General features: G+C 43.6%; 1 protein-coding gene and 1 pseudogene across 1 annotated transcript; one reads left to right on the top strand and one right to left on the bottom strand.

The window, feature by feature from the left end:
• Positions 1 to 28,973: 28,973 nt before the first annotated feature.
• Itih5 (inter-alpha-trypsin inhibitor heavy chain 5) lies at positions 28,974 to 117,726 on the bottom strand. The gene is made up of 14 exons (XM_059263022.1): positions 117,583 to 117,726; positions 105,054 to 105,098; positions 89,000 to 89,163; positions 87,770 to 87,871; positions 83,802 to 84,052; positions 70,259 to 70,428; positions 69,305 to 69,421; positions 44,511 to 44,679; positions 41,231 to 41,540; positions 39,277 to 39,836; positions 38,083 to 38,136; positions 34,510 to 34,626; positions 31,181 to 31,558; positions 28,974 to 29,326 (listed from the first exon to the last, which is right to left on the bottom strand). Exons 1-14 carry the CDS (start codon positions 117,670 to 117,672, stop codon positions 28,974 to 28,976), a joined length of 2,880 nt encoding a protein of 959 aa, XP_059119005.1. The 5' UTR covers positions 117,673 to 117,726.
• Positions 95,935 to 96,323, top strand: LOC131910342 (NADH dehydrogenase [ubiquinone] 1 alpha subcomplex subunit 12-like; annotated as a pseudogene).
• Positions 117,727 to 137,399: the final 19,673 nt, after the last annotated feature.

The following is a 137,399-nucleotide window of genomic DNA, read 5'->3' on the forward strand; positions in this document are numbered from 1 at the left end:
TTATGGACATGTACCATCATGCTTGACCCTGATTTTTCAAACTCTCCCAGTTAATAGAGTATCACATAACTGTTTATTAGTCTTTCCTGTCTCCTATATTGAGCACTAAGTTTCTTGAACACAGATACCATTCTTCCCCATGTTTAGATACACTAAATAGATTTTGTGTTTAAATGATAAGCATATGGTGAACATCTATTTCAGTAGCATAAGCCAGTGTTTGAAAAATACACATCTATAGTAGCATCACCTATCAGGCAACAGTGCCACTGAGGGGTGTCTTAATCCACCTACTAGGAATATCTCAATGAGTGTGTAGATGGTATTTTCCCTCAAGACATTTGTTTTCGTATATATTGGAAAATAATTTCATAATCTTTGAATTTACTTTGACCATAGATCGTGTTGAGAGTTCAAGTCTTACCATTTAGTTACTCTGATAGAATTCCTATAGGTAGGCCTGGGAAAGTGCCATAGCCATAAAAGCACTTAGCAGTAAGCACTAGTGGAGATTTGAGCCTGGATCCTTGGTTATTGACATTAGCACTGCCATTTTGCTTATATGGTCATTAGGAGAACAATTGCTAGATTCATTAGTTAGAAGACAATGAGGACTTTGGGAATCCAGAAGAAAAGAGCTCTGGAAGGCTACTTCTCGACTAACAACATATTAAAGGTCAGTTGTGTCTGGCTCAAGTTCTTAGGCTTGGTGGATGGCCAGCAGTGAGCCTGAGAGATTGAACAAATCAAACCCCAAACTAGCAGCATGAGTGGGGTGTCCTTATTTTTTGGCCATCTGGTCCTTTTGCACATGCCCAGCTTTGGGAAGCTTCCCCACTTTGGAAGACCTGCCTCTCATGGGGAAGTGTTGGAGGAGTTTACTTCTTGGATTCAAGTTTCTGAAAGTTCTGTGCTCTCTCCCTCAGTCATCTGTATCCCTGGGCATGCTCCTCAGGAATCCTCTTGGGAAAGAAAGATTCCTAACTGAGAGTGTGAACATGGATGTGGTGTGAGTGTACAAGTGCATATATACATGTGTGCTCATGTTTCTAGAGGTCAAAGATCAACCTCAGGTGTTGTTAGCTCCTCAGCAACCACCTACTTTGTTTTTTGAGTTAGAGCTTCTCATTTGGAACTGGGGCACATGGGTTTGTCTAAATTGTCCAGCAAGCTCTAGGAATCCTCCTGTCTCTGCATTGCAAGTCCTGAAAATGCAAGCATGTATCACCCTACCTAAATTTGTTTGTAGGTGTAGGGATCAAAGTAAGGACCTTCTGCTTATGTGGCAAGCATTTTACTAACTGAGACTTCTCCCTAGCCCTAGAAAGATGGAAAAGATTCAACCTTGGTCCTTTTCAGTGTTTTTAGAGTTCTACAGTCTTGATTTTCAGGGGATCAGAAAAATATGAGGTGAAAAATAATAAAGAGGTTTAGACATTTATTATTCAAAGTGTGGTTCAAAGGTATTAGCAGGGAGCAGAGTTGACAATTTCTTGGTTTTGAGGGATCTCAAACTTGTCTATCTTTCTGTGGCAGTTTGAATAAGAATGACCCCCATAGGCTCATATATTTGGAGACTTAGTCATCAGGGAGTGGCACTATTGAGAAGGATTAGGAGGTGTGGCCTTGTTGGAGGAAGTGTGTTATTGGGGTGTAGGCTTTGAGGTTTTAAAAGTCTAAGCCAGGCCCAGTATCACGTTATCTTCCTGTTGCCTATGGATCTGGATGTAGAACTCTCAGCTACTTCTCCAGCACCATGTCTGTCTGTGTCACCATGCTCCCTGCCATTATGATAACTGACTAAACCTCTGAAACTATAAGCAAGCCCCAATACAATACTTTCTTTTTTAAGAGTTGCTATAGTCTTGGTGTCTATTCAAACCAATAAAATACTAAGACAGAAGTTGGTACTGGGGAGCAGGGTATTGCTTTGACAGGCCTGACCATGCTGTTTGTTGGAGGAATATGGAAAACTTTGGGATTTTGGACTAGAAAACTGGCTGGACACTTTAAGCAGGATTTAATGGGTTATCCAAGAAGAAGCATGAGAGACAGTAGTGCAGAGGGTTCTGTGAAATGTGGGGACCTTGCTCAAGAGATTCCAGAGGAGAAGACTATTAGCAAGTGGCCTAAAGACAATTGTTGTAATAGTCTGGTAATGAATATGGCTGCTTTCTGACCTTATCTAAAACAATCTGCTTGAGGCTAAATTAAGAGTTTTAGATTCATGGTTAGCAGAGGAGATGTCAAGACAGCCATGTATTGACTCTGTCATGTGGTTACTAGTATTATGCAGACCTATAATGAAAAGGAGCAGGCTGAACAAGGAAAGGTGCAAAAATGTATAGTTTTGAGTAGAAACAGAGCACCAGGAAGTATAATAGAGTTAAATCCAGTGCTCAAGGAGATTTAAAAAAAAAAAGTTTAAAGAAAAGCCTGATACTAAATGTAATAAAGGGAGTAGTGACTTTGGGGCAAGACCCCACCCAGCAAAGCTTTCAGCTTGTGGAAAGGAATTAAAGAAAAACTTAATCAGTGAAGGAAACGAACAATAGAAAACTGATGCAGATGTAATTGAAAGAGGGGACCAGCTTCTAGGCCAAGAAAGCAGGAGAACTTGGCAGTTCTGGCTACTTGGCTCTAGCTTTAAAGTCAAGGGTGCAAGAAAAGGGTTGTGGGATCTCCCTCTGCAGCTAAGGAAAGCCACTGAGACCAGCATCTGTCAGGAATTTTCCTGCATGGAGGCCCATAGAGGCCATTGTGGGAAGTTGGGAAGATGAAACCTGAATTGCCTTGGGAACCTGAAGATGTTGGAGATGCCAGAGTCATGGGATACCTGCCAAGGAAAGCTGATAAAATGGAGTGGAACCAGCCCAAGAGAGAGAAGTGTATTGCTGTCAACAAAGCTGAAAGGAGTTGGAGGCCTGAGGTGTGCTTTGACATCAGACGTGGAAATTCAGAATTTGGAGTTTGCCCTGCTGGTTTTTGGTCATGTTTTTGGCCCAGCACTTACTCACTGTGTTCCCTTGCCTCCATTTAGGGATAGTGTTTGGGATATATATCCTGTGCCATTGCATGTTGGATGTATGTGATCTGGTTTTTATTTGTTTTGATTTATAGGATATTACAGCTAAAAGATTGCCTTGAATCTCAGAAGAGGGTTTGAACTTTGAACTTTTAAGCAGTTTTGAGATGGTGATAGACTATGGGGACTTTTGAAGTAGGACTGAATTCATTTTTGACATTATGGTATGACTATAAGCATATGGGGACTAGAAAGTGGAATGTGTTGATTTGAATAAGAATGGCATCCATAGGCTCATTTACTTGAGTTTAGTCATCAGGGAGCGGTATTACTTCTGAGGATTAAGAGGTGTGGCCTTCTTGAAGTAGCTGTGGTCTTGGTGGAGGAAGTGTATCACTGGGGCTGGATTTTGAGGTTTCAAAAGCTCCAGCCTAGTATCTCTCTCTCTCTCTCTTCCTGTTGCCTATGGATCCAGTTGTAGAACTCTCAGCTACTTCTCCAGCACCGTGTCTGCCTGTGTGTCTCCATGCTCCCTGACATGATCATAATAGACTAAACCTCTGAAACTGTAAGCAAGCTCTCAATTAAATGCTTTCTATCATTAAGAGTTGCCATGGTCATGGTCTCTTCAAAGCAATAGAACACTGACTAAGCTACCTTCCCAACCCCAAACTGTAATCTACCCTTTATCACCACATTCTCCAGGTAATTGTAGGCACCTTAGCATTTGAGAGGACTGCCTGAGAGAAAAGCCCAAGCATCAGCCTTCAGAATAATAATAAGGGGTTACTTGATCAAAATCAGAGGCAGACACTTGGCACAGCCCCACAGAAGGCAAAAAATTCCAAAAGGATTTAGCAATAATGATGTAGTTCCAATACAAAGCATCATTGTAGAAGCTACTGGCTGCCTCACTTGTGAATGCTGGGCAAGTCAACAATCCAATTGGGTCCTGCCAAATTGGGGCAACATGTGGAAGGGTAGCTGAGCAAGAGAAAAGGGAGAGAATGTGATTATTTTCTTATTAGCTCAAAAGCAATTCATATGCATTGTACAGTTTCCAAACTCTAAGCAAATATGTAGTATGAAGCTTGGGCAGAAGAATTACTTCCTCCAAGATTGAACTAATCACACAAAAGCACTTCAGGCTACACCCTGGAACCAAAGTGCACCATGGAAGCAAGCACTCACCAACTATACGACTTCAAGAAGATCATCTAATTCCACTGTTCCTCAGTTCCCTAAGCTGTAAAGCAGAGTTAACATCTGGGGTGTTGGGATGATTCAAGCTGAAATGTATAAAGTTCTTTCAAATTCTGGTCATGGGTTGGCTGTTATTCTAGTAATTGAATAATTTTTCACATTGAAAACTGTGATCCGTGTGGCATTTCAAAGCAAGAATTAAGAATTCATTCATCTTCTAGTTCGATGATTAGCCAGCTCTATCAGCATCATTTATTGGCTAATCTTTCCATGTGTCTTATGGATTGAATTATGTCATCCCCCAAAATACGCTGATTTCTGTCTTGGAGATTTCTGTTGTTATGAAAAAGCGTCTTGACAAAAACCAACTTAAGGAAGGAAGAGTATGTTTTGGCTCACAATTCCATGTTACAGTCTATCATTGCAGAAAGTCAAGGCAGCAAGCCCTTGAAGCAGCTGCTCACATGACATCTACAGTCAAGAGCAGAGGATGAATATGTGCATGCTGGTTCTCAGCTTACTGTCTACACTCTTACACAGTTCAGCACCAAACTCAGGGAATGGTGCCTCCCACAGTGGGCTAGGCCTTCCCATATCGATTCATGTAATCAAGACAATCCCCAGTAGACATACTCATAGGCCAACCTCATCTAGGCACTCCTTATTGGGAATCTATTCTCAGGTGATTCTAGACTGTGTCAAATTGACATGTTAAAATGAACCATCACAATGTCCTAAACTCCAGTATTGTGGATTATGACTTTGTTTATAAATTGGGTTGTTAAAGATGTGATTCACTAAGATGAGGCCATACTGGGATAGAATTGCCCCCCACCCCATCCAATATTAGACTGGTCTCTTTATAAGAAAGGAAAAGACAGAGACATACAGAGAAGACAGCTATGATAGAGACAGAGGCAGGCACTGGAGTTATTCCGCCATAAGCCAAGAAGAATCTGGGGTTCCTAGAAGTCATGTCTCTCTCCAGCTGGTGGAAGCTTGTAAAAACTGCTAAGATGCAGGCAATAGTTTATAGACTCAAACCACAGACAGGTTGTGTTGGTGAACTGCAGTCTCAGTTCCCTAGTGTGGGACAATGCGCTCTATAAGGAATGTCGGTGAAGCTGGAGAGGAAAGTGCCAATGCCAAGTTCTATTTCACTAGAGTGAAGCACACCATAGTGAAATAATGAATGACAATCCAGGAAGTAGGAGTCCTCCTGGGGGGCTAAAGGCAGTCCTCCGGGGCTCAGCATGTGACCTCTCTGCGGTATAAACAGGGATGCATTTCACAGCAGCTAAGCACCAGGAAATATGCTTTTAATTATCACTTAAGATGTAACCTGTCAGAGGTATTCCTATCACTTATACTTAATGAGAATTGATTTTGGATTGTATTACCCAGGAAGCTTAGGATAATGGAAAGTTCGGGTCTCTTCTGAGACCTTTAGTCACGACATGTCTCTGTGCTGATGATCCCCCACCCCAACAGTCATCAAACATTTGATCTGCCCACATGCGACCTAGGCAGAGGCCCACTCAGGCGGAAAGTGATTTTTAATGAGTGAGAGTCTCCAAAGCCGAGCACAGCACAAGAGTCTCATTGCAAAGTGAGGAAGCCCCCAGGGAAAACTCCTGAGGTGTTGAGTTTGCACTGAGGTCCACAGGCTGGTCCTGTCAATCTGGGGGCGAAGTGCAGAAGTGATGTGTTAGTGTAAGTGTCCACACAACCACTGCTGAACTGACCTTCTGGTGTGTGTCTGTTTGCATCCTGTTTGTTTTTACAGTGCTGGGCATCGAACACGCGGCCTTGAGCACTCAGGCTAGCACCCTCCCCTTGACCTCTAGGCTCTTTGGAGTGTGTGCTACTGTCATGTTAAATTGCTGAAGCTGACTTTAAACTTCAGAGCTTCCTGCCTGGGCTCCCCAAGTAGCTAGGATTACAAGTGTGCACTTTTTGACTTGTCTGAAATGGCGGGTAATTCCTGAAGAGGCGGGCCAGGGTAGCTGTGCAGGGGACACCACGGGAAAAGAAAAGAGGTCTGATTGTTCCAGTGTCCCAAATTCGCCACTTCTCTTCCATCTGGTTTTGATTTTTTTTTTCTTGATCAAAAAGTAGTACTACTTCAGTAATTGTTTGCCTAATGTTTTCCTCAAGGGTGGCTTAGCTAACTTTTAAAATTTATTTTGCAAAGGCAATTTAAATTGTGACGTTATGGAGGTCCGTCTTACAGATCTGAAGATACAGCATCTTCCAGCTATGGATGGACATTGCGGAGAGCTTAGGGTTTTGCAGTATGGCTCATTGATTCCTTTAAGGTTGTGGATATTTGAGCGGCGCTAAGGCATAGAAAAGGGACCCAGGATTTCTCTGTTTGTTTTGCCAGATTTAGAAAGATTGAAAATGATTTCCAAGGAGAACTTTTTCATCCTGGGATCCCATGCTATTGACATCTGTGTCTGCGTGTAATGTAACAAAATCTATGCATGATTGTGTGGGGACCATGGTGGAGGGCTATATAAAAGGAAGTTGGGAAAGGTGGACTTTCAAAGAAAAGATGAAGAAGAAGTAAGAGTAAGCAAGTCCAAAGCATCAAACCATGACTTCTATCAGTCATAAAATAAACACTGTTTTGCTTCGTATATGTATCTGCATGTATGTTCATGTTTATATACATGCATGTATGTGCAGATGCTTATTTGTGTGTGTGTGTGTGTGTGTGTGTGTGTGTGTGTGTGTGTACAGAGGTCAACCTCAGATGTCTTCCTTAATGGCTTTCCACCTTATTTGAGAGTCTATTACTGAACCTTGAGCTGGCTATTGGACTACACAGGCTGGCCAGCAGATCCCAGAAGTCCTCCTGTCTCCACCTACCCCACACTGGGATTATAGGTACATCCCACTGTGCCTGACTTTTTATGTGGGTCCTGAGGTTCTCAGTTTAGGTCTTGACTAAACCATATTCTTAGCCCAGAAATGATGTCCTCAAAAGAAAATGATAGGGCCTGGAGAGATGACTCAAAGGTTAAGAGCACTGGCTGCTTTTCCAGAGGACCAAGGTTTAATTCCCAGTACCCACAGGGCAGCTAACAACTTTTTATAACTCCTAGTCTAGAGGATCCAACACCCTCACACAGACATACATGCAGAAAAAACACTAATGCACATAAAATACAAATTAAAAAATGAAAATGTGCCTGTTTGTAAGCCTAGAAGTCAGGAGGCTGGTGTAGGATGAGAACAGATTTGAGGTCAGTCTGGCCTACCAAGTGAGACCTTCTCAAAAAAATAAACAAGGGAGGGAGAGAGAAAAGGAGGAATGGAGGAAGAGAAGGGAGGAAGAGAGCAAGGGAGGAAGGGAAGAAGAGAGGAAGGGTGAAGAGAGGAAGGGAGGAAGGGCGAAGAGAAGGAGAATTAAGGCTGTCCTCAGCTGACTCTCTTGGACCCTCAGTCCAGGTTATTATATTCACTTGGTGTGTGTTAACTGCCACCCATGTTGACACTGTTCAATATGCTGGAGTTATAAGGACATGCTCTCCTCGAGGATCTTGTGTAGTTCTACAGACGGAAAACCAGAGCAGATGGAGAGCTGTGGGGTCTAGTAGGGAAGCCTTTGAATTCACTTCTGAGGATGGAGTGAAGCTCCTTGGAAAGAGTGGTCTCTAGGGTATCATGATTATGAAATATTATTAATGTGGGGAAATAGCATGCATTGTCATAGAAATCTGGGCCCACTGCCTACTGACTTTCTAGATAAATAGACAAGCAGTGTTCCCTAATTTAATTGGCATTTTGTGAACTGTTAAAAGGGTACTTGGGCATTTAGTTTAAGATAGTGTGTTGCTTCCTTCACAGGCTGCTGGGACCAAAGGCTTTGACAAAATCTACTCAAGGACAAGGGTATGTTTTGACTCATAGTTCAAGAGGATATTCCACAGTGGCAAAGTAGTCGTGGAGGAAGGAACCTGAGGCGTCTGGTTACATTGCATCCTCAGTCAGGAAGCTGAGAAGGTTGAATGTTCTTGCTCAGGTAGCTTCCTCTTTTTTATGCCATCCAGGACCCAAGCCCAGGAGTGATGTCTCTCTTCTTTAAGGTGATTCTTGTCATCTCAAGTCACTTAGTCAAGGTAAGCCTTCACAGGCAGGGCCAGAGACCAATTGAATCTAGATAATCTCTCCCAGGTATCCCTGGAGGCTTGTTTCCAGAGTGACTCCAGATTCTGTCAAGTTGACAGCAAACATTGTCACAGATGGTCTTATTGCTAAAGTTCCAAAACCCCAGTGTAGTAAAATCTCAGTGCTGAGCTGAGCTCTGGGACTCTTGATGTTTCTGTCAATACACTTCTGCACACCCTGGGGGTAGCCACAGTGCAGGAATCAGTCAGTGACTCCTGCCAAGTCACCCTCCTCAAATGAAGAGCAGTATTTCCGGTAGCTTTTGAGAACACACACAACAGCTTGTTCAGCTCATCTCAGGTCAGGCCACAGGAAGAACATGGAGGGACATTTCTGATAATGTTGTGGGTTGATGTTCAGAAGCTTTGGAACCAAGAACGGACTTGATTTGGCTAGTTGTTGACTGTCTAATCACAAGTCAGAAGGATTCAGCTTGGTGCTGATATTTAGACCAATTCTCTTCTTAAAATGGATTTAAGACACTCCATTTTACCCATCATGAAGTAGTATTTACTCATATTAGGGCGGAGAATGGGATACAGTCCGAGTTCCCCTCAGGTGGGAGACACTTGTAGGCGTCAAGGCTTTCCTGGGCTCTCAGGGCTATGAATAACTGAGAATTCAGCTCCTTGGTGTCAATGAACTGTTTTGCACACCACTACCTTTGTTTATTGTTCTTGTGTGCATGTGTGGGTCTGTGTACATGTTTGTGAGGGCCGGGCACACAGGTGTGCCCATGAATGTGGAAGCCAGAGGTCAGTCTTGGTGGTTATTCTTCAGAAGCTGTCCATCTTAAAAAAAATAAATAAATAAATAGCTCATTGACTGATTTGTGTATAGCTTTCCTTCCCGGTCAGCACATATGAACCTCTTCCCATGACTTTCCTATTCTCTAAAAATAAAGCCTGTCATGTAGATATACCACAACTAATGCCTCTCATCATTTAGTAAGATTTTGTTACATACTTGAGCCATCTCTACTTGGGCTGCAGCTCTGTGCATGAATTTTTGGCCCACATTCTGATGACATTCATGGATGACTTTCCTTGAAACAGGACTTAAGTCAAGAAATAGACATATGTTAGGGATGACAATTATTGCCAAGCTGCTTTTTTGGACAGATGGTGACAATTTTCCTTCGCATTATTATGATCTCAGACTACCCACTCTGCTAAGTATGACTCCACTGAGTGGTTGCTGGAGAGGGGTTCAAAAGGGAGGCTGGACGGTGATGAGGAAGGAAGAGCTGACCAAATGAACGTGTGCAGACTCTAAGCTTCTGTGAAGACTGGAATAGGAGGCAGAAGTTCTGAGTTGAAGGCCTTTGCCAACAAGTTGTGTGATAAGCTTCAGCTAGCTTATTATTTTTTTTTTTTTTTTGGAGTTTCAAGTCCTCTTTTTCCAAGTGTGCATGTTGGGTAATTGTACATATGTGTTCGCATGTGTGTCAATACACATGTGTGGGTGCAAGCATATGAGTGTGTGTATGATTATTTTATGTGTACGGCTGCCTTTCCTGCATGTATGTATGTGCACATGTGTGTGCAGAGGTCAGAAAAGGATATCAGATTCCCTGCAACTGGGGTTACAGATGGTTGAGAGTCACCATCTTCTCTACTTCTATATTGTTTTAAATTCATTATTATTGTGTATGTGCACTGATGTGTGGGAGGGGACATATATGCGGAGTCATTTCTCTCCTTTGTCAGGCTTGGGTCGCCAGACTGGCACGGCAAATGCTTTTGTCCACTGAGCCATCTTGCTAGGACCTTTTATTTATTGAAACAGGGTCTCTCCCCAAACCAGGAGCTCATGGATTAGGCTAGTCTAGCTAGCCAGCTCGCCGTAGGGATCTCCTTCTCAGCCTCCTGAGCACTGAGATAGCAGGTAGATCACCACACCTACCAGCTTTAATATATTTACATGTAGAGTAATATAAAATATATTTCATAAGTTTTCTATTTTATTATATATGTAGTATATATAATCTTGTGCATGTGGGTGTCTTTCTGCACGTGTGTATGCGCACCACATGCATGCCTGCTGCCCAAGAAGGCCAGACGGTGTCAGATCCTCTGGCACTGAAGTTACAGATGGTTGTGGGCCACCATGTGAGTTCTGGGAATGAAACCCAGGTCTTCTGAAGAGCAAGCAGTGCTCTTAACCATGGAGTCATCACTCTAGCCCCCACCTCCAGCTTTCCCATGGGTTCTGGGATCCGAACTCTGCTCCTCACACTTGCACAGCAACGATTTTATCCACTCAGCCATCTCCCTGGTCCCTTGAGTTTTCTCTTTTAATGAGTGAGGTGATGAAAGATACAATTTCTCTCAAGCAATAAAAATTCCCAAAGTGAAACTTCCACCTCCTCTGAAGTGTCTGTGTATGGGAGCTGCTGAGCCCTCTTCACAGCTGTGGGCACATGGCAAGACCCCATGACACTGATTCTCAGTGTCTTGGTCATAATGTGTTCTTCTGGATTGCTGAAGACTGAACTTCCTTCCTCTTAGCTGACGGGGTCCTGCGTTGGCAGCAATAATCAAGTTCAGTTGGTTCATAAAGCATGTGTTTCTACACCAGTACTCCCTTCTAGAGTGGACCTTGTAGTATGGGACAAGCTGGAGAATTTCTGCTTTTGGTGGCCACAACAGGGTCCCAAACCTCCTAGTCCCTATTTGGATATTATCTGTGTGTGACTTGTCACCTAGAAGGCTTTTCCTTGACTGACTGCTCTGTGAATTTCATAGATTCAGAAAAGAGACCGCATCATAACCACGCAAGAATAGTTCATCAGGAGCTCTCAGCCTTACACAGGAGAAACAGAATTTCCTAGATGCTCAGTTACAAGGACAAAACTTATACAGTAGAAAGTGGTGAGGTGAGGTGAGGTGAGGTGAGGTGGACCCTCAGATTAGGCACGAGAGGTGGGGTACGGTTGTGTTTTCCTGCTGCTCACCCCCGCATGCTTCAGTTAGAGTGTGTCTTATGCTTTGCTTTCTTCTCAGCTGATGAGCAAACAAAGGGTCTTTTTCAGGCTGTCACTGGATCTGAGTTTCTCCTGATAGCAGCAGTATCATTTGGAACAACATGTGGAGATAAAGTATCTTCCATGGGGCTCAGCATGACTGAGAAATGTTCATTCCCATCCCCTCAGAGGCACATAAGAATTCTTTCTGGCATATGGTCCAGTGAGTCACACACTTCACATTCAACGGGACAGAAAGATAAAGACACAATAAGATTTCCCCCACGTACTCATAATTCACACTGTTGTCTCCCCCACATCAGTTTCCCAAGAGGCAAGCTCATGATAACAGCAGCCAAGTCAACAACAATAACAATGGCTATCCAGGAATGAGTTGATCATTCCTTGGTTATGGCCAAGACTTTCATCAATGTAGACTATGACTAGTGCCCTAATTACCCACAAACCTCGGATGACACAGGGTTGTGTACTCAGTTTCCCTGAATGGAAATTCTGCTGGCTAAACACGTTCTAATTGACGGCCATCTTTTTTTTCTTTAATCCTTGATATCCATTAGGCTGTCTCCTTACATTGACTCATTGGTTTTTATCCACCACTGGGGCACAGTCATCAACATGACCATGTTACACCTGAGGATGCTTTCAAACTGTTAAATGGCTTTCCCAGGTTGGGTACTACTTGGGCATGGATAGGAAGCACATTGCTCAAATTGCTTCTTGAATGCTCTAAACACAATTTCTTTGTCTTTTATGTGAGTCATGAGGGACAGGCTCCAGCTTATTTTGATAAACAGAAAATCCAGTAGCATTGGTCTATTATGATCCAAATCATTGTCTCACATAATTTAGGTTAAATGCCCTGAGTCTTACCTCCAATTATTTATTTATTTAAAAATATTTATTATAATATATTTCTATTATATTTATTATAAATCATATATTTACATTTATTATATAATATATTTTATGGTAATAAATGTTTATTTATTTATTTATTTAACATTAGGAACTGGGCAAGCCACTGTGTTTTCACTCCAGGGCTGATTCTCACCTCCAGACACGTTCATAGGGGCTTATTGGGTGTTCTTCTTCCCACTGTCAGGCCAGGTGTTTTGTTCCTCATAGATAATCTGGAAAAACATCTCTCCTGAAAGCTTTTCCTCCCCCACCCACAAAAGGACCTAAAAGAGATTAAAAAAATAAATCTAAAAAGAAACAAATTCTTTACAGTCATCTATGTTTTTCACGGCATTATTTTTGTAAACAATGGCTATGTGTTGTAGAGCCATCAGATACAAACTCCGCTTTGTTGGTAATTGAAAACGGAAGACTATCAGTCCGTCTTGTAATGGAAGCAGAGACGCGGCTCGGAACCCAGTCTCCAATTCCATTTCTCAGGTGCCTGTTTCAGCCAGTGCTCTGAGGTCACCAGCATCGCGGCGGTGTCCTCCAAACATGAACAAAGCGCCTTCTCACATTCTTTATCGCCTGCCAGGTACACATGGGAACAGAGCCCTGTTGAGTTAGGAACTGAAATGTTAGAATGGAGAGCAGGGGAGATTCACAGTCAGTACGAACCTCTATGTGTCTCATTTCACTATCCATATGGACTTGGAGGTTTTGTAGCTGTCAGAGAAGGGAAGAAGGAAGAGAGGGAAAGGGAAGGAAAGGGGAAGGGAGGGGAGGGGGCATAAAGAAAGGGAAGAGGAGGGAAAATACAAAATTAATTGAAACACTTATGTGAATATGACTCTTGTTTGATTATTTTGAATTACAACAAAGGCCTGTCATTTAAGGTGTTTTTCATCCATGGTTAGACATAATTATGCATAAAATCAGTCATGGGTTCTGAGATTTCAGATGGTAAAACGAAGGTCCCAGAGACACAGTGTCTTGTTCTCATCAACAGCCCAGACCTCGAAGAAGCTCTGCCTTCACCGACCAGGTCAGTCTGGTGGTCCCCTTCGGACTGTACTGGGGAAGTGGAAGTTTGAGATACCACTGGCTTCCTTGTCGGAATTCTTAGCATGTCAAGAAGCAAGCACAAGGACAGATGCAATGCACAGGCATCTCAGAAAAAGCATGTCATTAGGAGGAGCTAGAGATTTCTCTTTAGGATCCAAAAGGAGTTCCTGGTTCTGTAAGTCATTTGAGCATTTCCACTTAGCCGTCTTTCGAGGAAATTTGTTTATAACACCCTCTTTAATGCTTGAAGAGTCCAAGGGCCTTCTCTCACAGACAGCCTGGACAGGTGCTCACCACTGCCAGACCAGTTCAAAACTCTCATCACCAACATCTCAGTAACGGATGCAGTTCTTGGTCCCACCCCACCTCCTAGTGGGATAAAGGAGGGTCTGGATGGTTCTTGCAACATCTGGCTGGGACCTCCCCAGCTACAGAAATAGCCCATTGTTGAGGTTCTGCCCGCTCCTTGCATCCTGGTCTTACCCAGCCCCTGGGAATTTTGATCAGACAGTAAAAGACTCATAGGATTTTTATTTTAAATCATGGTAAAATATACACAGCATAAAGTTTATCACTTCAGCTTTTTTTTAATAAGCAATTATTACTTTCTTGTAATAAAATTCTACCAACTAATAATAAATTTAAATTTTTTATATTAATGTTTGTAAATAAGTTTTGTTCATAATTTTATCTCACTGGGAAATTTATTACATGTTATTTTTTATTATTGTGCCCATCTCTCTTCCCTGCCCAAACTTTTTTTTTTAACTGTGATACTGTAATAGTTAGTCTAACTGCCAACTTGATACAACATAGAGTCACCTAGGAAAAGAGTATCAAAGACAGATTGTCTACATTGGGTTGGCCTGTGGACATGTCTATGGGGCACTGTCTTAATTAAGTTAATTGATGTGGATGATCCAGCCCACCATGGGTAGCACCATTCCCTAGATAGGGGTTCTATGCTGTATAACAGTAAAGAAAATTAGCCTAGCACAAACAAACAGGCAATCAATATGCATGAACTATTTCTTTCTGCTTTTGACTGTGCATGTACTGACTAGCTATTTAAAATTCCTGCCTTGATTTCCCCACAATGATAGACTGTAACCTAGAATTGTGACCTGAAATAAACCTTTTTCTCCCCTAAGTTGCTTTTTGGATATTTTTTCCCACCAACAGAAATATAACCAGAATAGCTACAAACCATGTAATATAAAAATGTCTTCATAATTTTTAAATGCACTTCAGAGGCGGCAAGTGCATCGACATTGTCCTGAAGTGGATTTCTAGAATGTCTTCATCATGTAAAACTGAAGCTGCATCCATGAAACAGCAGTTCCCCATCCCCTCCCACAATCCCTAGCAAGTACAGTTTTAGTCTCTGTCTCTATTACTACTCAAAGAACTTTTTCTGTAAATGAAGTTAGGCAGGATTTGTCTTTCTCTGGCTGGCTCCTTTAGCACAAAGTCCCCAGGGTTTATCCATGTGGTAGCTCATCAGAAAATCCTTCCTTTCTAAGGCTGCATGTATATGCCACACTAGCTTATCTACTATCAATGGACTTTGTCTCCCGCTTCTTAGCTATTGGAATGACTCAGCTATGGACATACATTTACAGATTTATGGTAGCCGTCATTCAGTGTGTAATTCAGTGGCATTAAGTACATTCATATTGGCATGGATGCAGAAGGCTGAGATTAATCACTTAAGTCTGAATTCCACTGACAGAGATGGCTGCTACAACAGCCAGACCAGGCTAGGGGAAGTGGGGCATTTGCAAGGTTGCCTGGCCTCTCACAGGGAAGATTTCTCTCTAGTTAGTCTAGGTGAGTTTGGCAGGCAGAACCATCTGTGGATGGCTCTAATCAGAGCCACAAACGGCAAGGTCTGCAGCATCTCAGGAGCAGGTCCTAACTGCAGGCTGCGAGCTTCCCATGCAGACCTGTCACTAGAGTCTGCTGGGGTGGGGTGAGTAAAGTTACCTTCTGGCAAATGTCCCCCACCAACGTTGTCTCCCCTTACCACTCTTCAAATGCCCTCTCCTGTCTCCGGAGTGCTAAAGTTTCTGGCTGCTATGCAGGGGAGGGGGGCAGTAAAGTACTTCTGCGTTTATCAGAGTTCATCAGACTGCCGAACAGCAGGCGCCGGGCTGCCAGCATCCCCTCGACTTGAATTTCAACCCGTTTTCTCTGCTTAACACCTCCCAGGCCTCCGTCTCTGCCCCCACATAATACACTCCATTCTTTACCAGCAAGTTAGGAGCCACAGTGGCCTGGGATCTACCGTGTGGGGATAGGAATTGGCCCCACTTAGCCTGCCGAGGTTTTTTCTCCCCCAGGCATCCCCCCTCCCAGTTCATTCAGCTGTAATCCTAGTAGACCCCAGCCAAAGAGGGGCACCAAGGCATTTGCCTCTGGGAAGAATTAACCTCACAGGGTGAGGCGCTGATAACTGGGCTCTGGTTTTCACTGGCTGTGTGGTCATGAGTGGGTCGCCAGGTGTGGCTTGAACCTTGACCCTACAACCTAGACAGAGGAGACTTGCCTCCGAGGTGACCTCACAGGGAGGCCTTTGGAACTGAGGTGGCCTAAATATTAAAGTGCTGTGGAGCCAAGGAACTGAAGAGGTATAGGGGGGAAGAAATGAAAACCCCAAATAACCTACGTTTTGTGCCAGAATGAGGCATTCACTGAAAGGGATGGGCAGTTGAGAGTGAAGGAGGCAGTGAGGGAATTGGAGGACCTATGCTGGACGGATTAGGTTTAAAGCAGGACAGGAATACAGGGCTGAGAGTGAACTCTGGTTGTCCCCAGACTGTGGCAACAGAGAACCCTCTGCTATAGACAGCATCATGAGGATGCTTTTTAACATCCTTTACCTGGAGGCCAACTTGTTATTGTGAATATTTCAGATCCCTAGACTTCGTACCCCAACACACACTCAGACAACAAGCTTTTTATTCTTTTCAACACATATTCTGGGGGGTCAAGGCCAGGCACTCATGCTTTACAAGGCAAGTACTTAACTGACTGAAGCCCGGGCCCTCTAGACTTCAGATTTCATCAGCTACTGGAACTGCCCAGGACACAAAGGCTGTTAAATGGAACATCACGATCCTTTCAGCCCTTTGAGCTCCCGCTGCCTAGTGAAAAATAACTAGCTACTTCTTATTCCCATTGTTGATCTCTTCACTCAAACTCTAGGACTAGGTCTCTACGAGCGGAAACATCTGCTGTTAGACCTTAAACAGAGGCATGGGACATGACTGATTTCCCAGACAAGGGTGCGGGAAGAAAGGGGCAAATAATTATAGTGCACCAACCTCGTACCAGAAGCCAAAGGCAGGGGCATCTTACAGATCTTCAGAGACCGGCTGCATTTTCGAATATGGTCCTTCCCAATTTCATTTTGTAACATTTATCTGAGGGAGTTTTGATGATCAAAGGGAGACTGGGCATTGACACAGGAAACCCTTTTCCTTAACAATTTTACCTTTGGATCATGGTATTCTTTTTAAAGTTTTTTCTTTTTTTAATTCTGTGTGGTGTGCATGGATGTATATGGGGCACATGTATGTGTGCCTGCTTGTAGAAGCTGGAAGTTGATGGTGATTGTCTTCCTCAGTTTCTCTCTACTCTGGGTATTGAGTCAGGGTCTCACACTTGAACCCAAAGCTTGCTAATTCAGCTAATCCAGCTGGCCAGCTTGCCCTCTGCGGCCTCCTCAGTGCTGGAACCACAGTCAGATCTGTCTGGCATTTACTCTGCATTTGGGGATCCAAACCTTGGTCCTCATTCTTGCAGGGCAAGTGCTTTATCCACTGAGCTCACTGAGCTGTCTCTCCATCCCTGGGCTATGATGTGTGTGTGTGTGTGTGTGTGTGTGTGTGTGTGTGTGTGTGTGTGTGATATATATATTCCTGCCTGTCTTGAAACTTGCTATATAGACCAGTTTGGCCTCAAACCCAGCAATATCCTCCCCTCTGCCTCCCAAGTGCTGGGATTAAAGGTGTGCGCCACCATGCCTGACCCATGACACTCTTAGACCATGCATCACTCTCCCTCATTCCTTTCTTTCCAGACACTGGAAACGTAACTCATGTGCACAGGACCCCATCTCAAGTATATGTGCACCTCCTTCCTTTCTTACTGCGAAACTCCTGGAGACGTGCTTATCTCTTCCACGAAAACTAGGCCACGGCACGTCCCGCAGCACAGCTGCAGAGTGGCTGACACCAAGACAGGAAGTTCCTCCTGCTTCCACGTCTCAGCCTGATGCCCTCTCTGCCAGGTGCCGCCCAGTGCTCTCATTAATCATGTCAATAGCTGCATTGTCTAAGCTTCTCTCGGAGAGACAAGTGACATTTCAAAAGCCACTCAATATGCATATGAGTCTGCCTCGCTTTTTCTGCACAGCTAGCTCTTGGCTCGCCCTCCGTGGCCTGCTTCCCAGCTCCTGGGTGTGTTTCCGCGTCCTTCCATCTCACAGAGCGAAAGATGTGTCTCGGGATGGTGTGTCTGCGGAAAAGGGAGAAGGATGAACTTCCAGCAGGTCTACAGTACCCAGGTCTCCTGGGACCTGAGGAACTGAGTTGAGAAAGTGTCACTCAACCATGGGTCTGGCAGAAAGGCCTAGCTGCCATGATTAGACTTCTCTACCTCGTCTCCATACTTGTTCCCCCTTTCCAGCCACTTTCATTTCATCCAGTAGCAAACACTTGGAAAACAGTGGCCATCCTTCCTAATGATTCTTCGTAATGTTGACCCATCAGAACTCATGGCAAACTCAAAAGCAACACAGCAGCAGTCCCTGGCTCAGAGCACAAGAACACACACCTACCTCCAGCTCCCTCATTCTCCCAGCCCTGAGATGTGTGTGAAAAGTACCATACACACACTTACCTCCAGCTCCCTCATCCTCCTAGCCCTGTGATGAGTGTGAAGAGCAGGAGGGCAGCTTGCTCTCAGGCTCCGGCAATCCATGAAGCCACAGAGAAGCTCTTGTTTTGTCTTGATTGGCCCTGAAAAGAGGACACTCACTGCAGCCAGGCCAGCCGCAACCCAGGAACTGAGTCTCTCTCTGTAATTTTGGTCTTTTAAGCAATTTATTTCTTAACATTTTTTGATGGAAAATCTGTACCATCCCTGGGTGTTGCCCCTTCCAAACGAGTTCAGTAAGATCTAAATCAGTGGTTCTCGATCTGTGGGTCTCGACTCCTTTGCCAAAGCTCTATCTCCAAAAATATTTACACTACGATTCATAACAGCAGCAAAATTGCAGTTATGAAGTAGCAACAAAGTAACTTTATGGCTAGGGGTCACCAAAACATGAGGGACTGTATTAACGGGTCAAAGCATTAGGAAGGTTGAGGACCGCTGTGATAGATGAATTGGCAGTTCTTCTTTGCCTAAGGGTATAAACAATCTCCTTACTTTAAATTCTTATTTAACCCCCTATTTCTTTGAAGCTCTGTAAATCAGAATGCTGCCTGTTACCCTAACTAATTAAGTTTATCTCTGAGCCACATAAGAAGATCAGCTTGCACCCTCCACTCACTCAATGCTCCAAACATTCCTCTTGAATGAATGATGAGGAAACACATCAGTTTTGAGGCACATTCTGTGATGGGAAAATTGCTTGAACAGAACAGAATGCTAGTGTCATTGAACAGTGTGCAAGCTTTTGTTCTATGTTTCCTTCAACACCACAGGTCCTCATGGAGGTAACTATAGTGTCCCAATCAGGCTGATGAAAAATTCAAAGGATAAGTAATTGCTTACAAATTCTGGAACAGTCAGCTTCTAGAATATGCCTGGGCTTCAAGATTAAAAAAATACATTTACCTTAAATGTATGTATATGTGTACCTATATGTGGATTGTGTGTGTCCATATGTATACATGTACACACAGAGGTCAGAGGTCAAAGTTGGCTGTCTTTCTCATAGTCTCCACCTTGTTTTTGGAGACAAAGTCTCTCACTTTCACCCAGTGCTTGCTCACGAGGCTCACCTAAAAGTCTTTTCTGGGGATTGAACTCAGGTCCTCACACTTACTTGCCGAACACTTACCAACTAAGCCACCTCCCTAGCTTGACACCTCACTTTTGAATTGAGTCTTGGACTGTTTTTGCCTTTCTGTGGAGAGGTTTGTTTACCTCTTGTAGCTTTTCATAGGAACCTACAACATAGAAGCTAGACCTCCACTGTTTGAGCTTTCCTTTCTTTATTTTAACATTTTTAGAGCTCATCTTAGCTTCATGCCCGAAAGGTCACAGAAATGAGGGCAGACTTCCAGTTGGAAATTTAATAGAATGAACAAGTAGACATCTACCATTCAGGCCTCATATGCACCAGTGGTTCTCAACCTGTGGGCCAAGACCCTCTTAGGGCGGTTTATATACCACATATCCTGTATGACATATATTTATATTACAATTCATAGCAGTAGCAAATTACAGTTATTAAGTAGCAATGAAATAATTTTATGGCTGGGGGGACTGTATTCAAGGGTCACAGCAATAGGAAGGTTGAGAACCACTGATTTACACTAAGCTTTTCTGAATACTGTATTTTCTGCTTGCTCTTGTAAGTTTGAAAAAAAAATTGAAATCACATGAAAATCTTTTCAAAATGAAGTATGTACTCATAGTTCAATAAAGTTATTTTGTGGCCATGTCAACAAACTTTAAGTGTGATTTTCAACTTATATAACCAGAAATTCCCAGTAAGCGGTCAGAACACTGGGTTGTCTCTCACACAAACACAGCTGTTGTTTGGAGAAAATAAAGTGATTAGGGAGAGGAACAGTAGGAGGAAGAGCCAGCCAAAACTAACGCTATATGAAAAAGCCTCAAGGAAATCTGATACCTGGTAAACTAATTAAAAGATAAAAATGTTAAAATTTTCAAAAGTAAGATAATACAATTAGCTGAGAATTCAGCTCCCTATGAAATGTACCCAGATCATAAATATGCATATCTACCTTTATTGCAACATCAAAAATAGCAAAGGATAACTCTGGGACTTTCCTTCCTTTTGACTCAGGTTCCTGGATCTGCGGCCCCATGAAACTACTGACACGTTGAAGAAGGAAAGTTTGCTTCCGTTCCTGAGTTTGAGATAAGGACAGAGGAACTACTGGGAAGTCATGTCTGAAGTCCACACTGCAGGCATAAGTTCAGGAGCCAACTATGCAGAGACAAGTCTATCAGAGCATCAAAGAGAGGGGCGGTAAGGGGCCCAGGAGGAGCCCCAGGGCAAGTGCAGTCCGGAAGAGGAAAGAAATTCATCAAAGGAGACTAGGAAAGACAAGGAGAGATATTGGTATGAAATAAGAGAGCCAGAACTACGGGAAAGAAGAGATTCCACATCCTGCTTATGGGGCTACTGACACCCACAGCTGGAGTTGGACACCGGGAATGAACTGTGAAGTCAGGGATTTGGTTCCATGAACATGAGGAAGACAGATGCTTGAATCTGAGATGTAAACCATGGGCTAGGAGGTCGGAAAAGAGTAAGGTTCCAGTGCAGCCCCAGAACAACTGTGATGTCGAAGTAAAAGGAGGGACAGAGTGACCAGAACAAGAGTTTCGGGTCAGAATAAAACTGTCATGGGAGGTGTGTGGACCCTTGACCAGAAAATCGGAAACTTCTAGAACTCTTGTGGAGTTCTGTGACTTCTTGGTGTTCTCCGAATCCCAGGAACAGAAGGTGTGATGAGGACATGGATTGTGATTTATCAGACACTGGGTTGGATTCCATTAAGTGTTCTCTATTGAGGCTTCACAGAAACCACCAAATAGTCACACTTCAAACTGTATGGAGTGGACGATGCTCTTAATTGTCTAACATCCTGGAAAGCCTATCTTAACCTAGCATGTCTGTCTAGGTCACTCTTCCTTGCGACTTAGTTCTCCATTCCTTGGCCAGTTTCCTGGCAGGCCCCTGTTCCGGTTCTCCTAGCTGTCGCTCCTCTGTGCTCAAACAACAGCCTTCAGCAAAGCTGCCATCTAGTATTGCTCACGTTGTCCTTCAGCCTGTGCGCTCTGTGTGTGTCCTGCTCTCTGAGCTGAAGACTGCTGAGGTGGGAGCGTGGTTCTCTGGTGATTCCCAGAGCCTGGCATGATGGCCAGTGAATGAGACTGTACTACTTACCACTGAGCAGCTCAGGAAGACTCCTCCTCTAGAGGCAGAAGATGACGTCGGCCGTCGACCGTCAGCTGTAGAGGGCTTGCCCAGCACATACAGCACCCCGAGTTCAGCCCTCAGCATTGAAAAGAGAAAGAGTCAAGGGAAGGAAACCCAAGGCAAAAGACAAAGAGCAGGGCCGGGGAGATGACTAGGACGTGAGTTTGATCCCCAGAACACATGTGAAAAAGCCAAATACAATGGTACACATCTGTAATCCCAACACTCCTACTGTGAGATAGGAAGTGGAAATAGGAGAATCTGCCAGAAGCTCTACAGCCAGCTAGTCTGAAGTTCACAGCCAGAAATGAACAGAGACCCTGCCTCAGAAATAAAGTGGAAGGAGGGAATTGACTCCCTGTGCACACCATGAGTTTGGGTTAGATTTTTGTTCATTTGTTTGGCAGCTTGATACAAAGTGGAGTCATAAGGGAAGAGAGAACCTCCATCTAAAAATTTCCTCCATCAGATTGACCTCTAAGCAAGTCCGGGGGAGGGATTTTCTTGACTAATAATGCTGTGGGAGGGCCCAGCCCACCCACAACTGGGCAGGAGGTCCTGGGTTATATTAAAAATGAAGGTGAGCAATTGGCTATGGCAAGCAAGCCAGTAAGGAACATTTGTCCATGGCCTTAACTTCAGTTCCTGCCTCTTGGTTCCGGCTTGAACTTCTGCTCTGGCTTCCTTCCATGATTTACTGTCAGCTGTAAGATGAAACGAAACCTTTCTTCCTCGAGTTGTTTAAGGTCATGCTGTTTATCACAGTAGAAAAATAAGAAACTAGGATACCATGGTACACATGCACCATACTGTGCATGTACACACACACACACACACACACACACACACAAAAAAAAAAAATGTCTTTTTTTTTTTTAGATAAAGAGCAGAGGATCTGTGAGCTTATCTAACCCAGTCCCTTCATTTTATAGCTGCAGAAGTTGAAGTCCAGAGATATCAACTTGATATCAGTCACTTGTTTTCTTTTTGACACAGCCAGTGGATGATGTCACTCTTGGGTTCTGTGTTGATTTTCATCCTAACCAAGGGTTGCCTTGTTCATAATTTAGCATAGTTCAATGAGATCTAAATCCTATTGGGCTGGACCACTCAGAACTGGAGGCAAAGGTGCCAGAGCCAGAAGCTAGAAGAACCCTGAGTGAAATAAGTTGGGGGGAAAACGTTTATGTTGGCTCCCAATTCCAGAGGGATAGAATCCATCCTGGTGGGGAATGCATGACACCAAGCAGGGAAAGCTTGGCACAGGAAGAAGCTGGCTGATCACTCCCAATCTAACTCAGGAAGCAGAAACAGCAAGAGGGGCTGAGCACCTAAACCTCAAAGCCTACCTCCAGGGACCTCCTCCAGCAACCTCCAGCTCCTAAAGATTCTGTAACCTTCCCAAACAGCAACGCCATCTGGAGCCCAAGTGTTCAGACACATGAACCAGTGTGGGGTGGGGACTTGCATATTCAAACCACAACAGTGTCCGTGGGAAGAAATTACATGCTTGGAAGAAGCACCAAGCATGATGATGGGCAAAGTGTGTGCAATTGACTGACCCAATAAGAAGGTGACAGAAGTCCAGCTTGTCCGAAGAGCTGGACCCTTTCGGGTATTTAACAGGTTTATGTGAACACAGGGAGGATTGGAGAAGTGACTTGAGGTGGTATTGTATTCCCCAAAATATTGTGCATCCTAATAAACTTATCTGGGGTCAGAGACAGAACAGCCACAATATAAACATAAAGGATAGGCAGTAGTAGCACACGCCTTTAATCCTAGCATTCCAGAGGCAGAAATCCATCTGGGATCTCTGTGAGTTCAAGGCCACATTGGAAACAGCCAGGCATGGTGACACATGCCTTTAGTCCCAGGGAGTGATGGCAAAAACAGAAAGATATATAAGGTGTGAAGACCAGAAACTAGAAGCATTTGGCTGGTTAAGCTTTTAGGTTTTGAGCAGCACAGTTCAGCTGAGAGCCATTCAGATATGAGGACACAGAAGTTTCCAGTCTGAGGAAACAAGATCAGCTGAGAAGTTGGCCAGGTGAGGTTAACTGTGGCTTTTTCTGTCTCTCTGATCTTCCAGTGTTCACCCCAATAACTGGCCCCAGGTTTGATTTATTAATAAGAACTTTTTAAGATTCTGCTACAGTGAATCACCAGTTAAGGGAACTTGCTGCTCTTTCAGAGAACCCCAGTTCAGTCCCCAACACCCACATTGGTTTGCTCACAACTTTCTGGACCCCAGCTCCACAGGATCCAATACTCTCTTCTGGCCTCTGCTGGCCTCTGCACATATATGCTTGTGCATACACACAGAGACACATGCACATGAATAAAAATAAGATGAAAGATCATAGGGATAGCTTCTGTAAATTTTCTGTTCTCTACATTATTCTTCCAATGTCTCCACTCTATTGACTTATTGCAGATATAATTGCATGCCACTTAATGATGAGATGCACTCTGAGAAATGTGTCGGAAGGTGACCCTTCTTGTGTTAACATCATATAATATACACACCCAAACCTAGATGGCATTATTTATTATTCACCAACACTACATGGCATAACATTGCTTCTGGAATACAAACATGTATAGCTGTGACTATAAATCTTTTCAGCAACTATAACACAGTGGTAAATATTTGTGCATATGAACACATCTAGAGATTAAAAATACAGTAACAATACTGAGCAATAGAATTTTCAACTCTACTATAATATTACAGGACCACTATCATATATATGGTTCATCATTGACACAAGAATACTTAGGTTCAGGACTGTAGTGCAGAAATTTCTACAAACAAGCAGTGCGGTTAGAATTATCAAGTTTTATTCTCAGTAGCCCTGATTCCATTTTCCCTTAAAAAATAAACATATGATGCTGTTTGTTTTTAGACATCATTTTCTTACAAGCTTTTAAGAAACAAAGTCTCTTGAGATGCGAACAATCTGTACCCTACTTATTTAAAACAGGCTAAAATAAATATTTAACATTGCATCTCTAAGTATTTGGTTAGCTGTGTTATTGTAATTGCTGTTTATTTTAGCTGGATCACGTCCTTATGCTTCCAGGAGTCTTTCAGATTTTAACAACAGCATTGCTTTTGTGCATTCTATGTAGCCTGAATAAAGGTGAAAACTTGTAGTTTGGATGCTTTATTGTCTTTGTGAGCCTGGGCTGCTATATGAAGAATGCTATAAATTGGGTGGTTTAAACAGAAGGCATTTATTGTGTACAGGTTTGGAGACTGAGAAAATCTGGATCAAGGCACAGATTTGGTATCTGGTGTGGTTCCTAGCTTCTGCATGGCTACCCTTGTGTTATATTTTTATATAAAAGGAGAAGTAACTTCATGCCTCTTCTGTCTTTTGTGTGTGTGTGTTCTTATGTGTAGGTGCACATATGTGTCCTAGTGTGCTTCACATGTGGAAGACAGAAGACAACCCTGGTTTCCATTCCACAGATGCCATCTTCTTTTTCTTTTCGAGCAGATTCTTTCACTGGCTTGGAATTCACCAAGACCACAAGACTGACTGGCCAGCAAGCCTCAGGGATCTGCCTGTCTCAGCCTCCCCAGTACTGGGATCGAGAGTGTGCATCTCATGCATACTTTTTTTGAGTTGGTGGTTGAACTCAGTTTCTTGTGCTTGCAAGGTGACCCCTTTACCAACTGAGTCCCTTTATTTTTAACAAACATTTTTTGAGAATGTCATACGTGAGTACTGTATTTACATCATTTTCATCCATCCCCTCTCTCCCACCAGGTCCTCCTGTGTATGTATGTACTGAAGAACACTCTAAACCAATCATAAGGCCTTTATTCTCAGGAGATGATCACTTCTGAAATATTCCACCTGCAGGGACCATCACAGTGGGGGGTTTATACTTAAGCATGTGGATTTTGGAAGGATGCTTTCATTATCCAAAGAACCCTGCTCTTATCCATCTGTGAGGACACACAGTTCAGGTTAAAACACACACACACACACACACACACACACACACACACACACACACACACACATTTTTTCGAGACAGGGTTTCTACATAGCCCCAGCTACCCTAGAACTCACTACGTAGACCAGGCTGGCCTCTAACTCAGAGATCTGCCTGCTTCTGCCTCCTGAGTTCCAGGTAAATATTGACTACAACTTCTGATAACAACCATGAGCTGTTGTTCCCAATTCCCAGCTTTTTGCATCTTCAGGGTGGCTTTTGGGCCCACAAGGCATGTCATGATATTTCATCCTGCCGAACATCCTCAACCTCCATGGCAAGGGTAGAGAGGGGGCATTCAGATCATTTCATATAAAATTTTAATGAGAAGATTCTTTAAAATGACCCATTTCTACACATTTCTTTACAAAACAGGGGGGAATGGAAGCCAGAGCGTGACTTTGTTCATCATTTCAGTTCACTGACTCATCAGCACTAGCTACTGCAATAACAACTTGATTTATCTCATTTAACTTCAACATTTTTCTCCAGCCCAGTCAACTGCTTATTTAGTAACCTCCCACTTTTATCTTTTACAAAATGTTCAAGGAAAATAATGGTTGACCAGATGGTGAAAAACCATCAAATCTAACATGTGAATTCTGCAGGTTCAGCGCTACTCCTGCTTTACGTCGTCTACATAACTTGAAGAAAGTGCCTCAGCTGCCTCCATTTCCCCTTTTGAAAACACAGTCCTTTCCTTTGCAGGTCCTTGATGTTTCTACCCACAACACACACACCCAGTCAAATGAAAACTTTCCTGTTGGTATGTGGTTTGGGGTGCCAGATAGGACTTCTAATTATATCGGATAATTTAGATCACTGAATAGTACATGCTTTTTGCAGAGAGAGAGAGAGAGAGAGAGAGAGAGAGAGAGAGAGAGAGAGAGAGAGAGAGAGAGAGACTGACTGAACACTGCTGTGGAATATCTGTCCAAAGTTAAGAAAAATCTGTCACCTTTTAAATTGATTTCTTTGCTAGAAAGGAGAGCGAGTGATGGGTATCTCACTTGTGTCTCCCATGCACGTCTGCTCTTCGACAACAGGAAACAGTAGAAACTGCTCTCACCTAATGATATCCTTCTGTTGGCGGTGAAGCCAACATGGAGAACAACATACCCATATCGTAGCTCTGAATGCATCCCAGGGGGCTGGTGGGCTGCCCCTCTCCCTCTCCCTCCACCCCCCATCCTCCACCCTCACCCCACCCACGGCTCCAGAGTTGTCTCTCCAGCTGGGATTTATGTAATAGGAAGGTCTCCGGAACACGCATGGGACCAGCATTGGTTAGGCCTGGCTGAGATCCTCTCTTTCTCTAAGCCTGAAAAGATAGGAACATCTGGCAGCCATATGGGTTGCTCATCTTTGCACTCCTGGCCTGAAAACGGACAGATGAGTCTGGGAACACGGGGAGTCAGATAAATAGCACAGCTGACCGGCTGTGGCCTGGTGGGTTCACAGAGAGAAAGAGACTCACGCAGCCCTAGCTGGCTCTTGAGGCTGCTGGGTCAGACAGGAACATGTGGATGTCATTGTGCTGCTCAAATGCTTCCCACAGGAAGGAAAACAATTTTCTTGATGCCAATTTTTTCTCCACGTGCCAAGCAGCCTTGCCGTTTCACCGCAGAGGTCGCTTTGGCGTGGTGCCTGATGGAAGAAACCTTATGTGGGGACAGCGCAGAAGCCTTTCACTCCGTTTCCCTCAAGCACGGTTGTTTTCCTTTCTCCATAGTTCATTGCCATCACTTCCTGTTTACCTGTTTCCATGCAGGCCCCTCACACGCCAGCCCCGAGAAGCCCAAGCACTGTGAAGAATGTCACGGAGTGTAAGAATGAGGCTCCAGACTCTCCCGCGTCTTCCTTGCCCTTGGATGAGATGGATAGGCTTGATGGAGAGAGTCACAATGAAGTCACACTTGCTAATCTTTTGAAGCCTCCTCTGATGGTAACCTTTTCCTTAGGGGGTTAGATTCATCTAAGTACTACAACTAAAACTCACACTGATCTCATAGCTTGTGCCCATCTGAGATGTGAGAATGTTTTCTTAGATTTTGTTTTATTTAGTGCATTCATCCACAGTTTCAGGCATATCCCTAACTAATGTTCTTTGTTCCCACTCCACCACCTCCCACGATCTTCTCTTATGGCTTCCTTCAGCCCCATGAGTCCCCTCCCACTTTCCTGTCTCTAATGTGTATGTGATTTATTGTATTCAATTAGGGTTGCTTGCTGTGAATTGGGGGTTATTTTCTTGAGCCATGGCAGTGTACCAGCAGATATTACAACCGAGGAACACGACACCCCTTTCTCAGGCAATTACTAACTGCCCATAGCTCTTTAGGCAGGAGTGGGGCCTCATGACCCCTCCTCTATCATGGAAGGAATACTGGTGGGCCCTGTCTTCTGCAGGCTGCCAATGCTGCTATAGTTCATGGTGCATCAGCCATGTGTGCAGGCGTGAATCCACTTCCTTCTGAGAATGTAAAAGTTGGTTCTTCCCACAGGTAGGCTGAGCAGCTCACTCTAGGCTAGGTCTCTCTCTTATGCCAGCACTGTTCTCATGTAATTTACTATTTCCCGGATATCCAAAGGCAAAACCAGAAGGTGTTGGACTAACAGCAAAAGCCGAAGCGCTCTGAGTGAAAGATTTATCTTTCAACTAGCTGGCTCTCTAGCACCAAGACAGGCCAGTAAAGACCATCCACAGGCAGTTTTCCTATTTATTAAAAGCACTTAGCTTATTAAAATAAAACACCCACCAGCAAGGTCAAGTGGCCTGTAAAGCCAACCAGAAAGAGATCCGTATCTGGGATACTAATTTTTCTATTTTTCAACCAATTTTTTACAATGAAAACTAATTTTTAAAGGCAAGATTCCAGAGCAGAAAAAAAAAACTTCTGCTGAGAAAAGACTTAGTCATTTAAAGCGATCCAATGTGTGGACTACTGCTTTGCAGGATGGGTGGCCTGGCCCCGATGTAAATAACCTTGAGAGAAGAAGTTAAGAGCACCATCTGAATGAAGAAGGCAACTGAAAAGAGAGAGTCCTAAGCATGAATAAAAGACAAAAAGCAGAGTCCCCATACTCAGACACTGTTACAGAGAAAAACAAATTCCATGGCAACCTTGCTTTGTCAGAGCGGGTTACTTTACAGTAGACTAAGGGGTGGTCAAGCCAGGTGCTGCACAATTTTCCTTAATTAGATCTCCTCTCCTCTTGGTGCTACCATTTTTGTCTAGTAGAGATGGGATGAGGAAGGTGGGAAGGGGAAGAAGAATGCAGTATTTTCACTCCAGCTTCCTGCCCTGACTCATTGCTCTAGCAGACATTGGACCTCCACTCCACCAGGGGGCAGGCTACACAGTGCAGCTCACAGCAAGAGCCAAGGTAGGCACAGGTAACAAGAAGAGCTGCATTCAGAGTAGACCCGAAGCTGCCTCCCTGTTAATCTTCTCAGGAAGACTGCCAGTCTCAGCTCTCCTGGACATCCTCGGTGTATTCTCCGTGTCAAATGGATGGGATGCCAGGTAGTCCTTATACACCCCGTCAATCAGCTTGGCGGCATTGTTTCTATCAAACCAGCAGTCCACCTGCTCTTGCCCATTATAAATCTTCCTTTGTTTCCAGACCACTGGAACTCGGCGCCCTTTCACCTTTATGATAGCCTCGGGTACCCCTTCTGTCTGAGGAAATGGCCGATTACTAAGATTCTTGCCGTATACTGCAGGAGGGTCGTCGATGAGTTTGGCATCCTGGTTCAGGAACTGGCCTGAGAGAAGGAAAAAAAACTGATGTAAGTTGAATGCAGACAACAGCTGCTATCTAGCGTTGGTGGTGTCAGGGGCAGGAGGGTTTTTCACGGACTATTGTCCTAGGCTAGGCCCTCCCTGGAGGCTAGACCCTCCCTGGAGGCATTCATTGAAGAGATTCTCATCATGGTCTGCCTCCCTGGAAACTACCCAGTTGCTAATGCTGAGACAACAAATGGAATTAGCGAGATCTCGGCTTAACTGGGAGGACAGCGTGGTAGCAGATACGTAGGACATAGAGTCGTGCCTTTCCTCTCCTCTCCTTGGTAACAGATCCTCCTCATAGCACCCACTCATTGTTATGCACTGGGATAGAACAGTGGAAGAAGTCAGCTCAATTCACCCCTGAAACTCAGCCTCAGAACGTCCCAGGTCAAGTGAGGGCATTGCTCAGGCCAAGGGAACATGGATCTGCATCTGTGAGACAGAGCTTATGCCTGGCAGCCAAACACAATAAAACGCACCAAGCTCAAGTGCCAGGAAATCCTGCCTTCTAAACGGAGCTCTGAAAATGACTCAGTCATTGTTTTTGGGCAAAGGGCCCACGTGAGATTGCACCGTCAAGACGGCCAGCCAGCATGGCCTGCCTTCAGCTCACAGCAACACAAATGACTCCTAGGAAAGGCATCCACCTCTCGTGCTCAGTGCTGGCCGCCCTGGATCCGCTGCTTCTTGCAGACTGACAAGAAACTAGCTCTTTGGATGATTGCTCCTCAGCTCTTTGGGTTCTCAGAAGTCTAGTGAGAACTAGTGTGTAAGACCCACCCTGAGACCAGAAATACCATTTTCAGGGCTGGAGAGATGGCTCAGTCAGTCCAGTTCTGGCTTTCCAAGGGCAAGGACCTTACTTTTGCCTCTGGAACTCATTATAAAGTTGGGCATGGGGCTGGAGAGACGGCTCAGAAGTTAAAAGCACTGACTGCTCTTCCAGAGGTCCTGAGTTCAATTCCCAGCAACCACATGGTGGCTCACAACCATCTGTGATGAGATCTGGCGCCCTCTTCTGTGTACATAATAAATAAATAAATCTTTAAAAAAATAATAAAGTTGGGCACGGTGGCATGTTTAGAATTCCAGAGATGGCTAGGTGTCAGGTGGAGACAAGAGAATCCCTGGAATATCATGGGCCAGCTAGTCTGTAGCTACACAGAAGTTCTAGGCTGATGAGAGTCCCTGCCTCAAACAAAAAGTGGAGGGCATCTGAGGAACAATACCCAAGCTTGTCCTCTGATCCCCACATGCTCATATACCCCACACATACATGAACACACACATACCAAAAAAGTAACCTAATTTTCACATGCTATATGAAGTCCGGCTTTCTGCACGTGAAGTTCTGGTGTCTTTGTCAACCGCAGATTGAAAACACATGGGGAATGTGTGCTGATCCTGAACTATGGACTTCCTTCTCGTCATTGGTCCATAAACGCTGCAGGACAACAACTACTTATATTTTTGGTTGTGAGCCTAGCCTTTAACAGCTGAACTATCCCTCCAGCCCGACAACAACTACTTGCATAGATAGCACTAACAGTGCTTTGGGTACGGTAAGGGATCTAGAAGTTATTTAAAACAAAGGGGAGATGTGAGTAGGTTTTATGCAAAGGCCGCATTTTAGACAGGGGACTTTGAGCATCCTTATGTTTTAGTGCTCTTGAGAGATCTTGAACTACAGCCCCAGCAGATGCTGAAGGATAACTGAACACACTCCCACTGTAATTTCTGTCAAGCTCATGACACTGGCCACAAGAACTTCCTTTCAGGAAACCCAGTTCTACCCTCTGACCACAGACTGAGCATGGGCAGCCACCTACCTAACAGGCCGTGGCAATTGCTGGAGAGACCTTTGCTGTTGGCAATATAGAAGCCCAGGTGGTTTCGCTGGAAGGGTGCTGGCTTTTTGTACAGGTGAATGAGGATGACGAAGGTAATGGTACCCTGGATGGTGACAGTGACATTGGCATTGGCAGACACCGACACCTCCAGTCCCCGACTCCCCACCACCACACTCTGGTTGCAGGGGAGGACCAGCCTGTCTCCACCATCCAGGATGACCCTGGTGGGTGTGATCTCGAGGTAAGATCTCTCTGGCCGGTTGATGAGGATGGTGATGGTCCGGAAGTATGTGCGCTGTTTCTTATGACCATTTGGAGGTGCTGGGGCCCCAATAAGCTCTCCGTTCACGGTCACCCCTCAAAGGTCAAGAAGAAAACAGTAGTTAGAAAAGCCATGTCCATTTTCCAGCTAAAGGCATCTGTTATGGTTTGGGCTTGAACTGCCTCTCCAAAGGCACATGCAAAGAGGGCCACTCTCTCACACGGTGGGCCTATTTTAAGAGGTATTGAAAGTTAGGAGGTAGGGGCCGCCTGGAGGGAGCAGGTCACTTGGGAGATAAATCCTTGGGAGTATCTTGTATCATGCTACTGTTTCTCTGACTCTCTACTTCCTGTCAGAGATGATCTGAGCCCCCACCCCCCTTCCTTCCCAGCCTTCCATGATTCTTTGCCTCACCACGGGTTTAGAGTTGATGGAGCCAAGGTATGAACTCTGAAATCAGGACCCAAAATCAATTCTTCTCCCTTAAAGTTTTGCTGTCATACATTTTGTCATGGATACAGAAAGCCACAGACAGGAACTAACAAATGTCCTTCCACCTTCCTTATCTTTGTATTTATCACCAAGACGGTTGTCTGAACTAGACCTACGGGCCACTCAGTAGCTGCTGACTGAGGGAGTGAATGGGCGAAAGCCATGAATGAGTTCCCTTCCATGTCTAAATAAAGGAATATAGGACGGACGGTGTAGGTTTGGGTCAAACTATCATAGAAAGTTATTAATATCTTCATGCGCTTTCACTCTTGTGAAAAGACACATTCTGGTGTCTGCTGGTGTGGTTCTGACAGGCACTGTGTCCATCAGCTGTCAATAATCCTAAGTTTGAGATCATTTGATGTCACTGAGCAGGATTTGAAGTTCAAATTCCTTTTTATTTCAGAAGGCCAATTTTGTCTACCTAATATGTGTTTACCCTTGGATAAATTCCTTGCCTATAAATTATGGGAGGAGTATAAAACCTAAGAGAATTGGGAGGGGTGTCACAGAAAGAGGCGTATGTAAAAGCCATCAACTGCCATTGAATACAACTCCTTCTCTGTTCACTACATCATAAGCACAACTGCAACTTTCTGACCTCTGTGAGACCTGGGAGCTAGATTTCCGAGCCCAGTGATGTACCACTGAACAATTAACAGATGTGGTTGTACATGGGGTATTTGGAAATGACTTTGATGCATGCTGTATGCTTTGATTTCAGGAAAAGAGGTAATTTTCACTAGTAAAAGGCTGGCACTTAATTAATTCTCATTTTATTTGCTTTGAGATAATCTTCAATAAAACTTGGAAACTTCTTAGATACCCAAGGAGAAAATTCTCTTTGATGCAGCCAAAGTGTGAAAAATCTCAGGCTGAACAGACATCCTGATATTGGGCCTCAAAGCTGTAACACCTACAAACTGATTTCATGTCTTAGACACCACTGTGAATACAGAAACCACAAAGGAGCTCTTTTTGCTACTATGACCAAATTTCTGACTGAAATAGAGTAATGGTTTGTTTTGGTTCATGGATTCAGTGGATTTCGGTTCATTGTGGTACAGAAGGCATGGTGATGCGGCCCTCTTCATGGTAGTGGGACTGTGGGCAGAGAGTCTTAATGGGGGTGGGAACCAGGAAGCAGATAGTATGATAGCAAGTAGCCAGGTAAAATATATGTGTCCCTCCCCAAGGACCCACTTCCTCCAAGTAAACCCTATCTCCTAAGAGTTCTATAGCCTCCCCCAAACAGTGCCATCATCTGAAGACAAAGCATTCAAAACATGAAGGATGTTACACATTCAAACCTTACCAAGCTCTAAAGAGGGAGTGTCTCCAGAGAGGGATATGGTTAGGTCGCTGACTCAATGCCAGCTGCCTTTCAAATGAAAAATATTAGAGATTTAATATTTAATATTGAGGCTAGAAAGGTCTATGTGATAAAAAGCCTTGTCAACTTGATACAACCTGGAATCAGCCAGGAAGAGATTCTCAAGGACAGATTGTCTACATTGGGTTGGTTTGGGGGCTTGTCTGCTGGATGTTGTCTTAGGTTGACTGATGTAGGAAGACCCAGTCTACTGTGGGCAGCACCATTCCCTAGTCAGGGGATCCTGAACTGTATAGGAGTGGAGAATTTCTTTCTGTTCTTGACTGTGGATGTGATATGACTAGTTTCTTTAAGTTCCTGACTCTTTTACTTCCTCATAGTAATGAACTACAACCTGGAATTATGAGACAAAATAAGCCCTTTCTTCCTAGGTTACTTTGGTCAGGGTGTTTTAGCACAGCAACTAAAATGAAGTGAGGACAGCCTGCAGGAAAACCATCTGATAAAGGAGATCAGGGACCAAAGTTTACGTAATTATATCACAAACGCCACCTGTGTGTTTATGACCTGACTTGCCAAGACACTTACTGCTCAGTACCTAGCAATACTAGGTATTGCATGCCAAATCTAGTCCTCACTGTGCTGGGCTGTGTGGCTGTCCACATGGCTGTCCCCAAGCAATATTGCCTTCACTGTACTCGAAAAGCATTTTCTATGCTAATTTCTTTTACTTCATCTCTCTATAGACCTAAGGTAGCCAAAGCTCCATTCACATACATTCATGAGCTTTGTGTTTAATGTTTGTGGTTTCCACATAAGTCTCCAGGGACTATGACCTCCTTACCACCACAGTTTCTAAATGGAAAGACATAATGACAGTATTATATGATAAATTTCTACAGCACTTGAGTGTTCCTATTCAGGATTCAGTTGAATCTACTTGTAATAGTCCATGAGGCAAGCAGGGTATTACAACCTCCATTTCACAGAATGAGCATTACAGCTGCTGTGGTGCATGCCCAAGGCCACACTGGGGGTATAAAGCAAGGGTCTGACTGCGTGTCCAGAAACTTTGTATAGTTCCTTTACCAATCATCATCAGTACCTGTTGAGCATCCAGGATGCCTCCCTTCTATAAGTGGCCATTCATGTTCATCACAGAGATCGAAATACCCCATCCCTGGGCCTTGTATGAGTACCACAAGGGAAGATAGAACTTACCAGAGTCCAGGTGATCAGACACCAACCGTAGGATGTCCCCAGGCTCTCCATCAATGTTAAAGCAGACAGTGAGTTTGCTTAAGGGGAAGTCCACAACAAAATGGGGATCACCATCCACTATCAGGAGCAAGAAAAAAAGAAGAAAATGTTTATTGGCTAAACATCACTTTACATTATCAGATGGATCATTTCTTTAATCATAATGCTGAAAGAACAGTGAATAGTGTTCTCAATTCTACATGAGGAAAGTTTCCAGAAGTGTAACAATGCCCAAAAGTCACCCATTTTGCACATAGTGAGGGCACACTGACTTCTGGTCTCCCGAATTCAGGTGTAATGGCATTTCCAGCATACTCAGACAACTAAGCTTCGAGAGGTGAGACGATAGGAAAAGAGAAGGGAGATCTACACATTTTCAACTACTATTACGTTTGACTTCCCATGTGGACATGAATATCATTTTCTTTGTCCCTTAACTATCTCAACAAAGAATGAAGCCCTAGAACTGGAGAGCTGGCTCAGTGGCCAAGAGCACTGGCTGTTCCGCAGAGGACCCAGGTCAGTTCCCAGCAACAACACGCAGGCTCACAACTTGCAACTTCTGTTCCAGGGAATCAGACATGCTCCCCTGGTCTCTGTGGGCACCGCATACAAGTGGTACACAGACATTCGCGCAGGTAAAACACTCAAATTCATAAAACAAGAATAAATAAATCTTAGAAGAATGTAAGAAAGAAGATCCTTTCTTGTCTATATCAAGAGTTCCATGGAAAATAATCCTTCGCCAAGGAAGTCTGGTGTGCCCAACCCCCATCCTGAGGATAGGTATGAATTGGCTCAACACAAAGTTTAAACTTACCTATCATTATGGAACTTTTTTGAGTGAGTATACGTATGTGTATGTGTATGTGTGGGAGTATGTATTCTCACACGTGGCACAACTGTTTGTGTCTGTGCACATGTGTGGAGGCCAAAGGAAGGCATGGGGTATTCCTCTCTAGCACTCTGCCTTATTCACTAATTCTAGAGCTAGGCTGCTAGATAGCAATGTCCCCAAATTCTCCTGTTTCTGTCCTCATGGCCACATCTGGATTTTGACACAGCTGCTGGGATTCAAACTCAGATCCTCAGGCTTGTGCAGCAAATGCTCTTACCCACTAATGCTCAGCCTCACTGTGGATTTTTCCCCTTTCTGTAACCCACTTGCAGGTTCTAGAATGTAAATTTTGTAGATTACAGCACCATGTCACAATGTCAACAGGTTGGCCACTCCCGCTACACAATCTCATAAGCAGACAGTGTGAGCTCACTCACAGTAGAGCCCAAGTTCAGGCAGTGACAGGTACAGCATAAAAGCCACTGGAAGACCAAGAAGTACAGTCAGTGGTGATGGCGGAAGTCCCCCTTTCGGGTCACACAGATGGGACTATAAACCTCAGCCCTATTCTTTCTCTTCTTCCAGTTTCCATCTCTGCTAAAAATAAGCAGTATTACCTCTTCCTCAGCAGACCCTCCTGAGAGTCAACACCCACCATCTTCTCTTATTACACAGGAGATTCAGTTCCTCCCTGACTTATATCTAAAACAATGTAATTGGTAGCACTTCTCTCTCTCTCTCTCTCTCTCTCTCTCTCTCTCTCTCTCTCTCTCTCTCTCTCTCTCTCTCTCTCTCTGTGTGTGTGTGTGTGTGTGTGTGTGTGTGTGTGTGTATGTGTGTGTGTGTGTGTCTTTTGGAACTGTGGGTCTGGAGGAGTTCAGTCTTTTCAAGTTGTAAGGAAATTCATGTCCTCCCTGTGACTGCTGAAGCCCCTTTCCTTCAGTACTAGCTCTCAGAAAAGTCTTTGAGAGAATCCAGCAGCTCCCACTGTGAAGTGCCTCGAGCCACCATGTGAAAGGCACCATACAGAAATAGAAAGATCTCTGGGAGTCCAATTAGCGAGAATGAGGAGGGTTTATATGAGCGAGAATTGTTGAGACCAAGGTTGGATAAAGCACAGAGACAAATAGCCAAACGAATGGAAACACATGAAATATGAACCAATGGCTGAGGGGTCACCAACTGGATCAGGCCCTCTGAGTGGGTGAGACAGTTGATTGGCCTGATCTGTTTGGGAGGCATCCAGGCAGTGGCACCGGGTCCTGTGCTCATTGCATGAGTCGGCTGTTTGAAACCTGGGGCCTATGCAGGATCCCTTGGCTCGGCCTGGGAGGAGGGGACTGGACCTACCTGGACTGAGTCCACCAGGTTGATCTCAGTCTGTGGGGAAGGCTTTGCCCTGGAGGAGATGGGAATGGGGGGCGGGCTGGGGGGAAGGTGAGGGGGGCGGGAGGGGGGAGAACAAGGGAATCCGTGGCTGATATGTAGAACTGAATTGTATTGCAAAATAAAAACTTAAAAAAAAAAAAAAAGAAAGAAATAGAAAGTGAGGATCGGGGAGGGAGACAGCTCGATTAGTAAAGGCATCTGCCTCCCAAGCCTGGGGGCCTCCGTTCAAGCCCCAGAAAGTGTGGAAATGCCTCAATGATGGTGAGTCAGGCAGATCCCTGTGAGCTTGATGCCAGCTCCTCTCGCTACTTGAAGTTCTGAGCCAAGGGGCGATCCTGTCTCCTATAAAGGTGCCTGAGAAATGAAGCTGGAGATCATCCTCTGATGGACACACGAACACACATGTGTACCCACCCACATACAAACATACAGAGGGGGAGAATACAAGATATCTGTCTTGATGATGGAAACAGTTTACCCAAAGGAGACAAAGTTTCTCGCCATCTGTGGCGCAGGTGTGTATGGACACAGCTTGCCTGACCTTTGGCGGTTTCTACTGCACTGAAAACATAATTTCCACTGAAATCCTGTTCCAAAAGTGTGTGGTGGAGTCCAGCAGTCATCACCACAGGCCCGTCCAAGGGAAAGGTTTGCTTGCATTCCACAACACAGACGCACGTTAGAAAGTGTATTTTCTCCATGGAACACTACGTGCTTCTATCCCCACAGCTGTTCACTGGGATGTCCCTGGCTGTGTGATCACACACGTCTAGCTCATCAGCAGAAAGACAAGAAGAAAAACGTACAAGGGAAGATGTGGACGTTGGGAGAATAAAACTCGGACGTTCTTCCATCCAGATTCTTACTATATTACATTCTTAGAAGATGCTGCCAAAAGGAATACTTACTACATCTTCAGTCTGTGCTTCCCTTCAAAGCCAAGGATTCAAAAACACCGAAAAATTAAAAAAAGAAAAATTCTGCCTCTACAGCCAGACATCTTTTTGTAACACCATTTTTATCTTTGGGATAGCAGAGGCTAGATGGACACTTCAGCTCGCTAAAACCCAGTGTCCTTCAAACACAGCAAGGAGCAAAGTGAACCTCCACTCTCCATCTCCTCTACTGGCACTCCTACCAGACTGGGTCATCTCCATGGTGCTTATAAAATGGTTTGTGATGGTTCTGGCTCATGTGCCCCATGCTGCTGAATAAAACAGGACATGGGACATGTCCCGTGAGCTCCTGTTTTTACTGGCTTCAGAGAATTTGAAAAATCCCTTGCTCTCAATTATACAATTACTTACCTGATGTTTTAGAGATTTTAATTCTTGGGCCATATGGTTTCTTGGGAGCAGGTCCTGGAAAGGACACAGGGAAGATAGTTGTCATTTGTTAAAGATGTGTGGGGAGGCAGAGAGAGCAGCAGGGGGAGAGGAGAAGCCTGCAACACGCTTCGGATGTATTTCTAATAACTGTAAGAATCAAAAAGCCAAAGATCACGAATTCCAGGCAAGCCTCACGGTGCCCTCTGACCTCTACTTGTGTTCCATGCACCCTCCTCCCCAGGAGCACACACATCCAATAAATAAATCAAATGTAACAACATTTTAAATAAATAAATCAGAATGAAGTATCACTAACTTTGCCAGCAGAAACTCCACCTGAGACACACCCCATGGGAGACAGAGACAGCGAATAGTAACAGAACACTCGTTATATGCCAAAGGACATTGGCTGAATAGTTATTCCTGGCAATGGACCTTCATGAAACTTATTATTATCCCCACTTATAAGCAAGCAACTGTACTCTTGGGGAGGCCCATAAGTGTGTCCCAGACTTCACAGCTGCTCAGGAGGGTCCATTGATCGAAACTTCGTGTTCTCTCTGCCACTGCACGCTCTTGTCAGAGTTTAATGTGAGAAATAAATTAGCCAGAATTTGTGGGATTCTGGGAGGGCCTGGTTAACTTCTGTCTCCTCTCTAGGAGATGGAAATTTGACAAGAACAATAAAAATCTACACAGAAAAAAACCAGGCCACTTTCCACATGTTGGTGGTAGGGATGATGCAGCCCTGTGCTTTGGGTTAAACTCCCATCACTAAGGACTGTCAACTGGCATCAAAGTGGCTGGTGTATAAACCAGAAATTTTCAGGAGTCCACACGTTGGTACATATATATTGTTTCTATTTTGTTCAGTCAGGATCTTACTACATAGCCCAAGCTGAGCTAGAACTCACTGTCCTTCTGTCTCAGCCAGATGTGCTGACTTCAGCAGGCAACATTTCTCAGCCTCCTGCCATTCTTTACACGGTTCTGTGAGCTGCAGTTTATAACGAGTATAGGTATTTGAGAGGGCATCTGGTGACCGTGCACTTCATGTAAGGTCACTGTTTATAACAACTGCAGTCTGAGAAAAGAAACAGACTTCTGCTGAGGTTTCCTTGGCCTAACAAGGAATTCCCACTCACACACAGGCCACCCCTGAGGCTGTGCTACCTGGCTGCACATCGGATCCTCGCAGGCTCTGCACCACTGTCTCGGGTCCTGTGGCTGCAGACATGCCGCGGGTGTCCTCCAGCCTGTCTGGGTGGAGCCCTGGCTTCTTCAGCTTCATGGACGTGAAGGGGGTGAGGAAGTGGTAGTTCAAGGCTAAAGCCTGGGCCTTCTGCCTCAGCTGCTCCTTCTCTTGCTCACTGCTGCTCTGCACCCAGGAGCTCAGCAGTTCCTTCACAGTGAGGTAGCTCCAAAGACGCTCAATGTGGTTGGGGTCCTCCTCACCATCACTGGCAGGCCCAGGGGTGACCGTGACATCATTTCCCAGCTTCTGGGACTCCACGGGGATGTCTTTTTTCAGGATGACAAATTTCTTACTGTTGCTGGCAGTGACCTCCACGTGGAACTGATCAAATTTCCTGTCTACCATCTTCCCGGCAATGACGATCTCAGAGCCATTGAAGTAGTTGGGAAACAGAGTTTTGGTGGCGTGCTCTACTACGTCAGGAGGATAATCTATGCGAATATCAGAGAGAAGCGGGGTCCGGATTTCATCATAGAACCTGGGGAGGGAGGATAGAGAGAATCAGAGCCTGGCTGGGCTACAGGCAGTCAGTCCGGAAGGAAAGCAGACTCTCAGAGGGCGTGGGTCGGACTCTGCGCATGCTCGCCTCCTGCACTACACTTAAGTGCAGTATTTTGATAGCAGATGGTAGAGCAGTAACTTGGGTGAGCTCTCGCCATTTCACAAAGCTTCCAGGTCTACAGAGGAAGGGGACAGCAGCCTCTTTGGAATGAAGCGAAATCTCCCACTGCCTAAATCAACCCTTAGTTCCTTGAAATATTCTTTCTGTGGTACAACTTCCAAATTCCTCAAAACACTTGATAAATTCCCTTCCTACACACCTGAGTTTCTCCAAGGTCTACTTAGAATTGAATACATGTTATTGTAGCCGGAAGTTTCTCCAGTCCTGCTCAGCCCCAAGGTCGGGGCAAATCTCTCCCACAGCCACTTGGTCCCAGTGTTTTCATTGCATATCTTAGTGACTTTCAGTCAAGCATATGATTCACAAATTTCTTTGTTTGTGGCTACCAAAATCTAGATAAAGCAGACTTTTCCTTTGAAATAGATCCTATATTTGCACAATGCAGATTGAGTTTCATTGTGTTGAACCTGGAGACAGCACTCGATTCAATAAACAACAAAACCATACACCATGATCAGCAACATGGTATCTGAGACATGGTAATTCTGTCTTAGGAAACCTAAGTTCTAGATTTTTCTGCCAGTTTTTTTCCCACAAAAAAATGTTTTGAGTTTTCATCAGTTTTAATTGATCATTTTGCTTCAAATTATAATACTATCATTCCACCATTTATTCAAACTATCAGGATGTCAACTATAACCCTACATGATCACTAATGTGCAATATTCACTGTGCCAAAACTTTACTTAAGTGTTCCTATTAAACTACCATCAGTTATAAGCCTCATTTTGCAGAAGGGGAAACTGAGGCACGGGCAGTCATAAAGCCTATCTAAAGTCACATATTAAACTCAAATCTGACTGGTTTCTAAGCACATTATGAGGCAGACATGGTGGTACACTCAGGTAATCCCCAGCTACTGTAGGGGATGAGACAGGAGGATCACAATTTCAAGGCCTTCTGAAGAATTTAGCAAGACCAACATCTCAAATTAAAATAACAGAAGGACTGATGGGTGAATCATTTACTTAGCACACACAAGACCCAAGGTTCAAAGACCAGTGCTACAAAATAAATAACTTTTAAAAATAAGAATAAAGCACACTAATATTCCTCAATGCCATGAGCTGTCTTCATTTTCAACAGATGTGAGGATAAGGCCCAGCCAAAGCTATCCTAGGTTCTGGATTATTCTGCATCTACCCTCAGCCCCTGCCCCGGCCTCTGGTTGTGAGAAGACAGAAACAGACCCGATGAGCCGTGCTCCAGCCTTCTCCTCCTCCTGAACACGCCGTGTAAGACCACAGTTCTCCAGCGAAAGTTTCTCTAACAGTTTGAAGTCCACATCATTGCCGATGCCAACGGTAAAGATGCAGATCTGACCTCCAGCGGCTTCCTTGGTATTGCTGAGAATCTTATGGGTACTGGTCTCCCCGAAGGTGGGTTTTCCATCCGTGAGGAAGATGATGAGTGACACACTCCGATCTTCAATGTCGTTCTGGGTCACATAATTGTTGAGCAGTTTGATGGCTGTCTGAAGGGCCCCATTGATGTCTGTACCTGTAGAACAGCAACACAGAACAGCTTATGGCTTTGCATTCACCGTCTACCTCTGAATGCATCGTCACAGCTGCAGCTAGCCTTCAGCCATGCAGGGTCTGGGCAGCACTTAGATGCAGTCCGCTGCATTTTCCTGGTGACTCTCAGGCCTGTCTAGAAATCTGACTTGAAATTACACCAATATAAAAACCTTCTCCTGGGACTGAGAAGGTACACACACACACACACACACACACACACACACACACACACACACACACGAAGCTGGACATAGTGATGCATTTCCAGCATTCAGGAAGCTGAGGCAGGATGATTGCTGAGAGTCTGAGGCCATCCTGGGCTACAGAGTGAGACTGTCTCAAAAGAGAAAATAAATAAAAGAAGGAAAGTAGCCAGCCCATGCTCTGGACAGATACATCCGTAAGTCTTGTTAAAATGCACAGAGACCAGATAGATGGGAAAGAAGCCGTTGAAATGGGATCTAGCATTTCTTTGAGTCATTAATTTGCCTTTTTAAAAAAAATCATGTCCAATTTCATTTTTCCTCTGTGGATGTGGGCATAAACAAGTAGCAAGCATCTGCATTGTCTTTCATCTGCTCCGACAGTGCAGAATCTCTTCCTCTACTCTAAAGCCAAGGAGAGCTAGGGGGAAAATGTAGATCTAGTTTTCATGGCCACATGCATGCACCAAAGCCTCTCAGGGCTTAGAATCAAGGCTCTGCTGAGGCCGGGCATCTCCTGTCCAGTCACCAGCATTGGGTCCTCTCCACAATCAAGAGTCCTCCACAGCTGGCCAAGCATTCCTCTGAGAGCTCACTGTATGCCCAGGGACCAGATAGGGGACTGCTCAGTTGGATAAAAATTAAGACCACATCTGACGCTTAAAGAGAACAGCCCCCTCATCTGCTAGGGCCCTTCCACACACTTGGGATAGTTGAACTCTTTCACTGTGATAACCTAAGGAGAACAGCCCCCTCATCTGTTAGGGCCCTCCCATGCACTTGGGATAGTTGAACTCTTTCACTGTGATAACTTAAGGAGAACAGCCCCCTCATCTGCTAGGGCTCTCCCATGTACTTGGAGTAGTTTTACTATTTCACTCTGATAGCCAGCTTATTACCACCCTCTCATTTTATGATAATGAAAGAGGCAAATGGCTAAGAGGTGGTGGAGCTGGATTCAATTCCAGGAAACCAAGCTGCTGAAGCTTTGCCCCAGACTTGAAAGAACATTTCCCAGAGAATGCAGACTCCTCTAATGTTCTCCAGCAAAGGGCTGGGCAATGAAGTGTCAAAGAAAATAAAGGAGAGCTAGCTTAGTGGTTAAGAGTTCTGACTGCTCTTGCAGAGGACCAGAGCAGTTCTCAGCACCTTATCAGGTAGCTCACAACTGTTCCAGGGAACACTGCCCTCCTCTGGCCTACACTGGCATCTGCACACATGTGGTACACATGAATTCCTACAGTTATATACAAACACATATGAGAGAGAGAGAGGAAAGGGAGAGAGAGAGAGAACAAAGAGGGATTCTTAGGTTTGGGTTTCAAATGAACATAATACATAATAGATACTTTCTAAAGATGTTTATTGCCTCTCTGTAATATACACCATTCCAATAGTAAGCAACACCACTAGCATAAGTTAAATTAGCAGATAATCACTGAGCACACATCATGTGTTAAGAAGCATGCTAGGACTTAGGGGCCACAAAGAGGAAGGATTCACAGTCTGGTCAATTTCCTGCCATAGATAAGAACTATGATATTAAATCTAACATTTTATTTCCCCTGCCCAGTGATAAAACACTTCCAATAACTGGATAGAAAATGATGAACATAAGGAAATGGAAATCTTCAGATGGGGGAAGGTTGACTTGAGCACTTTGCATAGTGTTTCCAGATACTGAAAGAAGGATGAACAGATGTGGGAACTCCACAAGACAGCATATCTTCCTCTGAGAGAGGGTCAAATGGGGGCTGGTGAGAAGGCTCATCAAGTAAAGGCATTTGTTGTCCTAGCCTGACAACCTGAGTTCAGTTCCTGGAGCCTACAAAAAGGCTGAAAGAGAGAATCAGTTCTGCAAAGGCATCTGCTGACTGCTGTGTGACCACCATGTTACATACATGCTAACACCCCCCCCCCCAATAATAACAAGTTTAAGGTGTTTTTCTTTTAAAGAAAGGGATCACACACAGGACAATGGGCAGTGGAGTGCCTGGTTCTGCAGTCTGAGAAAGCTTTGCTGTCTTCATGCCCCTGTCCTGACCTCCTGCACACACACCAGGCACAGCACTCAAGGTATGCATGCAGTGACTTGGGGAGCAGCCCTCTCCTCCTTCCACTCCTCATCCACAGCACGGCCCAGGGTATCTGAGATTCATGCTCTCACCATGCTGCAGCTCACACAAGACTGTTTTATAGGGCAGTTCCATCTGCCACTGCTTGAGTTCATAAAAAACACTGGATCATACACTTGGCTTCAATTCTCCGTCCCAGGGAGAGATGGCTCAGCAGTTAAGATCACTTCCTGTTCTTTCACCAGAGCCAAGTTCAGCTCCCAGGACTCACACCACGTGGCTCACAACTACCTGGCCAGCTCCAGGGGGGATCTGATGCCCTCTTCCCATTTCCACCGGCACTCATACATAGGTGTCATCAATTTACAGAAACACACACATACAAGTAGATAAAAATAAACCTAAAAAAAATTCTCCAACCAAGAACGATTTACCAAAACCAGCTTCCTTGTGTAGGATCCAAATTGTGGATGGATTTTCCAATTATAACTTGACTAAGGTCTAAGGATTGAGAATTTACAAACTTGAAGAAATCCAGGCACCTGGGGATATTGTTATCACTGCTTCCTTTCTTAGTATCAGCTTCAACTCTCAAAGCCTTGTTCCTTTACAGAAAAGGAACCTATGATCTTGTCAAAGCTGGGTAGAAAGGCTGGAAGAAATCCCTCTTACCTCCAGTGGGTGACAGGTGGTAGATGTAGAGCTTGCCGTTCCTGATGTTATCAGGAGTCACCGGTAGCAGGTGGTCCTTCCACACTTTAATTCGGTTGGAAAACCCAATGATATTGAAATGATCCTGGGGTCGGAGGTCATTGAGAATTGTGACGAGGGCTTCCCTGGTCTAGGTAAAGACAAAACCCAACTCGGTCACATGTGAGCCCATTGGTCCATGTGTTCCCTGACTAAGAAACCAACTACCAGGACCAGTCTCAGGAATTAAACTTAATGTCTGCTATGTTAAGGACACTTGTCACTGGCTAGAGCATGGTACAAATACATGACAACTGAACAGAAGACATGAATGAGTGTTTTACTCAATACTAGGTCTCATGCTGCATGTGCAGATGCATTGGCCTGACATTCCATGCCTATGCATCTGCACATTCTTTTCTAAAACTTTTAAATTAAGGTTTGATTTTGTATATGTGTATGTATGTGTGGGTGTGCATGTGAATGCACACTTGACTATGTCACAGGAGTAGGGGTCAGAGGATATTTCATGGAAGTTGCACCATACAAGTCCTGTGGGTTGAACTCAAGTTATAAGGTTTAATAGCAAACATCTTTACCTTCTGATCCATCTCACAGATTGTGACCGCCATTCTCCTGAGCTAGAATGTTCTTCAACATTGTTCTATCCCTATATTTCACCTAAGAAACCACTCATCATTCTTCAGTACCCAGACAAGTGACTGACCTAAATTCTCACTATGAAAGTTGTCCTCGCTGCTCCAAAGAGACCTGCCAGTCCTTCCACTAAGCTGGTCCTCAATTTAACACACTCCTGTCAGAAAAGCACATTTCAGAGTAATGATGGCTTATTTTATGTCTTTTTCCTGTAACAGATGTTAAGGTTTCTGTAGGTGGGTTTCACTCATCATCCTATCACCCAGTAACATTCAAAAAGTATAGGTGTAGTGATAAATTAATGACTTAATATATAACAAATTATAAAATTAAAAATAATAATAAATATATCTGTGGTAGTTTGAATGAAAATGGTCCCCATTGGTTCATAGGGACTGGCATATTTGAAAATATTAGGGGGCATGGCCTCGTTGGAGTAGGTTGTGGCCTTATTGGAGAAAGTGTGTCACTGGGGGTGGGCTTTGAGGTTTCAGAAGCTCAAGTCAAGCCCAGTGTCTCTCTCTCCCTGCTGCCTATGTATAGGATGTAGAACTCTCAGCTACTCTCCAGCACCATGTCTGCCTGCATACCATCATGCTCAGTTCCATGATGTTAATGGTCTAAACCTCTGAACTGTAAGCCAGCCCCAATTAAACGTTTTATTTTACGTGCGTTGCCTTGGCCATGATGTCTCATCACAGCAACAGAACTTTTACTAAGACAATATTATTTTTTAAAGATTTTTGTTACATGTATTTATTTGTGTGGGCAGATAAGGTGTGTGTGCTTGTGCAGTATCATATGTAGAGATCAAAGTACAATTTTCAGGGGTCAGTTCTCTCTTCCCACCATGTAGGTCCCAGGGATTGAACTCAGGTCATTGGGTTTGGTGGCAAGAGCCTTTATCCACTGAGTCATTTCTTGGGCTGCTATCATGGAATTTTTAAATATTATAAAATCTCTGAAACAGAATGACATGGGGATATTCTATAAAGAAAAGAATTTGAAGCTGGACATGGTGGTACACTTGTAATCCTAGCATTCGGGGCTAGTGTCAGAATTGAAACTAAGGCCAATTTGAGCTACATGGTAAGATTTTTGTCTCTAAGAACTGAGAGAAGGATAGTGGGAAAAAGAGAAAGGATAAGAAGAAGAGGAGAAAAGAGAAAAGAAGAGGAGAGGAGAGAAGAGGGGAGGGGAGGGGAGGGCAGGAATCCAGGTCTTAAAGGAACTGACAGAACTATGTAGCATAGAAAATAGAAAGTAAAAAGAGCTACTTGAAAGTAAAAAAAAAAAAAAAAAAACTTGAGCAAAACAAAGAAGGGGTAAAGTGAATTTGGGGGATGATAACTGGATAAAGGGGACTATTTAAAACTGACATGTCTTGCAGAAAAAGAAACCATAAGAACTTGAAAAGAGAAACAGTCTAAGCCTGGACAAGAGATTTGATAACCATGCAGGGGTACTGTGACAAATGCTACCATGCCTTGTGAGCACTGTCATCAGACATTTTGTTTGTTTATTTGCTTTCTTTGAGACAGGGTTTCTCCCTGTAGTTTTGGTGCCTGTCCTGGATCTCCCTCTGTAGACCATGCTGGCCTCGAACTCAGAGAGATCCACCTGACTCTGCCTCCCGAGTGCTGGGATTAAAGGCGTGCGCCACTGCCGCCCGGGTTCATCAGACATTTAAAGAGACTCAGTATATGAAGTTAAGGACCTGCATTACACAGTCACCATAGCAATGATCCTGGGCACATTATTTACTCTTGGTCCAGCCCTATGCTGTAAGTTCGGCAGCATACATCACTGCTCCTACACTATCCCATCAGCAAACTCAGGATAACAGTGCCTGCCTCATCAGTCACGAAGGTTAAATCAGGACAAGATGAAAGGTGCCTGGAAGGCAGCTGGGAAGATAGTCAATGTTATATTGGGTTTGCTATTATTGGGTTCCCAGAAAGAAGTACAAGGAGAATTCAGAGAAACAGTGGCTTCTAGGGTTGTGGGTGCGTTTACAGAATAATGCATGGTACAGAATGTATGTTTGCTCTAGCATCCCACTGGCCTTCCCCCAGGTTTTGGGGGCCTTGCTCTATCTATATCCTGGATCCAGACAGTACTGTACCTTCTGCCTCTCCATCCATGGGAAACTCCCACCACTTTCTAGTGTCCCTTCTGCAGGTTTCCCTCTTTCTCAGTTCCCTCAGCTTTCTATCCTGTATCCAGAGCTTACTCTAAGGGCTCAGTCTAACTCTTGGATGTATTCCAAAGGAAGCTCCAACATCCGCTTTAGCGAACTATGCTGGATGTGTCTGCATTTAAAACTCTCCATTACACCCTCTCCCATATAGCTTAGTAAGTGGAGAGCTGCTACCCCGAGCGTGCGTTTGCCCAGCTCCCTGGTGATCCCTGCTGAATTATTGTTCCTTACCTTCCCACCATTTCTTCATTCTGGGGGACTGGAAAAACAGCAGAGTCTAGAGATATCACTAGAAATATGAAGAAGATGATGATGGTGGTGATATTAACAGCTAGTATTTATGCCCACTAGATTATTATGCTGAGTGCAAGATGATTGGCTGGCTCAGTCCTCACAGTCATCTGTGGTAACGCTTCAATCACTGTTCCCACTTTACAAAAGATGCCGCTGAGGTGTGGAGGGATTAACAATCACATCCCGTAGGAGACTGGATTAAAGCACAGGAAGTCTCATGCCAGGGCCCAGACTGGCATCCAAGACAGTGGGATCTGCAGCTCCAAGACCATTGGAAGCCAAGTATCCCGAGTTAGAGCCTTTGCAGCATTCAGCTTGTTTTGGGAGCCCTTCCAGCTCGCCTGCCAGGCTCTGCTTCTTTCAGTTCATTTTTTGGCAGTAGCTAATGAATCCATCCTCTATAACATCCCTGCAGAGAGCACTGCAGGAATTCCATATCCACCCAGGGATGCGAACAATGGGCACAGTCCATTAAGTCCATCTCCTCATCCTTCCCGGGGCTTCCTCCCACAGTCCATCTCCTCATCCTTCCCAGGGGGCTGCATCTCACAGTCCATCTCTCCATCCTTCCCAGGGGGCTGCATCCCACAGTCCATCTCTCCATCCTTCCCGGGGCTGCATCCCACAGTCCACCTCCTCATCCTTCCCAGGGTTGTATCCCACAGTCCACCTCCTCATCCTTCCCAGGGTTGTATCCCACAGTTCATCTCCTCATCCTTCCCAGGGTTGTATCCCACAGTCCATCTCCTCATCCTTCCCGGGGCTGCATCCCACAGTCCATCTCCTCATCCTTCCCAGGGTTGTATCCCACAGTCCATCTCCTCATCCTTCCTAGAGTTGTATCCCACAGTCCATCTCCTCATCCTTCCCGGGGCTGCATCCCACAGTCCATCTCCTCATCCTTCCCAGGGTTGTATCCCACAGTCCATCTCCTCATCCTTCCTGGGGCTGCATCCCACAGTCCATCTCCCCATCCTTCCCGGGGCTGCATCCCACTCCCAGTTCTTCCAGGAAATGAGATGCAAGGAAGCACTAATTGTCCCTCATAAAGCTAAGACAGCCCCCCTGTTCTGCCTCTTCCCTGTTCTGGCTCCTCCTCACTCAAAGCCTTTTCTCAGAAGCAGAATCTTGATGTGGAGGGTTTTCCTTCCCCTTCTCAGCCCTGACTCCCATCCCCAGGAAATATGGCTGAGTGCCCTGAGACAGTCCACAGAATCTATACTACAAAAGGATTAGGGTGCATCCTGTGAATGTTTGTTCTGGCTTTCGGAAGTCCTCTCTCTGTCTTTCCCATGATCTCCCCCAGTACTTCCTTCTTGCTCCCTTCAATGGAAGAGTCATAGAATGACGAGCCAAATCTCCAACTAGGCTCTCATGCTTCACTTTTCCCCCCAGCAAATTTATCCAAATCCAGGGTGTAACCACCAATTCTCACCTCCCCGATTTCCAGATTCCCCTTCAGAATGTGCTTCTCTCTAAATTCAGGTTGATCTGCCAGTCAGTTCTCCAGGCAGGACCCTTGGGCAGCTCAGACTTAACTTGTTGAAACCTGGAAACTTTCTCTTCTCCTTCAAATCTGGCACTCTTGGCTCTTCTCTCTCTCCCGGACAAAGGAACCTTCCAAAGCCCTGATGCCCAACTAACAAAGGTGACTATCGTGTCCAATTTTCTTCCTGCCCCACCAGCAAGCCCCAAGTTCTTCAGCACCCAATCCTGGAATTTCACCTCTTTTTTCTGAATATCTGAAGGATTGCAATCAGAGTGTTCTCCCTTTGTTGATGTCTTTCATTTTATTTACTAACTTACATACTTGTTTGCATACCTTATTTGAGACAATGTCTCACTATGTAGCCCAAGATGGCCTGGAATCTGATAGATAGCTCATACTGGCCTCCAACTCATGGATTCTCCTGCTTCAGCCTCCCAAGTTCCAGGCATGGGCCAGCATATCTCTCCTCCTCCCCCTCCTCCTTCTCCCTCTTCCTCATTTCCCTCCTCCTCTTCTTCTTGAGTCTCACCATTTATCCCCTGGCTAAGTCAGAATTGCAGAGACTTTCCAGTCCCTGCCCCTTTCCTTCCTCTGACTTCTGAGTTCTGGAATTAAAGGTGTATGTCACCATGCCATCTTATTCCTCATTTAAAAAAAAAAACTAGAAGAAAAACACAAAGCTCACATGATCCCACTCAGCTAGGAGTAACCACTGGCAGAACGCTGGTGTGCTACCTGGTCCTTCGAGAACTTTCCTGTCTCTCTGTGTGTGAAGAAGGGAGGCCGGTAACAACAAAAAAGAAGAGAAAAACAAATGGACTTAGGAACAGAGGAAAAAGACAGACAGACAGACAGACAGACAGAATTTTGTTAGGGAATGCAGGAGAGAAAAATCAAACTGGTCTTTGGGAACTGTGAGAGTTAGTGGCCATTGTCCACTTGACGGAATCTGTAATTGCCTGGGAGATGGGCCTCCGGGCATGCCCATGGATAACTGTCTTGATTACATACTGAGGTAGGAAGACCCATCCACTGTGGAGACACCGTTGCCTTGTGGGAGCCAGGACTGTACATAACTAAGAACTGAGCTAGCTCACCTAGCATGAACATCAGACAGGTGTCATTCCCCATCAAACATGTAGATCCCTGAAAGGTCTGCAGGACCATGGCTGAGAACATCAATAAACAGGTATTCTCTTTAGGCTGTGTCTCTGGGAACTCAAATCCACAGCTCTGAGGGATCTGGAGCTGGCCAGGCTGTGGTTCAAGGGCCCTTGTCAAAAACAGTTGTTTGTTTAGCTGCTGGTATCTCTAGGAACTCTTAAACAGTATCCTAAAATCCTTGGAAACAATCAGCCTGTCCTTTGTGGGTATTTTCCCCGTCATGTTGAATACTCTCCACAGTCATTCAGTCTCCCTACTTTCCTCTTGGATCAGATACTACTCATTCCTCATGACCTTGTAAGGCCTCAGCTATGACTTATCCTCATGTGCACCAAGGGAAGGAGAGCCAGCAGCCCACAGCGCTCCATTCCCAGGCCCTTTAGAGGTGCCTGGGGGAATCTCCCAACCCATCCCAGAGGGAGCTTAGTGGCCTACAGCCTCTCAACCCTACCTTAACCCCTGACTCACTCTTTTATCCACCTTGATCGGCTGATCAGCTTCAGAGCTCTGCCTTCCCTACCAGGATCGAGAGGGAGGGGGTGAGTGAGGGGCCACAGAGCAGTCAGCAATAGTGAGCGTGCACTGATTCTCTTCTGCATCATACTTAAAGGTTGAAGATTAACAGAAGCCTAGTCAGCCTCTGTCCAAGAATACAGTCCAGAAACAGGCTTAGCACATTCCAGAAAGATCAGAGGAAGCCCAGAGAGGCAGTGAATATTTACTCTGAGCTTCTCTGAGCCTTGGAACGGTCCTAGAGGTGAAGGAGGAGAACATGAGGTGCTGAACTGGATCCCTTTTGGGGTTCCTGCCAAACCAGATAAGGTTGATTGTAACTAAGAAGTATGTGTTTTGGTACAGGTGATGGACAAGGTGGGCTACCACCTACCAATGCCCTTCTAAAGCCTGAACAAAAACCATGGAAACCACATTGCTTAGATTTCTTCTTCTAGTCTCAAAGTTAGGTCTCAGTAAGAGACCTTGTCTCAAAACAAACAAACAAATAAACAAACAAACAAAAAACAAACAAATAGACAAATCTTCTATAAAACAAGGTAGCTAGTTCCTGAGGAAGGATACTTGAGGTTGACTGCTGGCCTCCATATACAGGCAAACAAACAATGCTCCCAGATGAACATATACCCCCCACTGCACACACATAACACACACACACACACAAATCAGTATACAAAATTACTTAAAACCAGGCATAGTGGAGTAAGTCTGTAATCCCACTGCTTAGGAGGCAAAGGCAGGAGATTACAAGGTTGAGTCCAGCTTGGGCTACATAGTACATCTTGTCTCCCTAATTTTGATGCACTGCATAGAGTTCCAGTGGAGGAGAATTCAATTAGTGTAGGGGCAGTCTGATTGGAGAGAGGGGCTAAATGCCTGATGCCGGAATATTTCTTATGCTCCCAACAAGTTACTGTCCCTATTCAGTGTAAAATTCCATGGCAAGGCACGGAGGAGAGGGAGGTTCAGATCATGCATAGCAACTGCAGGGTGGGGACTCTCTAGGGAGAGCTGGGAATACTTGAAAGCAGGTGATTGTAAAGAGGCAAGAAAACCAAATGGATGTGTCTTCAGCGAGAAAAACAAGGAATTCATGGAATGCCTGCTGAGGAGAAAGAAAACTCTTAAAGAGATCAGCCAGCAAGAGGCCCCTGGAGAGCATATGCCAGATCCCAATAGTGCCAACAACCCACAGTCAGAATCCATCGATGGACTCCTAATGACATGTAAAGACCAGATGCAAATGTCCAGATATGTCGTCAGGAAAGACCTTGAAACTTCCAGGCTATATTTGGACATGAGAATATAGAAGGATACCCAAAAATAATGAAAAATATGCAAAAATAAATATAATGTCTACACATAGATAAATGGATACAAATATATTTATTTGTCTAGTGAAGCTAAACCTTGGCCTGGGTGCAGATATTAGACAAGATTCCTCCTAGTCCTAGCTATTTAAGATCTCAAAAGTTAAAGATTGTTAACACTATTGCTTAACACTATTTTATTGTGACAAACTCCTCATCCTGTGCATACTTTCCCTAGATTAAAAGAAGAATGAAGTATTTTCTTTATAAACAACATCTTAGAAGTCCATTCCAGCTCTGCCTTAGGTTGACTATGACATAAGTCGTTTACTCTCCATGAAACTCATCCAGGCACTACCCCGGATCATTATTTTTGGGTATCCTTCTATATTCTCATGTCCAAATATAGCCTGGAAGTTTCAAGGTCTTTCCTGATGACATATCTGGACATTTGCATCTGGTCTTTACATGTCATTAGGAGTCCATCGATGGATTCTGACTGTGGGTTGTTGGCACTATTGGGATCTGGCATATGCTCTCCAGGGGCCTCTTGCTGGCTGATCTCTTTAATAAACTAAAGCACACTCTAGGCCTCAAATCTTCCCTCCATTCCTATGGATGGCAGTGGTCCTTCTTGTTCCAGCGGATGTGGATGAGGAATACGGCTTAGTCTTCTCTGTGGTGCCTATGGAAGGTAGAGCTGGGCTCTTAGATCTGCAGACCCCTGTTCATTCTTCACCCCTAGGGAAGGCAACATTTAGAGGCACCTCTGTCTTGTGCCCTGTGGGTCCTGCACTAAGCTACATTAGAGACAAGAGTTGGCATTCACATCTCTCTTCCTCTCCATCTTTCCAACGAAACCACGCTCATGCAGCTGCAGGCTCTTGGCACAGCCCTCAAAGGCATGAGCACCCCCCTCTGGCAACTACTATGCAGCGAATGACATCAGTGTCCAATAAGACCCTCAAAGAAAGGTCAGTGGAGCCCATGCCAAGGCCAGCTGTTGCCCACTCCTCCCCGATACTTCCATCAGGGTACCCACGGACACAGCTCTTCTCAAATAGCTCTGCATCTGTGTCAAACCACACAGGAACTGACACAGAAGGCTTTTGTACCACAAGACCTAGGTTGCTGGGCATACCACAAGGCGAACCCGTGACATCATAGATGAATCCAAGTTCAAGGGAATGAGTTATTGGCCACACTGTTTTCAGTACAATGCCAGTGTTGTCCCCCGACTGAGTCCCACACACACCTCATTCTAAAATGTTTACCAAGGCGCTGACTCTTTCTCTTTCATTGGTCCCCAAGGCCCTTTTGAACGAACCCAAGAGAAAAAAACTCTTAAAGCGCAAAGTTTAAAGTAACCAACACAGAGGTTGAAGACTTTCTGGAAGTCTGGTTAGGAACAGAGAAGAGAGTGGTAAGCAGAAAACATATACCATTAAAATAGCCCTCCATTTCTGAGAAACGATGTAGGAAATGGAATGTGCCCAAGACACACTGGACTCCGGAGTGGAAAGGGAAAAATACTCCTGCACTGGCTCCTCATGGCCTGTCAATCATGTCCTCTTCCTCCAGGAAGGGTGCTGTGGGCCGCAGGAATATATCATAAGAACTCAGCTAGTTACGGCAAAGTCACTACCTGGAGGGATCAAGAAATTCCTCCCGAAAAAGTCAAATTCCAAGGAGCTTTTGGTGTTACTTGGCTTGTTACATATCAGCTGTATTCTGTTATGAAAATCATGTGTGCCTTCATAGTTTTCCCCATTGATTTTTCCCTAAGAAGGGCTAACAGTGTGGACTGATCACTCTCTGGACATACACATTCCAGGTATTTGGAGAACAGCCTCAGGAAAGACTTCCTCTGGAATCAGATATCTCCTTTAGCCACTTTCAAGGACTAACAGTAATAACAGCCCACATGCAAGTCTCCTGATTTAAGGTAAATTCCACAAGGAGACACCACCTAGGTCAGGTGGGTGTTAAGTAATAGCTTTACACAATTTAGCTCGGACCCTCCTTTCTTACAGCCTTACTAACTTTATAGACCTCTAACTCCTTATCTAACCACTTTTAGGAATATTTAGATAACCTTCTGTGCTAATAGCTATGCTCAGCCGGAACCCCAGTTCAAGCCTCCCTGTAATTATCCTCATTGACAGCATCCGGCCAGGTCCATCCCTAATGGAGGAAAGTGCCTTATCAGAGATACCTCTGTACTCTCTAAGAACAGACTTAAGCATCCAGGCTACCTGTTTGAGAAGGCCTGGCAGATGTGCCAATTAAGCTTAACTTCTTCCTTTCCCAAATCTTACCTCTAGTTCCAGGTCTTCCTTTAACTATCACCAGAGGCAGCTAGCTGTACACAGGTTGCCTAGAGACCAAGCACACTTTCCCCACCCTGCAGAAAAAATGGCAGGAGAGGACAGAGAAGAGAAAAGAGAATGGAAGAACTAGACGGGTAAGAACTTGAGAGGAACAAACTGAGATGGGGAAGAACTAGGCTGAAGGGCTAGAAGAGAGTACTAGAGGAATGAGATGGAAGATGAGGAAGAGCCAGATGGGGAAGAACTAGATGAGGAAGAAACAGATGAGAGAGAAGGAGATGGGAGAGGAGATGATATGGGAAAGAACAAGATGGATGAGAACCTAGAAGGGGCAGAACTAAGATGAAGGAATTATGATAGAACCTAGAGGGGACCACAGATAAGTGTAGAGAGAAATTAGGCAAGAAGGAGCTAAATATGAGAGCAGAATATAAGCTTGTAACTGACACAGAATAATAAAGTATATGGACTAAGGGGTCTCGTGTACATAGATTCATTTCTTTTCTTCAAAGATTAATTATCGGCTGGTTGTAGATTCTTCCCAGACCCTGGGAGGGGACTTCCGAGGGGCTGGACCCCCACAGACCCCGATAGAAGGGGATTGTCAAGATCCCAATACATTGAAAGGCACTGTTATTCAACCACACCCAGTGAAAGTAACAGGGTTGCAACAGTGCTTTTTTTCTGTAACAGTGTGAAGATAAATTTTACATGACGAGTTTGGGCTACAAGTCAAGAGGTCTTTAAGTGTTTTAGAACAGTGAGATTCTTCTGCCTCTGCACACTGACTGCTGGGATTGCAGGGATGTGCCACCATACTTGTGTGATTTCCTTTTCAATCTCACTCCACTGCAAGCATCTCCTGAAGTGGAGCACATTTTATTTAGGACTCAAAACGTAGATGATCTGCAAGAACAGCCAGCTCTCCAGCTCTCCAATCTAAATGTCAGTAACCCTTCAGGACCGAGCCTGAGCTACAGTGACAGCTAGAAAGCAAATCCTGCCTAGATTCAGGCTTCACATTTGTGAAAGGCTGAAAATGTATGGATCTTAGAATAATTTCTGCAAAATAAGCATACTGTGATCTCTTTAGTCTTTGAATTTGAATGACATCATCCTAGCGTGAGGGACCGATTGCCTCATCTCACCCTCTGGCTCATATTAAGATGTTTCTAGTGCTTTGACTTTGCTTCCACAAATGTGTCAAACATTAACTTAATGATGTTATGGTACATTTTTTTAGGAAGCTCTTTGCCAGTAATATTTTTTTTTTTACATCTTCATGGCATGCTGGGAACATCCATGGTTTTCATATTAGATATGTAAAATACTCAAAATTTCTAATGGTTCTGTTTTTGGGGACAAGGTCTCATGTATCCCAGGCAGTCCTCAAACCCATGTAGCTAAGAAGGATGACCTTGAACTCTTGATCTTCTTGCTCCTACCTCCAGAGTTCTGGGATTAGAGAGGAGACCATCTCACCCAGTTTTGTGCAGTGCGGGGTACCAAAGTCAGGGCTTCATCATGTTGACAAGCACTCTACCAACTGAGGTACATCCCTAGCACTCAAAATGGGTCTCTTTCCCTGCTTCCCTCTTTGCGGAAGGTTAATTAAGGCCTATGGCAACTCACAGTCAATTTCATGGCTCTCACCCTAGCCAGATTCCAACCTGACCACATGGTCTTGGTTGCCCTATCAAAAATGCAGTCTTGTCTCTATCTGTAGACTTGTTACAGTTTGTATATAAGATATCCTCTGCAGGCTTGTGTATTAGATACTTGGACCCCAGCTGGTGGCACTCTTTTAGAGATTATGGAGACTTTATGTGGTGGGCCCTAGTTGGAGAAACAGACCACAGGTGAGGGTGGGCATGCATTTGAAAGTCAAGTCTATTCCCAGGTCTCTTTCACTTTCTACACCATCCACCAGAAGTTGACAGTCTCCTCCTCCAAATGCTCCTGGCTGCTTTGACACTCCTTCACCACAGGCTTAGGATCAATGTAGCCACTAGGAACTGAAACATTTGAATTATGAATATAATTCCTCCCTCCTTCAAGTTGTTCTCTCAAGCATGCAAAAGCAACTCACTCATGGCTGTGGTCATCCCTTGGTATGGCTTCTTTCTTCAACAGAGTGCTATCAAGAGAAATTACTTAGAACTGAGCAGATGGCTTGGCCAGTAAAATATTTGTTGTGCAAGTGTGACCATATGAGTTCGAATTCCACAATATCCATGTAAAAAAACTGGGAGAGGAATCATGTGCCTGTGTCCCCATTGCAGGAGAGGCAGAGACAGGAGGATCTGTGAGGCTCACTGGACAAGCCAGCATAACCAAATTGGCAAGCTCAGGGTTTAGTGAGAGATCCTGTCTCAAAAATATAAGGTAGATAGTGACTTAGAAAGACACCTAATATTACCTACATACACTTGCACACACATGTACACACAAAGAAACACACACATAAACATACACGAATGCACGCACATTTGCCATAATGTACAAACCTCCCTGGTAACTGGTGTTCTTCACCAATTGATCTGACAAGCTTACTGACTAAAATTATGGAATACTTGGTCCCTAGTGTCTGTTCTAAATCCTGAAGATTATATTACCTAGCTGCATGCTTGGGCTGTGGAACCTCAGCCCAGTGAATCCTGCCTCTTTCATTCTGCAGATTTTTGATGTCTAACTCTTCAATGGCCTTTGAGCCATTCAATTGGCCTTTGCCCCATTCAGCTTTCCCTTAGGTCTTGAGTTCTCATGATTCCTGTCTCTCTGGCTTGAGACTCTAAATTCCCAGAACATGGAATGCCAGGACCATAAAAGAGAAGAACACAGAGGCTGAGAAAAAGTCATACTCCATGTAAAATTGTTGGACTGTTATGTAAGAAATAAACACAATTTACCAAAGACTTATATTGTATATTCAGGAAATATTTAGAGGAAGTGGAGCTCACGTCTGCCAGGCAGAGAGAGTGATACAACCCCTGTGTCTCCATCTGTCTCCTCATGCTCTTAAGGTTGCCACAAGTGGGACAAGCAAGGCTTTCGTTATTGGAGGGAAGAGATCCTAAAGCCAGCTTAACTGTTACTTGGGTGAATTGTTTTTCATCTTTCTCATTTGTTCTAGGAGACTAGGTTCAGAACAGAAAAGGCAGGAGTTTTCTCAGACACATGGAGGAGGCACAAAACCGAATCCTTACAGATATGAGCTCCCCGGCTCAGCTGCCCGGGGGGGTAGTGTAGTAGTATTTTCTCATTGCTGTGTCAGAATACCTGATAGAAGAAAAGTAAAGACTTCTTTTAGATCACTGTTTAGGGGGCTCATCCACTGCGCCAGGAAAGAGGTGGCAGAGAACTCCAGCTGTGGATCTTTGTGCGCATGTGTTACATACATGTGTCTGTGTGAATGTGTACCCATGTATGTGCAGCCATGCATGCAAGTGTGTGCATGTTCATGCATGTGGAGGCCTTCTGTTCTGAAACAGGGTCACACACTGAACCTGAAGCTTAACATCTCAGCTAGGCTGGCTGGCCAGTGAGCTCCAGTCATCCCCCTGTCTCCACCTTGCCAGCACTGAATTGCAGACATGCACACTCACACTTTTTACATGGGTGCTGAGGAGCCAAGTTCAGGTCCCCATGTGAGCATGCTAAGCACTTTACCAGCTAAGCCATCTCCCTAGACGCATTCCTGGTTCTTTAGCCTTAAGACACATGACTACTCTACAGAAGCCCCAAACTTCTCTCTAGCGTATCTACACAACACTGTGTGTATCAGACAACATGAAGCAGGTCCCGTCCTATAAAGTGAGAGATACAGAAGCAGGCTCTGGTACTACTGGGGGGTGGCCACATGATTGTACATGACCAATTCCACTATGGAGACAGTAGTTCAACAACCGGATCGCCACCACAAAACAGCAGTGCCCAGGAGTAGAAGAGGCTTTCTCTATGGTGCTAAACTCCATCTCCCAATATCTCTTCATACATTCTATTCCCCCTCCATGAAGCCTAGACCCTCATCTCCCTAAAGGAATCTCATTCATTCTTCAGCTACTACTTCTGTCTGGAGATTTCCCAAGTCCACACTCCAGACTTGATTTCTCCCCCTCTCCTTTCTGGATAGTTGCAGCACTCTCCTCCTAGTCTGTTGGAGATATAATCCATGATATTCTTAAACACAAAGCACTCCCCGATTCAGGCATCCATACTTTAAACTTGGTCCCAAAGTCTGTGGCAGCTCCTTTTACTCTCCTGTTCTGCTGTAGCCAGTTTGAGGGGAGTGAGAAGGGACATCTGGGGTGTTAATACCTCCTGAGAGGGTTTCACTAGAGAGGAAACTGTGCAGCCTGGATGTATGACCCCCATAAGATTCTACTAAGAACTTCTAGGTTATCTTGGCTCAGAAGCCCTTTATATGTTATCAGAGAGTTCCTTGATCATATAACTGTATAGTTTGATCACCAGCCCGAATATCTTCCGGTTTATTTTACTTGAAACTCATGGTTATGGGTAAAGTCCCTCTCCCCCATCCCAAGCAGGCCCATAGACTAGATAGGCAAAGTATCATTTGTGGTCTCGTGTTAGTGGGCAGAAGTTTTTCATGTTATAGTGGTGGGGGATGCAGTCCTTCAAAGGAATCAGCTCTGTGCAAGGTCTCAAGCACAACTTTCCATCTCAGAGGGTCCAAGGTCTCAAATGCTGTCCCCATGGAGATGCTTAAAGCTTGAAGTATAGAGAATAACACCCCTCTAGAGGAATATCACTAAGTTTAGATACTCACCACTGGCTTCTCACTGATCCCTTCTTCCCTTCCCCCCTTCCTCTCTCTCATTTTGAACAGAATCTCACTCTAAAACTGGCCCACAACTTACCGTGCTCAGTCTGGCCTCCAATGGCAATCCTCCTGCCTCAGCCTCCAAAGTGCTGGGATGAGAGGTGTGATCCACCATGCCTGTCTCTTTAGTGTTAGACTCCATGGTGGTGGTTGCTTGTTTAGCAGCCCAGCTATACACTTGAGGTCCTGTGCTGATTTCACTCTCTTTTACAAGTGCTCATGTCAAGAGAGCGTTCATGTCACCACTCCAAAGCTATCATCCAACCCTTCTTGACGACAGCATGTTCCTTCTTGTTTCCAGCCTTCTTCAAAGCCATCTCTGTGCTGCCAAGAAACCGCCTCCCATGGCAGCCCCTTCTTACTCTCCCATCATTAATTTTTTTGCTGCTCAGCTCTTTCTCATCCCTAGAATTCTTTCACTATCTACACGACAGAATGGATTTGAATAATGTGCAAATGTTCAGCATTTCTCTTCCCCAGCAAATGCTAATGTCCTCTATTAGAGTGACTTACAGTTGGATAGACTTTCTTGAAACTCTGGGGATCAGTTACTTTTCCTGCCGCTATGATAAAGTATGTTGACAATAGCAACTTTAGGTAGAAAAGGTGTATTCTGTCTCATGGTTCACAAAGCATCCACAATCAGACAACAGAGAGTAACGAATACATACATAGTATGTGGCTGGCTTTCTCTGTTTTATGCAGGATCCCCTGTGTAAGGAACAGCCCCATCCACAATTAAGATGGGTCTTCCCATGTCAATTAACGTGTAATCATGATAATCTCCCAAGGTCATGCCCAGAGACTCATCTCTCAGATTAGTCTAGATTCTGTCATGTTGAAAATTAACACTAAGCATCTCACTCCCATACTCTTGTGCACTCTACCCATCTGTCGGCACAGGTCTTCTCCCCCATTCTCTCACTCCCATACTCTTGTGCACTCTACACATCTGTCGGCACAGGTCTTCTCCCCCATTCTCTCACTCCCACACTCTTGTGCACTCTACCCATCTGTGGCACATGTCTTCTCCCCCATTCTCTCACTCCCATACTCTTGTGCACTCTACCCATCTGTGGCACATGTCTTCTCTCCCATTCTTATCTCATTCACTCAAGTAACTTCTAAGAGACCTTCTAGTCTCACTTACACCGTCCCCTAAGCATTCCTCTCCACCTCCCACCATACACACACCTCTTTCATCTCCAAGAACTGGTCCCCACCCTGTGGTCCAATAACTGAAGCCTCCATCTCTACTCTGTTGGGCACTTGGCATGTCGGTTTTGTTGAATTCTCTGTTTCTTTTGGCTTCTCATGGGAAAAGGCTCCTGCTTATCTATGTATCCCCCGTGCCTCACAGTACACAATCACATGTTTGTTTCATTCTTGGAGAATCTGAGTCTGGAGTCAAAGCCAAGATGAAACTTGGGGGAGAGTCGGGTGTCCTGAACAAGAGAAGGGGGTGGATGCACTCTGGCAGCTCTGAGGAATTTACCCAGTTGCAATTTTAATCACCTAGCCAAGGCTGTGAAGTCCCTGGATTGACCAAGATTTCTGACACCCAGATAAGCACTTCCAGGCTGGTTATCTCACTTAATTCTCTCTGACTCACAGTGGTTATCTCTCTGTTACCTGAAGTGGTTTCCTTTCTGCCTCTCTATAGCTCTTTTGTACAAAAACCTTGCCCATCCAAGCTGGAGAGCAGGGACAGAATTTTCAGGAAGCAGAGAAAGAGAGCAAGCTTTTCCATTTCCAGCTGGTTCCGTGATTCCAAATGCTGACAAATGAATGGCGTGCTCCTCTCCACAGGCTTTCTTTGTGTGGCAGTCAGATGTCTGTTCTCAGAGACACTCTGCATTTCTAGGCATGACCTCATTTAGGGAAATCTTCAATTACCTCCAAACCAAATTTTCAAATGGGGAGCTCCACGTTATTTAAAGTCAGCTGTGCTATTGCAAGATGGGTTGGTGGGTAAAGGCGCTTACTTCCAAGCTGAATGACCTGAGTTCTAATTCAGAGACCCACATGGCAGGAGAGGGAGAGAGCCTTCTCCAGCAAGTTGTTCTCTGACCTTTGCCTCAGTGTTGTGCACACTCGCAGACAAACGCACACCCACTGAATAATTAAGGTAAAAAGTTAAGTATCTGTATTATCAATGTGAGGAAATTATTTTTTCTTGAAACTACAGATCTCGGAGCTTACAACTGGCCCAAGGAAGTTGTTTTGCCTTCTGTTCATGTATTAATTACTTCATATCTTGGCTCAGGCAGGCAGGCAGGCAGACACACACACACACACACACACACACACACACACACACACACACATTTTCCTCATTATCCTCTGTACCCTGCCCTATGTCCTAGATCTAGAATGTATTTTGAAATACATTCCTGAAACATCCATCCATTGGTGACAAGGGCAACTAAAAATGAGCCTGGAGCTGAAATGCCTCTAGTCACACGTGGTTAGTCATTGCACTGGGTGAGAGGTCAGCAAACTGTGGCCCAAGGCAGAACCCAGGCCTCAGTTAGTTCTGCGAAATACAGTTTTGTTAGAATATGACACCACTATTTCTTTGCGTGTTATCTATGGGTGCAGGACAATAGGAGGATTGCTGGGCTGGAGGTGTAGCTGAGTGGTCCAGTTCTTGCCTCACATGCGTGAAGTCTTCGGTTCAATCCCCAGTACCACAAAAGAACAAACAAGCAGACATACACATTGGTGATGCGTAGTTACAGTGACTTCTGGGGCCACAGACCTGGCTCAGAGACTCAGAGTTCTGGCTGCTCTTGCGAAAGACCTAAGTTTAGTTCCCAGCGTTCACGTCAGCTCACAACCATGTGTAAGTCTGTCCCAGGGGATTCAACTTCCTCTTCTGGTTTCTTCAGGCACCTGACATACATGTCATGCACATACATATATATTCAGGCAAACACGCATACACATAAAATAAAAATGAATCACTTTGAAAAGTATTTACAATGGTAACAACCTGCTTGAAGGTATTACATTTTTCTAGGAAGTTCGCAAATCCCCAGAAACTAAAACGAAGGAGGCTAGGCTCTTCTGTTATTTCCTAGGGCCACAGGACTGCTTCCAATGTAGATGCTTACAATGATGTCTAAGATCTAAACAGGCACTCAGGATACCTGGTACTCCATACTAATTGTCTTTTGTATGATGCCACACATTCTTTGTCTCCTAATCCCTCCCAGGTTTTTAGACACACTCTCATTTGATATGCTTGCAACACACCTTTTTCCTGAGTCTTCATTCATTCTGGAAGCTTCATCCTCCTGAGTAGACCACAAGTCTGGGGAGGTCCTTTGAATTCCACTACTCATGCCCACCCACACCTTCCAGATGTTAGGCTAGTGCACGCTACCTCCCTTGATCCCTATCACCTAAAAGCTACTCCATTTATACCCTGGTATCTTCCAGAATCCTCCCTTTCAAAATGTGGCAAGTTCACAGGTTCACGGAGACCCGTGAGCTAGACTATTGGACATCACTGGACTTCACACTCATGTCCTCACTTAGCATCTCCATAGCCTTCATGCTCAGGTTCAACCTGCTCAACCAAACCATGAAGTGAAAGAAATATGCAACCCTGTTTATAAGAATATGTTGCTAATTCATTTTATGCATCAAAGAAGAATCACATCATTAGTTCTTCATAGCACCCAGCCGCTGGCTGGACCCCTGGGAAGGAGATTTCTGTGTGCGTTCATCTGCACTGAGCAGCATTCTCCATCTCATTATATGCCAGCAAGAGCAGATGGAGACTCAAAGCTTGAGACGTGGTCCATAACTAATGTTACCTTGGAAGGCTTCAGATTGGTACTGCAAGCCGCAAAATTATACAAAGCAGGATTTCAGCTGATTGTAACAAAGCTAACACCTGGAAGAAGCCAAGGGCCTTCCAGAGGTCAAGCTGAGGCTCAAGGAGTCTTGGTGATATTTGGCTTTTGATTATCAGTCGTTTTCTGCTATGAGTTTCTTGTGTGCTCTTGTAGCTTTTCCATCATTTATTGGGCACCATTTCCCCTCTACTAAAGGAATATTTAGATAACCTTGTGCGCTGACAGCTATGCACAGCCAGAACCCCAGTTCAAGCCTCCCTGTAATTATCGTCATTAGCAGCATCCGGCCAGGACCATCCCCAGACAGAGGAAAGTGCCTTATCAGAGACACCTCTGTACTCTCTAAGAACAGACTTAAGCATCCAGGCTACCTGTTTGAAAAGGCCTGGCAGATGTGCCAATTAAGCTTAACTACCTCCTTTCCCAAATCTTACCTCCAGTTCCAGATCTCCCTTTAACTATCACCAGAGGCATCTAGCTGTACACAAGTTGCCTAGTGACAGAGCACACTTTCCCCCACCCTGCAGAAAAACGGCAGATAGCTTGGACAGATAGGAGCCACAGGAAAAAAGAAGACAGTTTTATTTTCTCCCATTGACCTAGCAACTTATAGATTCTTAACATTTTCTACCAATCACGTTTAAGATTATAGTTGAACACATAAGATCCCTCTTCTTAGATATTACCCAAATTTAGCCTTTAGTTAATTCATTTCCCCATTAGTCACTTCCCTTTTGGGTTGCAAATGATAATTAACAATCACTGCCTCTCTATGTGATTCTTATCACCCCTCCCTTTGACCCTAGAAGCCTGGCTTTGCACTGCCAAAGGATTACTGCTTGTAAGTGTATATACACTGGGACTTCTGTCTCAAAAAGTATGAAAGAGAATGGTTGAGGAAGACATCCAACATCAGCCTCTGGTCTCCATAAGGACAAGTACACATATACATGAGCACCTGCATACATGTGTGCATACACATTAACACATGCACATACATAAGCACATAAAAAGTACATTTTTAAAAAGTGTGCTTGCTTAGTAAGTACTAATCACTCAATTATATGTACTGTACCTTTAAAAAAAAACACAAAGTAAATCTAATGCTCCTGTGATAAGCACTGGGAATACATTCTATAATGGTTAAAATCAAGATGCCCCCTAAGTTCATGGAGCTCACAGACTGTTCACCTGGAAGGTAACATCAAAAATAATATAACTAGCTCCTGGTAGCTAGATTTCGAACACTCTGGAAGAAACTGATACCCTAGAAGCATGAAAGGTGCCCATGAATGAAGCACACGCTGTTACACAGGACACCAGAGAAAAGTCCTTCCCACCTGCTAACTCACAGTCTCCCTAATGTCAAGGTGTGAACGACGGACAAGGGATGTTGTGCATGTTCTTTATCCTCTGATACCATCTACCAACTCAATGAGAGGATGGAAGACAACCGTTCAAGCCACCTGGGAACCCAGGGCTGGCACCGAGTGGTGCCGAGTGTCAAGGGAATCCCAACAGGAGAAACACCTGTGAAATGATCCATTCATCACTGTAGCTGTTAGAGAGACCCCAGAGCCAGGCCTCACAATGAAGGTGAAAGCAACAGATCCAGTCATACAGATGACTGGAGGGCCAGAGAGATGGCTCAGTCGGTAAGGCGTTCACCGCAAGAGTGTGGGGACGTGAGTTCAAATACCCAGAACCTATCCAAAGCTGATGAAGTAGTGAGCAACTGTAACACCAGCATTCCCATGGTGAGGGTAAGGTGTAGACAAGAGAATCCCCAGAAGCCCAAGGGTCAGCAAGCCTGGCACATGCAGTGAGGGGCTATAAACGACCATTTCTCACACAAAGTAGAAAAGAAGGGCCAGAATTCCAGGCTGCACTCTGATTTCCACTCATGCCCCCTGGGCATGCACTTATTCTCTTTCTCTCTCTCTGTCTCTCTCTGTCTCTCTCTGTGTCTCTGTCTGTGTCTGTGTCTCTGTGTCTCTGTGTCTCTGTGTCTCTGTCTCTCTCTGTCTCTCTGTCTCTCTCTGTCTCTCTGTCTCTCTCTCTCTCTCTCTCTCTCTCTCTCTCTCTCATTGACACACACACATGTGCACCAAGGTAGAAAAGTTAGTAACAACAACAATAGTAATTGTACAAATTAGAGGGAAAAGTGTGGGCTTTGGTTGAGGAAAAATGTATTTTTTGAAAAAAAAATGTTTACACTTATCTGTGTGAGTGAGTGGGGTGTATGGGGTCAGAGGACAGTTCTCAGGACTCAGTTTTCTCCCTCTATGAAGGTCTGAGGAGTTGAACGCCGTTCATAAGGCAGAACAGCAAGTTCCTTCGTTCACTGAGCCATCTTGTCAGCCCAGAAAAACCTACTTAGTAGCCACAGTGGCATCACCAATGTCCCCCAGGACAGACATGTTTGCAGATACTCGGGCCTTAGCTGTGCAAGTCAACGAACAAAAGAAAGACAGGCACCCTGGTCACATCGTCTGTCTCCCCGTCACCCTTCTCGGCTCCCGCTTCATTGAGTGTTTGGACTGAGTAGCAGAAGTCTCTCTGACCCAGTGTCGGAGCCACCTCCCAACATATTCATCTGCAAAACCACATGGGAGACAAAAAGCCAAGTGTGCGCCAGCAGCCAGAGGGAGTTCCTATCTCTGCTCTCAAACTGAGGAAGCCCTAGCATCCAGATGCACGTTTCCACTGCACTAGGGAAAGAACCAGAAAATTCTGGATGCATACAGATTTAGGGGCCCCCAGGTACAGACACACCTCCGACTGAGTATGCATTTTTTCCCAGTTAAACGAACTTCACTGTTTGTGTGGGGAGGGTGTGTATGCATGCATCTGTATTCATGTGTATGCTCACATGTGTGGAGGCCAGGAGCCAGCATCACAAGGCTCCCTCATTCATTCTCCACTTTTTATTTATTTATTTTTTTGAGATAGCCTTTTACTGAGCCTGGAGCTCACCAGTCCTGCTACACTGTCTTGCCAAAAGCCCGTGGAGATATTCCTGTCTCTGCCTCCCTAGTACTGATAGTTTAGGTGAGTGTCAATCACACCCAGCTTCTTTTACAGTCTTGCATGGCAGGCACTTTGCTGACCAAGCCATCTCCCCAGCTCAATGTTTACAGTTCTTTATAAAGCAATTGTTAGAGTAGTTATTTTTTAAATTAATGTGTGTGTGTGTGTGTGTGCGCGCGCGCGCACATGCACGCGTATGTGCACCCTCGTGTGTCATTGTACATGTGTAGAAGTCAGAGGACAACCCTTGGGAGGCAAAGTCAGGTCCTCAGGCCTGCATGGCCACTGCCTTCATCCATTGAGCCATCTCTGCAGCCCTTGAGTAATTATTAAATACCAACTATGCTCCCAACCCCATGATAAGAGCAGCGAAATTGTTCAAGCCCGTCCAAGTATTGAGAAGCCAAAAGCATGGAGAATGATTCATAACAGGATCCAAGTGGACCTGTGACAAATGTCTCATATTGCCAAGCCTGTTGACACAATACAAAAACCCTGTGCTTGGGACAATCGTGTTTTTCACCAGTGATATGGCATCGTCTATGAGACTCTACCACGAGCCAGCTGAGCTTTCCACCCAGTGCTGTGGCTCCGAAGAAATCACGGATTGTTAAAATAGGAGTTTGCAAAACCACCCAAGGCAGCAAGGGGCTCTGCAAATTGCTCAGACATGTGTTTGGCTGTTCCAGGGTGGTTCTCCTGGAAAGAGGCCATGCTGTTGCTTAGAAGCCAGGAGAAAGAAGCATGCCAGACTGACAGTGACTAGCAAGGAATAGGATTTTAGTGTCCAGAAATGCCAGAAGAAAGGAGAAGAGGGACAGTCTCACATCAGTCATTCAATTGTTCTTGCATAAAGGAAGAAACTCGTGCCTTCCAGAATGCAGCCTTCTCGATGGAGTCTTAAATGAAGAAATAGCATTGACCTTGCATCCATCTACACCTCTCTTGGCTGCACACTGTTGCTCGCATAATGGTACAATAGTTTCATGGTTTGGTTTGTGGGCTTCAGAGCAGACCTGGAACCAAAGCCTGAACTTTCCACTTACTAGCCAGGTTATGTACTTGTGAAAAACCCTCAGTTTTTCCATCAATAAAATGGGATGGTAGTGAAATGATTATAAAGACTAAACACTTCCATATGACATAATTCATGTAATACACTTAGGATCATAGAGAGCTTGATGCTCTCTTTAATTCTCTTTAGTTGTTAATATGGTCACCTCCCTTTTTCATATTCTTAAGGATTTTTTTCTCACGGATTGTCTTACATCCTTCGTTCACTTTCTTAGGACAGTTTATTTCTTATTGATCTGGAATAGCTCATTGTTTATGGATGATAAACAGTTATCTGTTTCCTGCATATAGCTTTCCAGTCACTTATTGCTTTTGTTTTTAATTTATACCAGAAGTTTACATTTTTCTTTTACCTGAAATTGTTGTGTTTTTTCCTTTGTAGTCACTTTCAGCTCTTATTTTTATCCTTAAAACTTGCCCTTTGCTATAAACCTAGTTAATAATAAAACTATTTTTTTCATAGCCTTGAATGTGGCTCACTGATTATTTTTACTTAGCCCTTTAGTGAATCTGGAACAGGTTTTTTTAATATTATTATTATTATTATAAATCAATATCATCTTTTTCTAGGAATGAATGCACATTAAGTGCTCAACTACCTTTCTTCACTCTTCAGTGGTTTCAAATTCCCTAGGGAATGATGCTGCCTATAGTGGGGAGCCTTCTCACCTCAGTTAACATAATAAAGATCCCCTGAGACATGCCTACAGGGCAACCTCATCCAAATGCTCCCTTCCCAGGGAAGTCTAGATCGTGACCAGTGGTCAATGAAAGCTAACATCACATCCATAAATCCACAAATTCATAAAGTATGAAAAGAAAACCTCTCGGGAAGAATAAGTAAGAATCCATCACTCTAAAATTACAGAAAACTAGTATAAAGGAGAAAGTCACAAAATCAGACATCAATAAATAATCCCAATGAAGAGAACACAAGTTAAAAATTTACTGCCTTTCAACAGCAACAATAGACGCCAGCCAACAATGGAAACGTCCTCTAATGACCCTTCTGAACTTGGAGTTTTGGAGACAGGCTATGGATTTGGTGAGAACTACTGAATTTTTAAGACCTGAATTCTTTGTTCTGTGGATATGCCAAAGGGACTTCTGTAGCTGAAAGTTTCTCTGTCCTGCCTGGTCCCACCAGGTCCTGCATTCCTCCGGCCTGGCAGTCCAGCTGCCGCTTATAAAATAAACACTCAGAAGCTTATATTAATTATAACTGCTTGGCCATTAGCTCAGGCTTATTACTGACTAGCTCTTACACTTAAATTAACCCATAATTCTTATCTTTGTTTAGCCACGTGGCTTGGTACTTTTTCTCAGTTCTGCCTTCACATCTTGCTTCCTCTGTTGCTGGCTAGCAACTCTTGACTCTGCCTTCCCCTTCCCAGAATTCTCCTTATCTGCTTATCCTGCCTATACTTCCTGCCTGGCTACTGGCCAATCAATGTTTTATTAAACCAGTGTACAAAAGCATTATCCCACTGACTTCTAAGGGTTCTGTTCCACTGTCCACAAAGGAATCCTCACTGGACACAATTTTTGTTAATATGGTATTGTTCTGTTTTGTTTCATTTTGTTCTGTTTTATTTTGCCTTGTTTTGAACTAGGTGTCACTATGTAGCCAGACTTTCCTGAAACTTGCTGTGTACCACAGGCTAACCTCGAATTTGTGTTCCTTCTGCCTCAGACTCCTAAGCTTTTGCATTCTAATGTACATCACTGTGGTCAGCTAACAATACTGTTGAGTGGACCCCTCAATGTGCTCCTATTTCACTCACATTGTCCTCTCTGCCAAGTTCCCTCTAGCTTGTCCTTCTGCTTTCTTAAATCCATAGAATCTACCAACAACTTACATGAGTCAGCTTCAGGATGTCTGTAAGTGGGAATAGTTGGGTGTCAAAACAGACATTTGGCATCAACTGAATGTCATTCAAAAGGCAGACCACTGACCTGGTCAAAAGCACGAGCAGAAAATGGGCGGGTGGCACCCACTCACTCACCTGCTGGAGTTTCGCTCCCACCATGGAGGCACTGATGTCAAGCACGAAAACCACATTCTTGGGTAAAGGAGGGAGGTCTTTAGGAGCAAAGTAGTGCACAAAGTAACCATTCAGAACCTGGTGGAGAAAAATAAAGCAGCCGAAGTGGCATTCAGAAAGGGAAGGAAAATGGTAGAACAGTCTTTGGAAATTCTAGAACATAAAGATGGCATGAGATAGTATAGGGTCACATTCCAAACCAACAACAAAATTGTCTACAGTCTTCGATCCCTCCAAGAGAACTAGTTGCTAATTAATATAATAGAGTAGAATCATTTCTTTTAAACATATTCATTAGGGACTGGGGGTGGAACTCAGTGATAAGAATGCTTGCCCAAGGATGTGTATATCTCTGGGTTCAATCTGCATCACCTTGAAAATAATATACATGTATACATAATATAGATACATAGACCATGACAAACCATCAACTTTAATTCTGCATCTCCTTCTGACCTTGCTTCTTGAGAATCCTGCTTCCTTCACTATTTTTACTAATCATCTTACACAGGGAAGTATCAAGGTTGTCTGCATTCATTCTCTGTGCACATCCACATATCTTAATATTCTCACCTTGTCTCTACAACAATACAACCTAAAGGGAAATAAGCTACGGAACAGTCTCTTTTAATTAAAGTTGAAGAAGTGCTAAAATTCTAACCCCATCTAAAACACCACAGGGAAAATTATATTATAGATTTCATTTGCTGTCCAGGTTACTGAAGCGCGAAATAGGTACCCTTGGCAGCCAGCAAGGGAGCATCACTGGTCTCTTTGAAGACGTATTTTGGGTTTAAACAGTTTTACGGAGAACCAAAAATACCTTTCACCTTTAGGTAAGTATTGGAATCCATAGGTGTGAGTCGAACAGAAGGGATCATGCTCCACATATGGTGGCATCATGGAAGCCGTTACCTGGATGTCACCAATGCGCTGCTCTCTCTTGACATCGTATCGAATGATGAAATCTCCCAAAATTCCATTCTGGGCAATCTTAGCTTGTTGGACTACAGTAGGCTTAAAAAGAACTTGGGCAAAAGTTTCATTTTGGTTGATAACAGTAGAAGGGGGAGGACCCGTATCGCCTGCAAATAAGATGTAAACACAATAAATAGCTGAAACTAGAAAGATCTTTCCTGAAAATACTACCTTTTTGCATAGACACAGGATGTCAGACTTCAATCTGTTTAAATTGATAGAAGATACCCCTGGTATCTTCTAAGAACTTCTATTAATTTCTCGAGGAAGAAAGGGTTTTATTTGGGCCCATGGTTTGAGAGGATACAGACCATAAAGGAGTAGAAGCTGGTCATGTTACAACCAAGGTCAGAAAGTAGAGAGATGAATACCCTACTCAGCTCATTTTCTCCCTTTTGTTCAGTCCAGGAACCCACCCCATGGAACAGTACCACCCACAGTTAGGGCTATCTTTTCCATCTCAATGAACCTAATCTAGATAATCCTTCACAGACACAGAGGTCTGTCTCTTGGGTGAGTCTAGGTCCTGTCAGGTTGGCAGTATTAACCATCACAGAAAGTCAGAACTTTGTCATATACTGATCCACCTTGTGCAAGGTGTGAGTCCTTGCATAGGTTACCAAGCCATCTTTAAATACATAAATAGTAGTACCAATGTCATGCTCTTCAAAAGATCCGGTGACATGATGTACTTATCACCATGCTGGTTTGTGCTAAGCATAACGCCAAGCAATGTGTTATAATATCACTCTTAAGCATTTGCAAAGTAGGAGGAATTCAATATGGCATTATGGACATGTCACACTTGGGATGATACGTGACTATCACAATGAAAGAATCTACTGGTGATGCTGATAGTTATGTTGAGGGAGAGCATCAGAGAGTGGGGAATATATTCTCTATCCTTCACTGACATAGAGTTCAAAGTTAAATACAACTTGTCCAAAGGCAATTGAAGTAGGGTGAGTGTTCCTTTTGGAGGACAGGTACTAAGTTAGAAAGAATACAAAAGAACCTTTGAAGGAAAGTGTCCTATGTTTGATGTACAATGCAGCAATATGGGTGTACTTAGTATAAGTGCATTGATGTGTATGTGTGTATATAAGTCATCAATACTTACATGTGAGTTTTATGCACTTCATTCCCTTTTTTAATTTAAACTTGGGAGTTGAAAAGTAGAATGAATTGAACAGATTCTCTGAGGCATGGAACACAACAAGCATAGTTTGCCAAGTGAACCCCTCCCTGTTCTTCTCCTTGGAGTAAATGTACTGTAGAGCCACTTCTATGGGGATTAAGGGTATCCAGAGATGGTCCAGCAGGCAGAATCAGGGGTAAGGTTACTGGGAAGCACTTGCCACGTCATGTCACTTAAATCGAAGGAAGTTGCTCTGGTGGCATCAGCAGCTATCACCTCTCACTTCATTGGAAGTGTCCAAGCAAACCCTGGAAGAGTCACCTGCAGTAGGTAAAGCAGGCTGCAGTCTTAGAAGAGCAGCATCAGCCACACCTTGGAACTTTCTAGAAATGTCAATTCTCAGGCTCTTAATGGAAACCCTGAATCAGAAACTCTGGAGGGAACTTCAACAAGTCCTGTAGGTGACTCTGGTTTCTGACAATGGAAAACAAAGGATATGCCTTTCACCCAGACCTCATACCTTACATGCAGAACCCATCATGCCCTTTGTTTATGTAAGTACACTTATCCCAACGTTCTGCAATAATCTAACAATTCTCTTTACATTATCAGCATGTACCCACTTTATCTTGCTCCAAATCTCCTCATAAAAATGCTTTTATACAAGTTCCTCAACTTAATCCATTCATAACAAAGTGAAAGCCCTGGGAATTTAAAGACTATAATTTCTTTCTTCTGATTTATTTGACTAGGCTCTTTGATACAGACCACGAGAAAGGATGTGTATTATTTTTGTTTCCTGTTGACCTCTGGTGTTTGTTCATTCATGATGAAAATTCATGAGTTTCAAATAAATGCACTTATTTCACACGCCCAAAGAGTGGGTGGATTCTGTTTGGTTCTTCACCAAGAGGCCGAATTCCTGATGCTGGCTCGCACCCACTACATGCCACACAGTAAAGGTGATCCGGCAGGGTTTCTACCACAATGGGGAACAATTCAAGAGCAGCATATTTGAAAAACTATTATTGTATAAGGAGTGGTCATGTGTACTATGGCATTCATGAGGAGGTCAGAGGACAACTTTCGGGGGTCCATTTTCTCCTTCCCTCTCGGGCTCCAGGCATCAAACTCAAGTTGTCAGGCTTACATGGCAAACCCTTTTATACTCTGACCTGACCCACCTGCCCATAACTCTAGAAAGTGAAAATGTTCTGGACTAAGAAGACAATATAGCATGAAGGCCTGAGTGCTGATCTCCAGCACCCATGTAGAAAGATGGACATAGTAATGAGTGCCTGTAATTCCTGTGCTGAGAGGTGGAGATGGGATTCCTGCTGTTCTCTGACCAAGCAATCTAGTCAATCAGTGAGTTCTAGGTTCACTGAGAAATTCTGTCTTAAACAAACAAACAAACAAAAACAAAAGATGTTCAGCAAAAAATGAGTTGACCTCTGGCCTTCACATACACAAACACAGGTATGCACACCTATACACACAAACACAAAAGAAAAGGGAAAATAAAATCCTCTGTTCATTAGAGGAAAGGGAAATCTGATCATTCTATTAATATAGACTTCCAGCTACTCACCTAAACCCCAAAGCAAAATACTACTATCTACTATTGACTCTTCTTTGTTCTGAACCGGGGGCTCATACTGAGAACTGTCACATAGTACTTCACAAACCCAGTGAGCTGAGTTGGCAGGGCCCTTCACCATGTTCTAAAGACAACGACTACTGCAAAGGAAGGGTTTACAAGCTGACCAGAGGAAGGAAGCAACTGCCATGCTTGTCTAATGAGAGGTCTTGTTTATGTTCCTTCTCTTGTTGTCTGCCCATTTGGTTAAGGGGAAGGAGTGGACGGCAGCGGCTGCCCCAGTTACGGGCACTGCATCTTGTCACCGCCATCCAGAAAATGTACTTGCTGCTCTTTGCACCCACTGACTCTTCTCAGGCTACCAGCCTTCCCGTCAGGCCGTCCTCCCATGTAAAGCTTTGACTTCAAAAGCAAGAAACAGTATTGCCTGTGGAAGCCATGTAATAGCAAAGAGTGTTGGCTCTGGCGTTTCATAGACTACATGATTGGCTCAGTGCTGGAGTTCTACACCTGGGAAACTGGAGCACCACCAGCATGCATCGTTGCTGGGACTTAGTGAGATCACATGTGGAAGATGGTGATCGTGGCCCCTGGTACGTAATAGTTGTTCAATACCTGACAGTCCGTGTATTTGTTAGTTGTCTAGTTACTCTGACAGAATGGCTGACAGCAGCCACTTAGGGCAGGGAGGCTTTATTTTGGCTCAGTGTGAGGGTACGGTCCATCCCAGTGAGGACTCGCAGCAGGAGGCGAAGCAGCTGGTCACATTGTATCACTGGCTTTCTTCTTTTCTCCTTTTGATTTTAAGAACGCCAGCCCACTGGATGGTGATGCTCACATTCAGGCTTGGCCTTTGGTCCTCAGGGGAACCGCTCTGGAAGCACCTTCACAGACGTGCCCAGAGGTGTGTCTTGGTTGACTCTAAATCCAGTCAAGCGGATAATGAAGCTTAACCATCACAGTCCTCTCTCTTTTGGAGTCACTTCCTGTACTCTGCCCATTAGAAAAGACAAATTAAAAGGAAAAAACTCTCTTTGGATGACAACTAGTCTTCATCTGGAATCACAGTTTACTCCACGAGAGCTTGGGGAAAAATAATTTGGAAAGGTTTTGCATGTCCTTATGTACATTATTGACTGGAATTTAAGAGTGTCTATATCAAGAATAATTTTTATAAAGCACACTGGAGTTAACTGCTTCCAGAGAGCCCCCTGAAAGGATGTGCAGAATTTTCACATGAATGCATGTATACTCTTTTTCAGAACTGAAGATTCATAACTTTTGCTAAAGAAATTCATGTTTATAAATGCCATTACACTGTCGTCTATTTGATTCTATCTTTTAAAGACAAAACCCACATTCGGTTGGTTACATAATACATTATATATTGTTTTATATAGCGAGAAAGCAAGGTTCAGAGGACACAAACTTAAGTCTTGGCTTTGTGCTAAACCACAGATGCTAGTCACAGATAGATATTCTTTTAGACAACCACAAATGTTAGGGGAAGGATGCTAATTACTAGGTGAAATATCTAAAGGTGAAAATACATAGGAGCCAATGAACCAAGCTCGAGGACACTGGCTGGAAGCTACTGCCCCGAGAGCTGATGAACAGAGGGATTTCCTGGATTCTGTTTCCTGTGGGCTTCGGGTTTGGCTACTGTCAACCCCAAAGCTGCCAATACCTGAGCCTTTTACAAAAGGATTTCCAAACAAACACCGCCGGCTCATTTCCTCTGAAAAGAGGCTAGATGGTCTGGGTTTGTTTATAAAAATTCGTTATCTGGGATACTCTGTTAAATTTTGGGCAGTCGAAAATACTGGGACTTACTGGGCATCAACAGTTTGATGATCCCAATAAAGACAAAGGTCATGCAAATCAGCTGAGCACTGAAATAGAAATAAAGCAGAGGCAATGGGAAGAAACTGGTTACTTTTTACAAATCTCTCATTAGATAAAGTTTTCTTATTGGAAAGGATTCTTCTCACCTGTTTGCTATGATGGTTACTAGTGATCGCCAGCCTCACTGGCTCTAGAGTCACCTAGGAGACACACTTCTGGACATGTCTGTGAGGACTCATCTACAGTGAGCTGACTGATGTGAGAAGACCCATTCTGAGTGTGGGAAGCACCATTCAATGAGCTGGAGTCTTAGACTGAATGCAAAGGATGAAGTGAGCCGAGATCTGCTCTCTGCTTCTGATTGCAAACACAGTGTGACCAGCCGCTTCACTCTCCCATCTCCAGGACTGCCCCCCACACACACACACACAATGACTGGAGCCCCTTGAACCAGAAGCAGAACAAGCCCTCCATCCTTATGCTGCTTCTTCATTGGTCTGGGCAATTAGAGAAAAGTAACTAATGCAATTGGTGTGGAGAAAGCATTATGTAAGCATGGTAGCATCATACAGCATAGAAGAATAATGAAAATTCACATTTTAGAATTCAAGAGGTCTTTTTTTATATATAGTTAAGGAGTGTTTGCTCAAACTTCTTAACAAGTTTGCTTTTTCACTACGTCTTTAAGTTTCTCCCTCCCTCAAATAATATATTACCGACTCTCAGTTTTCCATATTTGAATGTGAAGAAAGCTCATATGTGTTGAACACTTAACAGGAAGGTCATTGCCATATCTATAGATGGCTGGGCAGGTAGACAAAGCAGCCTTCCATGAGAACTGAAGATACCGATTACGGAAGTGTGTGGGCAGGCACAGCAGATGACGCTCTGATTTTAGCCACAGCTGTGACTGATGGTTTAATTCACACAATGACACCCATCTCACACAAGAGGAGAATCCAAGAAACAAAGAACCAAAGAGTGAGGTCCCACAGGAAGAACGGGCTGCTCCCACTATCTAACTAAGAGAGAAGGCTGGACTTGGGTGACACACTCATATCTAAGTATGCTCTCCACAGATGGCCTCAACCCAGCCACAGTCAGAACAAGGAAGGTGGTAACACCAGCTTCCATGCCAGGATGAAGAAGGAAAACAAAACCAACTCTGGAGCCAAATGATTCACACCTGAGTCACTTCTGAGCTAAACAACACTGAAAATCTTCACATAACAATTGCTTGTTTTCCTGGCCAACGTTCAGAGATTTCACCAAGGCCAAACAGGGCTTTGCCCTTCCAGCTGCTGAAAGGCAGCCGGATCCAGAGAAGAATGCAGAAGTGGGGGCTTTGTGGTGAGTCACAATACAGCCCTTTAGTAAGGGACATTTGCTGGATTTAGAAAATCAAAATACAGGATGTCCGCTTCCACTTGAATTTTAGACAAATCATCAATAGCTTTTAGTACGTCCAGAATGTTGCACGCCAACGTCCGTGGTTTATCCACAAATCAAATGTAAGTGGGCATCAAAATTTCACCCAGCAGCCCTAGCAAAAGGAGAGTTAAGCTAGAATTTTTTTTGAACCAATGTCTTTTAGAACAAAATGGGTAATTAGTATGTCTGCCGTCCAATCCCTCCATCATAACAAAAGGAGACACAGACCCAAGACCTGGCAAAACTAACACAGTAAACTGTTAAAACTTAACAGCTCTTCGTTACAAAGCTGGTTCTTCCTTAATTCACTGAACAAGACTTCCCGAGCATCCATTCCATGCCAGGCACTACCACAGAGGACTGAAAATGTAATCTCAAGAGCCCTGAGAGCCAAAGATGAAGTAAGTTGTTAAGGACTAAAGGAAAACAGACATAAAAGTTTAAGATAGGTTTGATTCAGCCCTCCTGAACACACGACACTGTACCGGTCTCAAGTCAGAGAGCCTCGATCTTGCACCACAGTGAGTCTCTGGTCACTACCTGCTTCTCAAATAGACCTGTCAAAAGCTTCAACTTCCAATGCAAAGGGGAATGAAGCTGCAATTTAGTGGGTCTCTTCTTTCTAATTAAGCTACCCAGTTTGGGGGATTATTGAAAGTCAAAACAGACTCGGTGGTGCATACCTGTAAACCCAACACTGTGGAGGTTGGTGAAGGATGATCATGAGTTTGAGATCAACCTTGGTTGTCAGTGAAATCCTATCTCAAGGAAACAAACAAATGAAACAGAACAAAAGAAAGCTGCTTGGGGTGGAACCCTGCTAAACGCAGTAGGGAAAGTGCTCCGAGCTGGAGAAGGCTGTTCATGAGATCAAAGAGTAAGCATGCTGTGTTAGTTACTGCTCTCATTTGTAACGAAACAGTTCATGAAAGCAACTCAGGAGGAGAAGCTTTTATTTTCTCTCACAGTTTGAGGGTACAATCCATCATGGCTGGGGAGCCAGGGAATCAGGAGAATGAAGTGGTTGGTCACTGTGGTGGACGGACACAGAATGTCCCCCCAGAGGCTATTGTATTTGAATGCTTAGACTATTTGGGAAGGATGAGGCGGTTAGCCTTGTTGGAAGAGGCGTGTCATTAGGAGTGGCTTTGAGGTTTCAGAAGCCATCCCAGGTAGCTTCTCTTTCCTGCCTCTAATTTGTGGATTGGGATGTGAGTTCTTAGCTATTGCTCCAGCAATATGCCTGCCTGGCTGCAGCCATGCTCCCTGCCATGCTGATCGTGGACTCTAATCCTCTGGAACCGTGAGCCCCAATAAATATTTCCTTTTATGAGTTGCCTTGGTCATGGAGTCTCTTCACAGCCATAGAAAAGTAGTTGTCCAGACTCAGGAAGCAGAGGGAGATGAAGGCTGGTGCTCAGGCCTTCTCTTTTTCACTCAGTCTTGGACCCCAGCCCATGGGATAGTACTACCCACATTCAGAGTGGATCTCCTCTATTCAGTTCAACTTTTTCTGGAAACATCCTTATAAAGAAACACAGAGGCTGTTTCCAGAGCGATTCTAAATCCAGTCAAGTTGAGAATAACAATTAATCATTACACAGAGAGAATGGAATAGAGACCCCCTGAACCAATACACATTTGAAACATGTGCCTCAGTGCACATCTGGAAGAGTATTCACCCCAGCTAGCTATGTCCCAGAAAAGGCTTCACTTCAAACACAGACACGCGCTGGATAATAATAAGGAGGCATATGACAGACCGTGTGCATATATGGCAGAGGTTCTGTAAATACTACGACAAAGCTGAAGAGCTCCTATCACTTAGATGGTGTGGTCTTTGATCATTCTAAAAGTACAGTGTCGATCATGACTTACGCTGATGCACACACACACCACACTACCAGTTGCACAATTATGCATAATATACACCAGACAACCATTACTGGTTCACTGAGTATATGATTCTTTTTATAATTTCTGTACTCCCAGCTGAAAAGAAAATGTCCACTGCGGTGAACTAGCATCGAACAGTCCAATTAAGGAGAGTTCAGCTCTGATCCACCAGGCACATCAACTGAGGCAGGGGTAAAGATACTGCGTTTAGTCTTTCTTCTGCTTCTTTCTTTCATTTTGTGTGTGTGTGTGTGTGTGTGTGTGTGTGTACCCACATTTATGTATGTGCACTGTGGGTGTGCAGTGCTTCTGGTGGACACAAGAGGACACTGGACCCCCAGAACTGGAGTTTAGGAGTCAACTGGTTTGAACCCAGTTCCTTTGCAAGAGCAGTCAGTGAGTACACTTAACTGCTGGACCATCTCTCTGGTCCCCCTTCCTTATATTTATATAGTTAACAAGAAAGACATTTTAAATTAAATTCCTACTCCCCATAGCATATAGTCTTCTATTTAAAGAAAAAGTGGTGTGTAAAATGGTTAAGGGTATGAACTTTGGGTTAGATCTATACTTATGAGTTTGTTTCTATTAATAATTAAATATGCAACCTAGTATATATTTCTGCATTTCTGTGTTGTGTAACAATTTCCTCCAAGATTAAAACATTCCATCCTTCAAGAAGCTCCTTAGGCAGGAAGAGAAACAACTCCAAATAGTTCCAGGAAGTCCCTGAAACTGACCAGATTCATTAAGCCCCTCCTTGCCAGAGTAAGCAGAGCCAAGCTGCAAAGAAGACTCGTGGAAAGGCTTAGTTGCTAAAGAAGACTTCACAAGACCAGCTACCTGGAAGAAGCAGGAACTAGCCGGCTGGCTGGAAGCATTTTAGACCAACTAAGGCATCTGGAAAGGACACTCTCCTACCTGTTGGGCTGCTTGTAGGTTGTACAGTGTGATCCAGGTTTCCCAGCTTTTGTGAGCTGTCAGCTATGCTGGAGTGGGCTTCTGTTATGGCATAATCTCTTTGTACACTGTGAAAATATGTCTCTGCCAAGGTACCTTCTGATTGGTTTAATAAAAAGCTGAATGGCTAATAGCTGGGCAGGAGAGGATAGGCAGGACTTCTGGGCAGATATAGGAACTCTGGGAAGAATCTGAGGGGCCGAGAATTCACCAGCAAGATGTGGAGAAAGTCAGACATATAGTATGGAAGAGAAGTAACAAGTCACACGGCAGAACATAGATTAAAATAAACAGGTTAATTTAAGTTATAAGGGCTAGTTGGGAACAAGCTTAAGCTAAGGCCAAGCTTTCATAATTAGTAAAAAGTCTCCATGTCATTATTTAGGAGCTGGTGGTCCAAAAAAAATATAACTATAGGCTTCTGTGATGTAGCTGTCTTTGAGTCATTTCTGCTCCTGTAAGTGACCCCTCACCCATATTCCTATAAATAACTGTGGTGGTTTGAAAGAAAAGGCCCTCAAAGGGCCACTACTATTAGGAGATGTGGCCTTGTTGGAGTAGGTGTAGTCTTGTGGAGGAAATGTGTCACTGTGGAGGTGGGCTTTGAGGTCTCATATATGCTCAAGCTATACCCAGTGAAACAATCTACTTCCTGTTGCCTGCATATCAACATGTAGCAGCTCCTTCTCTAGCACAATATCTACCCACAGGCCACCATGCTCCCTGCAATAATAATTGAGGACTGAATCTCTGAAACTGTAAGCCACCACCTCAATTAAATGTTTTCCTTTATAAGAGTTGCTGTGTCAAAGTGTCTATTCACAGCAATAGAAACCCTAACTAAGGCAGTAACCCCAATAAAACTCATTAGCTCACCAAGTCGGACCTTGGTGGTATACGTATTTTGGTCTATTGTAGGTTCCCTTATCTAGGGTGAATCGACGTGTGTGTTGCAACACTCCAGGAAAAGTTTTGTCAGACAACATCTGTAAGGCTTGCTTCTTCATAATGAAAACAAGCATGAAAAGACATGGACTAATAAAGTTGTTATAAAGACTGAATGAGACAACACTATAGGCAACATGCTCTGTCTAGTAACTAACAAAATGACGCTTAGGCAAGATGCATCCTTCGAGACCAATACAAGTAGAAATCATACTGTTAAATGAAAGAAGCCAGACTCAGCAAGATCCGTCTACATGTCATTTCTTACATGCAAAATATATGTATCTAGATATGTTTGTATGTGCCTTTGTGTGTATAAGACATGGAACTGAAAAGGGAATCATGAGCAGGAAGAAAGAGATCCTAACAGAGGCAGAAAATACAAAGAGTAATGGAAAAGGGAGAAAGAGAAAGGGAGGCTAGCTTGACAGCTGGAAGGGAGCCCAGAAGAATGAGGGAGGGGTGTGAGTGAGGAGAGGGGAGGAAGGAACAAATGAAAGTGAAGTCTAATGACACGTGTGTATGAAGAAGCCATGATGAAACACATGGCTTTGTGTTCTAACCTAAAAATAAATCAATCATTTTTTAAAAAGATGGAATGGAGCCATAGAGCAGAGACTCATTTAGGCAAATTGCAGACATCTGATTTCTTAATCACAGCTAGATCTATCTGAGAAATCAACACCCAGCCTTGGGCCATGCTCCCTCTGTTCCAGCTCACATTCTGGTGCAAGTCTGACTCCAGTGTGATCTCTACCCTGGATTTATTTTGGAAGCACACAAGGGTGGCCAGACAAAACCACAACATCCTGTGTTCCTCGCTGCTGGGTTCACCATTCCCAGGAACAACAGCTGAGCTGGAAAGACCAATGGGGAACGTCAGTGAGCAAGTCTGCCCCCTGTATGGGGCTAAAGGACACACCTGTGAAATCGCCATGCTCTGGAAGACAGAGGATCTGCTTTGCTACAAAGAGCTGAGAAAATAATCTTCTTAAAAATAAACAGGCCTGAAGAGGTCAATGGCCTGGAAACATTCCTTGGAGATACTAATAAGCTCCAACTATAAACAATAAGCAATTGTTTGACTAACAGTCATAACTCATACCCTGCCCAAACATACACACAAATAGAGGCACGCAACATGTATCCAACTCTGCAGAGCTATGGAGGTTCTGAAAATTAGGCAAGCATGCATTTCAGTTGCCTTCAGTACATTCTAAGGATATATTCACTGACCCTGAGTATTCATGGACAGCACACTACACAGATACTTCACTGCTACAAGTCTCCATTGCCTCTGGGAACCTTCTCCCATTGAATAATACTTCTTCAAACAGTGAAAGTCAGAAAAATTTCCCTCTAAAGTTACTATGAGTGAGATATTAAATTCGACAGCATTCTCCATTCTTTGTTTCTTTGTACGTATTTGCTTTTGAAGATGCTGTACTTAGTAGTATGTACTATTTAAAAGACATTAGATTAGATCCGGCAAAGAGACAAAGGTTGATTGGAGACAGATATACCTCTGAAGGTACTTAATACGTTTTAAGATGTCTAGAGAGAAAGAGTAAATATAAGGAACATAATAATGACAATAATAAAACAGTAATTATTAAGCTCTTACTCTGAGCCAAGAGACTTCTGTAGGGCAGTGCTTCAGAGTCACTGAGACAGGCTCTGCCCCTGCTGCACAGATGTGGAAGCCCTGTTTTACACCATGGCAACAATTTCCTTCCAGTTTATACCAATAGCTGAACAAAAATCTACGATCTGTGTGACTACCACCCACAGGACATGAGGATGAAGGGTCGTATTTCCTGCCATTTCTAAATGTCAGACGGCTTGACAACACTTTGGCTTTTGAAGTCCACGTGGCTTACAAGGGTCAAGTTCAGTTTTTGTTGTTAAGATGTGCCTGCTCTGGACTCTCCTAGAAGCCACTAGCACTTAATTCAGAGTCTGCACTTTTACCTATTCACGTCTCATTTTCTAGTCCCCTGTTCTCAAGGTCACAGGTATCTGAAATGTTGTCACTCCAACCCTGGTGTGATGTTTGAATATGGCTATCTTACTATTTGATTGGATCTGGCATTCAGCTGTACTTATGTGTCAAGCGTAGAGATACACAAGTAAGTGTTTAATACAAACTACTATTTGGAATTAATGATGACTAAAAATAGACCACTTCGATCTCTGAATGGAGAATGAGTGGGTCTCTGTTTCTTGTGCCTTTTCATGAGCTCTTTTCTTTCTGGTTGTTTGTTTCATCCAATTCTAATGTGTTAGTTTTTGTTTTTGTCTTATATTACATTTTATTATTACCCCATAGAAACCTTTTTGTTTCATAATGAGAAACGGAAAGGGAGTGGATCTGGGTGGGAAGAAAGGTGGGAGGGAGCTGGGAGGAGTAAAGGGAGGAAAAATCCACAGTCAGGAAAAATTATGTGGGGAAAAATCTATTTTCAATAAAAGAAAAAAATATATAATATGTGTAAATATATAATATATATAATGTATATGGAAGCTTCTACAGCAATAAGTTTCAGTTTTTAATATGTACATATTAAATATACATATATTTATATATACATTCCACCTTAAATACATATATATACCACCTTAAATCTTTCATAATTATTTCAGCAAGTTAAATGCTGTTTTTAAAAAAAAATTGAAGAAAATTCTGAATTTAGAGCTTCTACCAAGTTAAAAACAGCTGTTTCATATCATCTATAGATCAGAACACTTTTTTTCCCCAGTACTGAGTATTGAGCCTTGGACCTCGCTCATACTAGAAAAGTCTGTTTCTCTGAGCTATGTCCTAGCCATCCTCTGACTTCACTTTAAGAGTCTTACTGTGTTGTCTGGTCTAGCCTGATCTTACTCTATCATCTTACCGTGTTGTCCGGTCTAGCCTGATCTTACTCCCTCACGTCTACTTCAACCTCCCAAGCAGTTGGGATTACAGGTGAGGTCCGCCAGGCTGTCTCCAAACACATGTTTCTTTATGTATCTTGGAAAGAATATACCATTGTTGAATACCGAAAAGAAGATCGATGAGGCTAGGAGAATAGGTCAATGACAGAGCTCTTGACTAACATTTTCAAAGCCTTAGATTCCATCTCACTCACCACCTAAAAGATGACTTTTATAAAACATACCCATAACCCTATGCTCTTGAGATGAAATCACTGTTTTATATGGCTTGCTAGTCTTCTGCAATGTTCAACATATTTAATATTATCATGCATGCTGATGTGTTTGTTTTTTTCCCCATCACATGCTAAATTACCTCTGATCATTGCTCATTACTAATTGCTTTTCTAACATTAAATATTTAGAATGATAAGGATGTTTTGTCTGATAAATACTATCAGCTTCCTGGATGTAATATTCTCAATATTTTAGAAATTTCACCTACAACCACTTCCTCAGAGTGGGGTTACAATGTCAAAAAACTTAAACATTTATTCATCTCTTGGTGGAAGCTGATCTTAAAAAAAAAAATTATACAAAGCCTTGTCTCTGTTTAGTGACTTTCTTCCAATTTCTATAACACTTGAAGCCTTTGTGGAAGGGATGCCATTTCCTCTGCAGAGTTCGTGAAATCCCAGTCCCAGCTTTGAGCATCCCCCAGGACCTGAGCACCCTCAGGCATGACTCACCTTCTGCCACCCCACTGCCCTTCTTCCTGCTGTTGTGAAGAGGCAGCACCTCCAAGGCCGCAATGCCCGACCTCTCCAGAACATTCACCTCCACCGTGAGCCTCCCCACCAGCTGCTGGGGGCGCACACTGATGATATGCTCGTATTTCCCCAGCCTTCTCTCCAGAAGCTCTTCATAACTGAGGAGGAACGCGGCTTTGTCCTTGCTGGGAATCACTAAGGAAGCTTGGAACGTGTCCATCTCCTTCTCCCTGTTAGGAAGCAAAAATGGACGACGAATAAGCTCAGGGAAGGGAAAGCCTGGTTCCTGCCGTACTTGCCAAAGAGACTCTTGGGCCGAGCCAGACGACAGCCCTAAGAAAAGAAAAATGAGAGCTATGGATGTTCTTCAGGGGTAGAGGGGCTTGCCCAATGAGCAGGAAGCCCTAAATTCAATCCACGTAACATAATAAGGAAAAATGACAATTAATTTTAATTTTGGAAGAAGTATAGACCTATACTAGAGGAAGGCCACTGTCGTGGTTTGATCTGAAGTGCCCATCCCCCACAGGCTCCTGGTCACCAGTCAAGGACACTGTATGGGGGAGATGTGAAACCTTTGAGCTTAGCTAGAGAAGTAGGTCAACAATGAAAGGTCCCTGAAGAGTAATAGCCTGGCCCAGTTCCTGGTTAGCTTTCTCTGCTCCTGCTGCTCCTGCTCCTGCTCCTGCCACGTGGGGAGCTGCACTACAAACTGCTACTTCACAGACAGCAGCTCCCACCATGTGCCTGCCCCACCATGATGGATAAGACCCTCTGAAACCGTGAGACGAAACAAATCCTCCTTTCAGCTGCTTCTGTCGGGTTTGTTTGTTTGCCTCCTACCAAGGGCCAAAGAACACTGAGTAGGAAAGAATTAAATATCTGGCCACCTCCCTTAACTCTCCCTGAGACAGACCCCAGGAGATGATATAAAGAGGACAGTTTGGAGGTGAACTGCTACAAGAGTGAGCGTGGTCCAGATGTGAATAGCGTTTTCCCTGTTACAGGTGTGGCCAAGAAACTGCTGACATCTTACATAATTCTAAAGTTGATAATATATCACATGTTTGCACCTTGGTGATTGTGTTTACCAGTAAACAAAATAAGTGACTGTGAAAGTTATAAAAAGAGCAACCATTGCAAATGTTTTCAGCACTTGGGGTTCAGGTTGTCCGATTCAAGGTGGTAGAACACTAACGGTGGTTAAGACACTCAAGAACATTCCAAGAAAACGTGTACGTTGGGGGAAGAATTCATTTAAACAAGAATTCTACAGCTCAGAACATTCTGGAAGAAGCTACTGGAAAGAAGAGATTCAAACTGCCTGGAGAAATCTCAGTGAAAGTGCAAGCTCTGCCTTCAATAGGATACATCAGAAAAGGAATAAGAAAGGGGACTAGACAGCCGGGCGGTGGTGGCGCACGCCTTTAATCCCAGCACTCGGGAGGCAGAGCCAGGCGGATCTCTGTGAGTTCGAGGCCGGCCTGGGCTACCAAGTGAGTTCCAGGAATGGCGCAAAGCTACACAGAGAAACCCTGTCTCGAAAAACCAAAAAAAAAAAAAAGAAAGAAAAAGAAAGAAAAAGAAAAAGAAAGGGGACTAGACAGGGGAGACCATCCCAGTCCACATATGAATGGCACACTGCACGCCCTTCTGGAACTGGAGATACGAATATTGAGATCGAAAAGTTTCACCCCACACTAGGCAGATCAAATGGAAAAGAAATCACAGAGAAACCCATTAAAGTAAAACTTCAGAACATGTGATGGAGGAAACAGGGGGAAGGAATGGTGTTAGATCACCTTCCATCCATCATTAGCAAAACCAGATTTGATTACACAAGGCACTGGGAGAGTAATTCAAAGTTCAGAAGGAAAGTTATTTCCATCGTAAATTCCATACGCAGCCAAAATACTGATCCAGGTCTCAGAAAGTTTGTCTGTCATGCACCCATGCTGCGAAAGTTACTTCAGAATACACTTTCAACAAAGGTGAAAAACCATAAAAGAGGAAGAAGATATGGAATCAAAGGAATAACAAAATCAACTTGGAACGAAAGGGAGATTCCAGAGTAAATGTTTTCTAGTAGATCTCCAAACTAGATTGCATGGCCAGGACCCAGCCGCATTTCATCAGCTTATGAAACCAGAATTTGCCCTCATCTTTCATTTCTCATGTAATTGATGTTGGCCAGGCATCCAGGGTGTGGGTTGGATGTCACTCCATCCAGAAACCCAGTTATAGATATTCATTTTGTTATCACTTCAAACTATGTGTCTTAGCAGATGTTAACAGTGACAAAATTAAATTCTATCTCCTAAGAAAAAAGAAAAGCAATTAGCAACTCCAGGACTTATAGTCCAACTAAATTAACCGGTGCCATCATCCTGAACAATTCTGAGAAAGACAACTCGGGACACAGCTGTAGCTCAGCAAATCGAGCTTTTAATAACTTGCTGTACCAAGGGAGATGGCATCCAGAAGCACTGTGAGGCATCTCACCAAACAAAGAGATGGAACATAGGATTGTGGGAATGGGGAAGAGGAGAGGGTAGGTAAAAGTTCAATGAGGAATTGTTGGAACAGGCTCAAAGCAAGCAGGGTTGTGTGTAAAGCCATCAATGTCACCTAGACTGGAATGCCTCACCGTCCTGTGTCCTTGGGAACTATGTTAGGATAAATGTGGAGCAGTCTGTCCTTATCTGAATATCCCTTATCTGGCACTCTGGGTTTGGTTTGCTTTTCAGAATCAGAGTGAACCCAAGACTCAGGTCTTCCACACAGAATGAGCTCTTCCATTATTACTGATGGAATTTCTGACCACCAAGCTCTGTGACTTTTGAGAACTAGTTTTCCTAAAACAATGTCCCTTTATGAATGAACAAAATCAGATTTAAAAATACACAACCTTTTGTTTAGACACTAAAATAACTTTTCTATAGAGGGGGAAAACCCCCTTCCAATTGATCCAGTAGAGGGAGAAACAAATCTTTGTGTACTAGATAGCATCTGTCAATATCAGTCATCATCACAAAGGAAACACTGGGACTGGAAAGATGGCTCAGTGGGAAAAGTGCTTGCTGAATGAATGAGGACCTGACTTCAGGTTCCTAGCATGCACAGAAAAGCCAGGTAAGGCCTTGATCACCTGTAATCCTGGCATGGGCTTGGAGAGACAGGAGAGACAGGAGTCTCCTTGAGTGATTGCTGATCTAGCCAAAACAGCAAGCTTCAGTGAGAAATTCCTTCTCAAAATACCTAAGGTGGAGAGTGGTAGAGGAGGATGCCTGAAGTCATCCTCTGGCCTTCACACGCTCACAGGTGAGTGCATATACACACATATAAGATGTGTGAGTGCACACTTGTGCACACACATAAAAAAGCAGAGGTAGTTTGTTGGTTTAAAAGAATGCAATTATCATTTCAGACCAAAATGTGTATGTTAATAATTCTGACAATGCAAAAATAAATTATATAAAACAAACAATGGGTACAATAATTACGATGTGACAAAGAGAAGGGTGGAAAAGAATATCACCGTTGAAGATGGTGGAGATAGCCTAGGATAGTCTACTAACGGAGAAAGAAAACGACATTGTAAAATTTTTGGCTTTAAAAATAACTATTGTAAACTTCCTTCACAGCAGAGTCTGTAGATAATGTTTTGTTTTTATTGAGAAATCAGGAAAATCATAGTTAGGGAGGTAACTATAAAGACAACTGTACACAATTTCTAGAAATATATATTCTAGAAAGCAAGAATGAGGCATAGGCACATTAAACCTTTCTTATTATTTTAAGTGCTTGCTGCAGCATTTTTAATCAGGTATATTAATTATTTTGATTAAAATTAAAATCATTTGGAGGAAGAGAACAGACAGACAAGAAGGGAAGGGATAGACTCTTCGTTTAATTGAATTTTAGTTGCTTAACTACCTGATACTTACTCATTATCATCTGTGGTTTTGTTTCTTTTTTCCTTTATCCCATCACGGCTTTTCTTTTCTTTCTCTGTAATTTCACTCTGATACACTTTGTCTCCGATAAGCCTAAAACACAAGACACAACTGTGTTACCAGCTCCAAGGCAAACTCCAACATGGTTCTCAGAGCCATGACAACCCCAGGAAATATTTGTATGTGCCTCCTGGGTATGCAGATAGAATGCATTCCAGACTCAGCACCAGCCTTGAATCATTCATTTCGTTCAAAAGCAATTTTCATCAAGACCAAAGGGCAGCCCTCCAACCCAGGGCACCTCCATGATTCTATAGGAGAAAACCCCAAGATCTCAAACTCCCACAGGAACTCAGCGCTTGCACCTTTCCCAAATCAAAATTTAAACACAAATGTCTGTCATAGTTAAAACTCTTTCTCTTGGATCAGAATAAGAGGAAATATATTTGATCTAATATCTTCAAGGTTTCATACTGTCCCACTGTTCAGACCTCAATTTAAGCATAGCCCCGTCTAAGCTAACTCCCTGAGCTCTCTTCCCAAAGGATCCCTTCTTGACAGGCATGATGGTAATAATTATAATATCAGCCCTCAAGAGGCTGGGGTGTGAGCAATGATGAGTTCAAAGCTAGTCTGGGCTACATAGTAAGATTCTGTCTCAGAAAATATAAAGTACAATCTTTACACCACAGAGTTCACTGCTGTCTAAAATGATCTCATTTACTAATTCATTTACTTACTTGCTGACTATTTCTCATTCACCGGAATTTCTGGAGCAGAGAGAGCAATATTCTCCTTTCTTATACCAATACCCTCAAAGAGTGTCTACCCTAGAGTGGACATGAAGGATGGAGAGAGGGGAAAGAGGAAAGTAAAACATGAGGAAGAAAAGGATGGAATGAAAGAAGAAAATAAAGGAGGATGAGGAGAGAGGAAGGGAGAGGAGGAGGGAAGGAGGTAGGGAAGAGAGGAAGTTAAGGATGTAAGGAAAGAAGTTAAGAAAGGAAGAGAAACAGGAAGCTAGGGAATTAGAAAGGGAGAGGAAGGGAGAGATGGAAGGAGGGAGAGAGAGAAGAAAAGCAGGCAGGCAACCCTCTGATTCTCAGAGCACCCACAGGATATGCATTCTCGCAGTTTGATGGGCTGTGGATCCCATACACTCTGGGGTTCCCCTTGACCATCCACAGACAACTGTCTGTCTCTGACCATCGCATTCCTTACATGGTGAAGTTAGTGATGAAAGCTGCTGCTGGAATCTGCATCTGGAACTCGACATCCTGGTCCTCAGAAGCTCTGTTGAGCATTCTGCAGGAGACTGTGGTGAAGGCATAGCGAGAAATGATGGTGGACTTCACCGAGTACTCCGTCATCAAGGGCTTGGCTTTCTGTGGGAGTGAAAACGCATGCTCTTCTCAGTGATGCATGAAAATGGATCCAAACACTTGACGTTAGTTAAGTGTGAGTCTTTTCCCACATGGGAAATAATCTCCAACTTGAGAACCTTTGGGATATGAGTCCTCTGCCCTTTCTGTATCTTGTCCTTAATTTTCCATTTTAACTCGCTTCACTTGTAAAACCGGCTTTTATTGAATAATCAGTTCATGATCTAGAACCAACTCTCTTCAAAACTAACTTTAGCCAGGTGGTGGTGACACACACCTTTTAATCCCAGCCCTTGGGAGGCAGAGGTGAGAGGATCTTTGAGTTCGTGGCCAGCCTGGTCTACAAGAGCGACTTCCAGGAGAGTCAGAGAAACCCTGTCTTGAAAAACAAGAACAAAAATAACAACCAATGGTTTCCAGTTTAACAAAAAAGTCATATTGCTTAAATAGCTCATTAAATTGTTGAAATTTTAGAAGTATACAACATCCATAATTTCTGCTACAATCTTTTAGATCACAATAGAGGACCACTTAGTGGATCACAACTTCGGAATATGCCCACCAGAGTGCTTAGATTTTCAAGTTTATTTCCAGATTCACTCAGAGAAAACTGTAGTCAAGGGCTTCCCCATCCTGGATCACAGCTCCATGATTATAAATTAGTCATTATATAAATCAGTACCGAACTCCAGAGACTATCTAGAGATTAGAACCTAGAAAAAAAAAAGAAAACCTAAGTTTGTGATAATTACATTTACCACAAAAGCTTCTTTCAAAAAGAATATTTATTTATTTCATATGTATATATGTGCTGGCATGCATGATACCACACACGTGGAGGTCAGAGGACAACTTAAAAAAGTTGTTTCTCTCCTTCCACCATGTGCGCCTGGGTTCAAACTCACATCAGCAGGCTTGGAGGCAAGCCCCTTCATCTGCAGAGCCATCTTCCTGTAAGGGCAGCAGCTGGTGTGCACATTTAAGAACTTGATAAAACTGTTCCTTGCTTTGTGTCTCATTTTTCTAGCTACATCTGGCGACAGCTGGCTGTAGAAACCCCCAGAAGAAGGAAACCTTTATGAGGAAATGCACTACTAACCTTGATTCCCTCACTCCAGGAACTGGCTGACAGGATTATAGGCTGATTGTATGCCCCTCCTGCTCCAAGCAGGCTGCGCAAGTCTTAACCCCCAGAGTGATGGTATTCGGCTGGATTGGGGTGACTTTGACAACAGAAGGTCCAAGGCCATGGTCTGCCGGGGCTGTTTTTGTTTAGTGTTCCCATCCCAGCTTGCAAATAGCCATGCCCATGCCCATGATGTGTGTATGCATGTATGGCATCTTCAGTGTGTGGGGGGGGGAGGGAGGGAGGGAGGGAGAGAGAGAGAGAGAGAGAGAGAGAGAGAGAGAGAGAGAGAGAGAGAGAGAGAACTCCAGGACCTCTTCTTACAAGGACATACATCCTCCATCCTCACCATCCTGTCTAACTGTTCTTCCCTGTCAAGGACACCCAAATTGTGGTATTTTATTGTGAATATTCAAGCAGACAGACAAGACAGTCGCCCATGTGGTCTTGGAACAGATGTAGGAAGCATGTCATTCTCACTCCATAGATGGTGGCAGCAAATCACACTCAGTGGTGATACACATCGGTGGTCACCTTCCAGACACAGAGATGGCACTTTCTTCTGTTAACCATCACCTGGACCTTCAACCCTAATCCACTTGCTTTTTCTACAAACTGGGAGTCATTTTCCAAACACACATAAGGTTGTGACATGTTAATGTCTAGCATACTGGTCCTGTGAAAAGGTGAGTACAAACCTGTTTCTAAGGAGCTATTTCATGGGCTTCTATTACTCAAAATCATCAGAACAAGAAAAAAACTGTATTTGAGAAGTGGACATGCATCACACATTATGAGTGCAAAGGGAACATACTCCAACACCTACAGGAGGGCACACAACAGGAACCCGAGCCAAACATATGAGCAGGAACAGAAAACTTGGGTGTGCTCCAAAAAGGGCATCAGTAATTCTCATCTTCTTATCAGTTTATGACAGAAACAAAAGACTTCTGGACTTTAGCTTCTGGGGGAAAAGCTGACAACTAAATGGGAAGATAAGAGGAATACTGTATGTCTTCCTGAGACAGGTGGAAGACATAAGCTTTGTGTGAAGTTCTGTTAAGTAATCATCAAGTGCGGGGGTGGGAGGGATGAAGCGTATTTGAAATAATTTTTACTTAAAGAAGCAAAGAAATTCTGCAGTTTGGTCTAAGGAATAGTTATTTTAAATAGCGGTTCTGTAGGTGCCTTCTTACATCCTAAGCTCCTGGGAGCTGGGAGAGGAAGTTAGGAGGACCATGTGTTAAAGCGGAAGGTCAGCAAAGATAGGGAGGGGGGAGAAAGGAAGGAGGGGATAGAGAGACAGAGGGGGGGCTGTGTTTGTACATCACAGTGTTACATTGTTCAGACAAAGCCGTATCTAGGAGCATGTGTGTATTAGATTATTGCTTGTGTAAAAAGGGGGTCCTGATGCCCCGAAAGTGTGTAGGAGAGACTAATGACCTATGTGGAAGATAGTAAGTGGTTAGAGGGATAAAACAAGGGCTTGGCTACTCCACGCTCATTGTTAACGGAACAATTTGATTATACTCACTCAAAAAAATAAAATAAAATTTGAATTTTCATAATTACAGCACAAAACAGTTCATCAGATTCAGTTAAGACTTTTGCAGAATCCTATTGGAGTTTCACTGTTTTATTATTTGAGGGAAATTAATATTTATATGATATGCATTTCAATTTGTTCAGAATTGACTTTGCCAATGAAAAGTTAGAATGCTCCCCATACTAGGGGAGAAAAGGGTGAAGCACCTTTAATCCTAGGGAGGCAGAGGCAGGTGGATTTCTGAATTCCAGGCTAGCCTGGTCTACAGAGTGAGTTCCAATACAGCCTGGGCTACACAGAGAAAGCCTGTCTCGAAAATTGGGGGTGGGGGTGGGGGGCGGAATGATTCCCAAAGTATGGTTCTCCCACCAACAGTGTCACTGAAAACTTATCAGAAAGGCAAAATCCCCCACCTTACTCCAACCCCACAGACCCAGGAGCTTGGAGCAGTCTGTCTTAACAAGCTGCCCAAAGGGTGAAGGCTCACATTCTAGAACTTTTAAAGTAACATAATGTCTTTTCTTCCTTCACAAATTGAGATAGCCTGAGTAAGCCACTAAAATCACATCCACTTCTGAGATCCATGAAGCCTAACAGTAAACTAAAAGTAAAGGATGCTGCCTTGGGGTTCAAGAAATCACACCCCAATTCAGAAACAATTGCATTGCACAACATTCTTTTTATGACGATCTGGTCTCTCTCACCAGAAGTGATTTGGACCCAAAAGAGATTCCAGATGGAGTTTAACAAAATGATTCTGTTAGATGATCATATTAAAAATCCTTAGTACATTTTATAAAAATGAGAATTAGGCCAGAGAGAGATGGCAAGGATGGTGGTCTCAATACCATGGCAACCTGCCAGGTCTATGAAAGCTAAAATCTGTATCTCATCATCTTTCAGAGCAAAAACCCTAAAGTGAATCATGAACTGGGATGAAGCACTGACTTTGATCTCTGTTATTGCTGGGAACTGGTTTTCTTACTAAATTAAACATGATTAAATATATTCTTTTCTCTCCAACTTCGAAGGCATGTACAAAAAACGGTTCACAGCTGTGTTCTTGAGAAATTGTGAAAAGCCTAAGATACCACTGCACACAGTTCTGTTCTGATTCCTACAAATGCCCCAGAAAAAGAGAAATCTATGAAAACAAAATAACAAGGATTGTGAACTGATTTTTTTAATAGCTTTACTTAAAATTTAAACTGTGTCTCAAAAATTTTTCAAGTAGGGAACTCAATGGTTAAGAGTGCTTAGCACTCTTCGGAGGACACAGGTTCAGTTCTCAGTACCCATAGCAGGCATCAATCACCTGTAATGCAAGCTCTGGGAGAATCTGATACCTCTGGCTTCCACAAGCACTCACCTGTATACACACAAAGAAACAGTATATTTTTAAAAAAAAAATGATCAAGTCTCAGGGATGGAGAGATGGCTCAACAGTTAAGGTCACTGTCTGTTCTTCCAGAGGACCCAGGTTTGATTCCCAGCTCACAACCATATGTAACTCCAGTCCCAGGGGATCCAACACCCTCTTCTGTCTACTTCAGGCACCCAACATGTGCATAGTACACAGACATACATGCAGGTAAAGCATCCATGCATGTAGATACAAAAAAAATATTTTTTTTATCAAGTATCAATTTGTATCAAGTGTACAGGGCTAAAACTTCAGGTTATACCAAATGTAATGACAAGTAAGGCCCTCCCTCCCACCCTGGACTCACAGCTCCATCCCCTAGATGTGATATTTAACAGTTTGGGGTATACCCTTCCACAAATGGATACAGTACTCATGTACTTATTTGTTTTGTTTTGCTTTTATAGTGATGTAGTAATTTGCTCATCTTTATCAATAAACTCCAGTTATCTTGTGCAACAGAACAAACCTGTCTAAAGCTTCGTAGCTTAACAACTGTGTCTCTTTACATGCTTTCTGTAGACCAAGAGTTTGTCAGACAAACTCGGGAGAGCTCTGGCTTTTTCCCAGTCAAATGGAGGACGGAGCTACAACTAATTTAGAGCTGGCTGCTAGCTTCCTGTTTTATGTTGACCCAACAGCAGCCCAAGGTGGTCAGTTCTTTCACATGAGCAAGTCTAGGTTAATTCACAGCTCATCAGAGCCTGTGGTAGCTAGACATTTCACTCACCATGTGCTGGTTTTCCCAACAGTGAGATGGAAGTCATACTCTGATATGTGCTCTAGCTTCCAAGATCTATTAGCTAGCTAGGCCTGGTCCAGTTACTTGCAATGCTGAGGGACAAAGGAGTGGCAATTTCAAGGCCTCCCTGGGCTTCAGTGAGCCCAAGGCCATCTGGGACAACTAAATGAGATTCTATTTTAAAATTAAAAGGTATAAAGAATAGACATGGCTCAGTGGTAAAACACTTGCCTAGCACCCGGGAGGCTCCAGGTTTGAACTCCAATACTGGAAACAAACAAACAAAAAAACCATAGTATTATTATTATTTTATTCTGTTGACAAAAACAATCACAAAAGCACCCTCAGTTTCCGTGGCAAAGAGCATATGTACCACCTCAGTGGGAGAAATGGTGAGTCAAAGTATCACCACCTTTGGACAATTCTACTGAGCAAAATATCTACCTGTTTTAGATGGTTGCACAGTTACATTTTATGAGTGCATTGCAATTTAACTAGCCAGCTCAAAACCATCCATCAAGCCTTTGTGTTTAATTTCATTGTGTTTCAAACTCCCTTCAGATCCCTCTGCCCTGTGGTTCATTTACAGGGATAGGCAATCTGTGGTAGGTCGAGCACCCATCCTTGTAAATGAATGCTTATTGGAACACAGCCACAAATCCACTCATTTATGTAAGATCTAGGGATGCTCTGATGCTAATACAGCACAGTACAGAAGGACGGACGTTGCTTTAACAGATAATTTAAATATTTACTGTCTGTTCTCATATAGTGTGCTAGTCCAGGTGTCCACCATTAAAACAGTTTAACCTGGCATCAGTTAAACACCTTTATTGATTAATGTGCTTTAGGAGGAGATCTCCAGTTATTTGACTAGTAATATTTTTAAATGGTCAAGTTCAGAGATATTCAGTAGTTGAGAAATTTTCAGACAGAAATCTACATATTGTTCTAACAAAATGTGGGGCATCTCTGTCTGGCACTTGTGTATAGTACTATAATCTAGCAGTAGTCTGTAGTGGGTAGCCATTCCAGCTTTGATCGGGAAGATCCAACCCCCACTGAGGCGGGGCCAAGGGAGGACCCTGAAGACCCAAGATCCCAATGCGCCAGCTCTCTTGGTTCCTGGACCCTGCATGCTGGAGGTAGACCCGAGCAGAGTTCTCCAGAGAACACCGCCAGACTGCGCCACACCTTTTCCAGACCCTGTAAACTATCCCTTCATTTGTAAGTTACCCCAGAAAATAAACCTCCCTTTTAACTACATGGAGTGGCCTTAATAATTTCACCAACAGTAGTAGTGATGGAGGCTGCCTCTGCTGGTCCAGCTTCTTTTCCACATCCATCTTCTACTTCACTCCAGGCCTTACCAATCTCAGATGCGTCCCTGACTCTGAGAGTGCCAGTGGCTAAGTTTTCCTGTCGTTTTAGCATGGCTTTTCTTATTCCAATTGTACTTCACTCATTTATGTCCTGTATGGCTCTAGATTAAAAACAGCTGCCATATGTTTCCCCCATATATAGAGGAACAGTGTCCTAACAAATTGGAAACAGTTCAAATGTCCATCAACAGATTAACTGATAAAACAAAATGGGGTATATGATACAATGTAATCTATGCACCTTGAAAAAGAAAGGCCATTCTGTCACACTCTTCATAAGAGTAATGCTTGAAGCCAATGTGCTAACTGAAAATACTAGACACAGAAAGACAAGTACTATATAAAGCCATCTAAGCCACCTACATGCAGTAGCTAATGTGGTCAAAGAGAGGAACTGGGGTTTATTAATGGTATAGAGTTTCGATTTAGCAAAGCATTCTGGAGATAGCTGTAATGCTAGTTGATATACCTAATGACACTGAACTGTAGTCTGAAAAGGGGCTAAGATGGAATCATTACACCTATGTTACCGCAACAAAAATAAAATAAAATAAAATGGAGTTGCTACAGGTTCTAAAGTGCAGGCTGGTGCAGCCCGTTAGCCATGGTGGCCTCCTTGGCTTTTTATGGATTTACTTCATGGCAAATGATATAAATGTTAGTACACTAAAGGGGAAGACAGGAAAATAAGTATTATGGGGACAATAAGCAGTTTTTTTTAAAATTTTCCACTGATTGGTTGTGTGTGTGTGTGTGTGTGTGTGTGTGTGTGTGTGTGTGTGTGTGTGTATCTGAAATAATTGGCACAGACAAATTCTGGGATGTGAATGGAAGTATGGTGCCTCCTGAATGGCATTGTTGGCTTCACTGCCCAGTTGATAATCCTCTGCCAACATAACCACTTGCTCATAAATTCACTGGAGCAAATAGTAAATTCAACATGAGTAGTACTCCAAAACAGTACATACCATATTCTACCACTAGGAAGGAAAGTCAACAAGGGGTCCCACCTGCAACACTTTATCAGTAGAGACCACGAAGACCTGCTTCAGCACATACAATACACAATGTTGTATGGAATTACTTTTACTGCTGACCCTGAATGTCTTTGTTTCTCCTTCCATTGCAAGGGGAAGTCACCTTTCCCATTGAGTCTGGACCTCAGTGGTTTGCATCATCTGCAGCACACACTGGAAGTTGTATTTGAGAACTACAGGGCCAGGTCATAGCAAAGCCCAAGGCTTTTATCCAAGCATCCTGGAACATTCCTTTTTGCGTTCTGAAGTTACCAGGTATTATCCTGCTACAGCAACATCAGAGTTCTCATATTGCCAACTATCTAACCATCCCTGCCAAGCTCAGCATGGAGGGAAACTGTTTTGAACTCTCCATGTCAGCTCATCTGCTAGACAAATACCTCTAAGTGACTTCTGTCTAAAGTGTAAGATTCTTTCTGCCTAAATTCTTGCCTCCAACATCATGCAAGATGGCTACTGCTTTAAGCCACAGAGTTCTGCATGAAGGTTCTTACACAGCAGTGGACGACAGAAGTACTTAGGTAACATCTATAGTATGTGACTTTGCTGTTCAAGGTAGCTTGGCCTTGAGTGGAATTCAGTCACATTTTCTTGGTTGTTTCAAACTCTGTGCTTTTCTACATCTAGAGCAGTGGTTCTCTTTCACACGTGGCCCTTTCACAGGGGTCGCCTGAGATCATCAGAAAACACAGATATTTACATTACAGTTCATAGCAGTAGCAAAATTATAGTTATGACGTAGCAACAAAAATAATTTTAAGGTTGGGGTTCATCACAACATGAGGAACTGTATTAAAGGGGTGTAGCATTAGAAAGGTTGAGAACCACTGACCTAGAGGGGGTTTTTGGTGGCATATTTTGTAAACTAGATTTCTACAGATCAAAACTGCCCTTGGGGGACTGGGTAGATGGCCCAGTCAGTAAAGTGTTAGCCACACAAGTCTGAAGACCCAAGTTCAGAGTCCCTAACACCCACTTAAAAAGCCAGACATGGTGGTACACATTTATAATCCCAGCTCTGTGGAAGTGAATTTAGTAGAGTCTCTGGAGCTCACTGGCCAGCCAGTCTAGCCAAATTGATGAGTTCCATGTTTACTGAGAGATACTGCCCCTAAAATAAGATAGAGAGCAACTGAGAAACATAAAAGACACCCAGCACTGACGTCTGTCCTCCACATGCATATGGACACACATGCACACTTGCACACACCTATGTGTACACACACATACTGAATCACCATATCCTCCTCCACACACTTAAAACCTTTTTAGAAGAGGTCAAAGGTACAAGTTATAAAGACAAAGTATAGAAGGAGAGAGGCTCTCAAGCTGGGTCTTTTTTAGCCATTGAAGGCCAGTCATTTACCTTGTGAAGACCAGGTCATTAACCCAAGATGACCTTTAGAGCCCCGGTTCCCAATCCTGGCCCTCTCCTTAAAGGATTCCAGATACATCCCTCCTGCAAACAACCTTCACGGTGACATTTGTTAGACAGAGAAGGAAACACAGAACCTCCCAAATATAATAACTGTAGCCTGGTCTTGGCTGCTGACTCAGGGTTACCTGTGAGACTCACTGGTCCTTCAATAAATTGTCAACTGTGAAAACAAGACACTGAAGTGAATCCATTCCTTACTATTGTTGCAAAAAAGCCTTAGCAACTTGTCATATCACTCCTTTGCTTGAAAGTCTGGTGCTTGCCCTTGGACAAGGGATTATTAAGTTTACAACTTAAACAGGTTTATAGCTCTCTAAATAAAATTTATTTCCTTGTAGTAGATATTTCTGGTCCAGTACTATTTTTAAATAGTTCAAATTTTGTTCCTTTAGTAGTATAATATCGTGTTGATTGAGTCTTGATATTTTGAGATGAATAATTGTGCTGTGTTTTAAATGCTCAGAAGCTATTGACCAGCAATGGCTGCCGGGAGATGGAGAGTCAGCTTTCTTTAAGGGTGTGACCGCTGGTAGGTCCACCATGGTGGAAGGCCACATGTCCAAGAGTATCTGGGCAGCACAAATTTGACTTGATGGACTTAGAAGGAGGAGGAGGAGAGAGAGGAGGGGAAGGAGGGGAAGAAAAAGAGGAGGAAGAGGGTGCCACAAACTTACTTGGGTGGGTAGGGAAATTGGGTAGATATGGACGGAGTTGCGGGAGGGAGAATGAAATAATCCAAAATACATTGTATGAAATTCTAAAGAAAAAAATTTTAATTACTAAAAATACAGTAAAATAAAATTGGGCTTAGAAATACGGCATAGCAGTGAAGAGCACTCAAAGTTCTTCCAAAAACCCAAGTTTGGTTCCCAGAACCCATTACAAGGCAGCTTACAACCACCTGTAACTCCAGGTCCAAGGGGGCCGACACATCTCTTCTGGCACCAAGAGCACCCACACACATGTGTCACACACACACACACACACACACACACACACACACACACACACACACGCACACATAAATGGAAGTACATCTTTAAAAGTAAATAAATGAAACGTGAAAATCGGGACTAGAGAGATGGCTTAGTGGCTAAACGAACTTGCCACCAAGGCTGATGATGGCCCAGGTTCAGTCCCTGGGACTCAAATGTGAAAAAAGAGAACTGACTCCTACAAGTTTTCCTCTGACCTTCATACGTGTGCCATAGCACATGTGTGCCCCCACGTACACCAAATAAGTGAAATGCAATAAAAGTGAAACATCCAAAGAAGCCCAATAAAAGAGTTTATTTTCAGTCCTTCAGGCCTGAAACGTATTGGTGCAGCTGCGTTTCCAAAGCATGACTTCCAGAACACGAGCCATGGTTTATGAGCCCAAGGAGACGGCTTGGAAGAGTGTTAGACCTATTTTAGTTTTACAGCTTCTGCCCAGTTACTGTTTTCTCGGGAGTCCCTGCAGTCACCCCATAACTTTGCCTCTCTCTGCAGCAGCTCTGGCCTAGAATCTGTCAGAATCAAGTGTGTGCATGCAACTGTTAGCAGCTCCAGCTGCCATCTCTTAGCACTGCTCCGACGGCGTGGTAAATACATCAGTGCACGGTGAACAGGAACCACAGCAATGGTGACTTCTCCGTCCCTCTCCCTCTCCTTCCTTTCCTCTCTCCCTCTGCCCTCCCCTCCTCCCTTTCTTCTCTTTTCCACTCCCTAGATCTCAGCATTGAACCAACGTGGGGCTGGGAAAAAGACTCAGTCATTAAAGTGCTTGCCACATAAACATGAGAACCTGACTCCCATCCCCAGAACCCGTGTAGAGAAAGCCGGGCATGGCGGTGAGTGCTGATGATCTCAATGCTGAGGAGGCAGAGAAATGGGGATCCCCAGGTTTGCTGGCAGGCCACCCAGCTAAGTCAGTGAGCTCCAGGCCAGTGAGAAACTACCTCAAAACACCAGATGGGCATCTCCTGAGGAGCAACCCCCGAGACTGACCTCTGGCCTCCACACATATATACACAAATTTGCATATGCACCCTGTGCCCAACTTATGCATGCACCCACAGACACATATACGTGTATACATGTTAAAATGAAAACAACTTTAAAAATACTTGTGGATGTGAAATGACTTTTCTGACTCTTGTTTTTGTTTGTTTGTTTGTTTATTTGTTCATTTGATTGTTTTGAGGGTATGTTTTGTTTTGTTTGAGGGGGGCGTTGAGACAGGTTTCTCTGTGTAGCTTTGGAGCCTGTCATGGAACTCTCTCTGTAGACCAAGCTGTCCTCAAACTCACAGAGATTCTCCTGCCTCTGCCTCTCAAATGTTGGGATTAAAGGTGTGTGCCACTACCATCCATTGAATTTTCTGAGTCTTGAACAATTAAAAAGAAGTATACATCCATCAAAAATATGTAATGAGCTAATATTTCTTAAGCACTCTTAGAGACTCTATTTCATGAAGGTTTGAGAAGAACTACTCCAGCTGGCTGCTTATCTCAAGGCTCTGGCAACTATATTTGGAAGAAAGGGGCGGGGATACAAAGTTATAGAAGGGAGATAGATGTACGTGTAATTTGAGAGGGGCAGGTAGAGAGATACACACTGACAAAAATGAAGAGATGCCATAGGGACCGTGACTGCCAGACCTTCCAGAGCTCAGAAGAAAGATAAATGGCTGTGGGTTCAGCACAATGGCAGATCTGCTCACATGCATGGTACCCTGGGTTCACAGGCGCCACAAACAGACAAACGAATAAAACTACAGGAGAAAGATAACTCACTGATGTCTGCAAAGTGTGAAAGAAGGTTGATTTTTTTAAAAAATAGATTCCAAAATTGTAGATGATGGAAGAGAATGAAAAGAATGTTCCAGACTGAGAATATAGTACAGTGATAAGAGTGTTTCCCTAGCATGCCTGGAGTCCTGGGTTCAATCATCAGTAAGGGAAAAAAAAAGGAAAGAAAAGGGGCCCTTTCCAGGAGTGGTGACTGCACCAGATTAATTAGGAAAAGGCCCGGTGGGACACGCAAGGGGGATGAGGTGACAAGTGGGGGAATTAGTCCGGCCCTGAGCACAGAGAGCAAGCGCAGAGCTTCAAATGGCAGCAGAAGTGTCTGAAAATCTGTCATAAATGGGAGACCATAAAGAGTTGTCTCAAATTTTCCCAGTATAATTCTTCAAAATTCAACATGGTCACCATATTTATCTATAAATAATTATTTTGTTTGGAGATGGCAACTGGAAATTACAAAGCAAAAGAAAACCTTCCTGTGACATCATGTAATTTCTTCATTATTTTTTCCTCCAAAACCAACCCAGATGGAAAAGTAGTTTGAGGCAGGGCGTGTCTTAATTAGCTGCCTGAGGGACCAGAGGTCCGGGTATGACTCACGGGAGTCACTTAACATCAAGCCACCCAGAGGATGTCATGAATTACCCAAGTTGCCATCTGGAAATGTCGCTGTGGAATGTTTGGGACATAGCCCAGTTGCCAAAGCCCAATTCAGTCCCTTCTTCCTAGAAGATTATTAACCCTTTGGTGCTTGGTTCTGGACTAACCATTCTTTTCTTTCTTATTTTTTAAAAAATTTTATTTAGTTATTTTTATTTCGTGTGTGTGTTTGCCTACACATACGTATGTAAACCATATACACGTCTAGTGCCCATAGAGGCCAGAAGAGGCCATGAGATCCTCTGGAACTGGAATTACAGAGCGCTGTGAGTGGCCATGTATGTACGGGAGCAGAACCCAGGTTCTCTGGGAAGGCAGCCAGTGTTCCTAAACACTGTGGTGTCTCTGCAGGCCCCTGGCCTAACCGCTATTTACAGTCACTAGGAGAAATACACTGTGAGCAGCTCCAGACAGCAGCTACCCTCATGCTCTCTTGTTGTATGGAAGAGAAGATTCGAATGGAGCAGGTGGCTGGATGTTAGGTCCATGGACCTTTTACTCGACCTTAAGGCCTCTTCTCTTTGAGGAAAGCTGCGTAGTATAGTGTGTGTTGTCATGTGTTGTCTCTGCTGAAGCTTCCTTGGATGCCGTATTCACCACCTGGGGGAAATCACTCCCTCCCCCACTTGCAGACAGAACATGACACCCTGATTCACCTGTGCACATTTGTACAGTCTCCACAGCAATGCCTCCTCAGTTAGAGGTTAAGAAGGAACATTAAGTGTAATTACCCCATCCAGAGGGAAATACCCATTCTGTACTCTTCTGAAAACGACACTCTGTGATGGCTGGGCTTGGGGATGGGGAGACAGATACAAGTGTGTACAGCATCCATGAGAGACCGACGGTCAGCACCAAGCCACCAGCTGTCCTGACTATAATTTATACAGTGTTACATGAGGCCATTTTCATGCAAGTAAAATGCGCTTGGAGCACATTCCCCTTGGAGCCCAATGACCCTCCTCCTTCCCCAGCTCCCATCAGCCCCCTTCATTCCTCCAGCCACTTTCACTCCATGACCCTCCTCCTTCCCCAGCTCCCATCAGCCCCCTTCATTCCGCCAGCCACTTTCGCTTCTACTTCCCTGTCATCTACACGTAAAGGACTTTATGTGTCTATAAGGTCTAGAACCCACAGGAGAGAAAGTGCAGTAGTTCCCATAATATGATTCTCTCCACTTGTATCCATTTTCCTGATGATGACAAAACCTGATACTCTGGCATTCGAGCCTGTGTTCCTGGAGAGACTCCTTCCCTCACTCTAGAGACAGCAGTGACTGCCCTGCCAGTACACCTTAATACGAAAACCACATTATCTAGGTTTTGATTATCCACACTCCTGACCACTTCCTCTATCAAACATTCACACAGAAAACTAATTCTCTTTGCCCCAAACCACCCCAGAAACAGGTACTAGGCAATGAGAAACAGCTGTTACAGCCCAAAGCCTGCCAAAATGACTCCGAGTATCCAATCCTAAGCTTACTGGGCACATCCACCCGCTCAGCCATTCCTTCCCATGAAAATCCAAATAGATGCTCTGGGCTGTGCTCCACCATCCACCCCACCCACTATTTCCTGACCGTCCCTGGTGCTTCTGTGTGGGGATGTGTATGTAGAGCACAACTTCTGTTACCAGGGACATGTGAGTGTAAAGTTCTTCCTTCCTGTCAATCATTTCAGTGTTTGGTTTTTGTTTTGTTTTGTTTTATTTTGTTTTTGTTTTTTGTTTTTTGTTTTTTGAGACAGGGTTTCTCTGTGTAGCTTTGCGCCTTTTCCTGGAACTCACTTGGTAGCCCAGGCTGGCCTTGAACTCACAGAGATCCGCCTGGCTCTGCCTCCCGAGTGCTGGGATTAAAGGCGTGTGCCACCCCCGCCCGGCCATTTCAGTGTTTGTATATCATACCACATTGTAGTAAAATAATTCCTGGCACAAACTTGAGAATAACTTCTATCAAAGTGTCACCAAGAAGGATCCCTGAGGTCAGAGGGTAAATGACAGTAGTATATTGCTTTAAGAAAACTAGTCAGTATTTTTTAAGCATGGTGGAAACTCAGATACAATGATATCTGTGATATTCAAAATGCAATGTGTGTGTGTGTGTGTGTGTGTGTGTGTGTGTGTGTGTGTGTGTCCAAGGACTTCTATAAAAAGAGGAATCTAATTAGTTCTAAACATAACCAAGCATAACTCTGTGGTCCTGACAATGGTGGGAGAATCCTAGTTGTTGCTGTTCAGTTTCTGTTCATTAATTAAAACCTGGAACATTCTGAGCTGTCTATTTTCTATTCATTAATTATAATTTGGAACATGCTGAGAACTACAGTTGTTGAGAGGTAGCTAGAGACTCTAGGCACAGGCAGAAGCCAGATTATGCAGTCCCACATAAATAACTACATAAGCTACATTTAGAGTTTTGCCTTCTTTGTAATACAGAGGTATTGAAGACATGGCATATGCATTACACCTGGAAAAATTCTTTACAGGTAGAGCTCATATTCAAAATGTGTAATAAATGAGAAAATAAGACTTGAAAATTTTAAGAGGTTTCTAAGAAAATGGAAGAGATTATATGAACAGTGCAGGTGACTGGGTCATGAAAACCTTTGCAACATGGTAGCACATGTCAGCAATCCTGCATGCATTTGGGAGTGATGCAGGAGGATCCAGATTCAAAGGACAGTCTTGGCTGCAGAAAGAGTTCGAGGCCAGCCTGGGATACATGAGATCCCTTCTCAAAAAAAAAAAAAAGTCTTCTCAATCAACAAAATTTAGAGGCTATGAAACAAAAGACAAACATAGGAACCCAAAACATTTACAGGGCAACTACACCCAAAACAAAATCAGTAAACTGATGGTGGGTTTCTGAGGGAATCTTCCAGTTCTGAAGACAGATGACACTGGTAGCGTGAGAATCCCTGAGAAGTTCACAATTAGGGGGATTAAAACTAATAGAAGGCAGAAGGGCACAGACTCAATGAAAGCACGTCAGAGATTAGCTATTCCAGATGAACAACAGCCTATTTTCAGATGTCAAAATCTGTTCATAGTCTGGGAATGTCTTTACAGGCTCCATCATGTATGGAGATCCCATCCGACTCTCATCACACAGTGCTTCAATCTACAAACGCTGCTCACTTCCAAACAAAGGCCTTATTTCCTGAATGAAGATATTGTAAAAATAAACAAATACATAAGCTGTATTTAGATTTTTGACTGTTAATACATGTACTTGAAGCTCCCTGTGTTACCTGTGTGTGTGTGGGGGGGGGGGGGGGGGGGTTGGGATGGTATGCACTCATGAGCACACAGGCCAAGGCCAGAGGAAGCCCTCAGGAATTCTGCTCTTCATTCCCTCTCAGTCCACTGAGGCAGTGTCTTTCACTGAACTTGAGGTAGACTGACAGCCAGCAAGCTCTAGTGGTCCTCCTGTCTCCACCTCACAGGGCACCGGTGTAACAGGCCTGCATGCAGCCACATTAGGCTTTTTACATGGGTGCTGGGGATTTGAACTCGGGTCTCCATGCATGGGCAACAAGCACTCTTACCCACTGAGCCATCTCTCTAGTCTCTCCTTTAGGAGGGAAGTAGCCCATTTGAGAAAACTTCTAAAGGAATCAGCTGTACTGTTTCATGCTCGACTTCTTCTCTAAGGAGCACCGAGAGCTTTGGGGGAGCTGCCTCTAGACCCTAGTTCAAAGGGAGCAGAAGGATGAAGGACTTGAACGTGGTATCTATGGATATACGTACCAGCCTTTGCAACAGCCTGAGTTGCCTGGGGACCCTGAGCACGACCTGGAAAGAGAAAAGAAATACGAAACGGGATTGTGAGGTATTCATAAATGAGTCATGTGAAGGTGTTGAAACCCATTCAGATTCACCACTAAGGATATCTAGCTTGAAAAGTAGTTCTGACTTTAAAAAAAAAAAAAAAATCAGAGTGTTTTTCACGCTGGAATTAGAATCTTAGTCTTAGCTCTGCTTGACTCAAAACCCATGAGGTCCGACTACCTCATCATCTGGGTGTGCCTATGTCTGTAACAGTGATGAGAACAGAGAGAGCCACGGGAAGCTTGCATTCTGCTTCGCTCAGTCTTTGGCTTGACATGAAATTCCTTGCTATTGTGTCCATTACATCATTGTAACACACACATTTGGCCTCCTTCTGGTGAGTTCCTATTCAATGCAAAACTCTAGGAAATCCAGACACAACACTGAAATGCCTTGAAGATTTCTTTTCTGGAAGATTTCTTCTATTTTCTCATGGGCAAGAGATGGGTACAGAAAAATAATAAAAATTTCCTTAAAAAAAATGCAGGGGCTGGAGAGATGTCTCAACAATAAAGAGCTCTTCAAAGGACTCAAGTTCAATCCTCAGTACCCGCATGGTGACTCACAACAGTCTACAACTAAAGTTACTGGAGATCCAACACCCTCTCTGGCCTCCACAGGCACCAGGCATGCAAGTGGTGCACATACAGACAGACAGGCAAAACACCCATAAACACAAAAATAAATAAATATTGCTAGGCGGTGGTGCGCACACCTTTAATCTCAGCACTTGGGAGGCAGAGCCAGGAGGATATCTGTGAGCTTGAGGCCCACCTGGTCTACAGAGTGAGATCCAGGACAGGCACCAAAACTACTAGAGAAACCCTGTCTTGAAAAAAAAATCTTAAATTAATAAATAATTGAAAAGTTAAAATCACAGTAATAATAAGCCAGTCCCTCTGGGCTGATTTAAAATTCTAGCTTCTCACCAGGCAGTGGTGGCGCACGCCTTTGATCCCAGCACTTGGGAGGCAGAGGCAGGCGGATCTCTGTGAGTTCGAGGCCAGCCTGGGCTACAGAGTGAGTTCCAGGAAAGGTGCAAAGCTACACAGAGAAACCCTGTCCTGAAAAACCATAAATAAATAAATAAATAAATAAATAAATAAATAAATAAATAAATAAATAAATTCTAGCTTCTCTTTGAATATCGCACACAGCAAACCTGTGTTTAAATAACAGAAACATAATAGTTATTGCTATGAGTCACAAATTTTCCTTTGGAAAATATAGAACAGATACTTACTTGAAAAGTATGCCCAGGCTTTACACATTTAAAAATCTATTTTGTGTTTAATTATGTGCCTGCATCTCCATGTGTGTGGTGCTGGACACGGGCCAGAGGCTTTGGGTTCTCCTAGAGCCGGAAAGCAGAACTCTGCTCCTCTGCAAGAGCAGGAAGCACTCTTAACCTCTGGGCCGTCTCTCCAGCCCCTGACTTTATACATTTTTAGAGTTTTTTGAGGTGTAATTTCTATACCATGAAATTCACTCATTTTGCGCACAAGTAAAAGTGTCTTTCTCCGTAAGGACTGGGCAGCCGTCACCACAATCAGAGCGGTTTCTCTTAACTTTCTAAAAGGAAACTCTGGAGCCCGGGAAGATGACCTGGGGGTGAAGCGATGGCTATGCAAGCGAGAGGACCTGAGCTCAGCTCCAGTTCCCACACGGAAAGCCAGGGGAGCAGCACACACAGCCCAGTGCTGCCGGGGACAGGGGAGGGGACACACAGGATCCCTGGAGCACGGCTAGCCAGTCAGGAGACAGCAAGTCCCAGTTTCAGTGAGAGACTGTCTCAGAAAACAAGGTAGGGAGTGATGTGGAAGGAACCTGACGTGGACTATCCCCTGCCCCCGCCCCCCGACATGTGTGAGAGCTCACACACGGACACACACTCACACACACACATACACACACAAAGAGACACACATACACACAAACACACATGCACACAGAGAGACACATACACAGACACACACATATACACACAAACAATACACACAGAGAGACACACACACACACAGACACTCACATAAACACAGACACACATACACACACAGACACACACAGACACTCACACATATGCACACACAAACACACACACATACACATACACACACTTTGCACACTCTGGTCATCACCTCACGATCACTCACCCCCTGCCCTTAGAACCACTAAACTATTTTATACGTTTTTTCCCATTCTGATCAGTTTATATAAATAGAATTATACACCATTCATATTTTTTTTATTTTGAATAATACAAATGAGTCTCAAGGCTCATCTACACTGTAGCAGACACTGCTTTATTCCTTTTTATTGCTGAGTAATATTCTATTGTGTATGTATGCTACATTTTGTTTATCTGTTTGTCACCTGACAGACATTCGAGTTATTGTTTCCCTTTGTCTGGTATGAATGAGTCATAACTTGAATTAAAATTAAATTTTCACACACAAGCAATCTTTCCTGAGAATATAGAGATACATTTTTATTTTCCTATGAGTGGAATTCATGTGTCATACAGTAAATTTTACTTTTAAGGAACTGTAAAATTTTTTAAAGTGAGTATACATTTATATTCCCACATGCGTGTATGTCTTTCAGTTAAAAACTCTACTTACAGAAAAGTAAATAAGAGAGGAGAATAGTTAGAAAAACAAAATGTGTAGCTTTTAAAACAGTTGTTCATAGTTGGAGAGAGCCTAAAGTACTGGTTCTCAACCTGTGGATTGCAACCCTTTGGGGATTCAAACGATCCTTTCACAGGGGTCACCTAAGACCATTGGAAATATCAGATATTTACATTACAATGCATAATAGCAGCAAAATTATAGTTATGAAGTGGCAATGAAAATATTTTTATGGTTGATCACCACAATATGAGGCATTTAATACAGGACATGTATTAAAGGGTCACAGCATTAGGAAGGTCAAGAACCACTGACATAAAGTATCCACTAGAAATAATTATAGTTAAATACACCACCGTAACCCGGGGACCAGAGAGACAGCTATTAGCAAAGTATTTGCCACACAAGTGCAAGGACCTGAGCTTGACCCCAGAACCTACATAAGAACCCAGGTGTGGTGGCATCCTTATGACCCTGGTATTGGGGAAATCTGGGGCTCACTGGCCATGGGGAGACAGAAATAGGAGGATCGCAGGGGCTCATTGGCCATGGGGAGACAGAAATAGGAGGATCGCAGGGCTCATGGGCTAGCCAATCTAGCCTTAAGAATTCCAGCATAGCCTTAAGGTCCCACTGAGAGACCCTGTCCCAAAATCCAAGACAGATGGACATCTTCTGAAAAATGCCACCCTAGGTTGATCTCTGACCTCCACATGCACACAAGAGCACAAACACCCACACACATAAACATACACACATTCTACCCCAACACACACAAACCTACACACATACCTCACTACAAACATACACACATACCCCCGTACATACAAACACACACACACACACACACACACACACACACACACAAACAAACATCTGCACATGTGCCCATACACACGATGATAAATAAATATTGAAAATAACAAAGTAAATCTATATTTATTGACCAGCAGATATATTGCTAAGCTTCAACATTGTTCATTACGTACGTTTCTAGCTGCTCTCTGCCAGAAAGATCACCTGCTGTGGACAGATGAGGCCATAGGGACAAGCTCTAGCCAATACATTGTGGATGTTAAGTAACATTCACTTCTGGGCCAAGTATAAATTACAGATATTTACTCTCTCAGAGCTGCCTGCTCCCTCTGGTACAGTAATTAGTCATGTCAGGGGAGGAGGCAGTTCTCCCAAGTTCACAAGTGACCGCATGTGCATACCTGTTCCACTGCCAGCCCACAAGAATGTATAAGCAAGAAGGAAATATGTGTTACTTAAGACATTCATATATGGAGTTGGTATCAGTCATAACCTGCTATATTCTGACTACCATACTCATCAGAGTTTGGGGGCTTGGGGAGGGTTTTGTTTTGTTTTTTGTTTTTTTGGTTTTTCAAGTCAGGGTTTCTCTGTGTAGTGCTGGCTATCCTGGGACTCATTCTACAGACCAGGCTGGCCTCAAACTCAGAGATCCACCTGCCTCTGCCTACCCTGAGTGATGGGATTAAAGGCGTGCGCCACCACAGCCCAGCTTAATCAAACATTTTAAAACACTAACCCAGGGAACAAAACTACATTTAACATGATTATGTTTTCATATATATTTTATTATTATTAAGAAATTTTCTACCAACCACAGATTCCCCCTCCCTCCTCCCACTCCCCAGAGTTCCCCCTCATCCCATCCCCCATTCCCACCTTTTCCCATGGGGAGTCAGCAGAGCCTGATACACTCAGTTGAGGGAGGTCTAAACACCTCCCCCTGTACCAAGGCTGTGTAAGGTGTCCCACCATAGGCACCAGGCTCCAAAAAGCCCACTCATGCCCTAGGGATGGGTCCTGATCCCATTGCCAAGGGGCCCCTTAAGCAGGTCAATCTACACAACTGCCTCACCCATACAGAGGGCCTAGTCCAGTCTCATGAAGGCTCCACAGCTTTTGGTCCACAGTTGTGTAGAATGTACACTGAAGTGCTAATGATTATTGCTTGGGAATGGTTGAATTCTTTGTATTTACATTTTTCTTTGTTTCTTTGGTTTTTGACAAATTAGCAAATACTACTTCCATATTAGAAAAACAATAAATATATTTCCATTTTAAAAACTAAAAGTAGGTCTGTCAAGATTGCTTAGTGGGGTAAAGGCACTTGCTGCTGAGCCCAGTGACCTGAGTTTAATCTCTAGATCCCACACAATTGTCACAGAGAATCAACAACCAACTCCCACAGGTTGTCCTATATGTACACGTGCCACAGCATGTTCGCACGTGCATGCATGCACGCACGGGCGTGCGCATGCACACACACACATACACACACACACACACACACACACACACACACATACACACATACGAATAAACATTTAAAATTTGAACCAAAAGTATAATGGAAGTTGCTTCATCCCCATCCTCTCTCATCCCTAATCATGTGACCACTGCCACAATGTCCTGTTCAATAGAAAATGAGAAACTACGGGACTTGGGATAGTACCAGCCAACTCCATGTGGGGACAAGATCTCCTTCAGGAGAAATCTGCTTCTAAAGAGAAGGGACCAAAGCACCATCACAGTAAGGACCAGGGCAAGGGCTTTACCAGTTTCCAGTTCACCTTGGGTCTTGCCCCCCCTAAAATTGTGGAATGGGCCTGGGAGCACTTCAGAGAACGTCTGGCAGCCCAGCCTCTCTCAGGCATTAAGCTCTCTGCTTCATCTAAAGTGTGTTCTTTGAAGTCGCCTTTGCAAAAGAGGTTTTCCAACAAAACAAGCAAGCTTGAAGGAAAACGAGAGAAGCTGCTTTTTCATTTTGGAGATGACTATCTAGCATCTCAGGGGATCGCCATGGCAACACTTCAGTCCAAGTTTAAACTCAAACTGACCCAGAACTGAATCTTACTGGTACAGGCAGATGACTGGTGTCAGCCAGGACAGGAAGTGGAAATGACACTGATGTCACCATCATTGTCTGCAATTAGAGGTTTTGATTCTTTTTGTTGTTTGAGGGTTTTTTTTTCCTCCATTATCTTCAAAGAACCAGGGAGTGAGAATTATGGACAGAAAAGTAAGGGTCTTCCAAAGCTAAGGCAATGACTATAAATAGTAGCCTAGGAGCTTCCAAAGACTTCTTTGTGACTCCAAACCAGACCTAAGAGATGGCTCAAGTGTGATTAATCAGTTCCAGCAAGTAGAGCATTTCGCTTCAACATGAGAACACAAAATGTCCAGATTACAACATTTATTAAGATGTGTAAGCCATGGGCCAATGAGATGGCTCACTGGGTAAAGTTACCTGCCGGCAAGTCTGAAGACCTGTGTTCTAGCCCTGGCACTGGACACAGAGGAAAGAGAGAGCAGACTCCCACAAGTTGTCCTCTGACCTCTACACACATGCTGTGGCACAGGAGCAACCACACACATACACACAAAATAGACAGACAGACAGACAGATAGATAAACAAATATAAGTTTCTAAAAAGTCTTAGAATCTCTGCCATCAAAGACCATATCATATAGTGAACAAGAAAGAAGGAAGGGAGGGAGGAAGGGAGGCAGGAAGCCATGAACACAGAAGAAGAAACACAGTACAGGTACATGGTATAAGCTATAAGAAAAACTGAGAAAAGTCAAGTTCACCACACCCTTGAGTAGTGGGAGGCTTTGGGGTATCACAGTATGGCTGGAACTAGCTATATAGAGTGGGATGGAAAGGAAGAACAACTGTAAAGAGAGTTGGGTTGCCCAGAGGAAGCATGCTCAGAAGCCATCAGCTGCATGATGTCCCTGTCCCTTTGACTCCTGTGGACCTGGCAGTAGTCACCACCAGGAACTCAAAAAGCAGGTAAAGCTTTCCTTCATATTTGCTCACAGCAAACTACATCAGGACTGCAGTTTAGAGTCTCCGCCCCTACTCTATCATATATTAGTGGAAATGTATGTTTGAAACAAAGTCTTTTAAAATCACAGGTGCTGCTCTCCATTTCTCCCAGGATCTACCTCAGTGTTAAATCATGCTTCGGAGAGGAATAGAGAGATGAGGTTGAGATATTCCTCCATAAGTGCCTGCTCTGATTTGGATTTGGGGTGTTCTTCAAAGACCTATGTTAGGCATGGTCTCCGGCTTGTGGCTATTGAAATGAAGTGGAAATTTAGCAGATGGAGCCCAGTGGGAAGCCTTTGGGACATGGGGAGACTGGAAAGAGGGTGTGAGAAGCTGGCTTCCCATTCTTTCCCTTTTACTTCCCAGCCACGATGTAAGTGCATTTCCTCTACCTGTGTCTCTGTATTGTAATGTCTCACACATGTTTCATAGTAATATGCCAATTCATCAATGGATCAGAACCCCTGGAAAACACCAACAATGATAAGTCCCTTCTCTTCACAGGTTGATTATCTGGTGTCTGTTAAAGCATCGCAGAACTGACTAGCATCGTCCATCAGTAGGAAAGCATGTGAGAGAGAAGAGGAGATGCCTGGAACATCTCCTCTGTTTCCTGCCCTGGATGCTTAAGTGATCTAGAATGTCTGGTTCAGATCGTAAGGGCGAGTTCACATCCTCTATTCTCCCCTTTGAGCTCTATCCCAAGGTTCCTGAATCTAGGTCCCATGACACATGTGAGAGATGCTTCATTAAAGCTAGCCTCAGCAAGCACCTTGAGCGTACTAAAGTCATCCTTCCTAGTGGGGCAAGGACAAGAAAATGATCCACCCACCCGCCCCATTTTCTGAGTGCCTTCAGGACACTGAAAGTGAGACCTGTCAACAGCAACCACTGCCTTAGAGATCTGCCATAGAACCTGAAACCAAATTGAAGCCGGGTATTGGAAAGTCACTTGATGTTACATTTATCCCTGGTTGAGTGCAGTGAGTCTGAGTCTGGACTCAGGGTTGTGGGGGGAGGTGAAAAAAAGAAGGAGAGGAGGGTGGGGCAAAAGGATCACCGGGAACTCTAGTTCCAGGGCATCAGATGTACTCTTCTGGTTTCCAAGGGTACCTGGTGTACATATATACACTCAAGCACACACTCACACACACAAAGTAAAACTAATTAAATCTCAAAAAATAAAAAAGTTAGACACTGTACCTGAAGAACAATACCCACAGTTGTCCTTTGGCCTCCATACATATGTACATATAGCAACATGTGCACCTACATATGTTTGTACATACATATACATACACAGAAGACCGGGGGGGGGGGGGAGAATGAGCTGTTTAGGACACACCCATCTTCCCAGCTCCCTAAAACTTTCGGGGCATCCTGTGCCTCTTCCTTCTAAACCAGCCTTGGATGCAGCAGCTGTGCTGGCATTGCTGACTGAATTCAGACTGCACATTAAACAAAAATTCTTCACATCTGAGTTAGGAACACAAGTCACATACATTTCATCACCCAGCCTCAGGCAGCCCCCACCCTTCCTTTCTGCCCTCAGGACATGAGAGATGGCTGATTTGGGAGTGAGCACATCTCTGGAACGTCTCCTACAACATCTCTTTCCCATTCAGTCCTGCAGTTCCATCTCAGAAAGCACACCCCGTTCATAAGGGAGGCATTATGGCAAGGCCTGCAGCCTGCAGCTCTTGTACTGGCTTCACTTATTAGGAAGCTAAAAGAAATAGCTGTCTTCAACTGTGAGGATATGGTAATGGGTGCAACTTTATGAGGAGTTTACTATTTGGGAAGTTTGGACATGGATCACCAGGATGGACATTTAGCACCAGCATGTGCTGAGCGGAATCTGTGTCAGAATCATTAGACAAAATTATCAGTCTGCAAGTTTCATTGAGAGCCCTAGCTTTGGGACTCAGCACTCCTGAGCTTTGTGATTTGCATGTATGTGTCCAAGAGCCCACCTCCTCATAGATGGCCTCTCCTGGATGGCAGTCCTTTGTAGATCAGCGTCACTGAGACCTTGGTGTGGCATCTGTTGATTTAACCACACACACACACACACACACACACACACACACACACACACACAAACACAAACACACACACACACAATCTTACTGCTTACTCTATGCAAATGTTTTGCCTGGGATTGGCTCCATACTCGTAAAACCCACAGCAGCGTAGAATGAATGTATTTATTACTGTTTAAAATATTTATTACTGGGCTGGTGAAATGGCTTCTCAGAGTTTGACCCCTGGAAGAAAACTGATATATGCAAGTTTTCTTCTGATACACACACACACACACACACACACACACACACACACATACAGAGAGAGAGAGAGATGCACAAATAAGTGTGAAATAAATAAATAAAATGTTTATTGTGGATGTTATAGTTGTTATTATTATTATGTGGTGCTAGGAATCAAACACAGCCTTGGGAATATGAAGTAAGCACTGTTTCATATCCTATTATTTAGGCACTGATAGAGGTTTGAGAAGCCTTTCTTACAAAAAGCCCTGAAAGCTGGTCATTTAGAGTGAGTGCCCTGTTGACAAATTGTGCATTTTGTTACACATACTTTTGCAAATGAAAGGCTACTTTAGCATCTCATTTGTAGTCATAATTTCATATTCTTTCTCTTAAAGGAATCCTTCAGAATTATCTTCTCTCCCCAAACACAGATCTATCTCTGTCTGCCAGCTAGGAACTATTAACAACCCTCTGCAGACAAGATGAAAACGAAATTCAGAGAGGTTAAGTGACTTGCCCAAGAATACACACCAGGAAGTAGTGCGGCCCAGATTTGAACCCCACATAGCCTGGCTCCACTTGGAATATTTTTAACCATAACACTTCATTGCCTCTTTTGGCTTTAAATAAAGCTCCTGGCATTTGGAGAGCTTTCATACACTCAGTAACTGATATTATTTTTTATTTAAAACTGCCTTTGTAATAACTTTATCCTTATTTTCAAAAACCATATAAACTTAAGGCAAAAAGTGGATAAATCAGCAGATAAAAGCAGACTGATTTCATGTAACTTCCCTTCCAATATTAATTCCCTGGCATATTCCTCTTTTAATGTTTTATTACAATTGTTTATTTACTCTGTGTGGGGGCATGCCAAACTTGTAGGGGTCAGAGGACAAATTGCAGGAGTCAGTTCTCTCTTTCTACCATGTGGGTCCTGGAGATTAAACTCAGGTCATCAAGCTCGGTGACAAGAACTTTTACCCACTAAGCCCTCTCGCTGCCAGGGCAGCTTCTTTTAAGGTAGCCTTACTCAAACTACGGTCCCCCTGACACCCGACCCATCCCTTCCCATAGAGCAACACTGATGGGCGGGAAGCCACTTTTCTGATAGTCAACTTCCCAAGTACACAGAGATGGTTGGAAACCACTGATTTTAGTGGCCACTCCACTAAGGGTCATATAATTGACGGATGCAGTGGAGGGTGGGGTTGGAAGATGCTACATCTATGGTGAAACTAGTATTTTTTTTCTAGTTACAGGTAAATGAGCAGACCTGCTATGAAAGTTGATACACATGCTCAGTTGTATTACAACTTACATCAAATTTATATACGTGTGTGTGTGTGTGTGTGTGTGTGTGTGTGTGTGTGGTGTGTAATTCATTGTATGTGTGTGAATGGGTGACATTCCTCAGGCACTGCCCATCAGTTTTTGAGATAGGGTCACCAGCCTGGAACTTGCTAAGCAAGTTATGCTGTCTGGCCACAAGTCCCAGGGATCTGCCTGTGTCCACCTCCCTGTGGCTAGGATTACAAGTTGGCCACCATGCCTGTCTCTGTTTGTTTGTTTGTTTGTTATGTGGGGTTTGGGGATTGAACTCAGGTCCTCATGCTCGTAAGTAAGCTTTGTTTTGGCCCAGCTGTCTCCCCCGATCCCTCATTACATTTACGACTAGAACAATGACTACATCCTCAGATTCTGTTCTAAGAGTTTACTCTATCTATTCTTCAGAGTCTTTCAGTTCTTGGGATGGAACCCAGAGGCCAAGCAAGCAAGCATTCTACCACTGGGCCACATCTTCAGCCTATGCCTGTCTCTTATACTCAGCAACACACACACACACACACACACACACACACACACACACACACACACACACTAAATTTAAAATACAGTATGAATAGAATGTAGAAGTCCAAATTTCCATAGCAGTTTTTTTATTTTATTTTTGTCTGATTTAGTCATTTTCAAGAAAAATATTGCCATGGACTGAAGACAACAGGAAATCACCAAAATGAGCCAAATCCATGTTTTTCTAAGAAAGAAACTTTGGAAAGTGTTAAGCTCACTTGCAGTTGTGGAGATGGCATGGCTTGACTCCGTTTCTAGTCCTCAGAAAGACTCTTTGTTTCAGCTCTTCCCACACTCCTTTCCCCTTACACCCTCTCAAAGTTTCAAGATCTTTACCCTGAATTCCTTCCCTTAGCAATTCCAGTGCACAAGCCTTCCAACAGAAGCTGTGTCAAGTGCCAACCCTGCTGGCAGCTTGGGATTCAAATCTAGGCAGCCAACTATAAACCACTAAAATATCTCCCATTTATGGAGTGCCTACTGGATACCAGGTCCTTAACACAAGCTAGTTCAATCCTTACTAGTATGCGCAAAAGAAATTGCAAACCAGACCTGGTGCACACCTGTAATTCCAGCATTTGGAAGATTCAGGTTGCAAGACTGCGAGTTCAAAGCTAGCCTATGCTATTAGCAAGTGCCAGACCAACCCTAAGCTCCATAGAACAGCATGCCTTGGAGAGAAAAACTGTTGCATTCAAAACTAGAGTTTTCCCAGGCCACACGGCTGTAAGTGGCAGAGTGGGCTGAGTGGGGACCAGCCTCTCTCTGGACCAAAAGACTACAATTTTCCTATACCACCACAAAAGCTCTTGGGACTTGCCTGGCTACTCTTGACAGTCCCTAAAGGGAACCCCACATCTCCCACCTTACAGATAAACACCTTCTTTTAGTGGACACCTCATGAAAATAACCACTGATGAGGGAGTGGATTCAATCTTCCAGGTCCAATCTCCCAAACAAAGGCTGGGAAGAAATGTGTCAGCTTATGACTTCCTCATCCCGTGAAAACATGCTTTGAACTAAACAAATCGTCTTTTAAATGATTGAGTCAACATCAAGATTCACTTCATCTGAGACAGTCCCTTCTTCTACAGGATCTTCTCAGGGATGATAGGGGGAATCTGTTTGATAGTTTTCATAGAACTTTTCCAGTTCTATGAAACTTTTCTATAGAACTTTTCTGACCTGGACTGAACCCTTTCATTGGCAGGTTGTGGTCACCTGTGAGCTTAAACTGATTAAAACACAACGCTGACAGGCGCATAAACTACCTGAGCTGCTGTTGTTCTTGATGCTGGCTTGAACTAATCACAATTGGTAAGAACCGGAGGGAAAATTGAGTTCTCCCATGTTTAGGTGGAGAGAGTTGAGGTTTCCAGGAGTTTATGACTTTTGTTCAGCTCTTTTCTCCCTGGGTGAGCACTAACAGCTAACCACCTCACACGTCTAAGACGGAAACTTGCAATGAACTGCTGGGCAGGAGTCGGTCTCAGAAATTTGCAAGGACGGATAGGAATCTGGTAGACAGCGGGAGCCAACAAGAACACTTGATTCTGCAGGACTTTGAAGTTCCAAGCACAACTCTGCGGCAAACTGGTATGGGGCAGGCGCTAAGAACCACTCAGAAGAAGCACAAGTGACCAAAAGATGAGAAGGAAAGCTCCCCTGCTGACGACTGGGAAAAGGGATGGTGCAGACCAGAGGGCGGTGATGCCTCCCTTGCTTGCATCCCACGGGTCAATTCCAGCCCGTCCAGAAGCCTCACAGCCCAGGGAGACGGAGTGAAGGGACAGAGCCGCGGTACTCACAGCTCTCCTACTTACTTGCTCCGAGGCGTCATCCCAGCTCCGCGCCTCTTCCTGGGACTCTGAGAAGAGGGGCAGCCCCAGGCACAGCCCCAGCAGCAGGAGCATGGCGAGGCCGGAGCGCGCGACAGCTCTGGGACAGGGAGGTATTTTCAGGGTGCTGAAGGAGCTGCAGCAGCTGAAAGACACACGCTCCATCCAGCCCCGCCTCCACCAAAGCCCCGCCCATCAAGGTCTCCGCCCCCTTATGCCCTCCAGGCCAGTCTGAGTCCAGTCTCCTACACGCCAGTACCCTAGGCCACGCCTCCTCGTCCCTTCGGAGCCCCCTTACTCCCAGTCCCTGGTTCCGCCTACTACTCACCATGTGATCCCCGACTCACAGCTTTGCCTCCCCTGGGCTCCACAATTGTCCCCAGGCCAGCTTCCTGCAGGCACCACCTCCAGGCCCGCCTCCAGCTCTAGAGTAGCTAAGGAGTCCCCATGGTCTGAGGAGGAAAGGGCTCCAGACCTGCCCTAGCTGTGTGCATTGCCAGGCAAACTCTGCTTTGCCCCGCTTGAACACGGTCTTGCCCTCCAGTCCTGCATGCAGTGAATAGACTCCTCTTAGGTCAAGTCTTTTCCTCTGCCAGCAGCTGCCAGCACCATCACCCCCAACTCTTCCTTCCCTGCTTTCCTTCGCTTTATGGACTTGCTTAACCCTTGTTGCCAAGAGATGGAGGATCAGCACACCAGGCTCACCTGAGGCCTAAAGATGACAGGACTCCGATCTTACTCTTGGTATCGGCCCCCAATGCTTAGAGTCACAAGCAAGGGATGTCAACTGTTGGTCTACGGCACACAAGCTGCTTGTCCCTTTTAATGCCATTCTAGTATTGGGGAACAGAAAAGAGAGACAGAATTAGACCTGTGTGGATGTTAGCCTGGAAATGAAGGTTATATATCTTGATTATAAATTGTTGCTTCTGTTCTTGTCTTGCCAGGAAGGATCACTGCCTATGCCTGACCTTTTAGAACCTAGGGGAAGTCTTCTCACCCTGTACATGTCTAATGCAGCTGGGCTAAAGTGTTTAGACCATCTTGCAAAAGGTGATTGCTACAAAGACTTATTCTATGTCTCTGGCAATTCCATCTAAATCGATAAGGTGAGGAATGGGCTTCTGTGGCCAAAAACAGGGAAGTGGCTCCCCCCACCCCTGGCATCATATGTCCTGTGGAACATTGGACAACCAATAATAATCATAAAATCTACAGAAACATGGCAAGTGTGGGCAGTATCATGGCGCCAGGGGTTGGGTGGGGGAATCAGATCACAGAACTGCATCAGCACAAAAGATTGTAGCTAGGTCAAAGCACACAGGAATACACTTAACAACAAAGGCAACAGTGGGTATTCTGCTTTAAGCTGCTACTCCTTCTTAAAACATCCCACTTACCCTTAGAACAATTTTGCTTGTTCAGCAGAGAAATTAAGAGCAGTTCAAGCAAGCAAACTTGCTGCTACTGTGAAATAAATAAAAGGAAGATCCTTGTCATTAACGTTAATCGTTTAATTAGCCTAATCACGCAGCAATTTAAAAAGCAGCAACCAGCAGGAAGAAAGCAGGCACTATTTCTACACAGAGAGCACATAGAAACCTGGTAACAAGCAACTTGTTTACACCACCGCTGTTCTCACTAAGGAAGAAAACCAGATCCCTGGCAATCACTTCCACTATTCCCCCCAAGGGAGGAATGCCTATCTGAACAGAGAGTTCACATGGAAATAGACAAAATCAGGTTATTGGAGAGGGGAGGGTAATGGTTGCTGTTATTTGGGGGCTGGAACAGACCTCCATCTTCTTCCTCTCTCACACTCCTTTTATCCTGCCGTGCTAGGCAGGATCATACTCAACTTCCCCATCCATATGTTTTACATTTTATCAGATGTTCACTAGCTGAGTTTCTCAGCAGCAACATGAAGAAGTGTATTTTTGCTTTCTTTAGACTACGGTTTCTCCCTCTTCCCTGAACTAGGGTGCTGACACAGCACCTGGTTTACGTTTTAGTCAGTTTCTGGATGTGATCAGAAGTTCTTTGAAGACAAGCATGTTTTACAACTTTTAGCACTGTGCTAAATGCAGCTATCACTGAAACAATCTATTTATGAGTGGAATGAGACATAAGACACCTGGGGTAGATGGGTGGGGCAGGGTGCTAGGGGAGGAGAGGGCTGGGCTGAGGTCCACATTTGTCTTCTAGCTAGCTACATGCCTTGGTAGAAGTTCTGAACTGTCTGTTACAGGGCCTCAGTTCATAATGGTCCACTTACAACCCATTGACTTTATAGTGGACCAAAGCAATGCACATCTGAGAGAGACCTTACTTTAAGTTTGGGGATTTGTTTTATTTTTTCCCCCAGACCAGAAATATTAGTTGCTATGCTATTCCATGATACAGGACAGCCACTCTCCATCTGCAGATTCAGAGCAACCAGGCAACTATGTGCATATACAACCAACACTCTAGTAGGTATGTCCAACCTATAGCTGAGGATGGCTATGGATGCAGCCCAACATAAAAGTGTAAGCTTAGTTAAAACATTATGAAATATCTTTTTGATTTTTAAAACCCAATCGAATGGCTCATGAACATGAATTTTGAAAATGACCGTGTTTCAGTGCAAAAGGCTGGATACACGGCTCGAGTATGGTACATTGGAAGTATTTTGGGATATTGTATTTTGGGTTTAGTATACCATTGTGTCAACAAAATACCCACCTATATGTGTGAGATACTCAATGCTTCACTATAAAATAGATGCTTGATTAGATGATTTTGCAGACTATAGGCTAATGGAAGTGTTTGTTATAAGCATGTTCATGATAGGATAGGCCGTGATGGTCAATATTAGGCATATTAAATGAACTTTCATGTAAATAATGTTTTCAACTCACAAAAGTGTATCAGGAGGGAACCTCATTTAAAACGGATCACCCACATTTGTAATTTGTAATATTCTATTGCTCTGTGTCATACCTGGGCTGCTGGGGGATGTTTGTAGGTATAATGAAAATAAGACTCAGTGAAATTTTCCAAGACAGTTGACAGATGTTGGCTTCATGCATAAGAATGGAGGGATTGAACCGCCCCTCAAATGAGACATATTTGAATGAGGGCTAAGGTGTCCCCACACATATATGTCCTCTAATACTGTGAAAGGAAAAAGGAGACAAGGGTAAGGAAAGAGGCCAACCGAGGTGGGAAAGGGCAAAGGAGATGAAGAAGGTATGAGGGTATGAGAGGGTAAATGATGAAACTATATGATATACTTGAAATAAACCGTCTTTTTGAAACTCATCACCATGCACAATAAATATACACCAATAAAAAAGAATAAATGAAATCTAAATCAGGAGCTAGGAAGATGGTAAAAGAGCTTTCTGTCAACTTTGAGGATCCAAGTCCAAATACCGAGAGCACCCATGTAAAAATCTAGGAACAAAATCACATGGTCACTTGTAGTCCCCGTGCTTTTGGAGGCAAGGGCAGAGAATCATTGAGGGCTTAGTGGCTGCCAGCATCACTCCATGTGTAGAGAATCCTGTTTTCACCCATTTTTCTGCCATTACACCTTTTTTTTCACTCCCAACTTTTATTTCTTCAAGGACCCTCTATTCAAATTCTACTCGAAGATAGCTACAACCCTCTCCAGCAATCCTCACTTAAAAGTTTAAAGTTTTATAAAATACAGGGTTAAGACCACATTGTAGGGATTGAATCTGAGTCTTTGCACATATTAGAGATATGTGCTCAACCACTAAGCTAACATGCCCAGCCTTTTGAGACAGGCTGGCCTTGAACTCTTGATTTTTTGACCTTAACTTCCCCAATGCCAGGTGTACAGAAGTGTGCCCCCATGCCTGGATTGTAGCAGTACATTTTAATAGATTCCTGAAGACATCAGAAGGGTCAGCTGATGTTACTTTTTGCCTTGTTTTCCAAAGGTCAACAACAACAACAACAATCAGAGCGGGTGTTTCACTGTCTGGCACTGTCTGAATAGAACCAGCTACCATGTTTGCTCACTGTCTGCGTTCGTATGGAATTCAAAGCCAGGCTAGTAATTGGGTAGAAACATTTGTCAGTTGAGCATCTATTTGTCCCTACAGAAACATACATTGATCATCAAAAATCTTGTAATCAAAAACAGAGTCATTTTAATTTTCTTTTAAAATGATGCAGTGACAGTATTGTCATCTTTACAGTATCTGGAATCACCAAGAAGACAAGTCTCTGAGTGTATCTGTGGGCATTTTCTAGATGAAATTTCTAGGTTCATTAAGATGGAAAGACGTATCCTAACTGTGGGTAGCACCATCCTATGGGCTGCCTGGGGGCCTGGGCTGAATAAAAGAGGAAAGAAAACTGAACATCAATGTTTGTCTCTGTGTATGCTACCTGACTATGGAGGCCATGTGACCAGCTTCCTCACTTCCCTTCCCTGCCATGAGGGACTATGTCCCTTGAGTCATAGCCAAAATAAACTCTTCTCCCTGAAGTTGTTTCTTTTAAGGTATTTAGTCACAACAATGGCAAAAGTAATCGACACAGATGCCCAGAACAACACTGGTACTCTGGAGAAGAGCTCTCAGAGTTGACTGGGAATTCTCACTTGACATAACATACAGGATTTTTTAAAACACAGATGGGATAAGACACGTGTTCTCTCTCCCTTACCTCCATGTACCTGTCACCCACCTGGTACTTTCTGTGACACTAAAGACTGAAGTCAGAAGACCCAGAAGCACCTGAAGGCAATCCCCAGAGAGTGTTTTCAACCTGAAGAGCTGCCAGATGTGTCTCAGGCAGATGTTGGGAGAGTTCCAGGGAGCTTCCCCTGCCAACACAGACGTGTCTCTGGAAGGGTTCTGGCTCCCACAGAGTGTGGGTTTTGTGGGTGGTGCTGAGAGATATATCACACCAGCTGAAACCAGGACCTGACTTGGCAGCGTTGCTGGGTTCTCTGGAAATGCTGATGGGCAGGCTGCCTGGCTGGCAGAAAGGGAGCCTCTGTGGCATGCAACATGTGCAACAGGTACCAAACACATGGGTACAGACTTGCTGAGCAAATAATGCCATCCTTTCTCTTCCTGAATCTCCAGGCTGTCTGATGAGAACAACCATGACTCTTGCCCGTTGATGATAACCTTTGAATACCTCTGTTACGTTTTGTTTTAGAATTCTTTTTCTGGTATTACACAGGGTTGCATAAGGCCATATTCATACAAGTATATAATACGCTTCGAGGACATTTCTCCCACGCTCCACCACCCTTTCCACTTCACCTCTTCTAGGTTAGTCCCCTTTGTTCCTGTAGACAGTTTTACTTCTACTTTCCTGCTACCTGCACATTCTTGATTTTATCTGTTTGTAAAAAATCTAGGATCCCAGGGCTGGGGAGATGGCCCAGCAGTTAAGACTACTTACTGATCTTTCAGAAAACCTGGGTTTTGTTTCCTGCATATTCATGGTGACGCGGCACCTGTAATTCCAGTCCCAGAGCATCCAATGCCCCCTTCTGACTTCCACAGGCCCATGATGCACATGCAGGCACTCAGGAACACACACGTAAAATAAAATAAACATCTAAGAGCCAAAAATGAGAGGAAATGTGCTCTTTTTCTTTCTGAGAATGACTTAATTTTCCTAATATGATTATCTGCAGATTCTAGAAGATGACATAACATCATTCCTTTTTATGGCTGAAAACAATTCCATTTACATATATGTGTTGCATTTTTCAAAGAAGCAAATCATTATTTTTTCCCTCAACTTAGAATTCATTATCTTCCCACCTATCATTTGGGTTAGTTCTAAATTCTAGAATATTCCTTAGAAATGGAGCCTGGAGGGAAGAGAAAGATGTCTTCCTGGTATGTGTGATATTTTTCCAGGGGCTCGGTGTATGTACGTGTAATAGTGTGTGTCTGAGTATATATATATGTATGTGCAGGTATGTGTTTGGATGTTGTGGTGGTTTAAATGATGAATGTCCCCTCTAGGCTCATGTATTTGATTCTTTTTCCCACTTGGTAACAGTTGATGGAAGTCTGGCCTTGCTGGAGGAAGCACATCAGTGGAGGGGGCCTCTGAGGTTTTATACCCTCACCCCACTTCCAGTTTGCCCTCTGTTCACACTTGTGGCCAAAGATAGGATTTCTCCGTTTCTTGCTCCTGCCTCTATTCCCATTACTGGCTGCCCTCCCTGCCTTCCTGCTGTGACAAATTCTGATCCATCTGGAATTCTAAACCAAAATAAATTCTGTCTTCCTTGAGTTGTCTGTCATTGTGGTGTTTCATCACAGCAACAGAAAAGTGCTTGTATGTGTGTGTGTGTGTGTGTGTGTGTGTGTGTGTGTGTGGTCACTTTCTACATTTTCTCTATCATAATATCTGTTTTTACTTTTAATGGCCTTATCAGAAATATCAAGTAAAGAGCTGGGGATTTAGATGAAGGTCAAGTATTTGCTTAGTATTGTTTGGCCTTGAGTTTGATTCCCCAGCACTGTGAGAAGTTGGAAATAAAGAATAATAGTATTTCTTAGCTTCTTCTACCAACTACACATGGCATGTGTATCAAAGGAGAATGCTGGCCTCTGAGGTCCTATTATCCATGGTCACTTCTCTATTCTGCTACTGATTGCCCTCTGATTTAACCTTGTAATGCAATCTATCTATCTATCTATCTATCTATCTATCTATCTATCTACCTATCCATCTGTCTATCTGTCTACCATCTATCTATCTCATCTCTATTGATTTCTATCTCCTTTGAGACAAATTATTGCTATGTATCCCAGGCTGATCTCAAACTCATGACCTTCCTGCCACAGCCTACCCTATGGTGGGATTACAGATGTGTGCCACTGTGCCCCACTAGCCTCTCTTGTTTAAATACTTTTCAAGGTTTTGTCACCATTGCCACAGGAATACTAGTACACATCTCCCTTCTGTCAAGAGCGTGTCTAATGTAACTTCATGACCACAAAAGGGAAAGACCACTTATGGACTACATGCCAGCATAATGCTAAGTGTTTTCCATGCCTTACCTTATTTGCTCCTGAAGATAATCTGCATAGCACAGAAAAAAATACAGCTTCAGAGAAATGCAACAACTTCCCCAAAAGGACAGAGCTATAAACAGTAGAGCTGAGATTTAATAAATCCACGATTGTCTGTAGAACAGCTGCGGAATTCTCAATTCCTCGTGAGGCTGCTGTACTTTTATTGCATAGTTGGTCTGTGCTCTAGTAGATTCCAAATCTTTCAGAGTCACTAAATTCTCAAGGCCACTGAGCATAGCAAAGAAATTGTCACTGGGGCATATTACTGGGCAAAACACACACACAAATACACACACACACACACACACACACACACACACACACACACACACACCAAAACAAGCAAAAAACAAGAAAACAAACCAGTCTGAAAGCCCTGCACAGCTGAGCTCAGTAACACACAGCTCAGTAGGAGAGCACATGCTTAGCATACCTCAGGCCCTGGTTTCAACCCCCAACATACAGACAGAAAGAAAGGTCTTTCAATGATGATCTTGTAATCACAGCACAGGAATAGGTATGATCGATTTTGTTATGTGCAATGATGCACTTAATCAGTGACGGAAGACAAAGAACTTTCTCTGTGTTATCATTGATACAACAAACCATGAACTTAGTTACTTAACACAGCACAAATGTATTGCCTTACACTGTCCCTGTAAGCTGCAGGGCAGAATCCTTTGCCTGCTTTTCCAGCTGCTGCCGCCCCATATCTCTCCACACTCTGCTTTCTCTTCACATCTCCTTTCTGCTCTCTCTGTCTCTCTCCCTCGCCCTCTCCCCCTTTCTCTCTCTCATAGGGACCCTTGTGATCATTGGAGTAACCCCGATAACTCAGATCTCATCTCAAGATCCTTGACTTAACCTTGACACCTACAAAGTCCCTTTCACCGTTTAAAGAACACATTCATAGTTTCTGGAATTGAGGACACAAACATCTGTCATTTGTCCTACTACCATCAGAATATTCACTTGGTGTCCTACCTTGAAGCTTGCACTTTGTACATGTGAGACGAGAGAAGCATTTTATATAGGGATATGTTTCTACATATCCCAAAGACCAAAGCAGTCCTCATGGGACTGGGAAGATGACCACGTCAGTTAAGTGCTTGCCTTGCAAGCATGAGGACCTGAGTTTAGAGGCCCATTTAAAACAGAAAAAAAAAAAGAGCCAGTGCAGTGAATATTGGTTAGCTGATTGCCTCGTGAGTTTCCTATACGTCTACACTTTCTGATTTATGAGCCCAGTTTCTGAATAATATTTCGAAGTATTTGTTCCTGCATAACTGCGCTAGTTTCCTGTCTGTTGCTGTGGTCAAATAGCCTGACAAAAAGCAGCTTTGGGGAGAAAGGTCTGCTTTGGTTTCCCATCCTAGGTTACAGATCATCGCTGTAGGGAAATCACAGGGGCAAGATCCTGAAGTAGCAAGTCAACTGGCATCCACAGTCAAGAGCAGAAAGAAATGAATGCATGCATGTTTAGTGCTCAGCTAGCTTTACTCTTACACGGTCCAAGGTCTCAAACCAGAGAGTGATGGCACCCACTCTCAGGCTGGGTCTTCCTACTCAATCAGACAACGAAGATAGTGCCCCCCACAAACTGTCTAGAATGCCAACTTGATCTAAACAATCCTTTATTGAGACTCTCTTCCCAGGTGATCTAAGCTATGTCAAGGTGGCAGTTAAGCTAATCATCACAATATCCCTATATAGTCACCATATCTATGATATTATATGAACCTTTATACACCCTTATATATTCATCACACACATACACACACACACACACACACACACACACACACACACAAAATGCATGTATATATAGTCAGAGTCAATCTATAATAGTTTTAACATGTATTTAAATATACTTTTGGATAGAAAAAGCTTAATTCCTTATAAATTGCTCCCATGGTAGTAAACGACATTGTGTGCTTATTTAACGACATTGCTGTTAAGCCCTGGTTGCATTTTGGTCCCCGTAACGACTGGGCTGACCATCAGCTCCCAGAATGAGGCCCTGTTTTATTTGCAAGTTCCTCCTCTCCAGTTTAGTACTGGTCCAGTACACTTGCCCTAAAGTGATGACCACTGTCTGCCACCTAGTGGAGACAGACATTCTAGAAAACATAACACATGGTTAAGCTGTCCATACTATGCAAAAGACACAGACAAGAGTGCAAGTCATAGAAATTTCACAGAAAATAAGAACTTTCCCACCAATATGCAGCTAAGATAAAATAGCCTTCCTAACACTTCTTACCCCATGTTCCTGACCTCACTCCTCTACTTCCTGCAGAACACACTGTTGTTTTCCATGGCTGACACATTGATAACAAAGACGTGTTTTCTTCACACATAAGAAAGTGACTCCTGCCAGTCAAAGTTGCTGTCTAGGCACTGAGGGAAAAATGGTGTAGGTTTTGACGGGAAATGAAAGTCTGTGATGGACCGATGTTCCTCCCCAGCTAAAGTCACTCAGCCTTGCTAACCACATGACTGCTGTTTGAAGGCACTGTTCCTCACTTAGAAGCTGAATTTTTCCCTCTGAGGTATTCAGTTTCTCCTCTGAATTGCTGACTGCTTCATCCACTTTGATAACTTTCTTGTCTAGGTCCTGAACTGATTTCCTCTCCTCATTAATCTGATCCAGTCATTTCTGGGTAATTGACCTTTTTGAAAACTCTGACCCTGAAATCTCTTTTCATTGATCTCATTTTCTTTGGTTTCCAGTCTTGTTGGTGAGCTTGTGAGGGTATCATATGAGTCAAAGAATTAGTAAAAGTATTATATTTTTAAACAAAATAAAATAGAGGGAATTTTAAAAAACAGCTTAATTGTAAGAATGTTGTATAACAACAATGACCCCAAATATTTCTCTTTCAGATCTGTGTTCTTAGACTGCCTCTATTAATATCTCAGTTAGGCTAGCCTCCTCTATTCATACTTTAGATGGACTCTCCACTTCTATTCATATGTCAGGTAGGCTATCCTCCTCTATTCACATCTCAGACGGGTTAGCCTCCTCTATTCATATCTCAGATGGGCCATCCTCCTCTATTCATTACTCAGATGGGTTATCCTCCTCTATTCATTACTCAGATGGGTTAGCCTCTTCTATTCATATCTCAGATGGGTTAGCCTCCTCTATTCATATCTCAGATGGGCCATCCTCCTCTATTCATTACTCAGATGGGTTATCCTCCTCTATTCATTACTCAGATGGGTTAGCCTCTTCTATTCATATCTCAGATGGGTTAGCCTCCTCTATTCATATCTCAGATGGGCTCTCTGAAAAGACAGGGAAGAAGCTAGATGGAAGGAGGATACTGTGAAGCAAGTGAAAAATAGAAGAAAACCATTTCCTAGATTCCTACGGTATCTTTGCAGTTCCTTAGTATTTGTCTTTCAGTAGTTTACTGTCCCAGTGCAAGAATCCATGTAGATCCTTCCTGAAATACGGTCTAGCAGCCTCCATGTAACATTCAGACATTTTGATGACAGACACAGCATTAATAACCACAATGTCACCATCCAGAGCAAATACTATTCAGTGAGACTTGACTGTGTCCCATTTATTGCGAAGTTCTTCACAGTGGCCTTCAAGTTACCTTTATAACATTCTTTATTAAGCAATTATTTCCACTTTGGCAACAAGTCTCTGAAAGTCTGTTTCCTTACACCCTTTGCATCCTCCACTTTCCTTGTTATTAAAGAAATTTGCAATGGGCTTGGGATATAATTCCATGTTAAAATATTCCATAGCCTAAGAAAGGCCCCCCAAATTCTTTCTCATTTTTCAAACTGGAGTTGGGAATTATTTCCTTTCCCTTTGAATCAGAGCTGTCCCTCAGACTTGGTTTACTCAATTAAATGCTATAGACATATGAAATCCAAGGCTTGGAATTAGAGGTCTACAGATTACACTTCTTGTTTTGTTTTGTTTTGAGACAGGGTTTCTCTGTGTTGTTTTGGTGCCTGTCCTGGATCTCGCTCTGTAGACCAGGCTGGCCTTGAACTCAAAGAGATCTGCCTGGCTCTGCCTCCCAAGTGCTGGGATTAAAGGTATGCACCACCACCGCCCAGCCAGATTACACTTTTGAGTATTCAGAATGCCCATCTTGAGACCCAACTTGCTGTGTATGTCATGTGGTGATTCTATAAAGAGAATTCAGATGCTGTGGTAATGGGCTTCCAGCACCTAATGAGGCCATTGGATGCTATAGCCTAGAGGAATCTCTGCTTGACTACAGGCCCAAACAACACTACGCAGAGCCAAAGAACTTCCAATCGAACCCAGTAAACCTACAGACTCAAGAGACTAATTAAATTGCTTAAATGATGCAGCTGAAGGGAACTGAAGCATTCCTGGTACCGACCTGTCTTGGCCCAGTGGATGCTGCCAAATTGCACCTCAAAGGAACAGCTGGCAGATGCTCAGTGCTCCTGGGGTGAGTTACAGAAGGGCCCAGTTTCATCCATTTGAACTCCCTCTGCCCTGGCCTCTTCAGGGCAGGCCTAGCCCTGCTCGTTCTTCTGCTGTGGAGACTGGCCATCTGCCCGGCTTCCTCCAACCTTTGATTTCTTTCCCTGGGTTCAGACTCTGTCCCTTCTTTCTGACATGGAGTCTCCGGAGGACAATAACTCCATAACAACCTTCTCTCTGGCTTCATACTTGGATGGCAGTCATACCCTCTCCAGCTTCACCGTTTTGAACTGTAGGCTCAGATTATAGCCTCACAATACAGTTTCTCAATCTCCGTCCCACCAGTCTTCAATGTCATCCTTGGGAACACCGTCCATTTTTCTTGGAGACAGTCTGTTGTTGGCCTGGAGCTCACCAATTAGGCTAGACTCTCTGAACGTGGAGCCTCAGAGACAGTCTTGCCTCTCCTCTGCCAGCACTGGAATTACAAGCACACACCAACACCAACATGCCCGGCATTTTCAGATGGATTCTGGGAAACCAATCCAGAGCCTCATGCTTACCTTACAAGGCAAACACTCTAGCCCTCATTCAATTCTCCTGGTTGGATTCATTGAAACAACTGGTCCTGAAATTAACCAGATGAAAATTCATTGCATTTTCTTTTTCTATCTCACCCATAGGAAGCATTTTGAAAGCAATCTGTACTATGACAAACCCGTGTCTTCAATTTAAAAACACCACAGTACAGAGGTGTAAAATTAGTCCAACTTAACATTCTGTAGATCATTGTCAATCATTGGTTATTTAGGCAGCAAATTTCCCTGTGTCATTTACAAGCTCCATAATCAGGGAGGATTTAGCTGTGATGTGAGGCAGTGTTTATGGGTTATGCGTTTGTCTACTAACAAATTAGCTTGCCTCCGAGTGCCTGACCAGGATGAGGCCACAGCTCTGGCTTAAGTGTAACCTCAACTTCAATCCCTCCCCCCCAAAGATTCTTTGACTCCTCTGTTTCCTCACCCTTAAGTGCATCTTGGCAGAACTCTCTGTACTTGGCTTTGTTTCCCAGATCCCCCTCTGTCATCTTTCTGAACTTGGGGCTCAGACTGTCCTCTTCTGCTCTCTTTAGTCTGCTGACCTTTGTCAAATAGTTTGTGTACATGTTTGTTTGTAGTACCAAGGATTGGACCTAGGGCCTGCCGTAGACTAGGTAGCATTCTGCCACTGAGCCACACCCTCAGCACTACACTTTGGGTCTAGTGTAGTGGGACCATCAGCCAGAGGTCCACGTGTTGAAGATTTGGGCACTATTAGGACATGGAGAAATGTTTGTAGGAGACATACAAGGGGAGGAGGTTAGGACATTGTGTGTATTGGTTACATTACTCACTTCTGAAGCAGAGGATGACAAAGAGAAACTTAGAAAAAGATTTATTCGGGCTCACAGTTTGAAGGGACACAGCTCATCATGGTGAAGGCTTAACAGCAGAAAAAGATGCATGTGTTCACATTGCTACCACAGTCACGAAGCAGAGAGATGAACGATGTTGACTTACCTACTCTCTGCTTTGTACTCAGTCCATCACCAGACCATGTAATGGTGCTGCCCTCATTCAAGATGGAGCGTCCCATCTCACTTAACCTCTATGGAAACACCCTCACAGACAAACACAGAAGTTTGTCTCATAGGAGACTCTAAATTCCCTCACGTTGACAGCAAAGATTAATCATCATGTTGGAGGTGTGTTTTTGAAGGGTATGTAGTGACCGTGCCCTGCCCTCATCTTCTGCCTGCCACTAGCCTCTGCCTTTGCCTCAAGCTCCCACCAAGACACACAGCCTTGCCACAGGTCAAAAAGCAATGGCAGCAATCGAGCATGGATTGAAAACCTCTGACCCCGGGAGTCAAGGAAAGCTTTCCTCCTTCAGAACTGCCACTGCCCTTTTCACAGTGGTAGAAACTAACACAGCTTCCAACCCCCCCCCCCCACTGATCACTGATCCTCCCTGCCCTGTGAGCTCCAGCTTGTTCTCCACTGCATATCCAGTGAGCCTCAGACACATTCTACACACACACACACACACACACACACACACACACACACACACACACACACACCCCTTGGCTTCTTTTTAAGAATTACCAAGCATCTTTTAGATAGTATCTTATATATTTTGTCAGGTAAGTCCACTTCAAGCTCCCCAATCTGTAATGTACAGACCCGAAATCCTTTTTTAATATTGAGGTGGTCTAATAACATTACCACCGCCTGTTGGCTCTGTATTTCTCTTGGTTTGTATTTCCCACGGCATGTTTTATTCTTTATATTCTGATGTTTGTATTCCAAGGGAAAACAAGGCAAATAAGCTATTGACTGGCATTATACCATCTTTGCTGGGCTGTCAGTCTCTTATTTGTCTTCATTCTGTCCTGTATGTTTCAAACACAGTGGGTGTGTGGTGCTGGGTGTGTGGAGAGGTCCAAGGTCAATCCCCGCCCCCATTATTCTCTAGTTATTTACTTTTGAGACAGTCTTTGTGTGAAGTTAAAAATCAACGAGTTGGTTAAGCTAGCAGTGCTGGGATTACAGGAGCCTACAGTGATCTTCTGCTTTTTCTGTGGGCTCTGAGATTTGAACTCAGATCTTTGTGCTGGCACAGTAGGCACTTGACCAACTGAGCCATCTCTCCAGCCCAAATACAGTTTTAAAAATACAATTTGTTAGGATTTTCACAAGCCACAATTCATTTCCTCTTCCAGACTTCCAACACTGCTCTCTATTAGTATTATTATTTATTATTAATAATAGATATTATTATTACCTTTCTTTGTAACATTTCATATATTCACAGCCTTATACATTACTCATATTTACCCCCTCCCCTTTCTGCCCCCATTCACTGGTCTCTTCTCTCCCTCCCCAAATAGTCTACCTTCAGTTTTTATTTTATTTATTTTTATTTTGAGAGCGTAGGATAATTACAGCCTTTTTTCCCTTCTCTTTTCTCCCTCCAAACCCTCCCATATAACTCTCTCCAGTCTTCTTCAAATCCATGGCCTCTTTATTCACTAATTGATATTGCATGCATATATGCATATGTCCTGCCCAGTCCTATAATGTTATTTTTACATATATCTTCAGGGCTGTCCATTTGGCACTGGACAACCAATTGTTCTGCTCTTCCCTGGAGAAGGCTACCTCTCCCACTCCCAGCTTGCCTCAGTTGCCTGTAGTTCCTTGTGTAGGGTTGAGGCCTCGTGGACTTTTGCCTGTACACTTTGGCAAACATTGCCCCAGCACAAAGGCACTAGTGAATCAGAGGGGCAGACTGCCCGTGTGATGGGTAGTGAAGATCTGGAACCAGACTGCTTATTCGGACCTGCTGCCACCACTGCACCGTGCCCATCATTCTAGTCCTTCTCTATTCACTGCCTACAATGGCTCTGGCCACATGACAACCACTTGGAGCAGCACTTCATCACCTTTCAGAGGATCCATTCAAACGAACTCTACCATCCCCATGGCTCAGACACCCAAGTATACTCCTGACACTTTCTACACCTTGGAGAGAGACCTGCCTGGTACAACACAGAAGGGTGCTCTTGACCAGCAGATGGATACTGGTACCAGAACTTAGGATGGTTCCTACCTTTCCACAAACACCCAGGCATCCCAGGAAAAATGCCTAAGCCTACTCTATTGTGATTGTCATATGGGACTGATTGCTTTGTGCCCCCAGACCCATTCTCTACTGTGGAGGTTGGTATGAATTTGAACTTGGAAAATAAGAAGCACAGGACAGAAGATGACTCAGCAGCACAGATTTGATTGGCTCAACAGCAAATGGGAGCACCAACTACAGAGTTTGTGTTTATGTTTTACTCATGCTATAGATGGTTGTTCCAACCATTTTTCTTCCAAAATACTTTCATATCATGGGTCGAAATGACATTAACCTATACCTGTAGCTAATATAAGGGAAAAGATGTGGCCAGGTAGTCGAACATCATCTTTAAAATGCAACCAGGTAATCCTTTAGAAACCTCTAACAAAATGCTTTGGCTTCACTATGAGAAGGAAGTAATTAGATCCCATATTTGTGTAGAAACAGACCTTCTCTGTATTGTGCACCTTTGGACCTAGTGAACGAGGAGGGAATGTCAAATATGGCCATTTGTAAATTAGTTTAGCTTCAGCTTAGAACTTCTAAACATGTCCTTGGGCTGGGGAGAGGCTCAGTGGGAAAAGAGGTTGCTGAACAAGCATGAGGGCCTGAGTTCGATCCCTAGCAGGCAAATAAAAGCCAAATGTGACAGTCATGACTGTCACCCTAACATTTAGGTGATAGAGGCAAGTAGATGCAGGCAGCTAGCTTAGCGAAAATGGTGAGCTCCAGATTCATCAAGAAATACTGTCTCAGAAAATAAGGTGGGCAACAGCTGGAGAAGACATTGGATAGTTAACTCTGGCCTCCACACATACATGCAGAGGCAAGTGCCCATGCATATACATGTGTTCTGTCAGTCTTTCTTTCTTTCTTTCTTTCTTTCTTTCTTTCTTTCTTTCTTTCTTTCTTTCTTTCTTTCTTTCTTTCTTTCTTTCTTTTCTTCTTCTTCTTCTTCTTCTTCTTCTTCTTCTTCTTCTTCTTCTTCTTCTTCTTCTTCTTCTTCTTCTTCATCATCTATCTATATCTCAGGATGAGAACTGAGCTTTCTATAGCACACAGTTACCACTGTCTAAATCACAACAACACAATCAGTGACAGCTTTCAGATTTATTGACATTTCTCAGAACTCTCAATGAGTATTCACTGAGTTATTACTTCATTCAAATGTCATGAAATAGAGTGATTTTTTTCTTGTAGGTTTACTGCTAATTTTCATACACATGAAAATGAATATTCTTATGATCTTTATAATAGTTTTATCTTGTAAGTCATAAACAATTTGCAACAGTGTGTAGCTTCAGTTCACTACATTATCACTGCCTGGGCATGGAAGGTGGGGGGAAGGGTCACAGGTTCAGGACCCAGTGACCTAAACACACATGCCCTTCCCGGTTAGAGTCAAGATACTTCCAAACACAAAGAGAGAGCAAACAGGGTGTTTTTCCTGGGGACTTTGGCATTTGGAGACAAAGTTAGGAGCATGAAAAGGAAAATGTGACCCAGGCTGCCCCAAATTGGGTTTCTTCTGAGATAATTCTGAATACCTGTGAAGATGGGATGATGGATGAAAGGGACTAGAATATTAAAAAAAAAACATGATTATTTATGGAAAATGTACCACTGGAGCTAACTTGTCCCAAATAATTTTCTCAGTGGAGTATGCCAAGCTGTAAGGCTTTCCCATGAGGGTTTGGTGTGAGCTCACCTAGCCCTTCCTGCACAGGGGAGGAGAAGATCAATGGTCTTTCTCCCATTGTGTTTGAATTTCCCAGCAGATACATTGTTGTGTAATTTCCAGGGCATAAGAGAAAACTGGTTAGAGAAATAGAGGTAAGTGTAGCTCACATTTCGTGTGAGCCAGGTTTTAAATGATCAGGGGACTACAAGACACCACCATAGGCCTGAGGTCCTTGACCCTGCACTGGACAACCTCCCCTGGATAATAATTCTCCTCAGAGCATGAGTTGCTTAATTATAATCTGCATCTAAGGATCTATATTTTTGTGACAAGGAAAATAAAATTCTGTTAGGTTTGGACAATAGAAAAAAAATGTTCTCCGTGTACAGGTCTCCCTATTCTATAGTGAGGGAATAATGTCATATGCTAACCAATGTGCAAAATCAAAGTGATATGAAATATATATGGATAATTTACCTGTTTAGAAGAAACTAAAAAGAAAGAAGAGTAGCAATATAACAAAGAAATCTATGATGAAAAATAAATTAAACAAGCCTTTATTTGATCTCTACAATATGCAGGAAAATAGACTGCCAGGCACTGAGCTAAGGTTTACTCTCACAAATCTAAAACATAGAAGTAGTTTTATGGCTAATAAGAGATAATGATTACTAAGTTTTATTTTTGTGTGTCCAAATGTTCTCACCCCCAAATCTACATTCATTTTTAGAAAAATAATTTATAATGTTATTTATTGAGCATTTAGCATTTGTCAGGATTTTTATTTATTTATTCTTATTAGTTTTAATGATGTGTGGGGCACGTGCATGTGAAAGTGAGTGCAGATGTCCACAGAGGCCAACGGTGTTGGATCCCACTAAAACTGGTTGTGAGCAGCTTGCTGTGGGTATGAGGAATCAACCTGGGTCCTCTGAAAGAGCTCCACATGCTCTTAGCCACTGAGTGAGCACCTCTCCAACCCCAGTGCAAGTATTCTAAACACGTGATCCAAACATGTAAACATGCTCTAAAAAGCCATGACACAGAGTAGGTTAATGTCCTAGCTCAAGCTACTATAATTAAAAATACTATGTGTAGATGTAACCAACCATCTTATTAAATAAGAAACACAGAACCAATGCAAAGAAGAAAGCCAAGAGATCAGAGCTAAGAGCCTTACCCATCTGCTGCAGCTAGCCTCTTCAGCCAAGAGAGACCTACTTCCTGAGTGTTTGTCTTTATATAGACTTTCTGTTCTGCCTTCTCATTGGTTGTAAACCCAACCACATGACTGCCTCGTCACTGCCTGTTTGTATAGACCTCCAGATCTTCTATGGTTAGTATTGAGATTAAAGGCGTGTGTCTCCAATGCTGGTTGTATCCTTGACCACACAGAGATCTACCTAGCTCTGCCTACCAAGTGCTGGGATTAAAGGTGTGCACCATGAACGCCTAGCTCTGCTATGGCTTGCTGTTAGCTCTGACCCCCAGGCAACTTTATTTATTAACATACAAATAAAATCACATTTCAGTACAAATAAAATATCATCATAACTATGAGCTAAGCAGATTAAATAATAAAAATTTACTTCTTAAAGTTCTGAAGGATGGATATCTAAGTTCAAGGGACCATTCAATTGCTTTCCACGAGGGCACCTTCTTGATCTGTATGTTGCTGTTGATCTCTTCTTGTTGAGTCTTCAGAGGGAGACTTATAAGGACTCTATTCCTACTGGATCGGGGTCATCACCCTTCTGACCTCATTTAATCTTAATTGCTTCTTTACTCTAAACACATCTGTAGTAGGTGTGAAGACATATGAATTTGAGAGGGACACAATTCAGTCTATAGCAATGGGAGATGATGCTTATCCCACAATAAGCAAGTGGTTGAAGTGGATATGACCTAGGAAGACAGAATCTAAACTACTATTGTAAAGAAAAAAGCATAAGGTGGGCAAAAGCCCACCACATGATCAATGCTATAGTCACCGTGATGCCTTGGTTATTTGTCCATCTATGTAAGTTTTTCAGCTGCCAACACATGGCCTCATTAGTCAGCACAGTGTTTTCATTAGTTGGCAATAATTAGCACATACCTTCATTTCATATTATATCTAGAGTTTTCTGTGAATATTTCATGAACCAACCCATCATCTCAAGCTATCCCCACTGCCTTTGCCTTGGCCTAGGACCTCATGCTATCTCAAAAACAGTCAGTCTCTGAAGTAGGTCTTTGAATTCATGTCTTGCTAATTTCATTATCTGAGCCACACCCAAAGTGACCTTTATAAAATGGGGGTACCATCTTCTCCCCTTCTAACCCATTGAGTTCTCTCTGCCTGGAGCACAGAACTCAGGCTTCTCTGGCCTGATGCATGTGGTCTCATCGGCCTGCTTCCTCTTCTTTCCCTCCATCTCCTGCCAGATTGATATATTCCCACTTCCTGCATCATGCTCATCATGCTCCCTGAGTGAGCATGCTCCCAGTGAACCTGGAGCACTCACTCCCATCTTTGTAGACTCAGCTGATAAAGCCCCACTTTCTCTGTGGAGGGACTGCACTTCTCCAGGTCAGTGGTTCCCATCCTTGCATTGGGCATGACCTTCTAGTTTGTCCCTCATTCTAGTGTATCTTCCATCCTCCTTCACTACTGCAATGAAAGAGTCCAGGATGATTCCCATGCTTTCTTTTACATATTTGGTACCCAGTACACATAATGAAGCCTCCATTGATGTTTACAGTGTATGAACTAATTTATTAATTGTCTTAGCTATTTGCTTAGTGTTTCCCCTTTGTCAATGTGCTTGCTGTCCATCTTTCATAGAGGTATATTATTCACACAATTTTCTCTCTAAATCATTTTCCAGACATTTGTATTGGTGTTGTAATAGCATAGTAACAATTTTATAATTCATGGTTTGTATTTTCACTGCATGACTCACCAGAATGATGG

Source organism: Peromyscus eremicus, chromosome 5, assembly GCF_949786415.1.
Source record: "Peromyscus eremicus chromosome 5, PerEre_H2_v1, whole genome shotgun sequence".
Classification (NCBI taxonomy): Eukaryota; Metazoa; Chordata; class Mammalia; order Rodentia; family Cricetidae; genus Peromyscus; species Peromyscus eremicus.

Coding starts and splice junctions, on each gene's coding strand:
- Itih5 (XM_059263022.1), bottom strand. CDS start 117,672: ATGCTCCTGCTGCTGGGGCTGTGCCTGGGGCTGCCCCTCTTCTCAGAG. Junction 84,053..87,769: donor AAAACCACAGATGATAATGA/GTAAGTATCAGG, acceptor GCTTCCTAACAG/GGAGAAGGAGATGGACACGT. Junction 39,837..41,230: donor GCTGGAGCACGGCTCATCGG/GTCTGTTTCTGT, acceptor CTCCCTCCCCAG/GTTCTATGATGAAATCCGGA.